At 38.2% G+C, this 144,179-nt stretch overlaps 1 pseudogene; it reads left to right on the top strand.

The window, feature by feature from the left end:
* Nucleotides 1-15,576: 15,576 nt before the first annotated feature.
* On the top strand, nt 15,577-18,520 carry LOC149197546 (pentatricopeptide repeat-containing protein At1g73710 pseudogene; annotated as a pseudogene).
* Nucleotides 18,521-144,179: the final 125,659 nt, after the last annotated feature.

The following is a 144,179-nucleotide window of genomic DNA, read 5'->3' as shown; positions in this document are numbered from 1 at the left end:
ATCCTGATCTCATGCATCTATTGGACTCAAGACTAGTTCACATATTGATTAGTCCACTGATATATCGAACTTATCCTCACGCAAGAAAATTGGAATAGACTAGAGGTCATGCAAATGTTGAAATGAAGGTGTCTTGGATGGTGGATTCCATGCACCAACCCTATCTCATGTTGTTTTTTTTGGTACTTGCAATATCATTTTAATGAAATGAAACACTAACCTTCAAATAATCAAAATAACCATTTGTGATGTCAACCTTGTCAATATTATAACTTCATTTGTACTCTTATCACATGCTTATGTATTTTCTTCATTATTGTAATGCAATCAATTTAGTGTTTAGTTACAAGTCATCACCATAACAAAAACCATAGCAACTTTTAACCTTTAAGCCTAATTATTTCCAACACTAGGATAATGTTGTAATTTGCTCTAATATCATCTGTAACAAACCCAACACCTTGAGTGTTATCCAAGTGATGGGGTCAAATTCTTTGGAAACACACAAAGGGAGAGAGAGATATTATCACTTTAAAAGTTAACTTCCTTACGATAATGGCTATGGGTATCACTTGAGATGAACCCAACACCTTGAGTGTTATCGAAGCGATACGGTCAACTTATCTCAAAACACACAAAGAGAGAGAGATATTATCACTTTAAAAGTTAACTTCCCTGCAATAATGGCTACAGGTATCACTTGAAGTGTCATTTATGTAGTGATGTAGGGTATAGTGTCACATAGACCAAGTGATGTAGGATAGGGTTGAAAGGATAGGTTAACTCAAGGGTTGGGCGCCGAGACTAGTGGATTGGTTCTTGGGGGTCTTGTAGCACCTGAGGGGGGTTTGTAAAGAGTTGGTTAGTCGGTTCCACTTCCTTAACTGCACTTAGAGAGTTTAATCATATCATAGTAACTCTTCATCACATGTTTACCCCGGTGGACCGATTATCACGGGTAACTGTGGGAGGAGGGCGTTACATAATATAAATCCTTTATTCAAGTAGAAGCTTGTGTATTTATTTGTCTTATGTTTGCATGCTTATAATTTCCTCTAACTAATAAGAACTTATCTCCACTTCGTCATGTAAGAAAATTGTGTCCTGATTTGTGCAATGACCCACTCAATCATGCTAGACATAGGGTCATGACTTGTCTTACGATGCTTGTTTACAAAGGGAGGCCCCTCTCAATTCCTTTAATGCAATTTCTACTCACAAGTCTATGAAATATATTGGATGACTATATGGATGACTATCAAATTATCGCAATAGATTAACTTGATTGTGTGGATATTTGTCTTCCACACTATGTTATTTGTCTTTACTGGACATATTATTTATATGCCAGATGGATATTTTATTTCCCCATGGTATGTTCGTTTCTCTTGGATGTAATTTCAATGGTAGTTTTGATGCCATTGACAAAAAGTGTGGTCCTTGGTGCTCCTCCAATTGACCAACGTACTTCACTGGTTCCTTCTTTCAGACTTCAACCAAAAGACCCAATTACCAGGTTGTCGAACGATGTTGGTATTGGTACTATATTGTTCACTAAAATAACCTTTATTGCTACTATATCGTTGCAATTTTTTTACTCTTGGCTAATTCAATTTCTTTATTTCCTCTTGCCCCAACTTAGATACATATGTGTCACGTTTTCTTGTGAGATTTCAGTTATGAGATGAAGTAATAAACATACATATTTGTGAACACTAGGAAATCTACTGCATTTTGAAACTTTTTAGGTTGCAATTGTGATCAAACAATGTTGTGTCCAAACTTTATTTAATTTTCCCAAGATATCATATGCATGATTTAAAAGTAAAGACATATAGATAAACTAACTATGATATTCTAATATACTGTCAAATGTTCTGTGATGGTCTGTCTCCAGGGCTGATGAATAGTTTGAATGTTAAACATGCAACTTCAGTAGTGGTTGAACTTCTTTTATAGTTTTTTGCACTTGAATTTAATTGGTAGCAAGGAAGGACATGGATTACAAAGGCTTCCTTTTGAATGTGTGATCTGGATTTAATTGGATGTGATCCAATGGCTAGGAATTTTTTTTTTTGTTGATCCATGTGCTTTATAGAATGGGTTGGGTGTCATTTATTGAAGTGATTGAGTTGGGTGTCATTTATTGAACACAGTGGGTTTAAATTTTATTGGGCTGAGCGTCATTTATTGAACACAATGAGTTTAAATGTTGAACAACACAAGAATTATGGTTGACATAAATTCACTTTTATTATGTGCAGGTATGGACATTTATTTGGGATACATAGCTTCAGTTCTCATGAGTGGGGTTTGACGTGACTGCTACTTTGTACTTCTAGAATAGACCATTTTGGAAGGATTTATGATTTTATCTATTTTCTAGTTCAGTCAATATGATTTGTACTCTTAAGTCTCAAGATACTATTTATGGATAGTTGTGGGCCCAGTCAATGTTAGGGGAAATTTTGGACATAAATTAATACATATTTGCACTTAATATTATTACACCGTAAGGCATTTCCCTCTGAAATCAACTTTTGTTTGAGGTTACGTGTCAATTCGTGAGCGCTTGGTTTAGTTGTTAGACGATTAAAATTGTTTGAGCCATCAGATTGATTCCACCGGTACTAAACATTATAAGAATCGCAACTGGCAGATCTCTATTGTTGAGTTGAGAGTTTGGGAACAATTCATAGAAGATGGTTCAACTATCGAGACTCTGTAATGTCGATCAAAGCTGCGGCTTCGCCACAACATCAACTGCTTCCTTCCCCAGCACTTGCTCGAATGTATCGGTCCCAATCTTGCTCAAGTCCTCGTCTGTGTTTCATGGCAAACACAGAGGTTTCAAGTTCAATTCTCTGCGATGTTAATCCTTGCAATCCACCGTTGTTTCGAAGGACCTTTCGACGTAGGCGGGGAATGGATTCCTAGAGTTGAACGCTGTTGAGCGCAATGTGGTTCGTCCAGGGTTGCCGAGAAAGGGTCGAATGGCCACCGATACACTTGATCTACTCAAAGTATTTACATATTTGTTTTCTTTTCCTATTCTTTGTAGAGATGGTCGATAAATTAGGGCCCTTTGATTACATTTTTAGATTGATGTATTAATGGTATTTGCAAAATCCTAGTTTATTTCCAGGAACACAACTTTATGCTAAATATTGTCCATTCATTAGTTTTGTCCCAGCGGCGTATATACACATTTCTCTATGTTTTCCAGCTTACACGAGGGATCCTTGTTCGGCTTTCTAGCATATATATTTTCTTCACCAATAATCCATTCAAATTATATAGAGGTTTCCTTGTTACGAGTCTCCGTAATCTGTTATTATTTCATTCATGTTTTGCCTTTGCCTATCAAACAGAAGAAATAACAATGTAAACTTTGAAACGGGAACTGATACTGTTACCCGTTTTGTAGAGGTGGCAAAAAAATGACCCGATTTTCAAAAGTGTTGATGCAGAATACACATGTTTTTTTAAGAACATGCTTTTTGGAACTTTAATTTTTTTCATGTGCATTAAGTGGGTGAGGCTCAGTGAATGGAAGTGATTTTCATCCTGATTTTAAAAAGTGTGTATTCTGCATCACACCCTTTTTTTAAAAGACCTATTTTTTGACTTTAAATTTTCTAGTGTGTGAAATGTAAAAAATTATTTTCTAAATTTGATAGTTTTTGAAGTCGTCATTGTATTCATATTTTCTTGTTCTCTATCTTAATTTTTTTATTTTTTTTAGTGGGCTTTTTATTGTTTTGCGTTTTTAAATTATAAAGTCGATAGTTTGAATTTTAGATAATCTACATATTTAGACATCTTTTCAACCCCCTTAATTAATTTTTCAATCCACATGAAATAATTGTTTCTAAAAAACAACATTTTTTAACAATGGACATAAAAAATAACCATTTTTAACATAAATATAACAAAAAAACTAAACGTTTTGATCATTTTTTGCTAGAATTAACATGTCAAAATCACAATTTTTATACAAAAATATTAACTAAAAATGGTCAAATAATAGTTTTTTTTATGAATTTCATGTCAAAAAGATAATAATAACTACTTTTTTTTCAAAAAAAAATGATTAACTTAAAAATCAATGCAAAAATCACATATTACCAATATTGAACGTATAACAACCCTAATTGAGTGTTTATTCTTCTCATAAAATGTCAAAGTCAAAACATTGCAAAGCTTGAGTTACAAGCATAACTTAAATTTAATCAAGAATGTCACGTAATCCAAACTCTTCGTCCTCTAGAGTTTCATCATTGTCCTCTTCCACAATATTTTCTGTTTCATTTTGCTCATTTTTCTCATTTTCCTCTTCTAATGGGTCTTTCATGTCTGCAAATCCCCCAATATGTGTCTTTCCATACATTCCATGTAATGGTGGTTGGGGTTCCTTTGCCTTTTTTGCCACACGTGATTCACTAAAGTCCCCTTTCTTCAACCCAATTTCTTGCATTGCATCTGGAAGAAATTGAAGAGCATTAATTCTTTGTTGAATGAAATTGCATTGTAATGGATCTTTCTCAATTGCAATGCAATTTCTTCCTTTTTGAAGGCAGCATGCTAGTGTTGTACCTAATTATCAAGCACAAAAAAATAATGAAGTAAAGTAGTACAATGACATATTAATTAAAAAAAAGAACATATTGAAATTCAATTCCATGTGGCAAAACGTACCTGAGCCAGAAAATAAATCCAGAACCCAATCTCCTTCATTTGAACATATGTCTATAAGATAGTTAATCAATAATTGTGGTTTCTGATAAATGTTAACTATCTCTCCTTTCATTTCTTTGTCTTCATATGTTAGTTTTCTCACAACAGCATCATAAGTCAGTATTTGGCTATGACTCTTTTTGTCCACCCGATTAAAAATCATAGACATATGGCTATCATCTTTTGCCCAACTATCAATATGAATGAACTCACAGTCATTTATAAATCATTTATAAATCGTTGATCTTCATTGTCAAGAAGATTTGACTTTTGCCTGTAACATAAAATAGTAAAATTTCAATTAACTTGTACATAAATTAATTTTTCAACAGTAATCAAATATACCTTTAAACATCTTACCATGTAAGCTGCATCCTTGAATTTGTTTTCCCCTTGAAGCTTGAAAATAACATTGCCAACTGTGTGTTTGAATGAAATGTCACAAATCTCCATAATGGTGATGACGTCACTTCCTTAAATCCTGCCACCACTTTATTAAAAGCTTGATAAGTATAAGGGTCATTATCATAGCAAATGTTTGGAATATTGAAACCATGGGGAATATCTGCAATAACGAGGGCATAATCCCTTTTTGGTATGAGTTTCGCAATGTCTTCACAGTCGCCTTGTATTACTTGATATTGAATAGTGTCTGGCCCATTCCAAATGAAATGATTAAGAGTTGGATCAAGTTCAACATTCTTAATACGTTGCTTTCTCAGTCTTTCAATCTTTATTTTTTCAATAAAAGTCTTGAAACTGTCTGGTGCTCCATTATCTTCTTTCTTCATCTTTTACCAAACAAACAAATGTATGTGTAAGTTTTAATTTAAATTAAAAATAGTACACAGATGATTAAAACTGAATGTATAAATCAAGTTACCTTTTTAAATGCAAGATAAAAAGCTTTCAATGTTGATGTAGAACTTGAATCTGGATAGTTGCGTACAACATCATCCCAACTATCTTCATTCAACAATTTAACCATTTGTTCCTGAATTTTCATGTAAACTTTGTGACTGCATAGATAAAGTAAGAAAAAGTTAATATACTGATATGTATAACAAATACTACCAATAACAACATGTTTTAGTTAAAAGATAACTATAATCCTGGAAATAAGTAAAAATAATTCAGCAAACTTACTTTTGAAATTCTTCAGACATTTCTTCCAATGATAATTCCCCCGGCTTCACACGAGATAATATTGTTTTGACAATTTTTTCATCTTTCACTCCTTGCATTGCCCTCCAAGGCGTGATGGTCATATCGTCTGGAAGTTGCTTCAGTTCAGGCGCTGATTTATTGTTGCTACATATCAATGGCTTAGACTTTCTGACCTTCTGGTTTTTAATGCCAATGTCTTCCCACATGCTAAAAATGTCATCAATCAAATTCCAAATATCTCCAGTTCTAAATGCCAATTGGAAAATGTTATCAACACCTCTGAATAAATCGCTAGATCTGTTGTCTTTTCCATTTTTTGAATTGCCTTTATCTTCAATTTTATAGCCTATTTCCATACAACATTCCTTTCGGAAATCTGTAGTAATATTGATCTTATCCCCACCACATTTTTCTAGGAATTCACTATGAATAAATCTAACCCTTTGGACCAAAGTCATAGACATCCTATATTCATTATCTGAATTATGATCCCATGCCACTAGATTTGCTTCTGTTTCATTTAAACCAGCATAAATGATACATTTCATCGTTTCAAAACGTGGGTTATTAGGATATTCCTCCATCAATTGTCTTTGAGCTTCAACAGAATGGTTTCCCCCAAGCACATAATAATTGTATTCAAAACATTTTGACTTATCAAATGCTTCTTTGTTGGGAACTTGAAGTGGATCAACAAGAAGCACATAACTAACCACATGAGCATATGGATTGTACCTCATCAATGTCTTCAAGTTGTGAATATGCAGATGGTGCGGCTTTCTGACTTGATATTGGCATTGTCCTTCACTTGCCTTATAGGTTTGTGTCACATTTAACTGAAATGTACGACCACCATCAACTAAGTTTCTCTTTGTCAAATTCTATCGAATGGCATTTTGTTTTGTTTTGATAATGCCATCACCTAAATCAGCTCCTGGTGTAATGATTTCTCTGCTTTCTTTTGAAGTTTCACTAGGTTCTTGACTGCTGGTAATGACTACTTCAAGATCTTCAACTCTACTTTTTTTCGTCTTAACATTCTGAAGAGATCTATTCTTGGCCATTGTTACTTTTGGTCTTTTACGACCTTCCACAATTTCAATGTCATCTTCAGTAATGGCAACATATGCTTCATTGTCAACTTCATCGTCCTCAAAAGTAACTTGTTTACCCTTGCTAGATTTATCCACCAGAGGCCTTTTTTTCTGATTCTTTGGATGTGGTTTTGTAGCATCATCAATTACTACATTTTCCATGTTTTGCATATCTTCCTCTGACACTGAGTAAAAATGGCTGACAACGTTCATGATATCATTCTCTATGTAATGAATGCCTCCCACCATAATTGAACAGCTTTCAACAAAATTCTGCCAAACAAAATATCATATGTTAATATAATCAAAGTTAAAAAATATAGCGAGACATTTTCAAAACGCAAAATAAAAATACAAATAACAATACTTACCGTGTTTTGTGTCATATCATTTACGATTTGTTTACACAACTTTGTAGATACCTCTCTCCTATCATATAATGAATATGATAGTCGGTATTTAATCCTTTCATGTGACTTGGCAGTTTTTGTAAGTACGTAAACAACTTCAGTGTTTGGTACCGAACACATATCTATGACTTTTCCCATCACCTCCAAATTTTCAGTATTATTGCGTGTATCAATGTATAGATATATATTCACAGTTGTGCTCTCTCTTTCTTTCACATACCAGGCTCTTGATGGAAATTTCACCTCTTTTGAACTTTTCCAATCTGAGATTAGCTTCTTATCACTTAAAACAGTTGACATATTTGTAGGTATGAGCTCAGGTGGAGTTCGTTCACCAACGTTTTTTGAAGATACACCTTTAAGACTCCTTGCTCCAGAAAGATTCACAGAAATTTTTCTTGATGCCATTTTCCTAAAAAAAAAACACATAAATTAGTAAATAAAAAAATTGTTGGGCGGGGTGGGCTGGGCGGGGCGGGCCGGGTGGGCGGGGCGGGGTGGGCGGGTGGGTTGGGCGTGCGGGCCGGGTGGGCTGGGCGGGCCGGGCTGGGCGGGCGGGTGGGCTGGGCTGGGCGGGCGGGGTGGCTGGGCGGGGTGGGCGGGTGGGCTGGGCGGGCGGGCGGGGTGGGCTGGGAGGGGCGGGCGGGGTGGGCTGGGAGGGGCAGGCGGGGTGGGCTGGGCGGGTGGGCTGGGAGGGGCACGCGGGGTGGGCTGGGCGGGTGGGCTGGGCGGGGCGGGCGGGGTGGGCTGGGCGGGGCGGGCGAGGTGGGCCGGGTGGGCTGGGCGGGGCGGGCCGGCCGGGTGGGCTGGGCGGGGCGGGCGGGGCGGGGCGGGTGGGCTGGGAGGGGCGGGCGGGGTGGGTGGGCCGGGTGGGCTTGGCGGGGTGGGCGGGGCGGGCGGGGTGGGGCGGGCGGGTGGGCTGGGCGGGGTGGGCGGGTGGGATGGGCGGGCGAGGTGGGCTGGGCTGGGCGGGGTGGGCGGATGGGATGGGCGGGGCGGGCGGGGCGGGCGGGGTGGGCGGGTGGGCTGGGCGGGCGGGGATGGGCGGGGTGGGCGGGTGGGATGGGCGGGGCGGGCGGTGTGGGCGGGTGGGCTGGGCGGGGTGGGCGGGTGGGATGGGCGGGGCGGGCGGGGTGGTCTGGCCCACCCCGCCCGCCCCGCCCATCCCACCCGCCCACCCCGCCCAGCCCACCCGCCCACCCCGCCCGCCCCGCCCATCCCACCCGCCCACCCCGCCCAGCCCACCCGCCCACCCCGCCCGCCCCGCCCATCCCACCCGCCCACCCCGCCCAGCCCACCCGCCCACCCCGCCCGCCCCGCCCATCCCACCCGCCCGCCCCGCCCAGCCCACCCGCCCGCCCCGCCCAGCCCACCCGCCCACCCCGCCTGCCCCGCCCAGCCCACCCGGCCGGCCCGCCCCGCCCAGCCCACCCGCCCACCCACCCCGCCCGCCCCGCCCAGCCCACCCGCCCAGCCCGCCCGCCCCACCCGCCCCGCCCAGCCCACCCGCCCACCCGCCCGCCCCGCCCAGCCCAGCCCACCCGCCCGCCCCGCCCAGCCTACCCGGCCCGCCCGCCCCGCCCACCCACCCCGCCCGCCCCGCCCACCCCGCCCGCCCCGCCCAGCCCACCCGGCCCGCCCGCCCCGCCCAGCCCACCCGCCCACCCCGCCCCGCCCAGCCCACCCGCCCGCCCCGCCCGCACAGGGCCACCCCCAGGCCGCCCCGCCCCGCCCGAGGGCGGAGCGTCGATTCCGGGAATCGACGCTCCGCCCTCGGGCGGGGCGGGGCGGCGCTGCGAGGGCGGCGGCGCCGCGTAGCGCCACCCCCGGGCCGCCCCGCTCCGCCCTCGGGCGGGGCGGGGCGGCCCGGGGGTGGCCCTGTGCGGGCGGGGTGGGCTGGGCGGGTGGGTGGGTGGGCTGGGCGGGGCGGGGTGGGCGGGGCGGGCGGGGTAGGCTGGGCGGGGCGGGCGGGTGGGCTGGGCGGGGCGGGCTGGGCGGGGTGGGCGGGGTGGGCGGGGCGGGCGGGTGGGCTGGGCGGGGCGGGCTGGGCGGGGTGGGCGGGGTGGGCGGGGCGGGCGGGCCGGGTGGGCTGGGCCGGGAGGGCTGGGCGGGGTGGGCGGGGTGGGTGAGGGGGAGGGGGGAGGGGCGGGAGAGCGGGGGAGGGGGGGAGGGGGAGGGGTGATGGCCGGGCGGGGGAGGGAGGGGGATGGGGAGGGGGGGGGGGTGCGGGGGGTGGAGGGGGCGTCCCGGGCGGGGGAGAGGGTGGGGCGGCCCGGTGGGAGGGAGAGGGTGGGGCGGCCCGGGGGTCGGAGGGGCAGGGGTGGGGGGGTGTGCCGGGCGGGGGGAGGGGGGTCGGGGCGGCCCGTGGGGCCGGAGGGGGAGGGGGGCGTGGCGGCCCGGGCGGGGGACCTAGGGGTCGGCCCGGTGCCGGGTGGGCCCGGGGTGGAGTGTGGGATGGGCAGGGGGCCGGGGTGCGGTGGGGTTGGAAATTTTTTTTGGCCGGGGTGGGGGCGGGTGCCGGGTGGGGTTGGAAATTTTTTTTTTTTAAATTAAAAAATGGGGGGGGGGGAGGGAGTTAGGGGGGCAGGGGTTGGAGAAGGGGGGAGGTGTGGCGGGCCGGGTGGGGTAAATAGCAAGATTAGGCTAGACAGTTACCGATTCACCATGTGGTATAAAAAAAAAAAATTGGCTTGGAAAATTTTTTAATTTAAAAAAAAATATATTTTTCATTAACGTAATTTAATATGAAAATTTCGAAAAAATAATTGTACTTGCCTTTCAATTGCGACAATTCTTCGTTGTATATATTGTTGATAGCAATATCACTGCTCCACAAATTCACGAGTCTTTCAAGGAATTTCAGAAAACCTAGATGTGAGGCGAGTAATAGTGATAGCGAAATTTATTATATAAGTGAAATTACGAAGATGTTTTTCCATACGATTAATGTGGGATAATTTGTTTTACATTATTATAGAGAGAATATTGTAGAGTTGTTTTACAACGGATTGAATGTGGGATTAATATGTTTGAGAATATATTATAAAAATTAGAAAAAAAAGAAATTGTTAAGTAAATATGATATACTTTAACTATTAGAATAATTAATGTACAAGTTGTGATTTACAATTTGAATTTTAGTGATTTATTTCATAAAAATAAATTAGTTTATGTTTTTCACTCAATTGTAGAATAAAATAATAAAGGTAAATAAATCTAACAAACTTTTGGAGGGAAATATTTTCGCGAAAATTTTTGGAGGGAAATATTTTCGCGAAAATTTTTGGAGGGAATAACTTTGGAGGGAATATTTCATTCTTTAAGCTATATAATACTCTCAGGAGACTCCATTTGTGTCATTCAACATTTTCTATTTGAAAGTGATGGATTGCTCTGATGGTGAAGTTTCGGTTTATACACCATCAACATCTTCATCGCGTAACAACTCTATTCATATTGATGAATATAGTGGGAATCCTTCCACTATGAATAGAAAGTCAATTCTTCCACTTAGTCCCGATTCTAAGGACTACGAGAGCAACACTGATGAAAGAGGGGATGGAGAATTTAAAGAGTCACAGATTCCACTTAGTCCAAATTCTAAGGACTATGAAAGCAGCGGTGATGAGGAGCATGATGGTGAAGTTCAAAAGAATGGGGTGTCACAATGTCCACTTAGTCCTAATTTTGAGGACTATGAGAGTAGCAGTTTTGAAGAATGTGATGGTGAAGTTCAAAAGAATGGAGGGTCACGATGTCCACTTAGTCCTAATTCTGAAGACTATGAGAGCAGCAGTTTTGAGGTGCATGATGGAAAATTTCAAAATAATGGAGTGTCAAAGTGTCCACTTAGTCCTAATTCTAAGGACTATGAGAGCAGCAGTGATGATGAGCATGATGATGAATTTCAAAAGTATGGATTGTCACAGTGTCCAGTTAGTCCTGATTCTAAGGACTATGAGAGCAGCGGTGATGAAGCGCGGGATGATAATTTTCAAAAGATTGGAGTATCACAATGTCCTCTTAGTCCTAATTCTATGGACTATGAGAGCAGCGGTGATGAAGCGCGGGATGATGATTTTCAAAAGATTGGAGTATCACAATGTCCTCTTACTCCTAATTCTAAGGACTATGAGAGCAGCGGTGATGAAGAGCGGGATGATGATTTTCAAAAGATTGGATTATCACAATGTCCTCTTAGTCCTAATTCTAAGGACTATGAGAGCAGCGGTGATGAAGCACGGGATGATGATTTTCAAAAGATTGGATTATCACAATGTCCTCTTAGTCCTAATTCTAAGGACTATGAGAGCAGCGGTGATGAAGCACGGGATGATGATTTTCAAAAGATTGGAGTATCACAATGTCCTCTTAGTCCTGATTCTAAGGACTATGAGAGCAGCGGTGATGAAGCGCAGGATGATGATTCTCAAAACATTGGAGTATCACAATGTCCTCTTAGTCCTGATTCTAAGGACTATGAGAGCAACAGTGATGAAGAACAGGATGATGCAGTTTGTCCTAATTCTAATCAGTATAAAGGTAGCAGTGACAAAGGACAGGATGTAGCATCTTCAATAAGTAAACAGCCACATTTTCAACATAGTCCTAATTCTATGGACTATGAGAGCAGCACTGACAATGTACATGAGGAAGAATATCCATTAAACATCGAGTCAGATTTTCCATTTAGTCTGAATTCTAAGGACTATGATAGTAGCACTGAAGAAGGGGAAGATGAAGGGTATCCTCTCAGTCAAAATTTGAAAATCAGAGCAGATCATAGTGTGGATAACGTTCCTCTTAATGATGAAAGTCCTTATAAAAATGAAGATCCAATGATGGAGATGTTGCCAAGAAATATTGTATCAAGGAGTAGGAGTAGACCTTTTCGTATCAATGCAAGCTATTCTAGTTATACAAGGGGTAGAGCAGAATATCTGACGAGAAGAAGTTCTATCAGCGCTCTCATTTCAAGTGAATGTTGCCAAAAAAATTGCTTGAAACGTATGGATTTCACATTTGCATTAGAAAGCAGGAAGAGATATTTGTCAATGAATAAAAGCATGCAAAAATCATATTTAGTTGGCTACATGCAATCTACATTGTCAGGTTATGATTATCATATTAGGAATTTTTTATTGTGTAGAAAAGCTTTCAAAATGTTTCATTCACTTGGGAATTTTCGTCTCTCGAGAATTCAAGAAAATTTGGAAAAGGATCCCACATTTTATTCAGAAGTAGGTTATAAAAGACAGTTTGGGCCATTATCAAATACTGCAATGTCATGGATGAAAGATTTCTTTTCAAAGCATGGAGAGTGTATGCCAAATAGAGAGACAATACATATTCCAGATAATTTTTCAAGACGAGAAATCTACAACTTATACAAAGAATATGCAGAAAGTGCTGAGGGACAGGGCCACTTTATTACATATCAATATTTTGTGAAGCTATGGAAGAAAGAATTCAATAATGTTCGTATTCCTAAGAAGACAAGGATGGGGATTTGCAGTACATGTGCTTCTCTTAAATCAAAAAGGGACAAATGTGAAGGCTCAGAAAGAGGTAAGTGTTCATAACTTTTACTTTTAAAATTGTATAGTCATCAACTATGAAAACATATTTCTTAATGAATTTCTTTTATGTTGTGTAGATTTAATTGTCAAAGAACTTCAGGAGCATCGCGAACAACAAACAAATGAAAGGAAGAAGTTGTACAAGCATCGAAAGAAGTGTTATGATAATCCAAATAAATATTTGGGTTTGATAATTGATGGTATGGACCAGAAGAAAACACTTTTACCACATTTTGTTCGCACACCCAAAAATCTACAAGAGGAAAATTTTATTCAGTTTCACTTGGTCGGTTGTATGGTCTTCAATGGGAAAATGTTGCCAAGGGTGTACTTCACAGCTCCAAATATTCATAATGATGCAAATCTGACCATAACCATAATTCATGATGTCATTTCTCATTGGTCTGGTAATCTTCCTGAAGTTTTGTATCTACAATTGGACAACACTTGCCGTGAAAACAAAAATCAGATTGTTTTTGGGTATCTGAACATGCTTGTTGAATTGAGAATTTTTCAAAAGGTAAAGGTTGGTTTCCTTCTTGTTGGGCACACTCATGACCATATTGATCAGATGTTCAGTCGTTTTTCAGTCACATTGAGGAGGAAGGAAGTTGGGAGCTTGCCATCACTAATTGAATGTATTAAGAAATCATACATGCCAGAGCCTGCTTTTGAAGTGTTGGAAGAAACTGTTGACATGCGAAGGTTTATTCTGGGATCATATGGTGAGGGGAAATGCATTGAACAACTTAATGACATTAGCTTCCAACATCAATTTCGTATCAAAAAAATTGATCGGAAAACACTAATATGGGGCAAGAAGTATTCAACTACTACAGAGTGGGCACCGTCATCAGGATTGCAATTTTTGAAGTTCATTCCAGATCATCCAATATTTGCATCAAAAATATTGTCATTACAATCAGTTGGTGAAGTTCAGAATGCACGTAGACAGAACAGGGCTATAAATTATTCTGATTGCCTGGAAGAAATTAAAAAATGTATTAGATATACATATGAGTACTTTGACATTGCTGATTCAGTTTGGTGGGAGTCGTTTTTCAATAATCAAAGTGATCTCATTTCGACAACAATAAATGAAGATATACCTTTGAAAAATCCATTTATTTGGCCACAAAATGTGTCGAATGAACATGAGGAAGTAAACATTGTTGAACAACAACAATCTCAGGGTATTATTAATTCTTCACAGGCAGAGGAAAGAGAGATGTATATAGGTTCCAGAAGATCTCGTGCACAACGTGAAGCCATGGAAGACCTTTATAGGGGTTCAGTACAGGATATTAAGGAGGGTTGCATGATTGCAGTGCTAGCAGATGGAGATCCCAATGGCTATCCATTTTGGGTTGCTAAAGTTTTAAAGGTCTTTACAGAAAATGAGGATGTTACAGGTGTTGAAGTACATTGGTATGCCACAAATACACACCCATTCAATGGTGTGTATAAGCCAGAGATGGTAGTTGACAAAAAAAATGGTGGAAAAAGAAAAAGAAAGGGTACAAATATAAATCACCGCCGCACAGACATATTACAATTGAAGGATGTTGACATACTTGTTTATGACTTCAATTTAACAAAGAGAGGAACTATTCGCTTCAAGACGACAGAGATTCTGAAAAGGTTGTTACCAGAAGGAACAGTGTTGACATGGGACTCTGCTGAAACCAGTCGTAGATCTAGAAGACTTTTGAAACCTGGAATCTTGGGCATGCATGTGGACTCAGATGGGGCACTAGTTGATGACAGAGAAGAATATGGAACATCTTCGTCAGCATCCAGTCACTCATCTGAAGATGTGAATTATGATGGTGTGCAAGAAAATATGAGTGATTTTGAATAATTGTTTAAGACAGTTTATATAACTGATGTATGCATCGTATCTTCAAATAAAATGGATGTTTTCCATATTTTGTTAAATGAGAAGTTATGAAGCATTTTTATGTTGTTGGATTATGTCTTAAGTATGATAAATCTTATTGTTTAAATATCTACAATGCAATATCAAATTAGAGATATAATGTCTCTTTTATTCAGTGTACAAATAAAGACTTTTGAATTCATTCAGTGAAATAATTTGTTCATAATGTCATGTTTTTTTAGTTTTGTGGTTGAAAACATGTTAAATTTATACTTAAGAAAGAAAAATGATATTCTACCAGAAACATTAATGTGTTTTTCCTTAAAAGTTAACTTTGTTTGAGACATAAAAAATTGGTTTTATTAGCATTGTTTAAAAAGTATGAAAATTGACCCTAAAAAAAAAAATCATTATTCCAGTATCAACACTTTTTTTCTGAAGCTATATTTTGCAGGAAAATTTCGTAGAAAATTTCGTAGTCGCTGCCATTTTTAAAACAACCGCAAAATTGACACCTAAAAAAAAAAACATCGTTCCAGTATACACACTTTTCGTTTTGAGCACTGTTTTTGTGGTTTTTTTGGGGTTTTTGGGCCAGAGTTCTCGTTTTGAGTTTATAGTTCCCGTTTCAAAGTTTACATTGTTAAATGCTAGCGTAGTCATTAGTAGACATCCCTTCTTCTTCGGCCCTAAACACAAGATATGTTTATCTTTATCCTTATTGCAATACACATCCCAGGAGGGCTAAGAGGAAACAGAAATACAAGCAACATTTTCAATCTGTTCATGTTTCTCCAGGTACGGAAGGCCATCGTTATCCACCAAAAGAGTCTCACAAGAGCACACTAGTAAAGTCAAGTTCCGGGTGCAGAAATGTAACAAAGAAAATGGAAACTAAAAGAAAAAGCTCACACAAATCGTATGGTGGGTGTATCCCAGCCATTTTGCAAGCTTTGGATTCTACAGAGAACATTGACGAAGCGCTTGAACCTTGGGAAGCAAACCTCAGTGCAAAAGAGCGAAGCATTATCCTAAAGGAGCAGTGGGACTGGGAAAGAGCAGTTCAGATTTTTAAGTGGTTTCAGAAGAAAGAGTGCTATGAAGTTAATGTTATTCACTATAATATCCTGCTTAGAATTCTAGGAAGAGCACAGAAATGGGATCAACTGAAAAAGTTTTGGGAAGAAATGGTTAAAGACAAGGTCTTGCCTACCGCCACTACCTATGGTACTCTTATAGATGTGTATGGGAAAGCTGGTCTCAAAGAAGAGGCTCTTCTCTGGCTGGATCGCATGATATCACAAGGTCTCTGGCCAGATGAGGTCATCGTGAACACGGTAGTCCATATTTTGAAGAAGGCAAGGGAATCTGAGAAAGCTGAACAGTTCTTCAGGGACTGGTCTTCTGGGAAAATCTTTCTAGGAAATACTACAAATGTTTGTTCATCTAAATCAGAGCCTGATCGACAACGACAGAAGGATTTCTTCTATATTAGTCGTCGTTGTGAAGTAAAAAATCATTTTGAGGACCCAGTGGGTAAAAGGGACTGCTCTCCAAATAATTTTCCTGAAGGAGTGCTCATTAAAGGGTTATTAGATGATAAGTGCATGGATCCTTGCAGAGAGAATGATCAAGTTCAGAGGCCAGGCAGTTCTTACATGTATAATACATTAATTGATACATATGGGAAGGCAGGCCGCCTAAAAGAAGCTTCCAAGTTATTTTCTGAGATGTTAAAAGAAGGAATAAGCCCAAATGTTGTAACATTCAATACCATGATTCACATCTGTGGATCTTATGGATATCTTGACGAAGCAGATGCCCTTATGGTGAAAATGGAAGAGCTTCATTGCTTGACTGACACAAGGACGTATAACACTCTTATAGCATTGCATGCTCAAAATGACAATATTGATAAAGCATTTTGTTACTTCACAAAGATGAAGGAAGCAGGGCTCGTTCCTGATACTGTGGGTTGTCAAACTATTCTATATGCATTTTGTATTGGACACATGGTCAGTGAAGTAGAAGCTGTTGTCAGGGAGATGGATGGATTGGGCGTTCATGTGGATGAGTACTCCGAATTATCTGTTATTAGGATGTATATAGATCTAGGGATGCTTGAGAAAGCATGGGCATGGTTTGAAAGGTTCCATCTTGCTGGAGGAGTGAGCTGTGAATGCTATGCTACCAATATTGATGCATATGGGGAACAAGGTTATTGGTTAGAAGCTGAAAAGGTGTTTAAGTGCAGTCAAGAAAGAGGCAAGGGTCAAACTGTATTAGAATTTAATGTCATGATCAAGGCCTATGGGATTGCAAAAGTCCATGACAAGGTTCTGAAGTTGTTTGAAAGAATGGAAGTTCAAGGGGTTTTGCCTGACAGATGTACATATGCTTCTGTCATTCAGACATTTGCAAGTTCAGGACTTCTAGATGAATCAAAACACTTTATTACCAAAAAGCAAGAAGCAGGGTTTGTGCCTAACTGTTCATCATTTTGTGTTGTTATTGCCGCCTATGGAAGATTGGGTCGAGCTGCAGAGGCAGAGAAGATGTTTGAAAAGATGGTTAACGCAGGTGTGGAGCCAGATGTTTTTGTTTATGGTGCCTTGATAAATGCATTTGCTGAAGCTGGATGTGTGGAAGAAGTTGTACGTTACTTTCAAATAATGCAAAATGCTGGTTTTGCAGGGAACTCTGTGGTGTATAGTTCTTTGATTAAGGTTTATAGTAAACGTGGTTTTTTGAAGGAACCACAAGAAATGTACAAACGCATACAGAAATTGGGTGTTGAGCCAGATGCCTTTTTATCAGGCTGTATGCTTGACCTTTATGCTCGCACTGATATGGTGACTGAAGCACATGAAGTATTCAAAGTCTTGAAGGAAAAGCAGCAGGAAAATGAATTTTCTTTTTCCATGATGTTGTCCTTATACAAAAAGAATGGAAGGCTTAATGACGCCACTGAAATTGCAAAGTAAATGTTAGAATCGGGATTTCTTACTAACGTTCTTTCTTTCAATAGTGTCATTAGCCTGTTCATTGCAGATGGAAGATTGAGAGAGGCTGCTGAAGTTTTTCATCAAATGTTAAAACTAAAGGCTTCACCCAATGAGAATACATACAAAACACTGGGCATTCTTTTGAAGAGAGGAGGCATTCCAAGGGAGGTAGTAGAGCAGCTCGATGTTGCACGTAAAAGTGGGCTTCCACATGGGTATTCAAGCCTTGAGAATGAAAATCTTTTTTGCAGTGGGGATGCATGCTGAAGCTTTGGAAGCTTGTGATGAACTGAGAGCTTCTGGGTTGGATTTTGATGTGTCTTCTTACAATGTTGTTATATATGCACCTGGTAGTGCAGGGAGGATTAATGAAGCTTACAACATGTTCATGATCATGCAAGCCAAAGGTCTTGAAATAGATACAATTACTTATGCAAGTATGACAATTAGCTATGGGAAGCTAGGGTTGGTAGACTGTGTTAGGAGAATGTTTTACAAAATGAAACAGAAGGGTTTTCAGCCAAATGAATTCACGTTCAAGGCAGTTATAAATGCCTATAAAAGTGCTGGGAAGTTTGCTTTAGCCAGATTTTTTACCCAGGAGAGGGAGTTCATGCATCAGTTGCAAGATCATGGTCACATTATATAAGATTATGCAGATCTGGTTTCAAGCTCCATTTCATGTGCAAAGCTTTTAAAAGGAAGCTGGCATATCCTGTATTCATGTTGTTGTGTCTTTTAACATTTTGTAAAATTGTAACAGGTTATTTTTTTTGGGAAATTTAAATCTATGCTCCTTGTATTGAGAAATTGTGGATAAAAGGGTACTAGTAGTTCTTTTAGTGTATAACAAAAATGCAAATAAAAATACGTTGGTCATTCCCTCCTCCAATATAAATTAAGGCTTTGAAAACAGAGGAACATTTGCACATCTTATCTTGATATAGATAGTGTTCCAGTGTTAAATATCTGCTAACTGATCTGATTGCAGGTTGCAGAGATTAAGGATCAAGATATAGTGTGTCATGTCAAAAACAGTGCAACTCTTGTTGGTCCATTGTTTAGAATGCATGCCACTCAAGTTCATATTGATCTTCCGACACTGAGTGATACAGATAAGCACGTAAGTAATTGCAAGCATGGATATTACTGTGTTAGTTGCCAATATAGTTATAATTCTTTTAGACAGAGGGTCCATGGTCATCACTGACTGGAATTGTTTTAATGCTGCAATTTCATTTCTAGCACATAGAACTGCAACTGGGTAATGTCGAATGGTTTAGTTTTTTGTTGCAGTTGATGGGTCAAAATTCACTGTTTTTTCTAGGTTTTCAAGTCAGATATTAATGAATACTGGCCAGGGAAGAGTCATCAATGAAGATTTCGGAAATGTGAGAGTTACCTAAATATGGGTTGAGAAAAATGGTCTATGTGAAGCCCAATTGGTGTAGAATTTATGCCAATATTAAGAACGTACAAATCTTGTAGGTTGCATGGGCATAGATTCTCACTAATTTCAGAGATTATTCTTTTCCCTTTGGCATTATTTGTCATTCACACAATTTTCTTTGCTTTGTTTGGTTGTGTGTCGTTCATGAAATTGTGTTTTGCAGTCAGCAAAAGTCTTGAAAGTTGTCTATCAACTGGAAAAAATATCAGAAGCAAATTGTGACAACATTCACAGAAATAAATAGCGAACAGATCATATATCCGACATTAACTTATCAAGAAATAAGATTCAGAACATATATAGTTTCCACAGAAAAGGTAGTACTCTTCTATTACTTTGCTTCAAGGATAGGGCATTGTTTCAGAGAATATCCCTAATGAAATCCATTGAATTAATATATGAATTTAGGGTATCATGGTTCAGAACAACATAATGTTCAAATGTGAAGCCAATGAAATTATATAAGATTGCCCTGCTCCTTTCTTGCTAATTTTCCACCATTCCTTCAAATTTTCAGTGGCATGTTTATTTCCCAAGTTAATGAAGCTGCCATATTACTCTGCAAATTTTTTTAGCAGATATGGATAATTTAGGCCTTATGATTTGTAAGTCAAAGTTATTTTCACATAAAAAAATCGTTGTTGATATGGCACTGGTTGTCTTCCTTCCCTTTTGTTCTAATGTCTTCTCTCTCAATTTGACAGTCTTCCTTGATTGAAAGAGTTGTGGGTACATCTGATCCCTGACAATCATTCAATTCAATATTTGATGGCCTTGAAGCTCCTAAACCCCATTTCATGTTGTTCTTGCCTGTACAATAAAAATGGTCCCATACCAGTCACTATTTCTTTGACAATGGCAGTGTAAACACAAGAAGTAGCATAGAGAAAATGACTTAAATTCAAGATATTAAAAGGAATGTATGCAAGGTTTTAGAGACAATTCATATCAATCCAAAGAAATATGCAGGAAAATGTAATATTTTATGTTGTTGGAAAAATGACTCTTGAGTTTTCATAGAAATTGGATTGATCAAACACTGATGTCTAATCCTGAAGTAGACCAGTTTCATCTCTAGCTCACAGTGAGACATGTGAAAATTAATATTATGAAGTTACCACCTACTATACAATTTCTAATTATTTTGGCCTCCTAGGTTTACATATATTCCCTCTATATATTTGTTTCAGTTCAACATTTGATGGCCTTGAAGCTCCTAAACCCAATTTCATGTTGTTCTTGCCTGTACAATAAAAATGGTCCCATACTAGTCACTATTTCTTTGACAACGACAGTGTAAACACATGAAGGAGCATAGAGAAAATGTCTTAAATTCAAGATATTAAAAGGAATGAATGCAAGGTTTTAGAGACAATTCAGATTGATCCAAAGAAATATGCAGGAAAATGTAATATTTTCAAAGGAAAATGGATCATGGCCCAAAAGGGCCTCTATACAAAGACAAGACCTATCATATATTCAATGGATAGCTGCTCTGACATGGAATACTTGTAATAGAGATGGAAACCAAATGGTTGCACCCTGCCTTGTTTCAATTTTCACATCATTCTTAGAATTCATAAGAAGTTGTGCACTTTTGTGCACAATTCTGCAGCACAACAATTATTTGATAGAATGCCTGAAAGAGATGTGGTGTCATGGACTAATCTTGTAAAGGGATATGGTCAGACTGAGTTGGAAAAGTTTATAAGATATTTTACAATCTTAAGCCCAATGCATGCCTTCTCATATAACAATCACATTGTCTAAGATAAATCAGTTTGTCAGATAAATTTTGTATCTTTTGGGTGAATTATGTTAGGGCAGATAGAATCTACCATGCATAGCTTCTCTTGAAATCTTCTACACGCAGCCTTAAATAACTATGCTCTTCTGACATTATTTTTGTGAATATCCTAGCAAAGGAACATTTGCACATCTTATCTTGATATAGATAGAGTTCCAGTGGTAAATATCTACTAATTGATCTGATTGCAGGTTGGAGAGATTAAGGATCAAGATATAGTGTGTTGTGTCAAAAACAATGCAACTCTTGTTGGTCCATTGTTTAGAATGCATGCCACTCAAGTTCATATTGATCTTCCGACACTGAGTGATACAGATAAGCACGTAAGTAATTGCAAGCATGGATATTACTGTGTTAGTGGCCAATATAGTTACAATTCTTTTAGACAGAGGGTCCATGGTCATCACTGACTAGAATTGTTTTAATGCTGCAATTTCATTTCTAGCACATAGAACTGCAACTGGGTAATGTCGAATGGTTTAGTTTTTTTTTGTAGTTGATGGGTCAAACTTCACTGTTTTTTTCTAGGTTTTCAAGTCAGATATTAATGAATACTGGCCAGGGAAGAGTCATCAATGAAGATTTCGGAAATGTGAGAGTTACCTAAATATGGTTGAGAAAAATGGTCTATGTGAAGCCCAATTGGTGTAGAATTTATGCCAATATTAAGCACGTACAAATCTTGTAGGTTGCATGGGCATAGATTCTCACTGATTTCAGAGATTATTCTTTTCCCTTTGGCATTATTTGCCATTCACACAATTTGCTTTGCTTTGTTTGGTTGTGTGTTGTTCATGAAATTGTGTTTTGTAGTTAGCAAAAGTCTTGAAAGTTGTCTATCAACTGGAAAAAATATCAGAAGCAAACTGTGACAACATTTACAGAAATAAATAGCCAAACAGATCATATATCCGACATTAACTTATCAAGAAAGAAGGTTTAGAACATATACTCTTTCCACAGAAATGGCAGTACTCTTCTATTACTTTGCTTCAAGGATAGGGCATTGTTTCAAAGAATATCCCTAAAGAAATCCATTGAATTAATATATGAATTTAGGGTATCATGGTTCAGAACAACATAATGTTCAAATGTGAAGCCAATGAAATTATATAAGATTACCCTACTCCTTTCTTCCTTATTTTCCACCGTTCTTTTAATTTTTCAGTGGCATGTTTATTTCCCAAGTTAATGAAGCTGCCATATTACTCTGCAAATTGTTTTAGCAGATATGGATAATTTAGGCCTTATGATTTGTAAGTCAAAGTTATTTTCACATAAAAAATCGTTGTGGATATGCCACTGGTTATCTTCCTTCCCTTTTATTCTAATGTCTTCTCTCTCAATTTGACAGTCTTCCTTGATTGAAAGAGTTGTGGGTATATCTGATCCCTGAAAATCATTCAGTTCAATATTTGATGGCCTTGAAGCTCCTAAACCCAATTACATGTTGTTCTTGCCTGTACAATAAAAATGGTCCCATACCAGTCACTATTTCTTTGACAACGGCAGTGTAAACACAAGAAGTAGCATAGAGAAAATGACTTAAATTCAAGATATTAAAAGGAATGAATGCAAGGTTTTAGAGACAATTCAGATCGATCCAAAGAAAGATGCAGGAAAATGTAATATTTTATGTTGTTGGAAAAATGACTCTTGAGTTTTCATAGAAATTGGATCGATCAGACACTGATGTCTAATCCTCAAGTATACCAGTTTCGTCTCTAGCTCACAGTGAGACATGTGAAAATTAATATTATGAAGCTACCACCTACTATACAATTTCTAATGATTTTGGCCTCCTAGGTTTACATATATTCCCTCTATATATTTGTGTTACCCAAATTGGGTAGCCCTGCACAAATTTTCTTCTCCTGCAATTTTACCCATGTTCGAGAGATCTTTCAATATTTGTTGCAACCCTTATGTAACTTTAAGACTCTTGTAGATCATATGTGTACTTGCTTGAACTCTGAACTTTTGAACAGTGACTTTTGTATTATTTTGTAGAAAGTTAAGATCTTGATGAACACTTGGATAAGTTATTTTCTCTTATTGATAAAGGAAAGTGTTTGATGAAAATGGGGGTTGCTAAGTCAGTCCCTCTATGTTCAGGTAGACAGAGTATTTGCTCAATAATGTGTAAAGCTTCCCTTGTTTCAAAATCAGTAGTCAACATGAAGGCATTGTCCATTCCTTTAGTCTTTCAATGGCATGTTTATTTCCCAAGTTAATGAAGCTGCCATATTACTCTGCAAATTGTTTTAGCAGATATGGATAATTTAGGCCTTATGATTTGTAAGTCAAAGTTATTTTCACATAAAGAAATCGTTGTTGATATGGCACTGGTTGTCTTCCTTCCCTTTTGTTCTAATGTCTTCTCTCTCAATTTGACAGTCTTCCTTGATTGAAAGAGTTGTGGGTACATATGATCCCTGACGATCATTCAGTTCAATATTTGATGGCCTTGAAGCTCCTAAACCCAATTTCATGTTTTTCTTGCCTGTACAATAAAAATGGTCCCATACCAGTCACTATTTCTTTGACAACGACAGTGTAAACACAAGAAGTAGCATAGAGAAAATGTCTTAAATTCAAGATATTAAAAGGAATGAATGCAAGGTTTTAGAGACAATTCAGATCGATCCAAAGAAAGATGCAGGAAAATGTAATATTTTCAAAGTAAAATGGATCATGGCCCAAAAGGGCCTCTATACAGAGACAAGACCTATCATATATTCAATGGATAACTGCTCTAACATGGAATACTTGTAACAGAGATGGAAACCAAATGGTTGCACCCTGCCTTGTTTCAATTTTAACATCATTCTTAGAATTCATAAGAATTTGTGCACTTTTGTGCATAATCTGCAGCACAACAATTATTCGATAGAATGCCTGAAAGAGATGTGGTGTCATGGACTAATCTTGTAAAGCGATATGGTCAGACTGAGTTGGAAAAGGTTATAAGATATTTTACAATCTTAAGCCCAATGCATGCTTTCTCATATAACAATCACATTGTCTAAGATAATTCAGTTTGTCAGATAAATTTTGTATCTTTTGGGTGAATTATGTTAGGGCAGGTAGAATTTTCCATGCATAGCTTCTCTTGAAATCTTATACACACAGCCTTAAATAACTATGCTCTTCTGACACTGTTTTTGTGAATATCCTAGCAGAGGAACATTTGCACATCTTATCTTGATATAGATAGAGTTCTAGTGTTAAATATCTGCTAACTGATTTGGTTGCAGGTTGCAGAGATTAAGGATCAAGATATAGTGTGTCGTGTCAAAAACAGTTGGTCCATTGTTTAGAATGTGTGCCACTCAAGTTCATGTTGATCTTCTGACACTGCGTGATACAGATAAGCACGTAAGTAATTGCAAGCATGGATATTACTGTGTTAGTTGCCAATATAGTTATAATTTTTTTAGACAGAGGGTCCATGGTCATGACTGATTGGAATTTTTTTAATGCTGCAATTTCATTTTTAGCACATAGAACTACAATTGGGTAATGTCGAATGGTTTAGTTTTTTGTTGCAATTGATGGGTCAAAATTCACTATTTTTTCTATGTTTTCAAGTCAAATATTAATGAATACTGGCCAGGGAAGAGTCATCAATGAAGATTTCGGAAATGTAAGAGTTACCTAAATATGGGTTGAGAAAAATGTCTGTGTGAAGCCCAATTGGTGTAGAATTTATGCCAATATTAAGCACGTAGAAATTTTGTAGGTTGCATGGGCATAGATTCTCACTGATTTAAGAGATTATTCTTTTCCCTTCGGCATTATTTGCCTTTCACACAATTTGCTTTGCTTTGTTTAGTTGTGTGTTGGTCATGAAATTGTGTTTTGCAATTAGAAAAAGTCTTGAAAGTTGTCTATCAACTGGAAAAAATATCAGAAGCAAACTGTGACAGCATTCACAGAAATAAATAGCCATCAGATCATATATCGGACATTAACTTATCAAGAAAGAAGGTTCAGAACATATACAGTTTCCACAGAAATTGCCGTACTCTTCTATTACTTTGCTTCAAGGATAGGGCATTGTTTAATGAAATCCATTGAATTAATATATGAATTTAGGGTATCATGGTTCAGAACAACATAATGTTCAAATGTGGAGCCAATGAAATTATATAAGATTATCCTGCTCCTTTCTTACTAATTTTCTCTTTATAAACTAGCCATTTGGAACTTTGATGTTACACATTCAAATTCTAGTATCATCCACCTGTTTAATTCTCACCTTGGGGCATCTACAATATTTGACGACATAATGCCTTTAGAAGCACATAGTTTGTTTGACTACCTGTCCACTAGTTAGTTTGTCTATGCTCATTATGGTAAATTTGATCTTACACCTTGAATAGGCTTTACTTGTAGTTTACTAAATCCAATGGCTGATTTTTTGGGTATCCGACTCACCTCGGGCAATCTTTGACAACATAATGCCCTCTAGAAGCTCATAGAATCCAATTTTTAACATATTTTCACTCTTTTTATCACTAGGAGTGCTTAATTCAAACAATGGTGAGACCATTTGGATGTTAGAAACCTAATGCTAATTTTCTATTTGTCCCCAACCTAATGAATATTAATATTGGTGATAGCATATCTTTAAAATGAACATATTGAGTTAATTTCCCTTATATAAAGGTCTTCCTTATTTATTCATAATCTTTGAATTTCAATTACATCATTGTTCTCATCCTTTGTCAAATGTTCATCAAGCAATGTCAGAAGACAGTATTGGCATCCATCAAGGACCTTAGGATAAACCTTATAAACTGAAAGCATGCAGTCTGTAACTAACATGAAATCAAAGTGTCAAATAAATTAATTTGTGCATTTGCTAATTGTGGTAACCCTCGCTCTTCAAATATTAGATAGTTCAAGCTTTGATCTCATGAAATAAATGTAACCTTACAAATTGCAGGGCACTAGTCTATTTTTGTGCTAAAGTTTATTGTGCATCATGTGATTTGATTATGACAAGGTTTGTAATTTGATTTATTTCTGTTGTTTGTACTTTGAAGGCTATTGCATCTTGGGGAGTTCGCAACAACATTGACTTTCTTTCTTTGTCTTATACACGACATGCTGAAGACATTATACAAGTAAGAAATATGACATAAAATCTACATTCTTGCTCATGTTCTGCGCTTGTGATGTTACTTCTAGCAACTATGATGGATCTCACATAAAATTTTCTGTCAAGCTGTTTTTATAGAGACAAGTTATAGCAACACCGTCCATGCTTTTCAACAGATTGTGTGCCAAGAGGGCATCCATGCCCTCTTCAGAGGAGTAACAGCTAATATTATGTTAAGAGTAGTAAGGGCTAGAGTTCTTGCACTATATGATCAGCTTCAGTGACTAGTTCTGAGTGAGTCGAACAAGTCAATATTGATATGTAGCAGATGCATGGACAGTGTTTGACAAAATGCCTGAACGAGATGTGGTGTCATGGAATACTATGATTGTTGGATATACTAAAAATGGGTATTGTCAGGAGGCATTAAGGCTTTATGGCTGGATGCAATGGACAACTATAGAGGCGGATCATGTTACCTTTTCCAGTGTACTTGGTGCGTGTGTTGGCCCAGAAGCTCCGCAGCAAGGAAACGAGGTGCATGGCCATGTAATTAGAAATGGGTTTGACCTAGAGGACCCCATAGGGAATGCTCTTCTTACTATGTTATGAATGTCCTTGCTTCTACGCATGTTTATCATTCCCTACATTAGTGTTCCTTGGCCTTGATTTATAGTATATTGGAAAAGGTTATGAGACATTTTATAATCTTAAGCCCAATGCACGCCTTCTCATGTAACAATCACATTGTCCAAGATAAATCAGTTTGTCAGATAAATTTTGTATCTTTTGGGTGAATTATGTTAGGGCAGGTAGAACCTGCCATGCATATCTTCTCTTGAAATCTTCTACACGTAAACTTAAATAATTATGCTCGAAATACCATCTATATCAATGAAATATGATCACATGACGTGTCACCATTGGCATACCACCCAACAACACTGCATTATGCAAATTTCTAGCAATACTATACTCAATGTAACCCCTATTCGACTTTTTTTGTAAAATTATGGCTGATATGAAGAGATGAATCAGGTAGAAATTCAATTTGTCTTATGAAAATGTCACTAACTATCCAGGTATGTTTTTGCTATGTATGCACCCTAGATTAGACATCAAATATTTTACTAATCCCCTCTGCTTTTGCATTTTTCCATTTTTCTCTATCAAACATATGCTTGTCACAAAAGGCAAGTAATTGCTTATGCTTGCAGTCACACTATTTTGTATGAGACGATTTGCAATTAGCATTACAATAATCAGTGCAAGAATAGAGTCCATTCGAGAAACAATGGAAACAATTTGCATCTCTCACAACAATTCCCTTCCTGGTGATCATCAGAATGAGCTTTGTGGCATTGTGGCAATGCCCTCAAACATGAAGGTTCTTGGTAATATGAATAGATGATCTAGCCATTTGTTGATGATAAAAAATAAACACCGGTAAAGAAACAAAATTGCATAAAAATTTGACTTCTTTCTTCTATGCTGTTGTTTCTTATGTCATTTGCATAAAATTTTGACTTCTTTCTTTTATGCTATTGTTTTTTATATCATTGCCTTACGGTGTTTCCTTTGCAACATGTGGTGCAAATGCTAGTTTACTTTTGTTTAAATATTGGTGGAACAAGTCTCAACTTGTGGTTTGGTGGGACTAGTACTATATCAATTACTAGTCCCTGCACAACATTAGACATCTCTCCCCTAGATGTGGGATACAAGATGGTTTTTCATGTGAAAAGAAAAACACTATGCTAGCCTATCGAATACCCATGTTGATGTGTCACATTGTTGATCATGTGGATGTATGGGCAATGAGTTGTTTCATTGTTGAAGATGCAAAGGGTGCATATTTTCCACATTATATGTAAATGTAAAAAACATGTATTTAAATGTGTTATATTCAAATGCTAAATTTTCGTATATTAGTATCTATCTATCATTTTAATAATGTTTTCCCATTAAAGATTCAGAAAATTCTATTTATACATTTTTTTAAAAGTACAAATTCCTAGTGCCGTTGTGAAGTAACTAACACCAAACGTGTTTCAAAATTTACAATATATTTTTACGTGTTTCATTTGGTGATGCATTCCTTACCATGACGAGAGACCTCATATTTTTTAGCCAAATCCCTAGCCATCATGATTTTTCACCGAAATCCCTAGCCCGTTTTTCCATTGATACTTAATTATTCCATTTCTCTCTCACTCAAGACTAATTATACTAGCATAGATCCGTCTTAACCACAAATCTAACTTGAGAAGAGAAGGATCAAATTTCATATGACTAATTATACTAGCACAGATCCATCTTAACCACAGATCTAACCTAAGTAGATAAGGATCAAATTTCATATTGTGTAAACTTATTTGAGAGTGCAAAAAACAACCTAATTCATCTTTTGTTATTAATATATTTTTAAATATATGTCAATATTAATTAATATTAAAATATTTTATTGATAACCTACATTGGATATTTCATTCTATACAACATTAAAATATTTTCTTTTAACAATTTTTTTTCTATATATAGATATATATGAAGTTGATATCACGTATTAAATATCTTGCATATTTTTTTTGTACTTCTAATTACTTTACATGAAATTATATTAGGTTATATGGACAATTAATTAAATAAGCATAACAGTTTTTTCATTTTTATTATAGTCGATGTTATCCTCCTGTTGCAACAGGGTATCATTTTTCATGATTGACATTTTTACATGCCAAATATGTCATCTTTCTTGCAACAAGGTTCCATATTTCCAGAGAAGAAAACCAGAGAAGAAGTAATAAAGTATGCCAATTCAAATGTCACTGTTGTTTCCAATTTTGATGAGTTGTTCCTGTTTTGAAGAAATTCTTGAAGGGAGGTCCAGACAGTCTAATCCTGGCTTCCCTAGGTTTCAATTTCCTGTTTTAGAATATAGAGAATGACATCTGTCCAAACAATTTAATCTTGGCAGATTTGTAGGTAGGTAGAGAATCAAAGGGACCCAACTGTCTAATCTGGGCCCTGGCAGAAATAAGTGCAGATCTAGATAGGATAATGCAAAAGAAAAATTGTGAATCTGGGTCTGCAAGTCTAAGTGCACCCAAAACAAAAAGAAGAAAAAATGTTAGGACAGTAGGCTGGGTAGGTAGTTGTTCGATGGCAGAGTGATGACCAATGATCAATTTTGTATTCCACAATGTCTTATCTGTTCTGATCGCAGTTATCAAGCAATTTTGCAGTTTCATGAAGGTACTCAGGCTGAGATTCATTAACATCCCCTTCTTCTCATTTCCCCTAAGTCACTTACTAACATCCCCCAAGAGGTCAAGATCTGCTTGAGCCTCTCAGTTTCATCATCTCCATGACATTTGCCTTGGTGAGGATCTCCTTCACTCAAGGACTGCTCACTCATCATCTGTGAGCCTTCTTTTCCCCAAAATGGCATAAGGTCTCACACCTTAGCGCCCTCTCTTCATCTCCATATTAACTTTTAACTTTATTATATAACTCCCTTTCAGTTTTCCTTTCCCCTATTAAAATCATGTATATAACACTCCCCTATGTAAATATCCCATCCCTGGCATTATAGGCATAATTCTACTAAGTCAGGGAAATCACAGTCCATCTGGGACTGTTTTTAGCCCATCCGCGTCATTGAGGAACTATTTTGACATCTGGTCAGCTAGTAACCTCTCCCTTCACCCTAAAAACCCCCAAAAAACCCATGTTTTCACATTTCCCCTTGTAAAATTTCACCCCACTGCTGTAAAAACCCACATTTTGCCCCTAACCCAAAGTTCCTGTGCATAAATATTAACCCGCGCCTTTATTTAACCCCGTAAACCCGTTTCCTAAGTTTATAACCCATCCGTCGCGCATATTAAATTCGAAATATTCCTGTGAATATTCCTGCCCGTTAACCCTCTATCCCCTCGCGTCCACCGCCAACCGTCCGATCCATAGCCCCGCAGATCTATGGCTGGCGGGCATCCTCATCCCCGACGCGCCCAGCCTTTAACGTCCGGGAGTTCGGCGGTATTACCGCCGTACTCCCGCCACGCGTCAGGCGTCGGGATGTGGCGGAGCCCCTCCCTCCGAAACCGCCATCCCCCATAAGCGGTGCACCACATACCGCTTACCGCCTTCTGACAGGTGACGTCACCACCACGTCACCCCCTGCACAGTCACCAGCCCACGTCACTGCCATGTGTCCCCGCCACCGTACCTACCACGTCAGCATCCGTACGTGATGACATCATGCTGACGTCATCCTGCCACGTCGCCATGCTGACGTCACCCGCCATACAATGCTGACGTCATCAACATTTTTTGGCGCAGAGGCACAAAAGTCGCACTTCGGAGCCCCGGAATCGAATTCTGAGGCAGTTTTTGATGAGCGATTTGCGCCTCGCAGGATTTTTTAGGCCGAAATGGAGAATCTTCAGGGAATCTTTAAGGAATCTTCACTCCATGCAGCCCCAGGAAGCCCGAAAAGGCACAAAAATGACCCGTTTTCTTCACAGAGCATACCAAAAGGATCAGAAGACAATTCCAGATGATGCAGAGGCCGAACAGCAGCCATTTACTGGTGATTAGACCCACAGTACATCAGATCCGCAGTCCAAATTTTGTCAAAGAGTATCAGTGGACGAAAAGCAGCCAAAGAGTATCAGCTGAAGATATGTTTAGGGGCTCGAAGCACCTGTTCATTAATAAAGCCCCCAGAAAGTCAAATCACTGAGCAACGACCCATCCCTGCCCTCAAATCACCATTAAAGCATTCAAAGCGCCAGGGCAGCGAGGAAGCAGGAACCCATACATATTTATTCCAGAAGACACTACAACAAGCCACCAAGTACCACCTCATTCACTTATTTCTGATACGGCGACCCTCAGCGCCGCTCAAGAGATTTTTGCATTTAATTCCAAATAGAGTTAGGTTAATAAATTATTTTTTATGACCTGATTAGGTCAAGATGTAATAAAAGCAGTAGATAGAAAGTTTTGCCCTATATATACCACCCTCTGTATATTTTTAAGGGTTGGTCAATTGAGAATTTCATGAGAGACTCGCATTGTATACCTAAGCTTTTCATAATCAAATATTGCTTAAAGCTTGGAGAATGAACTGTCTGTTATTGATGAATGTTGAAGAGTTGAAGATGGAATTCCTGCGCTGCAGCCTGAAGCAATAAGTGCCTCTTATCTTTGTTTATGTGTTTGCCATTATCTAAATAGCAGAAAAAAGGAATAGCCTAGAATTAGTTTAAATACTCTCTATGCTCAATTTCTGTTGTTTTTTGATGTTTTCCTCTAAAAGAATTGGTTATGAACATTGAATTCCTGTCGGCTCATGTTTACCCCAATTCACCTGTGTTGACCAATTATCTAGGGATTCTTAACTGCCCCTAGGTAGCGCCCTGTTACTTTCTCTGCTAATCTGTTGGAGAGATTCTTAACTGCCTCTCTTTCTTTAGCATTCATTTCACCCCTTAGACCTGAAAAATTGTTTCAAGTGCAGCTATCTTGCTCCATCTTCCCTCACTGTCATTGAGGAAACTTAACAACATTTCTCTCCTCGACTCCACGCCCAATGGTTCGAAACCATTAGACTGTGCATTGCCTCTCTACCTGAAAATCAATTTTCCCACCAAAACAAAACAAAGAACCCCCTGAACCCAAGACCTAGCCTAAAATCCTTTCAAACAAAGCTAAATCATAAAGAGAGAGCCCTCTCTAATTGCAGGTTGGCTAGAACATGTAGTCCAAAGTTGGTTTGTGGTTACCTCGGTCGTATCCCTTTCTTAACCTTCAGGGACAACCTAAGTGATAACAGTCGACATTGGTTTTCTATTTAGGAATGGATATACTTACACATTGCCTTCACATTGGATATTGGACTATCCAATGAGCATATAGACTCAACAAATTTTTTATTTATTAAATATTAAATATTATAAATTTTAAAGAGAAAATTAGATATATAATTTTGAATTTTCCACACAAATATTTTAACTTTTTATCTTTTTGGTTTATTAATTTTTCCCTTTTCATGATAATTATTCTTCTTCTCATGGTTTTTTTTGAAGGTCATAAATAAATATAAAAAAACTCATAAATAAATATTAATATCATTTCTTTCTTTAACTATGGAGGGTCTTTCATTATTATTTTTTCTCATAATAATAAAGAAATAATATTTTTTAAGTATTATTTTGCTAAGGCGTAAATAGTAGTATCATTTTTTAATTATTCTTTGTAATGACCCCCACATATAATCCTACGTGTAATTAATTTTTTTTTAAAAAGCACAAACATATTCTACCCGCCATGCATGCATTCGGAACACAACTTTTCAATGTCAATACTATTTTGCGTAGGTTCCATATTAATATTTGCTTCAGGTAAAAATCTTAGTCATTTACGGGTGCATTGGAAAATATTCCATGGAGGACAGAGAGCTATCTGTCAAACTTAAATGCTATTATTGTTGTTCTTACACCTGGCTATGGCATTAACTCCCGCCAGCTCGATCACGTGATGAGGGTGTGGTCGTTGCACCCTCTACCACTACGCCTCGGCTCTTCCCCAGATCGATGGTGCAGAGTCGTGGAATACCACCCGAGGTGAGGCTTGCTCGATATGACACTCAGCTAGTCACGCCATTGTGGTTTTCCAAGGCATTGTGTCCCAGCCTTGCTACAGCATCACTCTCCTACCTGGTGCCGAGCACTCGCAGAACTTTGCTGGGATGACGAATGGCTAGAGCACTGAAGCGTAGCCAGGCTCCAGATCAACTCATACCAGTTCGTTTCTAAATGATGGTTGCCTTGAGGTAAATGGTTCACTATGTTGTTTGCTAAAGTGTTTGTTGTTCTTGATTTCTGTTCGGTCGAGCTCCTAACGTGCCTCGACTTGTCTCTGTTTGCTAGGGACGAGGTTTGCAGTTTCCTCCAGCAAGTTGTGCAAGAGTGCAGGAGTGGTTGCCCAACTTTCAGGGTCTCCTCCGCTAAGAGCTCGGTGAACCGGTATGTACCCATGGTTTCTCGCAACTTCCTCTAGTCATCTAATTGCCCTATAGTAAGTAGTGCAGGCTTCATAGCGTGAAGAGAACGTTTTCCTGTTATTATTATATATTTTTTTCCTTAATTGAGATGGCACTCTAGCCCAGCCCTTACAATTGTTTTATTTTTCGAATGCACATAGGGTTTGGCCGATGTTGGGCCTAGCAGGCCTGCCAACTTCGGTATGGTTTGGGAAATTTAGCCCTTGCAAGGGTTTGAACAGTCAACCATGTTTTTATGAGCTTCGAGCTCTCTTGCAACTTGCTATGTGAATCATTGTTAAATAATGTTGGGTTCAAGTTAATTTTCCTTGAGGCATTTTGATGGCTTCCAAGTTCGCAAACTAGCCATGCCTGTTATGATTATTTGAATGCTCCAATTCATGCGAATTTATGTTTATTTATATGCCAGTTTTTGAATTGTTGAATGGTCTTTATGGTCGGAGTTCTGTGGCAAGGGATGAGCGCTTTCCTTACAGCGTCTCACCATAACCTAGACAATCTTAATGTATGCACCCACATCAGGGTTTCTGAACTGTTAAAATTATGATATTTCCAAGACTACAACAAAGCATTTTATAACTGTTTATATGTATTATGATTTTAAGCATCCCTGGGTTTGGTCAGCAGGGTTTTCATTTCATAATGCTTCTCATAATGTTTATCATTGCATACAACATTTTATAATGTTTGAATGAATGGCATAGTGCTCACCACATGATGACAAGGGTTTATGCTTCACAGGGTTTGGGCTTTTAGTTAATTCTTGCTCGTAAATTTACAGAATTAGCTCCTAAATTTTGCATTCAAAGTCGAGTTTACTCTTTAGTACATACTCTTGGATTTATCTATTTAGCATGTATATTTGGTGAGTACCGTGCAATCTTATGGGTTTTACTGCTTGCTCGAGAGAGTGGCTAAACTCTGGCCACAAAGTTCACATACCCTTGTGGTGGCAACTACATTACATAGTTTTCTATAAATGATAAAGTTTATTTTCATCTCGTTGATGATTCAGGGTTTTCTCCATTTGAATGTCATACTTTTTCATTTTTCTTTATGACCAGCATGTAAAGAAAATAAAGAAAGAACTCTGTGGGTCCCTTTACTATTAATGGAATGTATTTTTTTGGCTACAATAACAGTCCTTTGATGACTCTAGTTTTGTGATGAACCTATGGGTTTTATTTCTCTTTTTTTTTTTAAAGAAAACTATAACCCCTGAAAAGACTTTTCGGCAGATCACTCACACGCCTGTCTCCCAGACAATTTATTCATTTAAAAAAAAAAACAAAAGCAAGATCCAATCCTCTTTACCAGCTACTAAACACTAACCTCAGTCAAGGTTTTCCTGAGAACAACCATACCCTCGCTTGGCTTTCCATCCCGATACCCTGTAGGAGAATTCTCTTCTATTCCCTATTCACAATATAAAAGAAAATAGAGAGGAAAGAATAACATTATACAGCTGCTAAACAATTCCTACATAGGGGTTTTCTTACGTACCCGACGTTCTTCAACTGAAAATTTGTCCTTGACAGTCACCCGAAACAGGGTCTGCTGTGTGTCATTCCACCCGACCACGAGATTCGTCCTTCAGGACCAGAATCTCCCCCCTTGCTTCTTGCTAGACCGCAGTTTTCTGCAAGTGCTCGTGCAGTGAGCAAGGCTATCTAATCATCACCGGAATTAGCCACTTTTCCTTTGTTTCTTCTACCTATCCCAATAGCGCAGATTTTTCCCTCCTCCCCTCCTTTTCTCTGGAAACTTTTCCAGTTAGGGAAGGTAGTTAGGGTTTCTTTCACAGCAACCGTCTTTCCACCTCAAGAGGACAACTTCGTCCTTGAGAATATTCTTCCTTTCCTCTTAAGGAAAAACTTTTCTTTATTTCCTCATGAAAACAAATTACATTTAAATTTTTAAATAGATAAAAATAACAGGTTCAATTTACATTTACCACAGTAGATTAAATATTTACATTTCTATCCAAGGGCATTACATTCTTTTTGCTCATAATAAAAAATAAATATTATTTTCGAAATATTATTTTGCTAAGGCTTACAATTTTTAAATTATTATTTTCCTCCTATTTAGTTTTTTAAAACATCTTAAATGAATACTAATATCATTTCTTTAATTATTTTTTTTTCATGTTTGTTTTTAAAAACATCTTCAATAAATACTAACACTATTTCTTTAAATTTGATTTGAATCATGTGTTTAAGTAAACATGCAATTACTTTTGCACAAGAAACTCCACCTCAAAAATATCAACTTAACACATGAAATAAAACAACATAAATTTCAACCATCATTTCAAACCTCGCTATAACATCCACTTGGCATACTGTAAGAAAAAAATCATTAAATAAAATTAACGCATCATTACATATTCCAATATTCCATAACCAATACCACAAATTAATAATTATTATATCAAGTACTTGGATTTGATTAATTGATGTGAATTTTTCCTTAAGGTCTCGGTCCTGGTGATATTGAATGCATAGCCTTGAACTTGACAATTTGTAACTTTGTGTTTGGAACTTGGATTATTTTTTCATGTTGGTGATCTGTGTTTTTCCAACCCAACTTGGATCTGATTCATTTACATAATATTATGCGTGGGTGTACCATTACCCATTCTCAGTTTTGCTGGAACCAAGGTGACCTACAACCCTTCCACCTGGTCACAATCATTGTTTTTTATTTCCATACCCTTAATCACACAAGTTGGGTGCATGGGAGGGGATTTAGGGTAACCAACTACCCCATTCCCCGTTACAGTTAGTCATTTGCACTCCATCTGTTCAAAGGAGGAGGTTCCACTGTCGAGGGTTTGGTTTCCTGGTTTTTACATAGAAAGTTATGCAATTCGTCACTCAGGTATATTTCTTTGGCCTTGCTATCTCCTTTACATTGAGTCAAATGGAAGAGGTACAATGTTTCTGCAAGAAATTTAGTAGAATGGGTTCCAGTTTGGTTACAGCAATAACCCAATTCCTTATGATATGTTCTTCCTAGATTTGAGTTTGGGCTAAGCTCAGTTGGAATGATGGAACCCGAAAAGTGCTTCCTCTGCTATGGAAACATAACCGACTCCCCTCAGGTAAATCCCTTATATTTTTCTGCTTTCCTCCATGATTTCACACATATACTTCCTTTAACTATTCCTTACTCATTTTACTGTCATTCCTTTGAATTGCAGGTTCTCTTGGACTGAGTTCGGTGGGACTGGGAGGAGGCAGGGTTCGATGCTATTATTTCAGCTCCCAGGTATTTCCTATTCTTACCTATTCAGCCACACTCTGTTGTTTGTAATGCCAAACGTTGTTAAATTCGGTAGGCTACATATTAGGGTTTCATCTTGCCCTTACGGTTTTATTTTTATTTTCCTCCTTTGTTCTTCTATCTGAGTACGAGGCATCCCTTAATATCTACGGCTGGTATTATTAATGTATACTATAAGTTGATCAGATCTTTCTAGAGAAATTTGCTCCTTGAATTTGTTGCATGGCACATTTTGGCTTGTTTTGGTGTAACAATTTTATCTACAATCATAAAGATGTGGGTTTTAGAAAATGTAAGCGTTCTGTTAAGTTTTCTGGTACTAAGGCTAAAACTGTGCATTCCTTCAATTTTTGTTGTAATTCTTTTTTGTTTCAATCCAAGTTTTATATATATTTTATATAACTAGTTCTATTTTCTTTTGTTTTGTGAATTACAAGTTTCTTTGCTCAAGACCCCATGTATATAGAATTACCAGGTCAGATGTATATTCTTTTTTTCAGTTACAGGATACACGGAGGGCAAGCTTATGTTTTGATAACCCTTATTTTCTGTTTGAAATTAATTTATCATAAATAAATAAACCAAGAAAAATGTGTGTTTTTTTATTCTCAAGTTAATCATTTTGAAGGCTTAAACGCATCTTCATTTTGGCTTTAACAAATAGTAGTTTCCCTTTTCCATCCTTCCATCGTAAATAAGTTATTCATCTATGTTTATTTTCCCCTATCTTTGGACTATTCCTTCGGCTTTCAGTAACTGATCCGGATTGACGACTAATTCGGTGTAAATTACCCACAGGTAATTTTTTTCTGGTCATCTAATGCACTTTGTGAGTTTATGGTACTATAGAGGCTTACTTACAGGGAGTCTACCAACTTCGTTGTTTCAACAAAACTTTTGGATCTTTGTTGTTTATAGTCTCCCATAAACCCCTTTCCTCAGGTACTCGGTGCTGCTACAGATCATTCCTAAGTATGATAATTTTTTGACTAAATGAATTTAAAATACAATCAATCATAAATAAACATTTATTTTCAAGAAAACAACACAAAATAACTTTTCAGCTAGTTAAACTTCTCGAAAATTTAACTAGATTCTCTTTCTTTGACAAATTGAGCTTTTATCCTGTTGAATTTTGTAGCAAAGAATCATTTTTAAGAACTCGTGATGAAATAATTGTGTCATGTAGGAGCATTGGTAGTTATTAATATTTTAGGCATATAAGTGCCTATGAAAATGGTAAATGTATGTTGTTTGTTCGTTTCATAAAATACAATTATAAGTGCCTAGGAAAATATTAAATATATGTTGTTCATTTGTTTCATAAATTACAATTATAACTATGTTCAGAAATCATTGACCCCATCTTTGATGACTCCATTGCATCCAAAATGTTAGTTCTACAATGTGTTAAATAACATGTGTGTTTTGACCTAACCCTGAATCATCTAAATTTGAGATTTTTTTTAGAAGTCTTTGTTCTAGGTTTCTATTTAAATTTCAGTGAATGGCAGTTTTAACGTTGTTAAACTTTTCTATCACAGAACTTGCTTAGCACATGATTCATCATCTTTATTTTGATACATTTAGCTGTCTGGTAATATTTCTCTGATTGTATAAAGAGAACATTACTGCTGGATGCCCAAGCTCTTCTTCTCAGACAATGTTGCGAGCTAAAGAGACAATGTCTCGGTCCCTTGTTGCAAAAGTTCCATTGGAAAGGAATTTTGATTGTTACGAGGTGTCATCTATCTCACCAAGAGAAGAATATCTTTTGTGCGATATTTGTAGATTGCCAGAATCTACTTGATCAAACACAATTTGTGTTTGAAATTACTACTCGGTAATCTAGTTATTCCTTCCTCTATTTTAATTTTATTTTTCTATTTACTATAGTATTGTTACAGTGGATTATAGTGGGTATCTTAAAATTTTCATGTCAACATTATATTGCAGGTAGCAGTTCACCAAGATTACTATGGTATTTTAAGGAATTCTTTTGGAGGATGGTATTGTCAGCCATGTGAAGCTTTAAACTAGCAATACCAACTCCAAGGCATGAGGCGTCCAAATGTAGCTAGCCATGGTATGCCAGGTTGTGGTATGAACTGTGCTCTATGTGGTGGTTTGAATGGTGATTTTAAGAGGACTATTGATGGCCAGTGAGTTCATGTATTTATCACTCAGGTAAAAATCATTGATTGAATGGTGTTCACTTCAATAAAATACAAGAAGTTAATTATGCAAAATCGTATTGTTGATTTTAGCTTGTGTGTTAATGATTTGTTGAGGAGCAATATATTTTCTCCCTTATGGTATCTTCATTTCCTTTGTGAACCTGCAGTGGATGTTGGAGAATACGTTCAAGAGGGGTCAAATGGAGCTTGTTAAAGGGATGGTATGTTTAAATTGAGATGTTGCTTCACTACTAGTGATGCATATAAGTTTGAGCATGCTGAACTGTTTTGTTTTACTTGTTTTGTGCATGATTGTTGCATTTGGATTCTGTCTAGTGAGATGTTGTTAAAGACCTCTATTATCATCCCCAAAGCCCAACCAGTCTTTCTGAGAAGACACGGGTAATGCAAAATTGTATTTGCTTGGTAGTGCCAGCCTTGGTGGTGGCAAGAACTATTGTTATCTATTTTGATGCCCCATTGTTCTCTTTTATTTCTAGTATCTTGTTACCTAGAGATGGAGGACACAATTACCATTATAGAAGAAAGTTTTTCCTAAATTTTGTTTCTTATTTCTCTTTGACGAAAGGAGGGTCATCGACAAGCAGCAACGGAACCACCAGAAAGCTCTCGAATACGTAAACTCCATTCTGGAACCGTTCTGTGAGAAGAGTGAAGATAGAAAGACTAGCCAAGAAAACCAACCCTTACGGCATTGCATTACAAAACGAGGAGATATTCTCCTACAATGGGGCCAAAACAATAGGCCTCGTGGTTATAGAGCAAAATACAGAAGCGTGGTTGAAGAATCTTCCATTCAGGCTAAGAAAATTATTCGGATCAATAGACATAATTGGTAATTAAATTTATGAATCTAGGTTTAATAAGCAAAGTATTAAAAGAAATAGAGATGTGTAAAAAAAATATAATATTATCATAATTTTGATTTATTTATTATTATTATGTTTCTGTTTATAATTCTATGTTTCCCTAATATTATAAATCTGTTCCATCTAGTAAACTGCAAATGCACCTAACTACACTTTATATAATCAATAGAAAAAAATAAAATAAAAAATTGTGAAGGATGGTGGGTTTATAATCAGTTCCTATAGAAAACCCAGTCCATCATGTTGTTCAGTTTGTAGTTTGCTTATACAAATGATTCTGTCTTTGTAAATTTCAGTTTTGCTAGATAAATTGGTATTATGTTGAGAAAGAAAAGGTGCACCTTGCATTGAAATTGAGTATCTGAGCGCTAATTTTTTCTATATTGTGCTGGAATGAGCAAAATAATGCTTAAATTGTTGGTGATGTTTATAACAGGAAATGCAACATCTCTAGCACTCTACTTATCCCCTATGTAAGTATAGGGCACCCTTTGCTACCAGTGCTATTGTTTCTTTTCTTTGTTTTTTCTTGTGGCAGGCTGCTTCCTTTTTGAATGTTTACTTTATTTCTGAGTGAAATTCTATGCAGTTTTGATTGATCTGACAGGCCTGATACTGAAATTCTAAATTGCAGGTCAACGTTCTGGAGAATATACAAGTTCAAGTCCACAAAAGAGTACTCTGGCCTTCCTTATGTGTTCACCCTATTCAATTGTTGTGTTGGGCTACTCTATGGGAGGCCCTTCGTCAAACCCCACAGTACCATGATCCTCACAATCAACAGTGTAGGATTTGTTCTGGAAACATTTAATCTCACGTCCTTTCTAACTTTCACTCTGCCAAAGAGGAAGGTATAATTTTTTTTTTAGCACACATTCTTTGTTTCCTAAAATTTAAGTCTTTGGAAATTGCAAAAATGTATTATAAATGTAAGTCCCAACTCTAGCCTGAATTTTAATGTTTGGAATAGATTTGCAAATATTCTCACCCTTGTTTTATACTTCCCCTTTAAAGATCATTAATGGGGAACTAAAATTATATGTATGTATTGTGTGGAAGATTCCTACTTATTATCTTATGAATCTGTTCCAGGTGAGAACGATACGGGCCAGCAGACATTCAAAATGATTTTATTTTTTATTTTTTAAATAATTTTTTATATTGTCTCTAGAGAGACAATAGTTTGAATTATGGACATTTATTTTTTTTAAATAATTTTTTATATTGTCTCTAGAGAGACAATAGTTTGAATTATGGACATATTGTCTCTATAGAGACAATATGTTTTTAATCTCAGCTATTGTCTCTAAAAAGACAAAAATGTAATTGTCTCTAAAGAGACACAAATGAAGTTGTCTCTAGAGAGACAAATCAAATTGTCTCTTAATAGACAATAATTCTTGTCTTTATAGAGACAATAATAATATGTGTTCTATATTGTCTTTATAGAGACAAATTTTTGAGACATTATATTTTGAGACACCCGCTTAGAGACAATATTTAAGACAATACACAAGTTTCTTTTTGTCTTAAGTTAAGACAATTGACTCAAATATTGTCTTAAAACCCCCCTACATGTAGTAGTGTGGAGATCATGCAAACAATCAGTTCCAACAAATTCCATAATAGAGCAACAGCTGAGGCAACAAAAGAAATTGTGTGGCTCGGGAAAATTCTTGAAGATTTGTAGGTAAAACAAGTACAATCGACTCCACTCATGATTGACAATACCTCGGAAATAAAGTTGGCCAAGAACCCAAAGTTCCATGATCGAACAAAGCACATCAATACAAAATATCATCTAATTCGACATCATGTTAAGGCCAAAACAATCCATCTTCACCATTGTTCCACTAATGAACAGATTGCATACATCTTCACCAAAGCGCTTGGAAGAGAAAAGCTTGAAAGATTCATAATGATGCTCGGACTCACCAACGTCCCTTCATATTAAGGGGGGGAATGTTGACACATAATCATAGGGATTGGGTGAACAGTTGTAATTAGTGTAAATAAATAATAGAGGAAATGGAGATTCATCGGGAGATGAACTGAACAGTCGCTCCCTCTTGTATATAATAATGAACAACCTAAATGAATAATACAATTACATTTGAGGAGTTACCTCCTGGCCTGACAACTCAATTTCAGTGACCCGTTATCGACATTCTCTCTTTCTCTTTCAATGTTGTACTCATTGGATTTTTATCACCTTAGTAATAGAGACACACTCTCATTCTGACAAGATTTAATACACATTCAGATAAGGAATTAAAACATAGAAATATCATGCTAATTATATTAACTTTGAAAGGGATAACTACGCAAGAAGTATGTTAATTCTATTAACTTTGAAAGGAATAGTTACAGAGGAAGTATTATAGCTTTCTTATCGAGCTCTTCTTTTTGTTCTCAAATCTCTCCTTTTTTTCCTCTACTCTACTTCGGTACATCCTTCCACATATAATTATATGAGTATAAAGAAATATCTACATAGTGAGAGAAATTGGACATATGTCCCAAAACTACCTACTCTTAAATTGGACATTTGTCAAAATTTACAAAGACTTACCTCAAAATATCTTAGAAACTATCTAGATTCCTCTAGAATCATGATGCTTGGCTCCATTACAAAATCCTCTAAATAAAATGAGAAAACAAGATTTCTATCTAAAATTTACATGTCCCTTTTGGGCCTTAAACAAAATGGCTTGACTAATGTTGATGCTCCTTTATCACTTGACATGATTAGGTGTAATTAGGGAATCCATAATAGAAAGATCTTGACATTATCAGGGATGAAATTTGATAGGAAAATTGTTTGTTACATGCTAATTTTCTCATCAAATACAACTATAATTTTATATGAATCGTCAACATTTTATATTAAAATAACTAAAATAGATATTAGAATTACAAAAACCATCAAATTTGATACAAGCTTCATAATTGAAATTTATACCCCGAATGCAACAATTAACCTTATCCTCTAGCAAAATTCAAGAAGTGAATGAGTTGATTTGTATATGCATATATGAAAATAATTACAATATACACTACCCTTTCCTTGATATAATAAAAATCTTATTATTAGAACAACGAAAAAGAATTTAATATATTAATAATAATAAAAAAGTAAATTCTTAATAAATTACTTTCCTTAATATTGTAGTTTATATATTTACCCATCATCAATCCCCATATATACCAAATCACATTGCATGTACATACATCACCTATTGTTGTCAAGTGTTAATGCATCACATAAGTGTATAAGGACTTCCCTCACCAACATGTACATACATCACTATTGTTGTCAAGTGTTAACTCATCGCATAGGTGTATCAAAACTTGCTTCACCATAATTTAATTATGAAAAAAATGATATTCATAGTGTTATGTTGCATAAACTCAAACCATTATAACAACGACCCAAAACATAAGTAATAAAATTTAATAATTCTCAATGATTTCATATAGTTTTAAGGACAAATATTTCGATATACCAAGGAATATGAACACATAACTAAATTATAATAGTATCCAATGTAAGATAACTAAATTATAATAGTATCCAATGTAAGATAGCCAGCTCCTACATTGTAATAATGTAATGAACGTACGGAGAATTTGACAGTTTTGGAGAATTGAACGTAAGATTAGAAAGTGAGAGGATGGGATCGGGCCGGATAGAGAAAATAGGAAGTGGGAGGCTTTACATTATCGATAAAAATAGAAAGAGTGGGTGGATGGTATGTGGATAGAAAATAGAAAGAATTTGGACGTTGATTTAAACGGTTACAACTATTATCACTATATAATTCCGTTTCTGGCTTTGTTTATCATTATTTTCGATCCTCCTCTGCGTCGGTTTTTGAGGTTATCGGTAATGATGAGAAGTAATTTTCACAATGGATATACAAATTGTGCAGTGCTGTGCTGAGCTGAAATGCTATGTTATGAATATATTTAAAATATACTAATCCGTACTATACTATTGGACCTTCGCTGCATGGTGGAAAAATGATAATCGCAAATGTTTGTTGAGAGGAGACAGGTTCAAAAACCAAGTTCAATTTGCTAAAGCTTTTCCTCTGGCAAGTTATTATGTTAGGTTTATTGTTTTGTTTTGTTTTGTAATTTTTTTAATCTGATTTTTGTTCTATCTTTCAGATTTTCAGAAGAGCCTTAAGTTTTGTTGCTGATATATAAATTATTGGTGACTGCGTTTTCTGTTCCGGAGAATTGAGAGGATATTGTATCTGAGGAGGAGCATTGCATGTAACTGTGAGTGTTTTTTGAATGTTACTTGTTTGATTGAACTATGTTTTATAGCCTGTGAAAATGAAAACTTGTTTGAGATGGTGTTCTTTTTCCTTATGTTCCGAAAAGTTAATTGAAGTAAAATTTTCCAAGAAATGTTATTTGGATTGATTATGGCAAGAGCTAACCAACTTGTTATAGGGCATTAAATGTCTAGTTATATGCAGGTTGGATAACCTGATAACATGCCCGGACGGAGACTAGATAAATAAGAAATGAGTGTGCGTGTGTTATCGGGTTATCCAGCCTGCATATAACTGGACATTTAATACCTTATAGCAAGCTGGTTAGCTCCAGCCAAATGATTATTATTGAAATATAATTTATCACTTTTATTCTTCGGTGAGCAATTCTGTTTTGTTTGAAGTACTTTTAAGTCAGGCTTAAATGTTAATAATTAATAATATGGTTTATAATCGGTAAACAAAAAAACACAACTTTCTTACTTTCCTGAACATGTGAATGTAACCTCTGAAACCCTAAAAAACTAAAGCATGCTTTTTCAAAAAAATAAAAACAAAAAACATGAAAGCTTTTTCCTTGTAACTCCAAGTTCTCTTGGGACAGATATATTAATTAAATTGGTGATGTCGTTCTTGAATTGGAGTCATTGTTTTCCTCGTTGAACCGCCGTCCCTGTGTGCAAATTCCCGACACACTATTTCTCTTATTGTGTACCTCAAGTTCCTCGCGGCTACAGATGTAGGATAGCGAGAGGTGTTGCAAGGGCCGGTGGTGTATTTGACGTCGCCAGTTCTTCTGTTCTTCTAGTTTTTTTTTTATATCAGAGCTAAATTATGTACATATTTATATATTTTATTATTTTTATCTATTTTGATTAGAATCTATTATTATTTGAGATTTGAGATTTTTGTTAAGAAGATGAATTACAATAATTGTTTTGAAACTTTATCAAATTTTAATGATGAGATTAATGTGAAAGAAATTATTATTTATATATAATTATTATCCCTGAATATTTTTACTAACCAAAACTCATGGCTCTGCAGAAGTTTAAAATCGACCATGGAAGATGCTAGTCATGATCCACTTGATACTTTTATGTTAGACTTGATAAGAAATCTGTCCATGGAAGATTACAAAAGCAATGAAAATGAGAAAAAGAGAATTATTGAGCATTTCAGAAGGTACAAACCAATTTGTTGCTTCTGCAAGTTGAGAGATGGGTGCAAATTTAGGTTCATGAACAATCCAGAACATTCAAAGACCCTTCAACCCAGATACCAGTGCCATAATTGCAACAAACATTTCACCTTTGGAGGTAGGAAACACTGTGATACGCCATCTTCAAAGAAACGTAAACATGAAGAGGAAGCAGAAGATATTGCATTAACTAATCGTAGCAGTGCCATGGGATCTTTTGTTCACTTACCTTCTGCAACTCAAAAGAGTAGTCCAGCAAGTTCAGGGCAGGCGAGAGAACATGAAGGAAATGCAATTCTTGGTATCTATGAACATGAGTCCGGCCTTATCCAAGTCCGGTTTAACCATCCACCGGAATCCTCAGTAGGTAAACCAAATGAAAATACAAATCTTGAAATCAAGGAAGAAGAGGAATCATGGTTAAATTTGGAAAACGAAACCGGTTTCAATGAGGAGGAGTTTGGCTTCATGCAATTGCAGGTTACCCATCCACCGGCCTCCTCGGTAGATAAACCTGATGAAAATACAAATCTTCACATCAAGGAAGAAGTGGAATCATGGTTAAATTTGAAAAACAATATTTAAGTTGTTAGACAAATCAAGATAATAGCACAAGTTTTGCTTCTACTACTTTTGTAATTTGGTGTAATGCCCATATTTGTTGTTAGACAAATCAAGATAATAGCAGAAGTTTTGTTAGTGCAATGCCCATATTTGTTGTGAAGAAAAATTACAATTTCATTGAAGATTTCTCTAGGACGATGTGGATTTGTAGACCAGTGTATGAGCAGATGACCACAACCAATTTTGTACAATTTTAAGGAAGTTGTCCATAATATTCTAATAAAATTCTATTTTCTTTTAATAGAAGTTTATATAGCAAAATACTATGTGTAGAGAAATAAGTTTTTTTTTTAAATATAAATAAAATTTATTTATTTATTTATTATTTTAATTTTTTTAATGTATGATAAAAAAATACAGATTTTGGTGCTACACAGTTAAGTAATAAAATAAATTCATTAAAAACAAATATTTATTATAAATTTAATATAATAAATATAAAAATTAATATAAATATTCGTTCTCAATTTAACATATATGGAATACAAAAATTGAATTTTATCCAGAAATATAATAATACATTTTAATTATTTACCGCCGGAAAAGTTTTAAAGCGGCAAAACCTATGCTGGAGGTTGAATTCTGTTACTTTCGTTGTCCTCGCGCGCTCAGTGACGACTCCGAGGCAGCGAATGCAGTTCCAAAATGTTTACGTAAGAAAATAAGTTTGAATTATTATTTGCGCATAATAATTTGGTTTTAATAAAATATTTTAATTTAGTTTTGATGATGATTTATATTTGTTGGTTCTAAAGGTTCAAAAAATTTTCATAGGTTATTTTTACTAAAAAGATTTTACTTAATTTATTATGTATCATAAAAATTTGAATACATAAAATATTTTATATTAATGGAATAATGAATATAAATAATAAAATATATGAAAATGTAAAAGGAATTTTAATTGTTGATTTTTCAAAAGCTTATTTGAATAGTAATGACTAATAAATTCAAAATCTATTTCAGGTTTATTCTAATAATTTATTTTTCATAAATAATTTTGTTTATTTGTTAATTTTCCAAAAACTGTTTATTGGTTTAAATTTTAAGTTTCAAAAAATTTAAATTTCTCCGCAATGGGAGGCAGAAGTTAATCATTTAAGGATATTTTTGGGGATTAATTAGTTATAGATTCCCTAAAATTTTTAAGCATGTGAAGCTAATCATGTAGTGGATATTTTGGGACTAGGTTACTAATTGCCTAAAAATTTGAAGCATGATTATAGTTGCATTATATTGCAAGATCTATAAAAAAAATTGATATTTTAAAAGAATTCAAATTTTAAATCCATAAAATGTTTAACTTCTAATAAAGAAAACCCATAAGCATCACATTCTTTGTTATTTTCTTTTTTTTTTTCATATTCTTCCATTAAAAAATAAAATAAAGCCTACTCCTTTATAGGAAATCAACATAGCATCAGTTGTTTATCTAGTTTTCTTTTGTTATAATAATGATAAGTTATCATATTAGTTATTAATTATTAATAATGATTGATTTTCTAATATTTTTGAAAATTATTTTTATATTTAATATAATTAAATTAAAAAATAAGTAAAATGTTTTAAAAGTCATGAGGGTTAGTTAAATTAATTGATAATTAATTGTTTTAAAGTTTTTGTTTTTAATTATTTAATTATCAAGTGTATGTACTAATTTAGATGTAAAATAGTTTACCCAATCTTCATATTTTTAAGTAAGAAAAAAATAAATTGCTATAAATTTACTTCTTTTAATAATTTTTTTAATTATTTAATAAATTTAATGTTATTTTTTATTGTTAGATATGAGACTTTTGTGATCCATATTGTAGATAAATGTCTTTTGGAATCAGTAAAGAATTTTAAAATCAATTTTAGGAATAATTTTTTAAGAAAAAATCATTTTTTAAAATTGTATTATTTATTGATTAGTTTATTTAAATATTAAGTGTACTTAGTGATTTAGATGTAAAACAAGTACTCAAATTTCATATTTTTAAGGGAGTTGTCTTTAGTGCTACTTTTTGGACTTTCTGGTACCTGAATCCGGTGGAAAAATTTGGGGTGAAATCTTAAATTGTGTTATCTAAACCGGTTTTTTTTACTATATATATGGATTCAGCACCTTGAAAAACCGCTAGGGAAACCCCTAGGGCACTTCCATTGTGCAGGGGTTACCCATTAAACTTGTGATTTCAATAAATTCCTACTATAGAAATTAGACCCTAAAACCTCACAGGAAAAGCTTCCAAAAAGTGGTATTAAAGACAACTAGATTTTTAAGTAAATCAAACATGGAAATAAATTGAAAATCCACCAAAAATAATATTTGTTTCAGTTTGGATGTATTGAGAATTATTCAAATAATACTTTTTAAATGTAAAATTTAACTATACACCTTTCTATGTTACACTAAATCTATTAAAAAAATAATTAAAAATAAAAGAGAAAAAATAGTAATTTTTAATACATAATTTTATTTTATTATTATTTTTTAAAAAGTTTAGTATAAATTTCCGTATTCCTTTAATAATAACATCTAAATCCAGAAGAGAGGAGGGGGAGGCATGTCATCGCCATTCTACTAGCCCACATTCCAATGGGATGTACTTATCACTTGTTTTGCAATGTTCCTGAGCCAACATTATGTTCCACCACTGAAGGATCTTGTCAATTAATTTCCACAAATTCTATACGGCAAAGAGGTTGGTCGAAGGTACGGGAAAATTTACAAGTTTAAATGAAGGTCATACCAAGCCATTGAGTGGCCTACCAAGTCGTGCCCTCCCTAAATCTACATACAATTAGCATAGAGTGGCAAGCACCTTGTCTTAGATTTCAACCTGGGAAGAGGAAATTTATTGTTGTGCTCAATAAAGGGTCGAGGGTTAGTTCAATTGGTGAAGTCCCCGTTGTTAAAACAAATTTGTGATTGACTAGGCAAGGGTTCAATTCTCTTGGCACTCAGGCTCAAGCTCCATGGTTGAACTGGTTGAGCCGGTCGAAAGTGATCCCTTCAGGTGGATCTTCCTAGTGCAAATATTTCGTAGATGTAGCGGTGAACCATCTCACATGTCTTTGAACCACATTAGAGAGAAAAAAAGAAGTCAAATGTTTAAAATGATTTTTAAATATTTATTTTTATATTATTTAATAAATTTAATGTAATTTTTAATTGTTAAATGAATTATTAATGACAATAAGTAAATAATTTTGAAATCAATATTAGGGGTAGTTTTTTGGGGAAAAACTAAATGATTTTTTAATTGTATAATTTATTTATTGGTTTATTTAAATATTAAGTGTAGTTAGTGATTTAGATGTAAAACAAGTACCCCATCTTCCCACCAACCCACATTCCCACAAAATGTGACAATGCACCCCCTTAAAAACTTATCACTTGTCTTGTAAAGTGCATGGGCCAACATTATGTTCCACCACCCAATGAGCTAGTCAATTAATTTCCGCAAAGTCTATATGGAAAGGAGGTTGGTAGAAGGTACAGGGAAATATGGAAGTTTAAATGAAGGTTGTATTGGGTCACCGTGCAAGCCTACCAAGATGTGCCCTCAATAAATTTGCATTCAATTAGCACACATAGGTGAGCACTTTGTCTTAGATTTCGACCTTGGGAGAGGAAATTCATTGTTGTGCTCGATAGAGGTACTATTCATGGGGCATTATCTCTAAGATGGGGTTCCTAAATCTCTCTAGAGACTGTTTTTTTCTATTAATATTTTTGTAGTGGGAAAATGTTAGTCTTCGTCAAAGAGAGTTTGTCTTCATCCTTGTGTGCATTTATTGCATATGCCTTTCCATCCTTAACTAGCTTATACTTGTTTTCTCTCCTCATGAAAATGGCAACAAAAATTAGAATTGAGCCTTCCAAATATTATTTGTTCTTTCCCTTTTGAAGGGTTATTTTATACCATTTTGGTCTCTCCTAGAGAATTGTCCTTGATTATGAAGAGAATTGAATCAGGTTGGATCATTATGGAATAATTTCTATTAGTATTTTTTTTTTAAAGAAAAGATGTTAGGATAAACTTGACTAGGTAAAATATTCACAGTTTTAGGTCAACAAGGATGGTTTAAAGAACATGGTATTCATGATCTATGGTACTGAGCCCATGGATTACAAGTAATTAAGCCTTTAAGATGCTTGAGGAGAGTCCATTGTCATATGCCAAGAGGTGACCTGTGAATGAATGAATGTGCATATTTGAGAAAATGTTATATCACCAACAATGTACAAAATGCAATTTTTATCATTGTCAGGTGCAAAAATTGGTTATGCAAAATTAACAAAAGTGTACATAATCATTGTTGTTGTAAGGGAAAAACTCATGTTTACCATCTGGCACATTCATGCATTTTATGGCAACTATGACAATTGACTCCACTTGATATTGTGCAAGCACGTATGGTGACATTTGTCATAATTATATTTAAGAGTTTCTAAGGTTGCTAGCATCAAGGCTTCTAGTTGTTCTACTTGAGGGTTGTGCATAATCACTAATAAAACACCAACAAGTATTGGTTATTCTTAGTGAGGGATTTTAAACATATATCTTTAGAAAAACTTGTAAACATGTATGGCTCGTAAAAAATTGGTCTCCCAACTAAATTTTATTGGATAATCATCTCTTTAAAGTTACAAAATGTAATTTTTATCATTATTGGGTGCAAAAATTGGTGATGAAAAATTAACAAAAATATACATAACCATTGTTGTTGTAAGGGAAAACCCCATTTTTACCATTTAGCACATCCATGCATTTTATGAAAACTATGATAAGAGACTCCACTTAATAATGTGCAAGCATGTATGATGACATTTGTCATAATTAAGACTTTCTAAGGTCGTTAGCATTAAGGTTACTAGTTGTTCTACTTGAGGGTTGTGAATAATCACTAATGAAACACCAAGTAGAGGGTTGTGTATAATCACTAATGAAACACCAACAAGTATTGGCTATTCTTAGTGAGGGATTTAAATCAGATGTCTTTACAAGAACTTGTAAACATGTACACCTTGCATTTGAGATGGTTGAAGGGAGTATTTGGAGAAGCACATTTTTAATTTGAGTTTTAATAGACAAATCAAGGGCAACCCAACATTTAAGGAACTCTTTCCTCCTAGCAACTTCTTTAGCATCAAAGGAATTACAACGGGTGTTCATTTAGGAATTTCCTTGCTTCTATCTACTATCACTTGGGAATAACCAAGACATCTATTGAGATAGTATGTTCCTAAATCAATTCATTGTTATGATATGCCCTCCCCATTGAAATACCATGGTAATGAGTTCTGATATAACCAACATAATGCAATAACTAAGTGGGAGTTGACTTGTAGCTTTGCATGTAAGGGTCAACATTCATATATGCATTAAAGCTCCTAGTGAGGCCCTCTTGAATTAATCTATTTTGCATACCTAGAGAAACCATGAGCTAGGATAGACCGAAATCACATGTGCCAAACTTTGGTCACAATTTTACACCTATTATAGCTCTTGAGTGACTACAAAAATCACTAGTAAGGTACAGAATCATATCCCTCAAATCATCATGAACAAATTACGCTGATGTGATGCATACTCTTGAACGATTCCTTGTTGCACAACATATATTTACTCCTTTGAAGCAATTGGCATTATATTGTGAAGGTATTTTTTTAGTTGATCGCTACAGATGCCAATCAAACATTCTAATGTTGATGTAATTCTAAAAAAATCAAAATATTCTCTTAACTTCTTAAGGTCGAATAGGGCCATTTTTAATATTAGTAGGCATTAATCACTATCATCATCATCATCATCATCATCATATAAATACATCATGTGTTCCAAACTATGGGCACAACTTTACACCTACTATATCTCTAGAGTGACTATAAAAATAACTAGTAAACAATCAATATCCCTCAAATCATTATGAACAAACTGCATTGATATGATTCCTACTCTTAGATAGGTCCTTGTGGCACAACCTAATTTTTCTCCCATGAAGCAACGAGCATTAGATTATGAAAGTTTTATTTTGGTCAATACCTACAAATGCCAATCTAACATTGTAATGTTGATTTTGATGTTTAATAGTAAACATGGGACATGGAATTATGCCTTGTGACTATAATGCTTTTGGAGCACTTCTCTTATCTTAATTTCTTTCAAGCATAGAAACAAAGTCTAAAAAATCCAAAACAATCTCTTAACTTCTAAAGGTTCGATAGGGCCATTTTCAATCTTAGTAGACATTAATCAATATCATCACCATCATAATCATATAAATATATATTGTTCTTTGTAGTTTAGGATTCATTATGACCAATGGGAGAACATTCCATACAAATGAAAATGACCTCACTCCATTTTGACACTCTGTGCGGTCTTGAACAATTATGAATATTTTTGGCCCACTTATTTATTAAGTCCTAAATATGTCGATCAAAAAAAGAATAAGAAACCAATTGCATCATAGGTTGTGTTGGATGCCTATAGTAATAGGTTTCATATTTCATGATTGATTATTAAATTTCCAAATATGCTCTGCATTGTTAGCACAAAGATCACATATTTCCAGGTAATCAGAGGTGTGTGAAATTACTTCAGATATGGAGGACCTTATTTCATTTTGTGGATGATTCAACAGTCTAAACTGGATCATGCCATGTTTCAATTTTGAGTTGTAGAATAGATGAAGAAGTCTGTCCAAACAGCCTAATCTTGGCAGACAAGTAGTTCAGGTAGAGAAACAAAGGTTCCCAAAAGTCTAATCTGGGACCTTGGAGGAGATAAGGGTAGAAGTAGATAGATAAAAAGGAAAAAGCCAAAGAAAAGAAAAGGCAATTGAGGGTTGCAAGTCTAAGTGCCCCTCCAAGAAGAAACAAAAAATGTTAGGTGAAATAGTTGGGTAGGCAGTTGTGGTTGCAGAAGGGATATGTTCACCATTACACAGTTGTCACAAGATGTTTTGCCAAGGCAATAGATATATCAGCAAACAAGGTGGTGAATTCCATGGACTCACAGCAAAGAGCATCACTAACTTCTCTTTTCCCCCTCTACTCCATCACTAACACCCCCTTTCTAAACCCCCCACCTTCACTTATACTAACTCCTAATTCTACTATTTAGCTCCCCTATTTTACCCCTACCCCTAATAATACTAACACTAAGGTGTATAAAGCCCCAAATCTTATGTATATTCCCTCCCCTAGGCATAATAGCCGAGCATTCTTCAAAAAGGGACCATAATGGCATCTGGCCACTTTGGTGAACCTATTCCACCCCTTTCCCCTTTGCTGCAAGTCAATTTACCCTCAAATCACCTCTGCATTGGTAAAACCCCTCTCCAAACCCCTTTGGCCTATAAAATCCTTTGCAAACCTTACAAAAATCAAAATCCGCCTTCGGCACACTCCCAAATGCGAGCGCAGGTGATTTGAATAAAAACATTTGAAAAAACCATACAAAACCCATAAATTTTAATATTTTCCGCCCATATTATCGAACGTACACCTTCCTCCTCCGTCAGCCGTCGGATCAAGCCCATCAGATCCGACGGTCCTCATCAATATCGGAGCACATCCGATGGCCGCACGTTATGTCCCGAGAAGATGACGTTGCGCCTTGTCATGCTTCCGCCACGCGTCAAGCGCTCACCCATCTCGGAGCTCCGTCTGACACCCTCCGCGCCGTACTCAAACCGCCCCGAGAAACCGCGGCGGTTAAGGCTATAACCGTGACCGCTACGGTTTGACCACCACCGGTTCGCCGCTGACCCAGCGCCACGTCTTTCTCCGCTCGTACCCGCCTTTCTTATTGGTCCACCTCACTGCTGACTGGGCTGCCACCTCACCGCCCCGTTGACCAGTCGTCTGCTGCCACGTCCTCCCCGATGACGTCAGCCGACGTCACGTCACCATGACCCACCAATGACGTCATGCTGACGTCATCATAAAAAGCGCCAAGTTGGTAAAAAACCCATATTTACCAATTTTACCCGTGTTTTTCGTCATTTTACTGTTGTGTCTGCTGAATGCTCTGCTTAACCGTTGCTGCCCGAATTTTCGCCAACCTGTGAAATTCGACCAAGGCGACCGCTCCAGTACCTGCGCCACACCTAACCACGACCTCTGCACGTCGAATTACAGGTATTTACCCTGCTCTGCCCTCCATACGACCTGCATTCTTCTCTAAGCTACTCACAGGCACAATAGGACCGTAAAACAAATTTTTCACCGCTGGAACCAAATTATACCTCCACCATTGTCCCTGTGAAGTCCCAAACTTCCCTGCAGAGTGCTAACAAACCGCAATTCAGTTGAAAACCCCTCGTCCTCCGTGTTCTCGGTCAATGCCCCTCTGAACACCTCTGAAATACTACCAGGAGCCAAAATTGAACACCAAAAAGAGCCTCTGTAACCAATTACCAGCAGTATTTCAATTTCTAGCTGGTAAATTCCCTTCTGACAGTTCAGAAAATCAAGTTTTACCACAGAGGGCAATCTGCAGTCTGTTTTGCCACTCAATTGTCCAATTGCAACTGTTTATCCTTTCACAAGCTATGGAGACTCCCATTGCTCTCAATATTAAGCCTATCAATGCCCCCCACCAAGAATTAGCATGGCAAGCCCTGGGAGACATGGATTACCAGATGTTGGACTGGTTTCCTATGGGAACTAAGTATAATATCCAAATGTTAAATGAACTGAGAGCCCAGCACATGAGTGGAGCAGATATCCTGGGAATTTGGGAATCAAATTTGCCCATATACAACCTTCCCCAAGTTAATCCCATGCCAGAGCTTATCTACAGTTGCCAAGAGCGCTATGACCCCAGCCAAAGGGCAGTCATTAGCCCCACAGGCCTAGTACTGTTTCAGATCACTCCAGAGAGTATAAATCAGATGCTGCATTTCCATACAGCCAAGAAGTTGACCCCTCTTTCCATGCAAGATTTGATAAAGAGAGGAAGCAGCCTGCCTAATGACCAGATTGTGAAGATCAACCAGCTATTTGTTGCACCTAGCTCTGAAGCAGTCAGAACCCCTCCCATTGGTTACCAATACCTGAATGAGTTGGGCAAGATGATGGTGGACTTGATTAGCTATGTCCTAGGATTCAGAGGACTAGAAGATGTAGATGAGTGCATATTGGCAATGCTGTCCATATTTGCCCCTGGTAAGCCTCCAGCTATCCACTATGATTATGCTACTTATATAGCTGAGAAGATTCATGACCAGTTCATGAACTTGAAGAGGGAGAGGCTGTTCAAATACACCTCCTACATATACCATCTGTTCTTGTTCAACCAGCCAGCTACCTTCTCTGTCCCTTTGAGGCCACTCAACGCCCAAGGAACCCCAAGATCAGTTGTCTTTTGGACCCCAGTGTTCCATCGTACCTCAGTATCACCTTATACATACTGTGAGTTTATTGACTTATTTGTCCATCCAGCCCTGACAGTGCTGCAAGGTGCCCCTCCTCCTAGACTGACAGAGGAGATGAAAAGAATTCTTCATTTGAACAAGCTTTACAACATTGGCAACTGGTACTTCTACCAGAATCACACAGTCATTAGGGTGTATGGATGTGAATTAAATCCATTTAGACTGCCGAGGTACGTTCCCATGAGACTGTTTGCCTTAGAATACTTCAGGCAATTTGGGAACTCAGATTACCTACACTTTCAGAGTAAAAACAAGAAATCACAGTTGAAAGTGAGAAATCAGCTAGGTCCCTTCTTATACAACAGGAAGGAAGAAGGCTGGAAAGAGGCAGATAGGATCCTGGAAGGACTCCAATTGAAAACCAGTTTTGAGTGGATTCCATATGACCCTAACCACTCTATTTCTCTCAGGAGGATCAGGTACAAGTTAGGCAACTATGCACATGCAAGACTACCTGAAATTGAGAAATATGCAAATGCACCAGACTGGGAAGAGGGCACATTAATAGAGCAAATGACTAGTGAAGAAATATTTGAGCAAGAGGCTAGAAATGTCCAAAAACAAGCTGACTTGGAAACTTGTGGACAGGTGCCTACTTCCTACAGGAGGCAAATTGGGGCAGCCACCACAACACCAGCAACACAACAGCGAACTGCCGAGCAGACAACCCAAGCAGCAAGCAAGGACAAAGGCAAACAGGTGGAACAACCACCTATATTAACAGAAGAACAGGTTGACACCTTGCTACAGCAGCAAGAAGAAATGGAAGAACGGGAGTTGGGGCAGCAACAAGATAAATCACAAACTAGTGAGCAGCAGCCATTACAGCAAAATAAAGAGACAGATTTGCCCGGATCTACAGAACAGCAGCCCCAAACAGAGTTGTCTCCAAGAACAGACATCAATGTGGACAGCTCAGTCCTCCAAACACCCCAGAAGGAGGACTTAACCAGAAAGAGAGAGAGAGAGACTCCCCAGACTTCATCCTTTATCAGAGGAGAGAAGAGACAAAGATTGAATGACTCCCAAGAGGAGGACATGGCAGTAAGGCAGGCCATGGGCATGGGCCCACCCAGTGGAGAACTCTCGGCCAGCTCATCTCAAAGAGGACCAGATATGACAATGGGAGGAGAGGTCAGCTCTTCTGGCCAGCATAGAGAGGGGCACTCAAGCATAAAGCAGCAGTTCATAGAAATCAAGAGAAGGAGTGATCCCATAAAAGTGCAACTCTATGATCACTTGTTAAAACTAGCTCCCAGCAACCAGCAGAGACTAATGTCTGCTTTTGATGTGAGTGAGGGAAAAATGATAATGAGCCATTTCATGCCCACAACTCTACATCCTCAGTCCACCTCAGACTATTTAAGAACCAACATGGAGGTTCTGGCTAAAGATATTCACCCCATGGATAAGATAGAGTTACACAAGCAAACGGGTGAAATGGTGTACGCCTCCCTGGCAGATGAGACACTGGAAAATTACAAGTTAAAGAGCAGCCTAGACAATACATCATCCCAGCTGGAATTGGAAAGAGCATCCTCACAGGCCAAGGACAACAGAATCAAATCCTTGGAGGAGGTAATCATAGAGATTGGACATGATCCCAAGGATGTCAAGGGCATCCAAGAACTGCTGAAAATAAGGGATGCTGACATGGCAGCCCTAAGAAAGAAAATCAAGCTCCCGGCCACCATCCATCCACAAACAGATGAAGTTGCCCAGCAGAGGCAAGAAAAAGATACCACAGACTTGCTGGTATCCTTATACAAGGAGCTGGTTAGGACTCAAGACCAGCTAGGGCAAACTGAAGCTGCAAAGGCAGCGCTACAAGAAGCCATGAAGCAGAAAGGGGAAGGTCAATCCTCCCAGCCTCCTCCAATAATAATAAATCTCGAGGAAACACCTCCGATCATCACTCCTCCTCCTCAGCAAACAGGAGCTACAGCATCATCCACAACCCCCACAACAACATCAGAGCAAGCTGCTACCCTAGATATGCAGAAGCTTCAAGCAGAGATCCGAGCTATGGAAGCTCAAATGAAAGAGCTGGATGAGCTCAAACAGAACTTGGCTAATGTTCATGAGAGATTTGATAAAAGTAAACAAAATGAGGCAGCCAAGGAGAGAGAGGTGAAAACCCTTAAGAGAAGGATTGCTGAGCTGGAAAAAGAGCTTGCACTGGAAAGGGTGACAGCTGAGATGAAAGCAGTGTTGTGGAGCAATATTGGAAGATCCATTGCCAAACAGTGGCAATACATTGAAACCATGGATGAACAAATGGTGCTCATCACCAAAGCAAACAAGGAGATACAGAGAGCAAGGGCAAGCCTTGGGCACATGCCAGAAGCAGCTACCAGGATGATCAATATCCTGAATTACAAGACCAGCACTCAATTGGCTACCATGGGAATCAACAACAGGACAGAAACAATTGCCATAGCCAAGAGAGTGGTTACATTGAGAAACTTGATTGGAACCTTGGAAAGAAGGACACAGGACATGCAGACAGAAATTAACAGGTTCCTGGAGAAGTTTGTAACACTGCAGAACAGAGGCCTCCCCAACATTTTGAGCAGCGTGGGAAGACTGCTCACCCTGGACAACTATAACAAGAGAATTGATGCCCATGCAGTAGCAGAGATTGCAAAACCTCCCAGCACTTCAAAGGAGCCAGGGCCAGCTACAGGGCAAATGATGTATGACAGAGTGGAGAACCTGTTTTTTCTCATGAATGAGATAGAGCATCTGTTTGATACACCACCCAATTTCTTCAAGTTCACAGAAGCAGATGAGACTCTAGGGGCAATTTTGGCACATCAACTGCCCACACAAGATGTCTGGAGGCATTTGACCCAGACAATTTTGACAGGCCAGAACCAATAGCGCAGAAGGAGGAAGCAGGTACATACAGTGACAATTTTGGGAATTAATACCCACAGGAAAAGGCAGAGGCTGAGCCAACTCAGCCAGACCAATGACTCACCACCAGCGGCAGTCGAAGATACAGCTGACAGGCCCGAGACACAGTGTACCAGCCTACAGCCGGGTTTTCTATGCATTAACTCCGAAAACTCAGACCGACTTAGCTATTCCTACAAAGCTAAAATATCTTCTGACAGAGCATTAAGATGCCTGTGCTGTGTATTAAATGTGTAATAAATTTTCGACATAATATCTTAGATAGTTGGTGAGAATGTAAAGACTGAGTTAACGCAGAACTCAGATATTTCTGTAGATCACCGCTAGTATATATAGACCCTTCACAGATGCTGAAGAGGTTGCTGGAATTTTCTCTTGGATAACTTCCATCTGCTGTAATATTTTCAGAGAATCAATACAAAGGAGGAATGGAACTTCCAGAAGTTTGGTGTGTTTGATATCTTGTGGTGAAGGATGCATGTTACAGGATTCCATGGGTGTTGCATAAAACTATAAGTATTCTCAAATCTCTTTGTCGTGTCTGTTTTGAGTCTTTTGTTCTCTTTACTGTTCTTATGTTTACACTTGATAGCAAGGTGAAAGGATAGTACCAGGATTTAACTATGTTTACCCTGGACTCAAACTGAGCTATTATAAATGTTTTCCTCTTATACAGTAACAGAATTGTAATTCTTAATTGCTGCAATTCAAGACTGTGTTTTTATTGTAACAGTCATTCTCAGGGATTCAACTTTGCCCCTAAGACCTCTGTTTTCTCTTCTTAAAGCTATCTGTTGGGAACATATAGATTAATAGTGAAAATTCTTAAATGCTTTCATTATTCGTGCTACCTGTTTACAGCCTTTTAATCAAAAATCTGTTCTATTAAGCACCCAAATGGCCCTGTAAGTCCCATCTTTCATCTCAAAACTTCAAACGCATACAGCTACAGACTCCATTGCCCAATGGTACTCAACTTCTCAGAAAACTACTTCACTAGAACCTAAAAGGAATTTCACCAACCAAACATAAACAAAACACAGTGCATAATAGCTAGCCTAAAACCCTACAACAAACAGTTACAAATCATAAAGAGAGAGCCCTCTCTGATCACTGTTAGGCTAGAAGCAGTGATCCAAAGATTGGTTAGTGGTTACCCCGGCCGTATTCCCTTGGGAGTCATAGGGAACAACCTGGGTGTTAACATAATTGGCGACTCCACTGGGGAACAACTATTCAATTACTATCTATCTTCCAAAGCTTTCATCAAGCCTGAAACTAGCCAAGACATCTTAGGACTGTTTCTCTAATACAGGGGCAGTCTTAGGGAAGAGCTAAACTAGGGAAACTTATCCTAGCCTTGAAACATATATAGTCATTCCAGAGTTCTTATTTTGCCCTTGTAAATACTAAACTTCTGTATAAAGTTCTGAAAGAACACTTAGAAGCTGGCTCCTAAAAGAAACCCAAGGCATACTAGGGCACACCCTGACCCTGATCAACCCATCATTGTTGATAACCCTAATATCATCCCAAAGAACATAAGGAAACAGCACAAGCAGGATAAACCTGCTGATTCAGATATAAGGTCAGACCAACCCATCCTCATTCCCACTCCTTGCAAAGTCCTTTTTCGTTCCACACCCAACTCCCCTAGTTCATCTTCAACCCCTCAAAGTCCTACCTTTCCATCTTCACCATCTGCACATACTCACTCAGCCAGTTCTCTACTTGTTACCCATCCTATTAACCCCAGTACACCTGTTATCCCAGTTGTCCCATTTGTTCCTATCAACCCTATTAACCCTATAAACATGGCTAACAGATATGCACCATTGCAGATTCCAGCCAATGCGCCAGCCCTACCCCAAGATTATCAAACCAAACTCTCATTTTTTGATTCCCATGGCCCTTTGACAGCCATCCAGCATGCTAAAAAGATGCAAGACCACTTTGAGACCTATGAAATTGATGATGACAGTGTCAGGATGAGAATCTTTGTTCAAAGCTTGACTGGGGATGTCAGAACTTGGTTTAGATCCTTGAATGCAAATTCCATTGCAACCCCTGAAGTTTTATACCACGAATTTACTAACAGATGGGAGAAAAAGAGAGATCCCCACCACATACTGGGTGAATATAACACTATTAAAAGAGGTCCCCAAGAAACGGTGTTGGAATATTGTGCTAGGTTTAACAACATATACAATGCTATTCCCCAGAACTTAAGGCCCCCTCCTGATTTGGCCCTTTATAACTTCCCTGATGGTTTTGACTCGGATATGGCTTATCAGTTGAGAGAAAGAGACCCTCCAACCCTTGCAGAAGCCCAAAGAGTTGCAGTCACTGTAGAGGCCAACCTAATTGCCAAAAGAAACAGGGCAAAGCTGGAAAAGAAGGTTGGTTTCAAGGAAGAGCCCTCGGGCTTTGATCAGAAGTTGGATGCAATACTAAACAGCATGAAAAGACTAGGTGAGAGAGTGGAATCAGTAGAAAGAAAGTCATCCTGGGAAGCGCCACAAAACAATACTCCTAGAAACCCAAATTTTAGGAGAACACAAAACCCCAATACAGGAAAAACAGGTGCTGACCAAGATATCAGACCACCTTTTCAAGAAAATTATGCAGAAACTTCCTCGGCTAATCAGCTCAATGAAGATCCTGAGATCAATTTAATAGGGCTGGATGGTAAAAGCCATGTTTTCCTAACACAAGAAGACCATGATAAGGATGAAGACAAAACATTCCAAACACAATCAGGAGAATCCTTTGACTTTAAGCAAGGATATGATACTGCTGTCTATGAAGTCCATAAGCAGTACAAACTAAGAAGTCGGACTGTAAATGCAAATCAGCCTGAAAAGGTAAAGGAGAAACAGCAATCTAAAGAAGCCTCAGTCACTGAACCTAATGACAAAACAAACTTACCTGCAAAGGAAGTAGTGGTTGAGGAGGTCACTGAACTTCTGCCTACATCACAAGAGCCCACAGCAACATCATCCTCTCACCCAAATCCGAACATCACCCCTCAAGACATGGACATGGGGAGCAGGTTCCAAAATCAAGATGAAATCCAACCAGAAGATTCATTGAACAAGGAAAGGACTGCTGTCCGTGACCCTAAAATTCAGGTGGATAAACCCTTTGACCTAGGAACAGAGATTGGCAAGTTAAAAATAGCAATTCCCCTTTTAGAGCTAGCCAAGCATGACATATATAAGCAACAGATCAAGAAATCCCTTCAGCTCACCAACAACAGAGATGATGTAAATGTGCTAGATGACACTCCAGAATTACTGTTTGGTCCAGAGGTAGATGGAAAAACAGTAGTCACAGGGGTTTTACCTTTTTATGTCAGCCTACACGTGCATGATAAAATACTGCACAATGCAATGTTTGACTCAGGTGCATCTCACAACCTCATGCCAAAAGCAGTCATGGAAAGATTAAATTTGGATATAACGAGACCATACAAAGACCTGTTTTCTTTTGATTCTAGTCAAGTAAAATGCCTGGGCCTGATTAAGGATTTATGTGTGTCCCTGGTCCAATTCCCCAACAAGACCATTTTGATGGATGTTGTTGTTGCTGATATCCCACCCAAGTATGGGATGCTACTATCAAGATCATGGGGAGCAAAGCTTCAAGGCTCCCTGCAGTTAGACATGTCATATGCAACCATCTCTGTCTTTGGACAACCAAAAAGACTTTATAGGGAAACACTCATGAAGTATATGGTTAGCAGTGAAGAGAAACCCCAAAATTTTCCAATATATGCTGTCCATTCAGACGTAGACTCTTACATCCTCTTTAATGACAGCATAGGCCTCTCGGGCAGTCACATTAGTACGGAGACATTTAAACCAGAGCAAAACATCCCTCAAACAAATGGCACCTGCAAAAATTTAATCAGCCCAACAATACCCATTCACCCTCCTTTAGTTGTCAAAAATTGTCAAACAAATGATGAAGCTACCCTGGAAAACAAATGGGAGAAGATACCCCAACTCATGCTCACACTGCCATCCCATGAACAGAACCTCAAATCTCCTGAACAGCAGGATAGTCTGTGGGTCCTAGAGTTTGACGGCTCAGTTAACAAGTTAGGGGCAGGGGCTGGAGTGTGGATACATAACAAAGAGAAAGCCTGTGCACAAGGCAGGGCTTATAGATTGAACTTTAGATGCACTAACAACATGGCAGAGTATGAAGCTCTGCTACTAGGCCTCAAAATTGCAAAATCATTACAAGCGCATAGCCTCTCAATCATGGGGGACTCTGATCTAGTAATTCAACAAGTAAAAGGGGATTTTGTCACCAATGACAAAAGATTAAGGTCCTACAGGTCTGCTGTAATTGAAATACTAGAAACTTTCTCCGAGTTTGTTCTCACAAAGATTCCAAGGGGCCACAATCTCCATGCTCACAGCTTGGCAACATTTGCCAGCACCTTCAAATTCCCACTACAACCCAACAATTGTTTCACAGCAGAAGTCAAATATAGGCCTTCTATTCCAAACAATGTCAAAGAATGGCAAGTATTTGAGAATGATAGGCAAATAAACAACTTTTTAACTTTGCAACAAGAGTTTACAGGATTAAATATTGACCTTGAGACAGCAAGTCAATCTCAAATTGTTGATGGAGCAAGTCAATCACAATTACAGTTTCAACAATCTGCTCACCCAATGTCACTTAGGACAGCAAAACAATTACTCAGCCCAACCATTTTCAACAATGAAAACATTCAACAAATTAAACAAATGGACTGTGAAGAGGTGAGCAACATTGAAACTGAAATTATACAACTCAAAGACAACTTCCTCCCAGCAGGCCTTACCCCACTAGAGGACATTTTTGACTCAAATGATGTCCCCAGGAAACCAAAGATGCAGCCATTAGATGCAAGAGTTGAAGAATGTAATATTGGCACTATGGAAAAGCCTAAGATAGTCAAGCTGTCCGCCTCTTTGCCCCCCGATCAAAAGCCCAAATATGTTGATCTCTTTAAAGAATTCCAAGATGTCTTTGCCTGGGGTTATCAAGACTTGAAGTCTTATGATACCTCTGTTATACAGCACACCATTCCCCTCAAGCCTAATCAAAAACCATTCAAACAGAAATTGAGAAGAATCAATCCTGTGCTTCTTCCGTCCATTGAAAAGGAATTACAAAAAATGTTCAAAGCTGGGATCATAGCACCAATCAGGTTTTCTGACTGGATTTCAAATTTGGTCCCTACAAGAAAGAAAACTGGTGAGATTAGACTTTGTGTAGACTTAAGGAATTTGAACCTAGTATCACTCAAAGACAACTATCCCTTACCCAAAATGGACCACATCCTCCAAAGAGTAGTAGGAGCATCAAGAATATCATTGTTGGATGGCTTCTCAGGTTTCAATCAAATCCTGGTACACCCTGACGATCAAGACAAAACTGCATTTACTACCCCATGGGGAACTTTCAAGTATGTGAAAATGCCATTTGGTTTGAAAAATGCAGGGGCGACATTTCAAAGAGCAATGGACATTGCTTTTGCAAAAGAAATTCATGATTTCTTGGTCATTTACTTAGATGATCTTACACCCTTCTCAAAATCTGACCAAGAACATTTGAAACATTTAAGACAGATTTTCATAACATGCAGAAAATATGGCATTTCCTTGAACCCCAAGAAGTCTTTATTTGGTTTGGAAGAAGGGAAACTTTTAGGACACATCATTTCAAAGGATGGCATAAGAATTGATCCAGAAAGGATACAAGCGATCCTACAAATGCCTCACCCTAGGAATGTCAAAGAGTTGCAAGGATTCTTAGGAAAACTCAATTTTTTAAGAAGGTTCATCCCAAATTTAGCAGAATTGATCAGACTGCTAAACAATATGCTAAAGAAAGATTCAAAGGTTAAGTGGACTGTGGAAGCAAAGCAAGCCTTTGAAAGCATAAAACTGGCTTTAACCCAAACCCCGGTATTAACTAACCCTCAGTTTGACAAAGACTTTATTATTTTTTCTTTTGCCTCCCAGCATACTATTGCTGCTGTTTTATTGCAGAAAGATGATCAAGGGAATGAAAAGCCCATTGCCTTCTTCAGCAGAGCTCTTAGAGATGCTCCTTTGAAATACCAAATAATGGAAAAACAAGCCTATGCATTAATCAAAGCTATCAAAGATTTTAGGATCTATATCCTTTACTCTCATGTTGTGGCTTATGTACCAAGTCCTATTGTCAAAGACATTCTCACCCAAGAAAACTTAGAGGGTAGAAGAGGAAAATGGATTGCAAACATACTCGAATTTGACATTGAAATAAAGCCTACAAAGTTGATAAAAGGGCAAGGTTTGGCTAAGTTAATGACAGAATCAAATTTCCAAGCCTTAGATATCAACCAACTGGACAGTGAAACAGAGCTGGCGACTCCAAAGATCAATATAGCCTTTGAACAATCTCCATGGTACTCTGATATCTGTTATGTGTTACAAAACCTGTGTGCTCCCCCAGGACTGTCCAGAACTAAGTCTAGGTTCCTAAAAATGAAAACATCTAAATTCTGTGTGTTAGATGAGAATCTGCTTTGGAAAAACCATGAAGGTATTTTGCTGCACTGTCTTCTTGAGAATGAAACTGATAAAATTATGCAAGAATTCCATGCTGGAGACTGTGGTGGACATTTGTACTGGAAGTCCACTGTGGACAAAATATTAAGGGCTGGTTATTACTGGCCCACTATGTTCTCAGATATGAAGAAATTCACAACATCATGCCACAAGTGCCAACTGTTTGAAGGCAAAAGACAGCTGCTGCCACTTCCTTTGAGGCCCATTGCAACAGAAAGACCTTTTCAACAATGGGGCTTGGATTTCATTGGAGAAATTCACCCCTCATCTTCAGGACAACACAGATGGATTCTAACAGCAACAGACTACTTTACCAAGTGGATTGAAGCTGCCCCATGCAGACAAGCAAATGACTCAGTGATCATTCAATTCTTAGAGAACAATATACTGGCCAGATTTGGCTGCCCAGACAAGATAATAACAGACAATGCTGCTGCCTTCAAATCCAAGAAAATGATAAATTTTTGCCATAAATTTCATATCACTTTGGGCCATTCTACAGCTTACTATCCTCAGGGAAATGGTCTTGCTGAATCATCAAACAAAAGCCTGATAAACATCATTAAGAAAGTGCTGGAAGAGAACAAAAAGAACTGGCACAAGAAAATAGTAAATGCTTTATGGGCAGACAGATTAACCACCAAAAGATCAATTGGGACCAGCCCATATGAGTTAGTCTACGGATTAGAGGCCAGATTTCCTTCATCACTAGGGGTGCCAGTTATGAAACTTCTACAAGAAAGTCAAGCAGAGCCAAATGACATGCAAAGAAGGATCAACCAGATAATCTGTTTACAGCAAACCAGAGAACAAGTTTTCAGCAGAGTGCAGATACTACAAGAGAAACTGAAAAAGGCCTTTGACAGAAGAACCAAAGCAGAAGACTTCAATCTAGGAGACAAAGTTCTAAAGTGGGATGCAAGAAGAGAAGACAAAGGGAAACATGGGAAGTTTGACTCTTTATGGAAAGGACCATTTGCTGTCCAAGCAGTGCAAGGTAATAACACTTATTTCCTTAAAAGCTTGACTGTGACTGAACTAGATGAAGGTCCTGTCAATGGCAGGATGCTGAAGCACTATTATGATGGTTCAATATGATGAGGATTCCGAAGGTTCATTGTATATATGCAATTGTATATATTCTCTTTTGATTTACATTGTATAAAGAGGTTTTCCCAAGTGCTGCAACTAGCAGCAACAGGCAGATAATATCAGAGGTTCTCCAAAAAAGAAACACACCATTTTGACAGGTTACATGCATAAGATCTCAAAGATCAAGATGGACATCCAAGGAACAAGGCAATCTGACCTGCTGTTCTTGGTCTTTCAAAAGAAAAACCATCCCCATGTGGAGCCACTGTTGGATGCCTATAGTAATAGGTTTCATATTTCATGATTGATTATTAAATTTCCAAATATGCTCTGCATTGTTAGCACAAAGATCACATATTTCCAGGTAATCAGAGGTGTGTGAAATTACTTCAGATATGGAGGACCTTATTTCATTTTGTGGATGATTCAACAGTCTAAACTGGATCATGCCATGTTTCAATTTTGAGTTGTAGAATAGATGAAGAAGTCTGTCCAAACAGCCTAATCTTGGCAGACAAGTAGTTCAGGTAGAGAAACAAAGGTTCCCAAAAGTCTAATCTGGGACCTTGGAGGAGATAAGGGTAGAAGTAGATAGATAAAAAGGAAAAAGCCAAAGAAAAGAAAAGGCAATTGAGGGTTGCAAGTCTAAGTGCCCCTCCAAGAAGAAACAAAAAATGTTAGGTGAAATAGTTGGGTAGGCAGTTGTGGTTGCAGAAGGGATATGTTCACCATTACACAGTTGTCACAAGATGTTTTGCCAAGGCAATAGATATATCAGCAAACAAGGTGGTGAATTCCATGGACTCACAGCAAAGAGCATCACTAACTTCTCTTTTCCCCCTCTACTCCATCACTAACACCCCCTTTCTAAACCCCCCACCTTCACTTATACTAACTCCTAATTCTACTATTTAGCTCCCCTATTTTACCCCTACCCCTAATAATACTAACACTAAGGTGTATAAAGCCCCAAATCTTATGTATATTCCCTCCCCTAGGCATAATAGCCGAGCATTCTTCAAAAAGGGACCATAATGGCATCTGGCCACTTTGGTGAACCTATTCCACCCCTTTCCCCTTTGCTGCAAGTCAATTTACCCTCAAATCACCTCTGCATTGGTAAAACCCCTCTCCAAACCCCTTTGGCCTATAAAATCCTTTGCAAACCTTACAAAAATCAAAATCCGCCTTCGGCACACTCCCAAATGCGAGCGCAGGTGATTTGAATAAAAACATTTGAAAAAACCATACAAAACCCATAAATTTTAATATTTTCCGCCCATATTATCGAACGTACACCTTCCTCCTCCGTCAGCCGTCGGATCAAGCCCATCAGATCCGACGGTCCTCATCAATATCGGAGCACATCCGATGGCCGCACGTTATGTCCCGAGAAGATGACGTTGCGCCTTGTCATGCTTCCGCCACGCGTCAAGCGCTCACCCATCTCGGAGCTCCGTCTGACACCCTCCGCGCCGTACTCAAACCGCCCCGAGAAACCGCGGCGGTTAAGGCTATAACCGTGACCGCTACGGTTTGACCACCACCGGTTCGCCGCTGACCCAGCGCCACGTCTTTCTCCGCTCGTACCCGCCTTTCTTATTGGTCCACCTCACTGCTGACTGGGCTGCCACCTCACCGCCCCGTTGACCAGTCGTCTGCTGCCACGTCCTCCCCGATGACGTCAGCCGACGTCACTTCACCATGACCCACCAATGACGTCATGCTGACGTCATCATAAAAAGCGCCAAGTTGGTAAAAAACCCATATTTACCAATTTTACCCGTGTTTTTCGTCATTTTACTGTTGTGTCTGCTGAATGCTCTGCTTAACCGTTGCTGCCCGAATTTTCGCCAACCTGTGAAATTCGACCAAGGCGACCGCTCCAGTACCTGCGCCACACCTAACCACGACCTCTGCACGTCGAATTACAGGTATTTACCCTGCTCTGCCCTCCATACGACCTGCATTCTTCTCTAAGCTACTCACAGGCACAATAGGACCGTAAAACAAATTTTTCACCGCTGGAACCAAATTATACCTCCACCATTGTCCCTGTGAAGTCCCAAACTTCCCTGCAGAGTGCTAACAAACCGCAATTCAGTTGAAAACCCCTCGTCCTCCGTGTTCTCGGTCAATGCCCCTCTGAACACCTCTGAAATACTACCAGGAGCCAAAATTGAACACCAAAAAGAGCCTCTGTAACCAATTACCAGCAGTATTTCAATTTCTAGCTGGTAAATTCCCTTCTGACAGTTCAGAAAATCAAGTTTTACCACAGAGGGCAATCTGCAGTCTGTTTTGCCACTCAATTGTCCAATTGCAACTGTTTATCCTTTCACAAGCTATGGAGACTCCCATTGCTCTCAATATTAAGCCTATCAATGCCCCCCACCAAGAATTAGCATGGCAAGCCCTGGGAGACATGGATTACCAGATGTTGGACTGGTTTCCTATGGGAACTAAGTATAATATCCAAATGTTAAATGAACTGAGAGCCCAGCACATGAGTGGAGCAGATATCCTGGGAATTTGGGAATCAAATTTGCCCATATACAACCTTCCCCAAGTTAATCCCATGCCAGAGCTTATCTACAGTTGCCAAGAGCGCTATGACCCCAGCCAAAGGGCAGTCATTAGCCCCACAGGCCTAGTACTGTTTCAGATCACTCCAGAGAGTATAAATCAGATGCTGCATTTCCATACAGCCAAGAAGTTGACCCCTCTTTCCATGCAAGATTTGATAAAGAGAGGAAGCAGCCTGCCTAATGACCAGATTGTGAAGATCAACCAGCTATTTGTTGCACCTAGCTCTGAAGCAGTCAGAACCCCTCCCATTGGTTACCAATACCTGAATGAGTTGGGCAAGATGATGGTGGACTTGATTAGCTATGTCCTAGGATTCAGAGGACTAGAAGATGTAGATGAGTGCATATTGGCAATGCTGTCCATATTTGCCCCTGGTAAGCCTCCAGCTATCCACTATGATTATGCTACTTATATAGCTGAGAAGATTCATGACCAGTTCATGAACTTGAAGAGGGAGAGGCTGTTCAAATACACCTCCTACATATACCATCTGTTCTTGTTCAACCAGCCAGCTACCTTCTCTGTCCCTTTGAGGCCACTCAACGCCCAAGGAACCCCAAGATCAGTTGTCTTTTGGACCCCAGTGTTCCATCGTACCTCAGTATCACCTTATACATACTGTGAGTTTATTGACTTATTTGTCCATCCAGCCCTGACAGTGCTGCAAGGTGCCCCTCCTCCTAGACTGACAGAGGAGATGAAAAGAATTCTTCATTTGAACAAGCTTTACAACATTGGCAACTGGTACTTCTACCAGAATCACACAGTCATTAGGGTGTATGGATGTGAATTAAATCCATTTAGACTGCCGAGGTACGTTCCCATGAGATTGTTTGCCTTAGAATACTTCAGGCAATTTGGGAACTCAGATTACCTACACTTTCAGAGTAAAAACAAGAAATCACAGTTGAAAGTGAGAAATCAGCTAGGTCCCTTCTTATACAACAGGAAGGAAGAAGGCTGGAAAGAGGCAGATAGGATCCTGGAAGGACTCCAATTGAAAACCAGTTTTGAGTGGATTCCATATGACCCTAACCACTCTATTTCTCTCAGGAGGATCAGGTACAAGTTAGGCAACTATGCACATGCAAGACTACCTGAAATTGAGAAATATGCAAATGCACCAGACTGGGAAGAGGGCACATTAATAGAGCAAATGACTAGTGAAGAAATATTTGAGCAAGAGGCTAGAAATGTCCAAAAACAAGCTGACTTGGAAACTTGTGGACAGGTGCCTACTTCCTACAGGAGGCAAATTGGGGCAGCCACCACAACACCAGCAACACAACAGCGAACTGCCGAGCAGACAACCCAAGCAGCAAGCAAGGACAAAGGCAAACAGGTGGAACAACCACCTATATTAACAGAAGAACAGGTTGACACCTTGCTACAGCAGCAAGAAGAAATGGAAGAACGGGAGTTGGGGCAGCAACAAGATAAATCACAAACTAGTGAGCAGCAGCCATTACAGCAAAATAAAGAGACAGATTTGCCCGGATCTACAGAACAGCAGCCCCAAACAGAGTTGTCTCCAAGAACAGACATCAATGTGGACAGCTCAGTCCTCCAAACACCCCAGAAGGAGGACTTAACCAGAAAGAGAGAGAGAGAGACTCCCCAGACTTCATCCTTTATCAGAGGAGAGAAGAGACAAAGATTGAATGACTCCCAAGAGGAGGACATGGCAGTAAGGCAGGCCATGGGCATGGGCCCACCCAGTGGAGAACTCTCGGCCAGCTCATCTCAAAGAGGACCAGATATGACAATGGGAGGAGAGGTCAGCTCTTCTGGCCAGCATAGAGAGGGGCACTCAAGCATAAAGCAGCAGTTCATAGAAATCAAGAGAAGGAGTGATCCCATAAAAGTGCAACTCTATGATCACTTGTTAAAACTAGCTCCCAGCAACCAGCAGAGACTAATGTCTGCTTTTGATGTGAGTGAGGGAAAAATGATAATGAGCCATTTCATGCCCACAACTCTACATCCTCAGTCCACCTCAGACTATTTAAGAACCAACATGGAGGTTCTGGCTAAAGATATTCACCCCATGGATAAGATAGAGTTACACAAGCAAACGGGTGAAATGGTGTACGCCTCCCTGGCAGATGAGACACTGGAAAATTACAAGTTAAAGAGCAGCCTAGACAATACATCATCCCAGCTGGAATTGGAAAGAGCATCCTCACAGGCCAAGGACAACAGAATCAAATCCTTGGAGGAGGTAATCATAGAGATTGGACATGATCCCAAGGATGTCAAGGGCATCCAAGAACTGCTGAAAATAAGGGATGCTGACATGGCAGCCCTAAGAAAGAAAATCAAGCTCCCGGCCACCATCCATCCACAAACAGATGAAGTTGCCCAGCAGAGGCAAGAAAAAGATACCACAGACTTGCTGGTATCCTTATACAAGGAGCTGGTTAGGACTCAAGACCAGCTAGGGCAAACTGAAGCTGCAAAGGCAGCGCTACAAGAAGCCATGAAGCAGAAAGGGGAAGGTCAATCCTCCCAGCCTCCTCCAATAATAATAAATCTCGAGGAAACACCTCCGATCATCACTCCTCCTCCTCAGCAAACAGGAGCTACAGCATCATCCACAACCCCCACAACAACATCAGAGCAAGCTGCTACCCTAGATATGCAGAAGCTTCAAGCAGAGATCCGAGCTATGGAAGCTCAAATGAAAGAGCTGGATGAGCTCAAACAGAACTTGGCTAATGTTCATGAGAGATTTGATAAAAGTAAACAAAATGAGGCAGCCAAGGAGAGAGAGGTGAAAACCCTTAAGAGAAGGATTGCTGAGCTGGAAAAAGAGCTTGCACTGGAAAGGGTGACAGCTGAGATGAAAGCAGTGTTGTGGAGCAATATTGGAAGATCCATTGCCAAACAGTGGCAATACATTGAAACCATGGATGAACAAATGGTGCTCATCACCAAAGCAAACAAGGAGATACAGAGAGCCAGGGCAAGCCTTGGGCACATGCCAGAAGCAGCTACCAGGATGATCAATATCCTGAATTACAAAACCAGCACTCAATTGGCTACCATGGGAATCAACAACAGGACAGAAACAATTGCCATAGCCAAGAGAGTGGTTACATTGAGAAACTTGATTGGAACCTTGGAAAGAAGGACACAGGACATGCAGACAGAAATTAACAGGTTCCTGGAGAAGTTTGTAACACTACAGAACAGAGGCCTCCCCAACATTTTGAGCAGCGTGGGAAGACTGCTCACCCTGGACAACTATAACAAGAGAATTGATGCCCATGCAGTAGCAGAGATTGCAAAACCTCCCAGCACTTCAAAGGAGCCAGGGCCAGCTACAGGGCAAATGATGTATGACAGAGTGGAGAACCTGTTTTTTCTCATGAATGAGATAGAGCATCTGTTTGATACACCACCCAATTTCTTCAAGTTCACAGAAGCAGATGAGACTCTAGGGGCAATTTTGGCACATCAACTGCCCACACAAGATGTCTGGAGGCATTTGACCCAGACAATTTTGACAGGCCAGAACCAATAGCGCAGAAGGAGGAAGCAGGTACATACAGTGACAATTTTGGGAATTAATACCCACAGGAAAAGGCAGAGGCTGAGCCAACTCAGCCAGACCAATGACTCACCACCAGCGGCAGTCGAAGATACAGCTGACAGGCCCGAGACACAGTGTACCAGCCTACAGCCGGGTTTTCTATGCATTAACTCCGAAAACTCAGACCGACTTAGCTATTCCTACAAAGCTAAAATATCTTCTGACAGAGCATTAAGATGCCTGTGCTGTGTATTAAATGTGTAATAAATTTTCGACATAATATCTTAGATAGTTGGTGAGAATGTAAAGACTGAGTTAACGCAGAACTCAGATATTTCTGTAGATCACCGCTAGTATATATAGACCCTTCACAGATGCTGAAGAGGTTGCTGGAATTTTCTCTTGGATAACTTCCATCTGCTGTAATATTTTCAGAGAATCAATACAAAGGAGGAATGGAACTTCCAGAAGTTTGGTGTGTTTGATATCTTGTGGTGAAGGATGCATGTTACAGGATTCCATGGGTGTTGCATAAAACTATAAGTATTCTCAAATCTCTTTGTCGTGTCTGTTTTGAGTCTTTTGTTCTCTTTACTGTTCTTATGTTTACACTTGATAGCAAGGTGAAAGGATAGTACCAGGATTTAACTATGTTTACCCTGGACTCAAACTGAGCTATTATAAATGTTTTCCTCTTATACAGTAACAGAATTGTAATTCTTAATTGCTGCAATTCAAGACTGTGTTTTTATTGTAACAGTCATTCTCAGGGATTCAACTTTGCCCCTAAGACCTCTGTTTTCTCTTCTTAAAGCTATCTGTTGGGAACATATAGATTAATAGTGAAAATTCTTAAATGCTTTCATTATTCGTGCTACCTGTTTACAGCCTTTTAATCAAAAATCTGTTCTATTAAGCACCCAAATGGCCCTGTAAGTCCCATCTTTCATCTCAAAACTTCAAACGCATACAGCTACAGACTCCATTGCCCAATGGTACTCAACTTCTCAGAAAACTACTTCACTAGAACCTAAAAGGAATTTCACCAACCAAACATAAACAAAACACAGTGCATAATAGCTAGCCTAAAACCCTACAACAAACAGTTACAAATCATAAAGAGAGAGCCCTCTCTGATCACTGTTAGGCTAGAAGCAGTGATCCAAAGATTGGTTAGTGGTTACCCCGGCCGTATTCCCTTGGGAGTCATAGGGAACAACCTGGGTGTTAACAGGTTGAACATCATTTGACGAGTTCACATTGAGCACACACACTAATGTGTGATTTCTATTAATGATAAGCATCCTATCTCTAAACTAGGGCGAGTTTCCAACAATAATGGATTTATTTTAGCTAAAGTAGAAGCAACCTTGACATTGAACGATGCTTGTAGATGCGTTGGAAATGATAGAAAGACTTGAGTTAAGAGATGATAATTCACACTTCCTTGATGTGGTGTGATGCTTAGTGAAGTTAGTAACTTTAAATTTGATTTTATTGGATCATTAGAAGCAACATTGGCATTTTCATATCACTCATCCAAAGACATCAAGGGAAGATAAATTGCAAATAAAAAAATTCATAGTTGGTGCCAGAGTAGGTGTGGATAAGGACATCTAGCACAATGAAATGAACAAAAATTTCCACTAATCATGAGGTATAATGATTAATCATCTATAGTAGAGTGAATTATTGATATGGAGGAGTGAAACATAAAACAAAAATGGCCTAGAGATCTATTGTAGTGGACTATGAGGTAAGATCTCTCTTTTCCCGTCAATCTGGTAGTTGACAATGATGTGTATGTTGTGGTGGCTGAAGTGGGATGATATGGGAGTTGGATAGTGTTGGTTTGTAGACAATAGAAATAGATATGTATGAAGTCCATGTGAGACATGGGTAAAAGGGATGGAAGTTAACTGGTCTAGGGTAGCTCTAAGTGGAGAGTTTAGGGTTTATGGCAAGTGGGGTGAACAATAGGAAAATATAGCAAATAGGTAGAGTAGGGGGTTGTAGTGAGGAATGGTTATAAGTAGATGGTTTAGGGTTATGGAAGGTGGAGTGAACAATAGGAAAGACATAGCACATAGGTAAAGGAGTGGGTGAATGTAGGGAGGAAGTTGAGGGGATATAGTTGTGAAAAGCAAAGTGGTAAAATAGATAAACTAATATGTAAATATGAACTGAATATGTGATAGTTGGGATTGGGATTAGGTAGAAAGATGGGTTGAAAGAGGATGCGTTGTAGGATGTTATAAGTATTATGAAGAGTTAAGAGCACACTAGATCATGTGATACATGAATTAGGCCATATTGATGTAAATTCAATCTAGTGAAGGTTATGTATGTTAAGAGTGAAACATGCCATGTTAGCAATTGATGCAAGGAATAGATGTCAAGAGCCAAAAAAATAGATTTGAAAGTTTGTCCCAATAAACAAACATATTTTATGTTTATAACATTTATATAGTTATAAGAGTAAAATAGAAAATGATGGTTGTTCATAGTTGATAGAATCAACAACTATGTGAAGTATCTTGATAAAGACTAAGCTAACTTGTTAATGAAGTACTAATAAGCTAACAACCTGGCAATATCCCCCATATCGATTGATCCCAATGAGATTTAGGATATATATCAACATGCTTTTCAAAGTCATTTATTTTATGCTCTTTTAATTATTCAAAAAAAAATAACACTTTGAAATGAAAAGTGAACACATTCTTTCATCTTTGAAAACAAGACTGATATAACTAATATGGCTCAATTGGAACAAAATTTTGGAGCCATATCATCATGCTTTTCAAAGTCCCATTTTCACTCTTACAACCATTCAACAAAAGGGTCATTACGAAAACAACAATGAAAGATGGCATGCTTTTGTCTTTCAAAAATATTCACTTTTTTGTCTTTCCATAATGTCAAAATTCTTATTTTTAAAGTTAATTACTTATTATTTTATTTAAATTACATCTGTCATTGTAATTTTATATTGAGAATTTCTTATCCGTTTTAAAATCAAGCATTGCTTCATGAAGTAGTAGTATTGTTTGTCAAGACATTTTTTACTAGATAACAATGCCAAGGAATTCTGTATAGGCAAAGAACCTCTCTACTTTATGTTCCAAGGTGACACTTGTGGTAACAGGGATAATCCTTAATGATTAATAGACAAAATTAATAAAAATGTAATGTTGGTCAATATGAAAGAGCGAAATTACTTGTCCAATAATTATGGTCCCACATGAATAGGGTAGCTGACTCGAATAGCTAGCATGGGGTACCTCACTACAGTTAAAATAGTCCCAAAAGTGACAATAGGCATCACCCCAAAGGATCGTGGGTGGAGGATTGGAAAGAAAATGAAAGCATGCTCTCCCTCATTGCTTTATTCATTAAAATCCATTATCCCATGTTGCAAAAACATAAAATTGATTGAACATATTGCGCATTAGGAATTCAGTCTAGCAATTTAACTTATCTCTTATCTCATAAGAACTATATGCTAACCTCAGTCATTCAAGACGTGTAAAAGAATCCATCTCATAATACAAATGGACAAGAACAAAGAAAATAAATTCTACAATAACTATGGTGAATGCCTCAGTAATCTCCTAGATCTGTTAGAATATATAATGGGTGATTGGGGCTTTAATAAAGCTCAGTGTCTTGGTCGCTCGCTGGGGGCCCCGAGTGGGGAGGGGTGGGGATCGAGAGGGGGAGGGGAGAGGGGAGGGTCAAGGGTGAGGAGGGGAAGGGGGTGGGGGAGGGGATGGCTGGGCAAGAGAGGAGGAGCTGAGGTTTTTTTTTTTTTTTTAATTAATTGTTTTTTTAATTTTTTTTAATAATTGTTTTTTTTAAATTTTATATATATATATATTTTAATTTGTTTTGAATTTTTTTATTTTAATATGTTTTGATTTTTTTGTTTTTTTAATTGCTTTGAATTTTTTTTTTTCCTTTTTCTTTTAATTTTATTTTATATTATTTCATTATTTTTATAATTTTAATTTAAAAGAAATTATTCTTAAATTTTTATTTTATTTTATTTTTTTGTTTTGTTTATTTAAATTATTTAATTTAAATATTTTTTTATTTTTAATTTTTATTGATTTTATTTAATTTAAAAAATAAAAAAATAAAAAAATTTCTCAATTTTTTGATTTTTATTTTTTTGTAATATTTTTAATTTTTTCTAATCAGGGTTTTGTTTTTTATTTGTTTCTTTAACTTAAAAAATGGCTTTAGATTTTTTTGTGGTTTAATTTGTTTTTCTTTAAATTATATATATATATATATATATATATATATATATATATATATATAATTTATATATATATATAATTTATATATATATATATATATATATTATTTTACTTTTTATTTTTATTCAACTTTTTTATTTTTACAGGTTAATTTTGGTTTTTATTTTTACATTTTTATAGGTTTTTTGTTTTTTTATATATTTTTTAATTTAATTTTTTTGTCATGTTTGTTTTTTTTTTTTTTAAATGAAAATCACCAACATTTAAAAAAATTATCCACACTCAATTCATTAGAAAATTTAAAGTGTAAAAACTAAGCCCTCTAAACAAAAAGTTTTGATGCTATCAACACTTTTCAAAATCAAGATGAAAATCACTAACAAAAAAATGTTCACACTTTATACATTAAAAAATTTAAAGTGTCAAAAATAAGCCCTCTAAAAAAAGTGTTGATGTTGCATCAACACTTTTCAAAATTAGCATGAAAATCACTAACATTTAGAAAAATTGTTCATATTTGATAAATAAACACTTTTCAAAATCAAGATGAAAATCACTAACAAAAAAGTGTTCACACTTTATACATTAAAAAATTTAAAGTGTCAAAAATAAGCCCTCTAAAAAAAGTGTTGATGTTGCTTCAACACAACACTTTTCAAAATCAGCATGAAAATCACTAACATTTAAAAAAATTGTTCATATTTGATACATAAAATAATTTAAAGTGTCAAAAATATGCTAAAAAAAAAGGGTGTATTCTGAATTACCATTGATTTTTTGCTACTTCAAAAAAACCGATACTAGGTCATTTTCTCGTTTGATCGGTAACTATGTTGCATAATTTAAGTAGCCTGGCATGATCAGTTGCCATAATTAGGTGCAATTATGGAAGAAAATTTAAATCTGAAATGCTTGATAAATTTGATGGCTTCATAAATATAATATTTATTTTGATACTTTCACAAAAGATGTTGAAGTCCATAGAATTTTTTTTAGCTATACTTGATAAAGAATTATTTGGACAATTTACTTATCAAATTCTATGTTTGATTGCAACAACTAACTTTCTCCTATAGTACTAATGAGCAGCATAATTGATTAAAACCTCAACCTAGTCTTTGGTCCTCTATGATATAAAACCTTGGTTGAATTCTCATTAAACCTATCAAAATGAGAGTCCAGCCAATTTGTCTAGAAATATTATGAAAACAAAAACTAAAAATTAATTGACCATGTCTTCCATGTTGAAGTCTTAACACTTCGAGAAACTAAGTGAAATTCCACACGTGAATTAGTCTATTTGTATATGAAAAATTAATCTATTTTTATATGAAAAATTGGTAGTTGTGCTTTGGAATCCCGCAAACAACGCTGTTGTGTCAACATTTTCGAGATTAATTGAAATGATTGTGTCAACAGTTTCAAGATTAATTGATTTTTTTTTAATTTTTTTCTTCCAACGATTGTGTCTTGATAGAAGACTTAGGGCCGCTGTTGAGTTCCTTGCAAACTTGATAGCTATGCCATAAAGCTTTCATCTCTGCACGTTTTGCATTGTGTTTGTGAATTTCTGCAGATTTCTATTCTAAATAGATGTGTAGATTATTGCATTAGGAGAGGTGAGGAGATGTCTAAATTTTAAAATAGATGCCTAGATTATTGTACTAGGAGAGTTGAGAAGATGTGTAAATTTTAAAAGTGAAGTAATTTATACTTCAATAAATTAATTTACTTTTAAGCAACACTTAAATATTAATAATTAGTAATATAATTTATATTAGTTAAAAAAAAAAAAAACACGACTTTCTTACTTTCCTATACAAATAATAAACATGTAAAATTAACTTTTAAAACCCTACAAACTCAACTAAAAGATGCTTTTTCAAAAAAAAAAAAAGCAAAAAACATGAAAGCTTTTTCGTGAAGTTCTCTTTTGCTCCTACTACTTTTGTAATTTGGTGCAATGCCCATATTTGTTGCGAAGAAAAATAACAATTTTATTGAAGATTTCTCTAGGACGATGTGGATTTGTAGGGTTTATTCAGTGATACCAATGTATGAGCATGATAGCCACAACCAATTTTGTAGTACAATTTTAAGAAGGAAATCCCCCGTAATATTCCAATTATTTTCTTTTAATAGAAGTTTTTATATAGCGAATGAGAAATATGATGTTTGGAGAAATATAAGTTTTACAGCAGTAAATTTGGTGAGTTTAAGTCGATTGCAGATTCCCTGAATATTCGGAAATTCAAAGGACTGAGAAATCTGCAATTGACTTAAGGATGGCCCGGCAAACCTATGTTGTGTGTTGCATTCTATTACTTTCTTTTATTTTCCTCGCGTCGTCCAGTGAGGAGTCCGAGACAGCGAATGAAGTTTCAAAAAGTGTATGTAAGATAATAAATGCCAGACAATTTGGTTTTAATAAAATATTTCATTAATAATGAATATAGATAGTAAAATATAAGAAAATGTAAAGGGAATAGTTTTAATTGTTAATTTTTCAAAATCTTATTTGAATAGTAATGGCGAATAAACTCAAAATTTATTTCAGAGTTATTTAAATAGTTTATTTTTCATAAATAATTTTGTTTGTTGGTTAATTTTCAAAAATTTGTTTATTGGTTTAAATTTTAAATTTGAAGAAATCTAAATTTTTCAGGGAGGCTGAAGTTAATCATGTAAGGACTTTTTGGGGACTAATTAGTTATAGATTGCCTAAAAATTTTAAAATTTTTAAACATGATTTTACTTGCATTATATTGCAAGATTTATAAAAAAGTTGATGTTTTAAAAGAATTCAAATTTTAAATTCATAAAATGTCTGACTTCTAATAAAGAAAGCCCATCAAATTAATTGATATTTTAAAAGAATTTAAATTTTAAATCCATACAATGTCTAATTTCTAATAAAGAAAACCCATAAACATAACAGGAATGCCCCAGACAGGTATATGCATGTTGGAAACATTTCCCCCAAGCATATAAACCTAGGGGTTAGAACTTTGCAATGGATTCCAACCAAAAGTATTGTTGAAGCCAATCATGCTAGTAACACTACTAGGAGCGAAAGTCGGTGGCCCAGGAGCTGACATAAAAGAGGTGGAGACTCGGAGATACACAAATCCACTCATCATAGGTGTAACTGGGTTTTCAAGACTAGGCATAGTGTGAGTAGCAGGGTGACCAATCAATGGTGTAAGAATAACATTAGGTGGGGGAAGTGACAGTGGAGAAAAATTGTCCACAATATAACATCACCCACTGGTCACCATAGGAATATTGGATGTGGGAACTGATGAAGACATGACAAGTAGAAGTTCTACTTGAACCAAAGCAAGTCTAAGAGGATTAGTGAGAGGAGGATTATAATGAGGTACAACACCTTCATTAAAAAGTCCTCAGGCAACAAGGTCTCCTAGGAAGTGTTATGTTATTCAGTTTTAGACATTGGAAACGAATCTCCTGATGAAGGAGAATCTAATTCACCAAATCTCGACAGGTCCTCGAGAGTTAGTAGAAGAAGACCCTCTATCGTCTAGATAGATGACAAGGGACGAATGTATCCATGGTGGAATATATATATTATTAAAATTTTAAATGGGATATTAGTTACAGTGTTAGTGTCAACAATCCAACACCTAAAAATAAAAAAATACTTTAAAGGAAATCAATAAGCAGCCAAGGAACATAACTATGTCTGATAAACACCACTAGCTAAAGATGAAACCTAGTATCACAATGGCTAAAAGAGAGAACAGACCAAACGTACAGTTATGATTACTCCTAAGCTCCACCCGAACCTCAGTATGAAGGGACCAAGTACTCTCATGAAGATGAGCACCCTCCCAAAAAACCAAAGATGGAGTAGGTTCATTTTTTTAGGTACTAGGGAAGCCTGCCCCAATCACCTTGTGTTTGTCCCTAAAAATTCTGGCCACTAAGGTTACCTCAAATCATAGACACCCCTTGTGGGGGGGGGGCGGGGGAGGGGTGGTTCATGGTCGTGGAAAATACGTTGTGTGGGCAGGACACCTAAGTCCCCAACTTAGTTCCGATATCCCTTAGGGGATACCTAATACATAAAATACCCACCAAAATGCAATCGAAGGCAGACTACCTTCTCTCACACTCTGATGTTGTCTAGCACTTAACTCCTTGTAAGCCGTGCAGTCCCAGATGTTATGCGTGCAACATGATTTTACTCTCATTAATGACATTAGTCTCAGTTTTGAAATATTGGGCAATTTACTCACCAAAACCTAGCCCAAGATCCTAGCTTAAACTAATTTGTGTGTATGTTAAAAAGAGAGTTGTGAATTACTTTTATTAAGCAATCGAGTTTATGTGAACTTTATTTAATGTCTCCAGAGGGGGTGTTGACATATGGAGTTTAGTGAGACTCTGAATCAAACCATTCAAGAAAATTGCTTTTAAATTCCCATTCGATGAATAGTTCTTACAGGGAGAGAGTATATATACATCATTTCATAAATTACACATCTAAATGCAGTCTAAACACATGCAAATAAATGCATACATACAATGCTCTTACAACTAACCTAATATAACATAACAAATCCAACGAAAAAGATAAAGGTAAATAAATTTTTTCATTTTCCTTTTTCCGAAAATTAAATGAAATTAGGTTATTCTTCAAAAGAAAAATTATCATACAAGCAGCCAACTAAACAAATCTCGTAGTTGCAGATCCCAAGGCTAACCATAAGCAACATATCAACCCAAGAATCCATAGGACTCGGTGGATGTCAAGATATTGGTTCAATAACATGGCCCAGAAGGAAAATCATGGTGTTAGTAGCAGGGTTAACACTCTATCCAAGAAGCTAGGCATCGTTATAACACACTGGAGAACAATAGGAGAGTGTGTTACAAAGGATTAAGGTGACAAAATGATCTAATCAGGATCTAAGAAAAAGTTGTGAGCAGCAGAAGAGGTCAAGAAGCATATAGGGTGATCAAAATTCAGATCAAGAAAAACAGAAAGACCTGGAGAGAAAGAGCTGGGAACTAGGAGATCAATGTTGGGAACTAAGAGTGTTCGACAATGGAGTCACCAATTGTGTTGTAGGGATTAATGCATGGGTGTTTGTGGAAAAAAAATCCTCTTAGGTCTCTTGAGAGCTAAGGTAGACGGAATGAGATGACCTGCAATTGTTTAGAGATACATGCAAATATTCATGTTAATCTAGGAATCTAAAAAGTAAAAGAGAAGGATTACCTTTAATTCCTTGGTGCAGATCCATTGGAGTTCTCAGTGTGACAAGGGAAAGTTCCTTTTCCTACTCTCAGATCAGGACCTACACATAGAAATGACATGAAGAAACTTTCACAACATATGAAACATTAACAATTCAAAACATCAACATATAACACTTTATAAAACTAGCATGCTTCTAAGATAATCTTCAGTCTCGCCATTGAACCAACATATAAAGAAATAAGGTGTCGACTCAGCAAGTAGACAGAACATGAGTAGATCTATATTTTCATATGAGAGAAGAACGATTACAACCATGTTTGCTAAATCAAGTCTTACCTTATCTCCTTATTTCCGATATCTCTCTCTCTCGATCAACTTCTTGACAACATAACAATGCTCAAATTCTGATCCTTGTTATAATGGCCTAGCCTCTAATTTATAGATGAGGAGAGGCTCAATCCTTTCCAATTTCTTCATAAGTTCCATTGAGGTAAAAGCTAGATTTTGTCTTTCTTTATTTCTCTTTCCCGCTTTCTATGTTCTTGTTAGGATTAGCAATCTCCATAGACATGACAGAAGCAAATGCTTCAAGATTTTTGAGCTGACATTGAGTGAAAAGTGGAGTGCCAGTCAGTCAACTCGCACTTTGACCTCCGGAGTCTCATAAAAATCTAGTAACGCTTCCCTTTAGGAAAAACAAAGCGTTAACATAAGCACTAATGCACATTGTTGAGTCATAAGTAGCATTATCGCACCCTTTGTCTATTTTTTGGGTGCAGTACCTTGGAAAATGGGCCTATAACTTAGGGTTTTCTTCTAGCCAAAGTGTCCTTCTCCTCTAAGATGATGAGGAGGTTATTTTTTGTATAACATTAAGTTTATTACACGAATTTTTAAACAAGGATTGTTACAGGGGACCTCATAAACTTAAATTAGAATTAAAATTTTGAAATGGAGCTGAAAACATTGGACCAGGAATCGTTTAAAAATAGTTCCTTTAAGAATCTAGAAGTGAATTGGTCCAAAAATAATACATGGAATTCCATTAATAATCCAAAAATATTTTTATTTCTAAGAGATAATAAAATGTCCAATAGCAGGCTCCCACATTTTCCTTTTGATTGGTGCTTTTAAACACATGCTAAGGGATTTAAATTTCAATTCAACATAACTCTTAAACCACAAGGACTCTCATGGTGTGCCACATACTATCAGAATTGGCTCGACGAGGAGAATCTAGAAAAGATTATCCAAACTTGAAACACTATGATTTTTCATGTCATTTGGGTCAACAAAAGCAGGGCATCTTTTGGTGTTGCTTGGGTTGACATCAATGAAAACTACATTTCAACAATCCAATTTGATGAAGCTGAGTGGTAGAAGGAATTGTCTCGCCAAGATTTGTTTAATCATTAGAATGACTAGAAAAGTAGATGTAGTGATGGATGCAAGCTAGTTAGTTTATGGTTTACCCAAGGCATGTGGAACAACATCTATTGAGATATCGTTATGGTACTATGTATTGAAATATGTTTCTCATGATAAAATATAACTACTAAAATATACAAATTTAGAATGGTTAGAATGTATTGCAATTTGTTTTGCAAGTTGTTGTTTGATCAAGTGCACGATGAAAGGTGAAAGCATGTGGAGTAGTGAGGCTCCTATATATTTTGATGATTAAGTTGTTGAACAAACATGGGGGGGTTTAGAATGCTTCCCTTAGTTTAATGGAATGTTGATGAGCCTAAAATTTAGTATCTAAGGGCGAATAATCTCCTTAGGTCATAGGTTTTGACTAGGAAAACCATGGGATTTGGCTAGAGATATTGTCTCCATTAGCATTAAGGATTGATTACTGCCTTATATCATAGAGTTTGACCAAGAAACCATTATGGTTGGAAAGATTGATTCATAAGCCTTGATTTATCCCTTAGGTCAAGGGGTTTAACCAAGAGATCATAGTTATTGGTCGGGGAGATTGGCCCTATATACATTGAAGCATAGATTTCTCCCTTAGGTCATGCGGTGACCAAAAGACCATAGTTATTGCTCAAGGAGATTGCCTCTATAAGCATAAATCATGAATTTCTCCCTTGGTCATGGGGTTTAACATGGAAGCCAGGGATTTTGGCTGGTAGATTGCATCTATATGTATTGAGGTTTGGAATGCTCTCTTACGTCATGGAGTTTGACCAAGAAACCATTGCTTATGGTTGGAGAGATTGACCCTGCGAGTATCATAAATTGATCCTTAAGTTAGTGGGGCTCTAACCTTATTGTTATGGGATTCGGCTAGTGGGTTGAGATTTCTCCTTTTTGCATGATGCTGATGTGGGATGTTTTCCGCATCATTATGGTGTTCAACATGTCGTGGCTCGATTTATTCAACCTTCTTGGAATACATAAAGTTTTATTCAACAAGAAAAAATTTGTGGAAGTCATTATGAATACCTCCCTAGCTAAGAGGAAGTGTTGAATTTTGTAGTTATGGTTGGCCCACATATTCAAGTTTTAGCCCTTCAAATATTGAAGAAAAGATACATGTGTATGTATTCCAATTCCACTTAAAAAAGATGAAAATCTGAATTTTTTTTCCTCTAAAACGTAAAGTCAGCTTCTCAATTTTTCAAGTCAGCCCCACTAAAGGGACACACAATTTTGAGTTCTTATGAGTTCTCTAAATAGGCCATTCATCTACCTTCTCAATGCACAATTTGGGATCACTTCTAAGATAAGTTTCAGAACACTTCTAGAACATTGAATTTAGACCTCTTTTGAGATGAAATTTGGATCTCTTATTTTGTTCTTCTTAAGTTACTATCTATGGTAAGACAAGTTCATGGGGAGATGATCTCTCTAAGGCAAACCAATTTTTTTGAGAAATTGGTTCACTTGGATTATGAATAGTACAAGTCAATTTTTTCTTTTCTTTTTTCTATTGGAAGGATCATATATATTTCTTGTTAAATTAGATAAATTTATCTAAGAAAAGGTTTTGGGGCTTTTCCCCTATTTTGATATTTTCCTAGGGTAAGTTATGTGTTTCTTGTTTTGTTCGGTTGTCACTTCTTGATCTTATTGGAATTCTTGGTCACTATTGATATTTTCTTATATAATTTCCTAATGATGCAAGCAATTTAATATAATCTAATGGATAAAACCATTGGAAGTAATTAGCATTCAAGGAAATCACTATAAAACCAATAAACACTAGACTTCCACTATCCACGTGTTGAGTATTTGCATCCATCTTGTACAAAGTTCCAAGTTAAACACCTTGGTTAAAACATAGCCCCTTGAAACATTATACAACCTATTTTAGAGAATATTGTATCAACACTTGCATTGATGATTTGTCCATGTCAAGTAAATTCTATTCTAATTCTAACACCTTGTACACACAGAGAATCCAGTGCATGGATCCATCTTTATATTGGACTCTTCCATTTCCATGTCCAGTGATTTCATAACTAGAATTATTTCAAAGAAATATATTTCCTCCATATGATTAGTTTCAATCCATGAATCACTCCCTATGAGGAGTTATATGGAAGGAAGATCTCATATCAATCTACCAGGTCTCATCATGGACATTGGATTAAAAACATACCAAAGGGAGATATACGTTTCCCTAACAACTTAAAATCCCATCAACCAAATCCTTCCTATTTACTTTTTTCTCATTCAAAGGATTGACCTTGCACTCACTCCTCTAATGTTATTTTTGATAACACATCTAGCAAACCAACTCTCACTAATTCCTACTTTCACTGACATATCTCCCTCTAGAGCTATATTTACTCCTACTAGATCTTTAATTGCTTCACTCTTTAGAGTGACCCCTATTTGTAAAGCTTATGAATAAATGGACATTTTAAAAATTCTTCTTCTTGTCTTCCCCTACAACAACTAACCCATGATCTCATCCAACTTGAAATTATCTATATAGCATTGTTGAAGGAAACTATTATGTTCTCTCAAGAATCCAGAATACTAAAAGAAAAAAGATATGCATCATTAATTGTCCTTTACTTCATCACCAATGATATTGAGTTGATTAAGCAAATTTTTAATCCTACCACCATCCTTCATATTTAGAATATACACTCTTCTACATTATATTATCAAGTTCATGGGGAATTAATCTCATACAATGAGAAAATCTTATCCCAAAGTTTTTTTCTGTCATAATTTTCCATAACACATATACCGAGACCAATAAGGAAATAGCCTTATCATTAGCATCTTGTCCCCATCCTTTTACTTCAAAATATTAAGCTTCATATCTATCGTAACAACTTCCTTTTACACTCACAAGCAAATATTCCATCTTTCAACTTTAGCAATTGAAATTTTAACTATTAAAGTATTCAATTTCTAAATATCTAGACACATAGAAACAACTTTACCATTAAAAAAAAAGTTAACCTAAAAAGTCCTATACACATATTATTTACAAATAAAAATTGATAACGTGGTTCACATATCTTACATAGCTTATGTAAGAATATGTGTGTTTCCTTGCAAATTACATATAGGGAGTATATACATAAGTTATATATGTAAATTGAGTATATGTGTGGATAGGTACAAGTATATTTCTTATATGTACTTTAAGAGTGTGTGTAAATGGATACCTAGATGTGGCATTTGGGTTAGAAAGAATAGTGAAAATCACTTACATCCGTAAATAAGTAACGGGAGTTGAATGCATCACTTTCACGAATTTTAACTTTTTAGCTTCGAGGTATTTACATTTTTCAAATGACATGATGGTGATTTGGGATGTATTTTTGGTCTTCCAAAAGATTTTGTGCCCTCCAACAAAAATATTATTGGCATTACAAAAGGCCAACATCTGATCTACAAGGTTGTAATTGAGCTTGCCCTGTTTTGGCTTTGTCATGTACCATTTTATCTCTTTTTTGAATATTAGTGTTGAATCATTTTACGACCCATCTGTTTTCAAAGATTTTTTAGAATTAAAATCACCATGAAGTTATATGGTCTTAGCACACTGAAAATTTTGCAAGGAAAAGTATTTAAAATTTTACTGATTTGTTTCTAAAGATAGTATCGGTTAATTTTTGAATATTAAAATATCTAAAATAGATATTAGAATTACAAAAACCATTAAATATTACAAAAGCTTCATATTTGAAATTTATACCAACAACTAACTAGCGAAATTCAAGAAGTGAATGAGTTGATTTGTATATGCATATATGAAAATAATTACAATATACATTGGCTCTCCTAGATATAATAAGAATCTTATTATTAGAACAACCACAAAGTATTTAATATATTAATGATAAAAAAGTAAATTCTTAATAAATCACTTTTTTTAATATTATAGTTTATAGTCAATAAAAGTAAAAAAGTATAAGTTTTTTAAGGAAAAAATAATAAACTCACATGTTAATTGAAAGTTTAAAACACTAAAAACTACATAATCTAGTTTTTTCCAAACTACACCAAAAATCAGAAAGCTTTTCCCTAACTCAAACTTTTTTGGCCACTACATATATTAATTACAACTAGTGATGTCGTTCATATCTCTAGTGGTGTTGTTTTATTGAATTGGAGCTACAAGTCTCCTCATTCACCTGCAATTTGATGGTAGCCAAAAAAAATTATTTACCCGCCATCAATCCCCATATATACCAAATCCCATTGCATGTACATACATCACCTATTTTTGTCAAGTATTAACTCATCGCATAGATGTATGAGGACTTGCCTCACCATTATGTACATACATCACCTATTGTTGTCAAGTGTTAACTCATCGCATAGGTGTATCAGAACTTGCCTCACCATAATTTAATTATGAAAAAATCTGATATTCTTAGTGTTATGTTGCATCAACTCAAACCATTATAACAACAACCCAAACCATAAGTGATAAAATTTAATAATTTTGGGTGATTTCATATAGTTTTAAGGCCAAATATTTCGATATACCATGGAATATGAACACATGTTATATGTTATAACAAAGTCCCAAAATAACGAAACCATTTATAATCCAAAGGCATATAGCAAATAAAATTCCATGACTTAAGCACAACTTTAATCCATAACCAAGGTAAGAAATTATGTAAGAACAAAATCAAAACACCAAGTTTACATGTAGACTTGATTCAATAGGTTTGAAACGTTATGAAGTTTTTTCATAATGATAAAATAAATGTGATATCTAAGGTGGTATAAAAATGGTGTAACATTATTTATTCATTGAAAACAATCATCAACTAATTGTTATTAGGATTTGTTGGAAATTGACAACTAATTATGTAAATATGGGTAAAAACTGTATTAGTTAATGCCAAGTTAGTTTTATACCGAAACAACAATTATGTAATGGAGGAGGCTCTTATAAAACTAATGAATGCCCGAACTATTGTAGATTAAGGAGAATTATTCTTGATTTAATAAAGATCCAATCCCTTGCCCTGTGGATGTTTCCTTGACACCTTGTCAAGTTTTTACCACGTAAAAACTTGTCTTACTTGTATGTTTCAGTTTCATTCCGTTTATTTGCATTTATTTCTTGTTTAATAATAGATGACACCAACAAATGGTATCACAGTGAATCTATTGAGTGAGTAAGACAAAGGCAGCCTCCAGAAATAAAGTCGTTCGTCAAAGAGCAGCATTGTTAGCCTCAAGAGAGAGCCGCTGCCGCTGTTGAAAAACTACCCCCGAGAGGTTGAAGAGGAGACTGCCACAGTTTTTGTAGCCATCGTTTTTTTTAAGAGACTGCCCAGTTTTTTGCATCCATCGTTTTTTGAAGAGGATACTGCTGTATATTTTTGTAGCTGCCGAATTTTTTCAAAAGAAGACTGCCCAGTTTTTGCAGCCGCTGATTTTTTGAAGAGGAGAACGCTGCAGAGGCAGCCACCGAAAACCGAAATGGCAGGGAACACAACAAAGGTTGAGATTCTGTTCTTTGTATCTGGAGGTCGAGCTGAGAAAAAGGAGAAGCCATGAAATGAAAGCCAGGTATCCGTTGTCGACAACTGATTAGAAGCTGCATATATGGGGGATTGAAATGAAAGCCGAGTATTTCTAATTTTTTTCTTTTAATTCTTAAGAGAAGAATTTTTTTTTTTACGGCTTAAGGAATCATAAAAAAAAATAAAAAAATTTGGAGGATTTCTTTGAAGTGTTCTTGAAGTTTTCTGGAAATAGGGTTTAGAGTTTCTTGGCAATTTCAAGATTTAAAGGAATTTGTGGAGGATGTGTTGTAAAGAAATTCTGGAAATTAATTAAGAGTTTTTTGGAAATTTCTTAAGAGTTAAAAAAAAAGGGGCAACATAATTAGATTTTGTGTAGAAAATCAAAATTAGAAAGAAATTTTTGGAAACCCTAGCTGAAGAAGGAAAATCAGAATATTTTAGTTGCAATATTGAAACCCTAGGAGGAAAGGAATGGCCAAGATGATGAATGCAAAGTTTGAAGTAGAGAAATTCACCAACAAGAACAACTTTGCTCTATGGAAACTGAAATTTAGGGATTTGTTGGTGCAACAAGGGTTTCACAAAGCATTAGACGGGGCAAATAAGAAACCTACTAGCATGACAGATTCAGACTGGGAGGAATTGGATGTCCGAGCTCTCAGTACCATCAAGTTATGCCTGGAGGATGAAGTTCTCTTCAGTATTATTGAAGAGAGGACAACTGCAAGTTTATGGGAAAAACTGGAAAAACTATATATGACAAAGTCATTAACCAATAGAATTTATTTTAAAAGCAAATTGTGCAGTCTTCGGATGAAGGCGGATACAAAAGTTGCAGAACATTTAAATATTTTTAATACACTTATATGCCAATTCTCAGATATGGAAGTTGAAATTCAGGAAGAAGACAAAGCTATAACCTTCTTATGTTCTTGACCCGAGTCATGGGACCACTTCATAACTTTAATCAATTTGAGCATTGCTGATTCTTTGAAATTTGAATCAGTTGTGGGAGCTCTCTTGTCTGAAGAAGTACAAAGGAAATCCAGTACTGAAACAGCTGCACCAGAAGCCATGATAGACAGAGGACGGTCAAAGGAAAGAGGAGAAAAAATAAGGGGGTCTTCGAGATCAAAATCGAAGGGAAAAAGTCTAAGGTAAAGTGTTGGCATTGTAATAAAATTGGACATCTTAAGAAAGATTGTTGGAAACGAAAAGAGTCTGATAACCCGAAGAAGGAAGCAAATCAGGTTGATTCAGGTATGATAGACGAAGTTTTATCTACTGAAGAATTATGTATGATAGATGAAACTTTACTTGTATGTAATGTCTCTTAGGATTTTAAAAGTTGGCTATTAGACTCTCGTGCTTCTCATCACATGTGTCCACACAGAAATTGGTTTACTTCATATGAAGATGTAAATGGTAGTTCTGTGTTTATGGGTAATAATGTATCATGTCCGACTATTGGGATGAAAAATATCAGGATTAAAATGTATGATAACACAATTAGAACATTAACTAGTGTTAGACATGTACCTAAATTGAAGAACTCACCTAGCTAGTCCGAAACGTCGGTTTCCTAAATTGCTCACAGGTTTTCCATTAGCAATAAAAAAAATTTGATTTCTTTGGGAGTTTTGGATTTGGATGGTTATAAGTTTACAGGTTAGAATGGAGTGCTGAAAGTCTCTAAAGGCGCCCTAGTTGTTATGAAAGCTGAAAAGGTCAGAAATCTTTACAGACTCAAAGGAAGTACTAATTTAAATTTCTCAGCAATGGGAGGCTGAAGTTAATCATTTAAGGATATTTTTTGGGATTAATTAGTTATAGATTGCCTAAAAAATTTAAGCATGTGAAGCTAATCATGTCGTGGATATTTTGAGACTAAGTTATTAATTGCCTAAAATTTTGAAGGATGATTATAGTTGCATTATATTGCGAGATTTATAAAAAAATTGATATTTTAAAAGAATTCAAATTTTAAATCCGTAAAATGTTTAACTTCTAATAAAGAAAACCCATAAGCATAACATTCTATGTTGATTTTTTATTTTTATTTTTTTGCATATTCTTCCATTAAAAAATAAAATAAAGCCTACTCCTTTACAGGAAATCAATCATAGCATCACTTATTTATCTAGTTTTCTTTTGTTTTTAAATCCGTAAAATGTCTAACTTCTAATAAAGAAAACCCATAAGCATAACATTCTATGTTGATTTTTTTTATTTTTATTTTTTTGCATATTCTTCCATTAAAAAATAAAATAAAGCCTACTCCTTTACAGGAAATCAAGCATAGCATCACTTATTTATCTAGTTTTCTTTTGTTATAATAATGATAAGTTATCATATTAGTTATTAATCATTAATAATGATTGATTTTCTAATATTTTTGAAAATTATTTTTATATTTAATATAATTAAATTAAAAAATAAGTAAAATGTTTTAAAAGTCATAAGGGTCAGTTAAATTAATTGACAATTAATTGTTTTAAAGTTTTTGTTTTTAATTATTTAACAAATTTTATTTTATTTTATTTGTTAAATGAAATATTAATGGTAATAAGTAAATATTTTTAAAATCAATTTTAAAAGTAGTTTTTTGGGGAAAATATAAATTTATTTTATAATTGTATTATATATTTATTTTTTTATTGGTTATTTAATTATCAAGTGTATGTAGTAATTTAGATGTAAAATAGTTTACCCAATCTTTATATTTTTAAGTAAGAAAAAAATAAATTGCTATAAATTTATTTTCTTTTAATAAATTTTTTAACTATTTAATAAATTTAATGTTAGTTTTTATTGTTAGATATGAGACTTTTGTGATCCATATTGTAGATAAATGTCTTTCGGAATCAGTAAAGAATTTTTAAATCAATTTTAGGAATAGGTTTTTTAAGAAAAAATCATTTTTTTAATTGTATTATTTATTTATTAGTTTATTTAAATATTAAGTGTACTTAGTGATTTAGATGTAAAACAAGTACTCAAATTTCATATTTTTAAGGGAGTTGTCTTTAGTGCGACTTTTTGGACTTTCCAGTGCCTGAATCTGGTGGAAAAATTTGAGGTGAAATCTTGAATTGTGTTATTTAAACTGGTTTTTTTACTATATATATGGATTCAGCACCCTGAAAAACCCCTAGGGCACTTCCATTGTGCAAGGTTACCCATTAAGCTAGAGATTTCAATAAATTCCTACTATAGAAATTAGACCCTAAAATCTCACATGAAAAGCTTCCAAAAAGTGGCACTAAAGACAACTAGATTTTTAAGTAAATCAAACATCCACCAAAAATAATATTTGTTTCAGTCTAGATGTATTGAGAATTATGCAAATAATACTTTTTAAATGTCAAATTTAACTATACACCTTTCTATGTTACACTAAATCTATTAAAAAAATAATTAAAAATTAAAAATAAAAGAGAAAAAATATTAATTTTTAATACATAATTTTATTTTATTATTATTTTTTAAAAAGTTTAGTATAAATTTTCATATTCCTTTAATAATAACATCAAAATCCAGAAGAGAGGAGGGGGAGGCATGTCATCGTCATTCTACTAGCCCACATTCCAATGGGATGTGCTTATCACTTGTTTTGCAAAGTTCATGAGCCAACATTATGTTCCACCACTCAAGGAGCTTGTCAGTTAATTTCCACAAATTCTATATGACAAAGAGGTTGGTCGAAGGTACAAAAAATTTAGAATTTTAAATGAAGGTCATACCAAGCCACTGAGTGGCCTACCAAGTTGTGCCCTCCCTAAATCTACATTCAATTAGCATAGAGTGGCGAGCACCTTGTCTTAGATTTCGACCCAGGGAGAGGAAATTTCTTGTTGTGCTCAATAAAGGGCCGAGGGTTAGTTCAATTGGTGAAGTCCCCGTTGTTAAAACAAATTTGCGATTGACCGGGCAAGGGTTCAATTCTCTTGGCACTCAGGCTCAAGCTCCATGGTTGAACTAGTTGAGCCGGTCGAAAGTGATCCCTTCTGGTGGATCTTCCTAGTGCAAATATTCCATAGATGTAGCGGTCAACCATCTCACATGTCTTTGAACCACATTAGAGAGAAAAAAAGAAGTCAGATGTTTAAAGTGATTTTTAGATATTTATTTTTATATTATTTAATAAATTTAATGTAATTTTTAGTTGTTAAATGAATTATTAATGACAATAAGTAAATAATTTTGAAATCGATATTAGGGGTAGTTTTTTGGGGAAAAAATAAATGATTTTTTAATTGTATAATTTATTTATTGGTTCATTTAAATATTAACTGTAGTTAGTGATTTAGATGTAAAACAAGTACCCCATCTTCCCACCAACCCACATTCTCACAGAATGTGACAATGCACCCCCTTAAAAACTTATCACTTTTCTTGTAAAGTGCATGGGCCAACATTATGTTCCACTACCCAACGAGCTAGTCAATTAATTTCCGCAAAGTCTATATGGAAAGGAGGTTGGTAGAAGGTACAGGGAAATATGGAAGTTTAAATGAAGGTTGCACTGGGTCACCGTGCAAGCCTACCAAGATGTGCCCTCAGTAAATTTGCATTCAATTAGCACACATAGGTGAGCACTTTGTCTTAGATTTTGACCTTGGGAGAGGAAATTCATCGTTGTGCTCGATAGAGGTACTATTCATGGGCCATTATCTCTGAGATGGGGTTCCTAAATCTCTCTAGAGACTATTGTTTTCTATTAATCATTTTGTAGTGGGAAAATGTTAGTCTTCGTCAAAGAGATTTTGTCTTCATCCTTGTGTGCATTTATTGCATATGCCTTTCCATCCTTAACTAGCTTATACTTGTTTTCTCTCCTCATGAAAATGGCAACAAAAAATAGAATTGAACCTTCCAAATATTATTTGTTCTTTACCTATTGAAGGGTTATTTTATACCATTTTGGTCTCTACTAGAGAATTGTCCTTGATTATGAAGAGAATTGAATCAGGTCGGATCATTATGGAATAAGTTCTATTAGTATTTTTTTTATAAAGAAAAGATGTTAGGATAAACTTGACTAGGTAAAATAATCAGAGTTTTAGGTCAACAAGGATGGTTTCAAGAACATGGTATTCGTGATCTATGGTACTGATCCCATGGATTACAAGTGATTAAGCCTTTAAGATGCTTGAGGAGAGTCCATTGTCATATGCCAAGAGGTGACCTGTGAATGAATGAATGTGCATATTTGAGAAAATGTTATATCACCAACAATGTACAAAATGCAATTTTTATCATTGTCAGGTGTAAAAATTGGTTATGCAACATTAACAAAAGTGTACATAATCATTGTTGTTGTAAGGGAAAAACTCATGTTTACCATCTCGCACATTCATGTATTCTATGGCAGCTATGACAATTGACTCCACTTGATATTGTGGAAGCACGTATGGTAACATTTGTCATAATTATATTTAAGAGTTTCTAAAGTTGCTAGCATCAAGGCTACTAGTTGTTCTACTTGAGGGTTGTGCATAATCACTAATAAAACACCAACAAGTATTGGTTATTCTTAGCGAGGGATTTCAAACATATATCTTTAGAAAAACTTGTAAACATGTATGGCTCGTAAAAAATTGGTCTCCCAACTAAATTTTATTGGATAATCATCTCTTTAAAGTTACAAAATGTAATTTTTATCATTATTGGGTGCAAAAATTGGTTACGAAAAATTAACAAAAATACACATAACCATTGTTGTTGTAAGGGAAAACCCCATTTTTACCATTTAGCACATCCATGCATTGTATGAAAGCTATGATAATAGACTCCACTTAATAATGTGCAAGCATGTATGATGACATTTGTCATAATTAAGACTTTCTAAGGTCGTTAGCATTAAGGTTACTAGTTGTTCTACTTGAGGGTTGTGAATAATCACTAATGAAACACCAAGTAGACAGTTGTGTATAATCACTAATGAAACACCAACAAGTATTGGCTATTCTTAGTGAGGGATTTCAATCAGATGTCTTTACAAGAACTTGTTAACATGTACACCTTGCATTTGGAATGGTTTAAGGGAGTATTTCGAGAAGCACATTTTTAATTTGAGTTTTAATAGACAAATCAAGGGCAACCCAACATTTACGGAACTCTTTCCTCCTAGCAACTTCTTTAGCATCCAAGGAATTACAACGGGTGTTCATTTAGGAAGTTCCTTGCTTCTATCTACTATCACTTGGGAATAACCAAGACATCTATTGGGATAGTATGTTCCTAAATCAATTCATTGTTATGATATGCCCTCCCCATTGAAATACCATGGTAATGAGTTCTGATATAACCAACATGATGCAATAACTAAGTGGGAGTTGACTTGTAGCTTTGCATGTAAGGGTCAACATTCATATATGCATTAAAGCTCCTAGTGAGGCCCTCTTGAATTAATTTATTTTGCATACCTAGAGAAACCATGAGCTAGGATAGACCGAAATCACATGTGCCAAACTTTGGTCACAATTTTACACCTATTATAGCTCACGAGTGACAACAAAAATCACTAGTAAGGTACAAAATCTTATCCCTCAAATCATCATGAACAAATTATGTTGATGTGATGCATACTCTTTAACAATTCCTTGTGGCACAACATATATTTACTCCTTTGAAGCAATGGGCACTATATTGTGAAAATATTTTTTTAGTTGATCGCTACAAATGCCAATCAAACATTCTAATGTTGATGTTGATGTTTACCCGTATGTATGGGACATGGAATTATGCCTTTTGAATATAATGATTTTGAACACTTCTCTTAACTTAATGTCTTTCAAGCATAGAAATAAATTATAAAAAAATCAAAATATTCTCTTAACTTCTTAAGGTCGAATAGGGCCATTTTTAATATTAGTAGGCATTAATCACTATCATCATCATCATCATATAAATACATCATGTGTTCCAAACTATGGGCACAACTTTACACCTACTATATCTCTAGAGTGACTATAAAAATAACTAGTAAACAATCAATATCCCTCAAATCATTATGAACAAACTGCATTGATATGATTCCTACTCTTAGATAGGTCCTTGTCGCACAACCTAATTTTTCTCCTTTGAAGCAACGAGCATTAGATTATGAAAGTTTTATTTTGGTCAATGCCTACAAATTCCAATCTAATATTGTAATGTTGATTTTGATGTTTAATAGTAAGCACAGGACATGGAATTATGCCTTGTCACTATAATGCTTTTGGAGCACTTCTCTTATCTTAATATCTTTCAAGCATAGAAACAAATTCTAAAAAATCCAAAACAATCTCTTAACTTCTTAAGGTTCAATAGGGCCATTTTCAATCTTAGTAGACATTAATCACTATCATCACCATCATAATCATATAAATATATATTGTTCTTTGTAGTTTAGGATTCATTATGACCAATGGGAGAACATTCTATACAAATGAAAATTACCTCACTCCATTTTGACATTCTGTGCAATCTTGAACAATTATGAATATTTTTGGCCCACTTATTTATTAAGTCCTAAAGATGTCGATCAAAAAAAGAATAAGAAACCAATCGCATCATAGGTTGAACATCATTTGACAAGTTCACATTGAGCACACACACTAATGTGTGATTTGTATTAATGATAAGCATCCTATCTCTAAACTAGGGTGAGTTTCCAACAATATTGGATTTATTTTAGCTAAAGTAGAAGCAACCTCGACATTGAGCGATGCTTGTAGATGTGTTGGAAATGATAGAAAGACTTGAGTCAAGAGATGAGAATTCACACTTCCTTGATGAGGTGGGATGCTTAGTGAAGTTAGTAACTTTAAATTTGGTTTTATTGGATCATTAGAAGCAACATTGGCATTTTCATATCACTCATCCAAAGACATCAAGGGAAGATAAATTACAAATAAAAAAATTCATAGTTGGTGCCAAAGTAGGTGTGGATAAGGACATCTAGCACAATGAAATGAACAAAAATTTCCACTAATCACGAGGTATAATGATTAATCATCTATAGTAGAGTGAATTATTGATATAGAGGAGTGAAACATAAAACCAAAATGGCCTAGAGATCTATTGTAGTGGACTATGAGGTAAGATCTCTCTTTTCCCGTCAATCTGGTAGTTGACAATGATGTGTATGTTGTGGTGGCTGAAGTGGGATGTTATGGGAGTTGGATAGTGTTGGTTTGTAGACAATAGCAATAGATATGTATGAAGTCCATGTGAGACATGGGTAAAAGCGATGGAAGTTAACTGGTCTAGGGTAGCTCTAAGTGGAGAGTTTAGGGTTTATGGCAAATGGGGTGAACAATAGGAAAATATAGCGAATAGGTAGAGTAAGGGGTTGTCGGGAGGAATGGTTATAAGTAGATGGTTTATGGTTATGGAAGGTGGGGTGAACAATAAGAAAGACATAGCACATAGGTAAAGGAGTGGGTGAATGTAGGGAGGAAGTCAAGGGGATGTAGTTGTGAAAAGCAAAGTGCCAAAATAGTTAAACTAATATGTAAATATGAACTGAATATGTGATAGTTGGGATTGGGAATAGGTAGAAAGATGGGTTGAAAGAGGATGTGTTGTAGGATGATATATGTATTATGAAGAGTTAAGAGCACACTAGATCATGTGATACATGAATTAGGCCATATTGATGTAAATTCAATCTAGTGAAGGTTATGTATGTTAAGAGTGAAACATGCCATGTTAGCAATTGATACAAGGAATAGAATCCATGATCCAAAAAAATAGATTTGAAAATTTGTCCCAATAAACACGCATCTTTTATGTTTAGAACATTTATATAGTTATAAGAGTAAAATAGAAAATGATGGTTGATCATAGTTGATAGAATCAACAACTATGCTAAGTATCTTGATAAAGACTAAGCTAACTTGTTAATAAGCTACTAATAAGCTAACAACTTGGCAATATCCCCCATATCGATTGATCCCAATGAGATTCAGGATATATATCAACATGCTTTTCAAAGTCATTTATTTTATGCTCTTCTAACCATTCAAAAACAAAATAACACTTTGAAATGAAAAGTCAACACATTCTTTTGTCTTTGAAAACAAGACTGATATAACTAACATGGCTCAACTGGAACAAAATTTAGGAGCCCTATCATCATGCTTTTCAAAATCCCATTTTGACTCTTACAACCATTCAACAAAAGGGTCACTACGAAAACAACAATGAAAGATTGCATGCTTTTGTCTTTCAAAAATATTCACTTTTTTGTCTTTCTAAAATGTCAAAATCCTTATTTTAAAATTTAATTACTTATTATTTTATTTAAATTACATCTATCATTGTAATTTTATATTGAGAATTTCTTATCCCTTTTAAAATCAAGCATTTCTTTATGAAGTAGTAGTATTGTTTGTCAAGACAATTTTTACTAGATAACAATGTCAAGGAATTCTATATAAGCAAAGAACCTCTCTACTTTATGTTTCAAGGTGACACTTGTGGTAACCGGGATAATCCTTAATGATTGACAGACAAAATTAATAAAATAATATTACAAATTTAAATACATTTCGACAAAATATTATAATAAAAAATATTAGAACCAAAGGCCTAAGAAATCACATTTAACTCTTTAGGCAATAGAGTAAGAACAATAAAGATACAAGAAGAGCGAGACAACATAGGGAAGAAAGACAGTGGGCAAAGAAAGTAGGATGGTAAAGGCAGTAAGGGCGGGCAATTGGACAGATAGAAATGTCATGTTGGTCAATATGAAAGAGCGAAATTACTTGTCCAATAATTATGGTCCCACATGAATAGGGTAACTGACTCGAATAGCTAGCATGGGGTACCTCACTACAGTTAAAATAGTCCCAAAAGTGACAATAGGCATCACCGCAAAGGATCGTGGGTGGAGGATTGGAAAGCAAATGAAAGCGTGCTCTCCCTCATTGCTTTATTCATTAGAATTCATTATCACATGTTGCAAAAACATAAAATTGATTGAACATATTGCACATTAGGAATTCAGTCTAGCAATTTAACTTATCTCTTATCTCATAAGAACTATATGCTAACCTCAGTCATTCAAGACATGTAAAAGAATCCATCTCATAATACAAATGGACAAGAACAGAGAAAATAAATTCTACAATAACAAAGGTGAATGCCTCAGTAATCTCCTGGATCTGCCAGAATATATAATGGGTGATTGGGGCTTTAATAAAGCTCAGCGTCTTGGCCGCTCGCTGGGGTCCCCGGGTGGGGAGGGGCGGGGATCGAGAGGGGGAGGGGAGAGGGGAGGGTTGAGGGTGGGGAGGGGAAGGGGGTGAGGGAGGGGATGGGGTGCGCAGGAGAGGAGGAGCTGAGGGTTTCTTTTTAAATTAATTGTTTTTTTTTATATTTATTTTTTTAATTTGTTTTGAATTTTTTTTAATATGTTTTGATTTTTTTGTTTTTTTTTAATTGTTTTGAATTTTGTTTTCCTTTTTCTTTTAATTTAATTTTATATTATTTCTTTATTTTTATAAATTTAATTTAAAAAAATTATTCTTAAATTTTTGTTTTCTTTATTTAAATTATTTAATTTAAATATTTTTTAATTTTTTATTTTAATTGATTTTTTTTAATTTAAATTTTTTTTCTTAATTTTTTTAATTTTTATTTTTTTGTAATTATTTTTATTTTTATTTTTCTAATCAAGTTTTTGTTTTTTATTTGTTTCTTTAACTTAAAAAAAAATGGTTTTCGATTTTTGTTTGGTTTAATTTGTTTTTCTTTAAATTATATATATATATATATAAAATCATTTTTTAATTATTTTTTATTCAAATTTTTTATTTTTACGAGTTAATTTTGGTTTTTTTAAATATTTTTATAGGTTTTTTGTTTTTTTTTATATATTTTTTTTTATTTGATTTTTTGGTCTCTTTTTTTTTTGGAAACAGGAAAATCACCAACATTTAAAAAAATTATCCACACTCAATTCATTAGAAAATTTAAAGTGTAAAAACTAAGCCCTCTAAACAAAAAAATGAAAATCAAGATGAAAATCACTTAAGAAAAAAATGTCCACACTTTATACATTAAAAAGTTTAAAGTGTCAAAAATAAGCCCTCTGAAAAAATATGTTGATGCTTCATCAACACTTTTCAAAATCAGCATGAGAATCACTAACATTTAAAAAAATTGTTCATACTGGATACATCAAAAATTTGAAGTGGCAAAAATATGCTCCAAAAAAATAAAGGTGTATTTTGAATTACCATTTTTCAAAATCGAGTGATTTTTTGCTACCTCAAAAAAACGGATACTAAGTCAGTTTCTCGTTTGATCAGTAACTATGTTGCGTAATCTAAGTAGCCTGGGATGATCAGGTGCCATGATTGGGTGCAATTATGGAAGGAAATTTAAATCTGAAATACTTGGTAAATTTGATGGCTTCATAACTATAGTATTTATTTTGATACTTTCACAAAAAATGTTAAAATCCATAGAAATTTTTTAGCTATATTTGACAAAAAAATTACTTGGACAATTTACTTATCAAATTCTATCTTTGAGTGCAACAACTAACTTTCTCCTCTAGTACTAATGAGTAGCCTGATTGATTAAAACCTCGACCTACTCTTTGGTCCTCTATAATATAAAACCTTAGTTGAATTCTCATTAAACCTATCAAAATGGGAGTCCAGCCAATTTGTCTAGAAATATTATGAAAACAAAAACTAAAAATTAATTGACCATGTCCTCCATCTTGAAGTCTTAACACTTCGAGAAACTAAGTGAAATTCCACAAGTGAATTAGTCTATTTGTATGTGCGTAGCGCTGGCACTTTTGGACTTTGGATGATACAAACTTGTCAAACAAGAATTATATATTAAATATGAATTAAAGTGGTATATACATGGCATTTGAAAAGTTTTTATTAATTTATTTTATTTTTAAATTAAATATATATTTTAATAATTTAGAATAAAATCCAATAATAATTGTCACAAAAAATTTTGAAATAATAAATTTTATAAATTAAAAATATATTTGGCTTAAAAAATAAAATTAATAAAAAAAAAATTTCAAAAATTTTACACGTTCACAACTAATTAATTAAAAATTAGCTGCACGTGCACATATTCCTAGGTTATATATATATAGATATGTATGAAGTGGAAAATGCATAATGAAATTAATTTGTAACTGAATAATTCTGGATCAAAGAATTGAGGGAAGGTTGCCAAGCACATATCCTTGGGTTTCGAGCAACATCGAGATTTGCATTTCATTAAGGGTAGTAAGAGAAGGGTTGGAAATATATTGTTCTCTGTAGTGAGATTTTATTTGAACACTTCTCGTTTTTTTCTAAATTAAATTAAGGGTGATTTAATAGGTATAAAAGTTTAAACTTTAAACTTAGATATTTCAATTAATTTAAAAATATGTAAATTTTGTTTATTAAAATATATATTTTTTTAAATATATATTAAATGAACCATGTTTTTATATTAAAGAAATTATAAATATATATTTAATAAATAAAAATTAATAATTAATTTTGAATGGGAGAGAATGATTGTGTTTTGAGATTTATATGGAAATCAGTGTTTACGAACGTAAAAGTAAGTCAATAATTCGATATATTTTAAGAAAAAAATATTTTAAAAATTAATATGCTTTAGTAAAGTATGAGTTTGGAGGAATAATATTAAATTTTGTTAGCATGGATGGAGTGCAAATCGAGGAGTTTAAGGAGATCTAGGGGATCCAAAGGGCAGGTGGTGATTACTTCAATTCACTTGGTTGCAATTGATTTTGGTAAGTTGGACGTAGATTCTTTCAAGTGTTATATGTCATCTATAAAATAATAAAGGGTACAAGTGTCTCAGGATCATCTTGTCCAATTAACATAGAAATTTGAGCATTTTGTTGAATATTTTAACTTCTCTTTTCATGGAGGAGTTACAATATCTTCATTAAAGTATTATATGTTTTCTATCTTTATTATAATACTTTAAAAATAAGAAAAGTCACACTTGCTCAATGATCATCTTCTCTAAATAACATAAAAAAACGATTGTTTCATTGAATATTTTAGTTTCTCTTTTCTAAGGAACTATTACAATATTACAAGTGCAATTACAAATACTACAAAAGCGAGCATAAGGTTGAAGCACATCTTAGATTCTAGATTGACTCTAAAAATTAGTTAAATGAGTGGGTTTACTATGAAATTAAGATTTCACTTAAATTTTCTCTATAACTTTAATGTTGTGTATTATAATTTCTATCTTGCATAATGAATTCAATTTGAAAGTACTTTGGAGGAAATCATGTTTTTCACACACATTTTTATATTCAAGTTAATTATTCTAGTGTTGTTGTTTATTTATTTGTGAGATATAATCAATAATTTTCACTATTTTATATTCAATTTATTATTTTTATATATTTTTTAAATGGAACATTTATAATATTATTCCATTTATATGTAAAAATCAAATTATAATTAATAATATTTAAGAACATAATACATCATTATATTGAATTTCAAACTATTTAGTTACTTATTAACAAATAATGAAATTTTTATGATTAGTAAGAACATAATTCATGAGAACAAAATGTATGTATTCAATTATTTTCAAGTATTTACAGCCAGTCTAGACTTGGCTTACATTGTAAACTAAGAAGGTCCTAGGAATAGGTTCTATTAAGAAGCTTTTCCAAACCAGTTATGACAAAATAACATAATTAGTAAGAACATAATTCATGAGAACAAAATGTAAGTATTCAATTATTTTCAAGTATTTACAGCTAGTACAGACTTGGCTTACATTGTAAATGCTTGCAGGAGTTGATGATGTTATGGGTAGTAGTCTAAACATACGATAAATTAAGTGAAATAAAATTGAAATTGAGACATCGGTTGCCGTATGAAAAGAAAAGGAAAATTTAGTATCAGCAAGAAATGTTGAATATTGTTAGGGAGACTTTCAAATCAGATAAATGAAGATATTTTTGGAGCTATTAATGTAGAATGTCATGAAAGCTTCCATACATAATCCATGTCTATAATGTGCAATTGAAGTGAAGCATTTGACAGTCAAATGAAGTCAAATGACTGAATCGAATATATGTATAAAGAGAGGTGAATCGACCATGAAAATTGTAACATATTCAAAGAACAACAATCATGATATTATTACTTATACCATAGTGGCTATATTAAAGTTAATGGTTGGAGTGTAACGAGGGTGGATCTTTCTCTTAACTAATGTTCCGCAACTATATACATGGTATAAGGTTGGTATATCTGACAAGGTGCATATATGCTTGCCATCTATGTGTTATTAGTTCGGCTCATTTAATTGCTTGTATAGTAGTAAGATAAGATAAGATAAGATAATTATATTTATGTCCAACTAATGACCACAAAGTAGGTCAAAGGGAATGTTGAGTACAATGATGTCCATAAACTGTGGGAGAACCAAATGGTCTCCTATAAAAAATACAATGCATGAATATAAAAGGTACAATGTAGGAACATAAAAGATACAATGTATGGAATGCCCTGACGGAGAAGATCTAGGAGCTAATGGGTCTGAGGATCAGACGCATCTCTCCTAACATCTGAGGCTGGCTAAAGAACACTAAAAAAAATCCACAAATTTTGCTAGCCTAATGAAGGCGTAGTGGGAGGTGCGAACTGTCCATTAACTCGTTGTCTGGGGGATTTTGCGCACTGTTGAGGTCTAGAGGACCTATTCCGTCTCCTAGGGATGGATTTGAGATGGTTTCGCTGCTGAGGTCTCCTATGGCGGGGTGAGGTCCCACAGATCCTCATTGGTTTAGAATTTGGATATGAAACAGTATCAATCATTCTCTTTGTCCTGTCTAAAGGTAGTACCCTAAAAAATGTTGTGATCCTCTGTGTAGGGTTGGGTATGAAGGGAGGCTGAAGAATATGCGCTCGGAACCTCAAAGCCTCCTGCATATATAGGGCCAGACATCTCTGATCAGGATATCTGAAAAAGTCTGTGAGGGTCTGAGAGTCTCTGAAAAAGCAATGGAACCTTCCTCTGATCTCGTAGTAGGTAGGGCATCCAAAAATGAAGTGTACCTCGGTCTCTACTTATTGTAAATGACATACCTGGCAAATTTTGTCTGGTCTATCAATCTAGTGATCCGTCTCTACCTGAAGTCAATGAGAACCTACTCTGAATTGGCCTAGAGGAATGCGAAGAGCATACATCCAGTGGTGAAACGTATACTAGGGTCGAATAATGAGCCTGTCTTTCAACTCTAAGAAGTGCTCAGCATAGAAGTCCATCTTTGGGCACAACCCTCCCGGAGGATTGACCCAGGTGAACTGGATGAATTGCCTGTAGATGTCCTCCCTAATGATCTTGTTCAACTCTTGTCTAGTAGGTAGAAGGTGACCAAGAGCATCCAAGGAATATCAGAAAGGAGGGAGACGATCCAACTAAGTTCCCACTAAATATAAGAGATCTGAAACTCTTGTAAACCAACATCTAGCCCGGCATGAGGGAGTAGAAGGAGCAATAGTCTCAGAGGAGAAATATGCCAAGTAAGGGTAACGGTCCCTACTCTTTATCAATTCTACAAATCCCTAGACACAATGCAAGAATGAGACCAAAATGGAGATTGTCTCAAGCCGAAAGGGTTGAGCTCCAAACTCTGCAAGAATGATGTGCTGAGGTATTTTTTGTTTACATCTAATGATGCGACGGAGAAGAAGAGTCTCGACTCTCTCAACTAAAGCCCAATCTAACTCAAGTAAAGACGGTCCACAAATCTCTGAGCCATATAGAATAGTGGGATGAATCAAGGTGTCCATGAGACTCATCTTGGACGAGATTTCCTGGAAGTGATGTTGAAAGAACTATCTCTCGAGAAGGGCTAAGGATCCATATCCTTTGTTGATTCGAGGTTGACGCGCTGGTCACAAACTGAAGCAGGGGCTTGAGAATTGCACCCCCGGGTATGTATATGTGCTAGTGATCTCAACCTCCTCCTCTCTGAATAGGAAGTGAAGGTCCGAAGTTTTCTTCACTCCATTGAAGATCATAACCTTGGTTTTACCCAGGTTGACTGTCAACTGTCGAAGATTTCAAAACAGAGCGAAGGCATCTAGCTGCCTTTGTAATCCTTTTGGAGATGCGGAGAGGAGGACCGTGTCGTCATCAAAGAGTAGAATAGTTATCATGACCTGGTGAAAAGGGAAACCATCAGTATCCTGGATATGCTCGTGTAGAAAAGCCTCCAACTCATTATTATAGATCCCAAACAGGGTAGGGGACAATGGACAACCCTGTTTAATGCCAATAGTGCTTCGTATGAAATCAGACATCCCATGAGCCATGCGAAAACGACCAAGGACAGACTCATATAGGTGCATAATAGTTGTCAATAGGGTCGCCGAGATTCCAATATCTCTGAGTCTCTGGAGTAAGGCTTCCCTCGAAACAGAGTCAAAAGATTTTAGAAAATCTACAAAACAATAGTAGACTTTTGAAGAACGATGTCATGTCTCCTCAATCATGGCGCGAAGGGTGAATATGTGGTCAATGGTTTAATGAGATGTTCGAAAACCTGCTTGTTCCCTAGCTCTGATTTGCCTTTGCTCAAGGTCATTGGAGAGCTTCCTATGTAGAACAGTAGCATACAACTTCATGAATGTGTGGCCCACCATGATCGTTTTGTAGTTATTGGGATTTGAGCTAGGGCCTGATTTGTGGATCGGATGGATGATGTGGTGTGACCATGCCAGTGGAAAACCTTCACGGACTACATGGTTGAAGAGATCAACCAAATAACTAACCAAAGCACGAAAACCGTGTTTAAAGAACTCTGCTTGGTAGCCTTCCTCATCAGCTGCTTTGTTGTTGCTCATAACCCAAATAGCCTCTCTAATATCTTTGTCTGAGAATAGGTAACAGGAAGGGGGTGGGGAGGTAACATGAATTTTTCCCTACCCCAGAATATCATAAAGGTTGGAAGTGTGAGCGAACATGGATGTAGGGTCGAGGTCAGATGGAAGAGGGGAGTGTCGAGGAAGGATGGTATGCCATAATTGTTTAGGGGACTGGACAAGGAGAGCAGAAAGTTCTTGTCTTCTGTGAGAGACAAAGAGTCGTTTCTTATGATGAAGTAGACGACGATAATAATTTTTGAGGTCAGGGTAGAAGGGTTGAGAGTGGGTGAAATCATATCGAAATTCTCGATGTAGAGGCTTGCACTCATCATCATACCATTTGTTCATGGGGCAAGATCCAACTTTTTGGGAGGTGGAGGTGGAACGAGTGGAGTGAGGGAAGGATTTGAGTGTTGCTTCCCAAATGGAAGATGAAAGACAGGTGTATTTAAGGGAAGAAGAATAAATAAAGGAGAATTGGGTCTCTGATGGGAGCATCTTTTGTAGGATAGAGGAGAAGATGTTAGGGTCACCTTCGTCAAATCAAAAGGTGGTTCGAGGTGGGCCCTGAGGGGAAGGATGGGGTGTAAGGGGAGGGTCAAACCGGAGAGAGAAGGAAAGAAGTGCATGATCAGCAAGGGGGATGGGGGAGATCGAGAGATGACGAAAATAAGGGAGAAAGTTATGGCTAGCGAGGACATAATCAACTACACTCACACCCTCACCATATGGTCGACACGTGAAAAAGCGAGAGTATAGGAAATAGGGAAGACCATTTAGAATTAACAACTCATGTGATTCCCCCAACTATAATAGATGATTACCATACACTGTTGTGGGCCCTAAAGCATCATCTGACATCCAGTGAAGCCCAACTGAATCTGGATCTATCCCCTAGGTACAAAACACATACTTTGATCGATTGTGGAGAGGGATTTGGAGATATCTAGTACAAGCATTGAAGTCACCCAGGAGGATGACTTCCCCAACAACACAGTATTGGGTGATGTCAGTGTAAAAGTCTATAAAGGGGTCCCCATTTGAGCCATTATGGATTCAGAATGGTGAAGAGGTTGGGGAGAAGTAACAGAGTGCAATGTAGATTTCCCTTGTACAAGAGACTCTGGTGCTAATCCGAATCCACATAAACCTGGAAAAATCATCTTCGGCTACCACAGATACCCTATTCTGGAGTGAGTCACTAACCAAACAACTAACTCCACCTAATCCTCTGACCCCTCCCGAGCTTCTCATCTCCTACCTGCAAACTGAGAACCAATGGTAACCTATGATATCTGGGAGAGGTCGAATAGGGCTTGCATGAGTCTTGGTCACGAAGAGGATGTTCGCTGATTCGAGAGCATCATACAAAAGTCTTGGCAATGACCAGAAAGATCCATTTCCATTCCAACAGTGGATAGAGATGCTTGTACCCTATCGTCTCCCCAAGCGGGCCCGTCATTTGGAACCTCCAATTCGAGGTTCCCAACCAAGTGGGAAGGAGTCCCAAATGACTTCCCGAAGATTCCTGATAACTTCCCATTTCCCTGCCTATCGTGCTACCATAACCTATTCTCTGAATTGTTTAAGTTCTACAACTTGTGCTCGAGTGAGGTCCTCATCCAAGAAAATCTTGTTGGGGAGAGAAAACAACTTCTGCTTAGCCCTGAGGGTGCAGAGTCGATCGGATGCAGTCTAAAACCTGAGGAAGAGAGTGGAGTCGTAACCCAACCAGGCTCTGTCTAGAGCTATATCAGGGAGGCTAAGGGTATCCTGAAGGAACCTAGCCCCCACTTCCATAGGATCTGGAGAGGAGTGAGGTAAGGGGAGACCTCTCACTTTGAGATTCAATTCTCTCGCTCGTCTGGTGCATTCTTCCATAAGTTTTGTTTGCACCACCTTCTCAACTGCTACAAGAGTGGTAGGAGTTTTATCCTTCGCTCGAACCACTTGTGCCCAAGAATTGATGTGTGTCTCAGTTTATTGTTTGAAGGTGGACTGTTCTAATTGGATTTTTTCCTGCTTTCTTTTAAGGTCGAGAATTTCTGCATGCAACGTATCATTTGGAGGATGGATATTTTCCTTCTCTTTGCTTTCATGTAATATCTTCTCAAGGGATAAATTATCCCCTTCCACCTCCGAAACCCTGGTAGAGAGGGTGTGTATTTTAGAGTGGAGCTTGTTCTTTTCGATTTCCAGAAATTCCATTTTCTACGCAATTTGTTTTACTTGGGTTATCCAAAATGAGAAATTCAACTCCATGGTTTTTTCATGAACCCCAATTTCAAGTTGTACCCCTTGACCTTGACCTTCAACCATTGTTTTTTTTTTTTTTACTTTAACGGTTAATTGCTTTGAAAGGCGGCAAAACAGCTGCCGCATACTTGTTACACAGAAATCAGATATTACTCATTATTTCTTGTCACACAGTCTTTCTTATTACACAGAGAGGGTTTCGCTCTTTGATACAGCAGGTCCTTGAAGATGCTTTGATGCTGCGGAAATGACTGGACCGCCCTTTGAAGGATTTGTATCGCTGAATCCATGATTGGAGGTGCTTTGAAACTGCTGGACTTGTCTGGACCGCCTTTTGATGTCAGAGATACAACCAATTTGCCGGAATAGAATTTGCTCTGTTCCTTGTGCTGCTCTGTACAAACGATTAGGACCAATGCCTGCTCCTCGTCCTTCCACTAAATCCATGGGCAGATGTAATACCAACCGCCTTCTGGTTGAACTATAGGTAAGCATAAATGTTTCTGCGCCGCTGTTTGGAGGTGCGATTTAGAGCTAATGCTACAGCAAAGCCCTCGGTGCTCATACCATAGGGATCAGCTACTATAGCGCATACCTGGAATGAACCCTTCATGTAAATAGATCAACCTGGACTTGTTGTCTACTTGTCTTCAGATATTCACACACTGGCATATGCATCTACTGAGGACTGAGCTTCCAGAGCATCAATCTTTTCTGTATTGATTGCCTGCAAACGGATCCTGGAGCGAGTGAAGGCAACCTGAAACAGGAACAGTTGACCAGGGATGGGGGGACACCTGGGAAAAGCCTGTTGCAAAGCCCATTGTTATTAGAACAGGTTCAACTCCCTAGTGCAGTAGAGTGGACAGGTTTTCTGAGAATGAAGGCCTTAAGAAGATTAAGGGATGATGTAGAGAGATTCTTCAGAATTGACTGAGAGAGTTCTTTGGCTACGGGCTGAGCCAAGATTGGCTTCCAGATCCGCTTGTGAATTCAGATGCCTCAGGATATGATAGAAAGATATTTTCTGAAACTTGGCCAGAATGGATCTAATTTTCTTGAGAATGTGGACTAAATGGATCTGCGAAGGATTCGAAATTGAGTTCAGCGCTTGAATGATAAGTCTGGAGTCTCCGAAGACCGTCAGAGAATGAATGTTCCGATTAAGAGCCAGAGAAAGCCCCTGCCACAAAGCCAGAGCCTCAGCTCTGTTATTTGATTCGAATCCCAGACCCCAATGATACCTGAGCAAAGTAGAGCCATCGGGATTCAGAAGAACTCCACCCCCACCCGCAGCCCCAGGGTTGCCTTTAGAGGCCCCGTCGAAGAAGAGACAGTGGTCATCCAGAGCAGAACGCCACTTTAGAAACTCCTGTTCTTCCAGGCGAATTTCCCACATAGCATGGCAAGAGGCCGGAGAAATAGGATTGGTTTGATTATTTGGAACAATATCTTTCAGCCAAAGCTCCTCCTCACTATCCAGAATCGCTTCATTCCTTAAAGCCAGATTAGCATCCAAAGTCTCTCCCAATAGAGCTTTAATTTTGGAGATAACGTTGTTTGAAGTGCAAGTTTCACCCCTAAACAATCTATTGCTCCTTTCCAACCATAACTTGCAGCAGGTGAATTTAGGTATCCACATCCAAGCAGTCTTAAGCAGGTTTTTTTTATTGAGGCTGAACGAAGATAGCTTGGCCCACTCGTGAAGCAGTTTTGGCATATTTCTTGGCAGCTCAACCTTGTCAGCCCTTGATCTCAGAACCCCCTTCCAAACTGCTTTGGCAAAAGGGCACAGCAATAACAGGTGATCAGCTATTTCTTCCTCTGACATACACAAAGGGCATCTGGATGGCCCTTCCATTCCACGTTTTCTCAGGTTATCTCCTGTGAGGATACTGTTGTGAGCTAACGTCCAGCAGAAGAAGTCTACTTTTGGGAGCGAAGGGAAGGCCCAAATAAACTTCCATTGCGTTGGATCAGGAGGGACATTAGGAACAGCAACCAAACTTTTGTAACCTTCAGCAACCGAGAAAGAACCAGAATGGAAGCCCCACCCTCTTTTGTCATTGGTTGTTGCTGAAATGGGAGATTTTCCTTGGAGTTTGTCTAATAGAAATGAAGCTTCAGTTTGCAAACGATGTGGAACTTGTCCCAGGTTCCAGCTGTCCCACCGTCTACCAGAGTCCTCCGTCCAGGTGGATATGTCCCAAAGGGTTTCCATATTGTTGGACTGTAGCCAAATTTTAATATTTGCCAGGCCTTCTATATGGTTCAAAGGTTGATCTCCTAGAATCTGGTCTTCCCAAATTCTGATTTTTTTCCCATTCCCTGGGATCTAGTAGAGATTGGGACTGAAATGCTCCAGAGCAGCGATACAAAGCTTGAAGATTGGGGACCCTTTGGTGGTTTTTGGCGGATGATCCAAACATCTCAAGCGCTGACCTTGAAAATATTTCTTCCACGGGACTTTCTTGCTCCAACTTATTTTCCCAGCCACAATATTCCAAAGGATTTTAGAGCCTAGAGCGAGATTTTGTGCAGCCAAATCTCTCATTTGCAAACCTCCTTCCAGGGTTGGCCTCTTAATGGTATCCCAATTGACTAAATGAAGTCTTCTTTCATTATTTTTCCCCCCTTCCCATAGGAATCTCCTCAGCATACCATCCATTTTACTGAGAAAGGTTTTGGGAGCAAGAAGAATGGAGTGCTGGAAAAGAGGCATGCTTATTAGAACAGATTTTATAAGAATTATTTTCCCAGCATTGTTCAGCTAGGAGGATCCCCAGGCTTGAATTATGAGCTTAAGTTTGTCTAAGAGGGGCATCCAGTGGGCAACTTTAGGAGTGGATTTGAAGATTGGTATCCCAAGATATTTGAAGGACTCCCAGGTCTGACAGACTTTCATCTCAAGGAGCCTGGCAATGTCAGCCAGATCTTTGACCAAGCAGTTCCAGCCATAGATTGTGCTTTTTGAATAGTTTATCTTGCTGCCGGAGGCCTCCTTATAAATTTCCAATTCCTTCTTAAAAGCTCTAGCCGAATTAATGCTCGCTCCACCAAGGAGCAGAGTATCATCGGCAAATTGGGCATGGTTTATGTCTTTAACATTGTGCACCATTCTGAGGCCTAGCAGAGTTTGGACTTGTTGACAAAAGTCTAGCTGGAAACTAAGCACTGAGGCTTGGATAGCATAGAGTAGAGGGGACAGCGGACAACCTTGTCTTAATCCCCTAGATGCATTAAAAAATTCAGTAGAACGGCCATTTACCAGCGGTGCAATCCAAGGGGAGGCAACGCAGGCTTTCACCCAATTTATGAAGGTTATTGAGAATCCCATTTTCGTCATAACAGTGAACAGGAAGTCATGCCTCACCCTGTCAAAGGAATTTGCCAAATCGAGTTTTATCACCATTCCTTTTTCTTTTCTTTGGCCACTTGAATGTACTGCCTCTTGAACCAACACAATATTATCCAGTATCTTTCTCCCTTTGATGAAGCCTCCTTGATTCTTCGGTATGATGACCGGCAGCATATTCTTGAGTCGAATGGATATTATTTTGGTAATCAGTTTATAGCTAGTATTACACAGCGAAATGGGACGGAATCTACTAAAATCTGAAGCTCCTTTCTCTTTGGGTAGCAAGGCAAGGAAGGCTGAATTGGTATTGCCTCCTATCTTTGAGCAAGATTGGGACTTCCTAACCATTCTCAAGAGGTATTTATTGATAGTTGACCAGCAAGACTGAAGGAACCTAGCAGTGAACCCATCAGGCCCTGGCGCTTTATCCGGTTCCATGCAATCCAAGGCTTTCTTGAGCTCCTCCCTGTTGATCGGTGCAGTCAGCATAGTATTGACAGAGTCTTGCACACAAAAGGGGATTAGATTATACGGATAGGCATGAGGATCTATAGGAGGGTCAGCAGGCGCTGAATAGAGATCTTTGAAAAAAGTGAAGGCTTCTCTCTTGATGCCTTCAAAATCTTTAACCACTGCATCTTGGGAGCAGATTTCTGATACATTTTTGAATTGCTTGCGAGCTTCGGCTTGCTTGTGGAAAAAACTAGTATTTTTGTCGCCGGCCTGTAACCATAAGTTTCTGGATTTTTGTCTCCAATACTCCTCTTCGTCCCTACTAGCTTTATGGAGGGATTTTTGCAACTCAACTTCTTTTTGGAGCAGACTTTGGGTAACAGCAGAATCCTCCATTGATGATTGGAGGGCAGCAAGGTTTTCTAAAGACTCTTTTCTCTTGGCAGCTGGAGTTTTCAGAGTTTTAGCCCTCTCCTTAAGCCTTCTCTTAAGAGCCCGCAACTTTTCTTCCCACACAAAGAAAGGGGATCCCTGGATCTGCCGGTTCCAGACTTCAGAAACCACCTCATGGAAACCTTCTTGCTGAATCCACAAAGGGCTAAATCTAAAGGGAATGGGGCCAAGAAAACCATCCGTGCAGAGCTTGAGACTAATGGGTTTATGATCGGAGGTGCAATTAGGAAGAATTTTGGATGAGGCCATTAGACCACTAGAAAGGAAGGAGGCTTGGACAAGGAATCTGTCCAAACGAGCAGCTATATGGTTGGGACCTAATCTTTTGTTAGACCAAGTGTATTTCCCAGCTGAAGGTTTGATATCCTCCAGATCCCAGCCAATCATTATATCTTCTACCCATTCTCTAGCTGGGTCCCTTACAGGAGAACCACCTTTTTTCTCTTCAGCGGCTAGAGTAACGTTCAGATCCCCTGCAATAATGATGTTTTCTGGATTGTGCAATAAAAGAAAAGACTGGAGCGAGTCCCAACAAATTTTTTTCTCCGTTGGAGAGACCGGAGCATAAAGGTTGAACATACTTACTTGTTGACCAGAGTCTTTGTGGAGGAGCTGAGTGAAAATCCAGTGTTGGCAACTTTCTTCTTGAGTCAAGTCATATTTGGAGCTGTCCCAGAAGGAGGCAATCCCACCAGAGGCGCCTCTAGCACTGACAGCTCTACCAGGGCCTTTGCGGCAGAATGTTTTGCTGGAGTGGAGGAGGAGAGTGTCCTCCAGCTTTGTCTCCTGGATGAGAAGGATTTCAGGCAAATGCAACCTCACAATGTCTTTCAGGGCATCTTCTTTCAGCCTGCTACCTAATCCTCTGCAATTCCAGGAGACGTATTTCATTATTTACTGGGTTGGGAAGGAGTGGCTCCTTTTGGAGCCCTGTTGTGCTTGCGCCCGGATCTGGTGTTCATCATTCCTTTGAGAGTTTTCTGGGAGCCTTGGAGAACATCCAGATAAGTTTTCTCCTCTCTCTGTTTCTTCTTGGATTTCCGGCCCCTGGTCGATTTGATAGGAGTAATTTGTGAGCTGTCTGATTCGGAGTCTCTTTCTTCTGATTCTTCCCCTGAGTCAGATGCAAGACTAATGTGCTCGTCGTTGCCTGTGTTTCCCCCTTGATATAACTCTGTTAGGGGGACATTTGTTTCTTCTTCAGTTTCTTTCCCTTTCTTCGATTGATCTTCAGTTTCTTCATGGTTCTCTGAGACTTCCACCTTTTCCCCTGAGGAAGGGCCTTCATTTGAAACTGGTTTGGTCTTGTCATTTGACTAGGGATTCCCCCTTGGTCCTGATTTCTTCTTCTCCTTTTGCTTTGAGACTACCTTGCCCTTTTTAATTTCTTTCCATCCTTCTTCTTCCACTTTGTCCCCTGATGGTGCTTTGGGGCAGTTTCGTTGAAAGTGACCGTGCTCATGGTAGATTCTGCACTTGAAAGGCAGTTGCTCATAGTCCAACATCTGGAAGTGGTGCCAATCTCCAACTGTAAGTTTGATGGCTTCTGGCAGACCAGCTTCCAAGTCAACTTCCATGCAAATTCTGGCGCAGGTGTATTGGCCCTTCTTATCAGCTTTGTCGATGAATCTGCCCAGTCCGTTTCCTATCTTTTGCAATGATTGGAAGCTCTAGCAGTGTATTGGTAGGTTGGGTAGCCGGACCCAAACAGGGACCTCCTTTGGGACATCGACTGAAGGGTCGAAGTCAGGGGTCCATTTGTTCAGAAAGAGACCTTGGTTTCCCATGAAATATGGACCATTTCTGAACACCAGATCTCGATCTTCCTTGGTAGTGAATTCAAAAATGAAAAAACCTCTTCCGACCGGATAGCAGATCGCGTTATTGGGCAGCAGGGGCCTCCAGTTTCATTGAACCCATTCATCCGTCGATTTTGCTGTTGGCCAACGACCCATAAATTGCCCCACTAAACCTCTGTCAGCCAAGGCAAGGGCGATTTTGATCGTTTGATCTTCCGGCAAAGCAATTTCTGGGATTTCATCAAGCTTTTTGATGAACTTTGGGACGTCGGGCTGGGGTCGTTTTTTTCCCTTCTGCGATAGCAGGCTACGGAAGGCCTCTGCTGTTGATAATGGAGGGGTGGGAGAGGGCTCCGCACCCCCTGGTGCACCCATGGCGGCGGGCAGTCCTGGCAGCGATCGCTGACCTAGACGGAAGCTCGCAGAGGAGCAGAGCATGCAGGCAATGTTCAACCATTTTTTGACCTTCAACCATTGTTACTATGGGATCAGGGGAAGTTGGAGGCTCTGACAAGATTTCAAATCATTGATTAACATCCATGTATAGGCCCATCAGAAGTCATGTAAAAGAACACTGCACAAACAAGGTTCAATTTTTATACAGTTGATTCGTAAAACACTTAGCATGCATCCTCTCTTCCTTTCCTGGGTTAGGACTTTGTTGTTGCTATCTGTATTCTGTGCCAAGAACCCAGCCCCCACCGCTCCGTTGTTGGGCGATGTAGAATCTTGTGCACACTTCTTCAAAGAAGCCTCATGAAGACTGTTTTTCCGGGAACCTGTAATGACTAATACCTGCATTTTTCCAGACTCAATTGAGCACCCAAAAGGATATGTTGTCTCCAGTAACCCCTCATCTGAGATCTGTTGTCACAAAGTGACCCCAGAAGGGATTTGCTGCCTCTATTAGCCTCTAATCTTCAATGCTACCATAGTTCGTGCCAAAAACTACGGCATTGCCACATAATTGCCTCAGATAGTATTGTAGAGGTAAACCGTTGTCACAAATGGGACTCAAAACCTCTCTGTTGTCACAAATGGGACTCAAAGATGGTTCGTTGGCTTAGATGATGTTTTTCTTCCCACATAGTGCTAGTCACCCTCGCTGCCACAAAAATTAACCCTTTAGAAAACCTATGTTGCCTCAGGATATGTTGTCTACTGCCTAATAGATCTATGATAATCAGAGGACCAACTCTGCCACTCTCAAGTGGTCGATCACGAACCAAAATTGAAGGATCCAATAACCACTATGGAAGCTTATTTTTCAGAGACCAAACCTCGTCCACTCCTCATCTAGGACATTGTAGAAATTTCCATGTTGCGCCTGCCATAGTGAAATTGATTCCCAGCAACGTCTTCTGGACACTACTACGATGATTGGAGAAATTCCAACGGAGGCTGTTAAGGAAGCAAAGAAAAACAAGCCTATAATAATATAGCACCCGAGGAAGGATGTTGACCATAGTCTTTCCTTCACCTGTGGATGCAAGGCCGAAACCTGTAGGAACCACCTGCAAAAGAGACAACCTCCAATGAACGAAACCCTCCTATGCCATGGAAACCAAACTTGCAGGTTGCAAAGTGCTCAACCCCAGCAGCAAAATATATAGAGAGAAAACAAGGTTTAAGGTAATAAATTTGTATTTATCCCACATTGGTTAACTAGCACAATGGAGGTGACAGTCCCCTCATCCTCACCATTCATCAATCCTTGATCTGAATATTGAGCGACAAAAGGGTGGGTATAACAACTACCCTAGCCCGGGTTCTCCAAGTCTTTTCATCTTTTCTCCTTTTTCGACTAGGGCTATTGTTCTACAACCTATTAGTGGCATTTTCAAATAGCTTTTTATGTGAGCTTGCCATGGCGCAGACCTTTTTCCTTCCAAACATTAATTTGCAGAAGGACCCTTGCGGTGCCATTCCTCTTGCACGATGTTACTTCCTTCTAGGCTCTAGCATCGGTGTTAGGGTTTCAGAAGAGGTTAATGCTCTGACCTCATTGCAAGTATAAGTATTTCATACTTCTTGAGTTAAAAAATGTTTCACCATTTCCAAAAATTCTTTTCGACAAAGACACTAATTTCTATTTTGTTTTTCTTTGTCACCACAGGCTGACTGCTTAAGGGTTTCAGCCTCAAGCTACAAGTAACCCCTACCTCAATCCCCTTTCGTGAGTACGTTATCATTTTTGGCTCCTCTTTAAGGTTCTGACCTTGCATGGGTTTAATTGCAGGTACTGGGATTCTTGTCCTCTTTACTAGTGGCTTCAATTAACACAATCTTTGTTATCTGGCCGTTGGGATTTTCTCCTAATAGGTTCCATTCTCACCTACATTCTCCTTATAGAGGAATGTTGCATTTTTTTATTGTTCCATTTGTTTATTTTCTGAACCCTAAGGGTTTGAGTTGGATTCAGCTGTGAAATAGAGAATTTTGGCTAAATTCCTTCTCAGCACATATGGTTCTATAATCGATAACAGGGTTTTTAATTTCCATAATGACAAAGTTCTTCCTCTTTTGCATTTACCCCTTAATGGGAGTAATGTTAATTATGAAGGTTTCACCTCTTGTTTAAATGGAAGTTTTCCATGTGTTGATTGGCTTACCCACGCCTTCACATCTCTTGGTAACATTTATCAAAATGGCATTTCCTCTTCCATTTTCTCAAGGTTATTTATAAGTTATGAACTGTTCTTATGGTTATATATACTGCTCAGACTTATTCGAAGATATTTATTTATGCATGCTTGCTAGCTCCCTGAACTCGGGCGTAATTTAAGTGTTGACAGGAATGCTATGATTGATTAATGAATCAAGCCATTTCTAGTTACCGATATAATTTAAATGGGTATTTGTATAATTTTTAATCTCGTCATTTTTTGTTCGTTGTGTTATATATTAATTGGGTATTTGTATAACTGCCCCCTCTTGAGGGATTTGACTTATAAACAACAGTACTATGTGCATATTTCCATTCAAATTATCAGTATGAATGTGTATTACAATAATTTCTTATTTGGTTAAAAAATTAGATATATTTCCTATTGATCAGGTATAGTCGGTCGTCCTGGTTGCAAGGTAACTAACTCTTCTGTCGATTTCCTCTGCAGCGCAAGGATAAGACACAGATAAACAGGGTTGGACTGTCTATAGGGGTCTTTCATCCCTCACCGGACTAACCAATCCCTTTACTATTTCATTTATTCTTACAATACAAATAAAAATAATAGCAGACATTCATTAGCTATAATACAAGGTTATGGAATTTAAATCTATATTTGTTTCTTAACGGAACAGGTTGAGTTTTATATCAATAGTATCATTCTTATATCTTGGTAATTTTTCTATAGGCTTTTGAATTACTCCATTGTACAGATCATGCTCAATTTTACTTTTAGATTTAGTTTTTCTTTCCTTTTCTTTTAAAAATACTACATTCATACAGTTCAATATTTACTATTGTTTCCTGCATGTGTGGATTAGCATAATATACAGCAACATAAGTTCTCTTCGATTTCTCTATATCCAACAAAGTACTAATTCCGTAAAAACATGAAGAAAATAAATCAATAACTATCAGCGTGTAAATATACTTATTTGTTTTCCTTGATAACTTAGGAAGTCTCTCCACCCAACCATGAGGCTGGAAATGACATCCAATCTCCCCCTGAGCCTCCACTCATCCAGACAGTTTAGGTTCAATCCTGAGTTGTCTAACCTCCAAACCTCAAGACCCCTTGGTCTAATTTAGAGTCCCAACTTGCAAGGATTCTTCTGGGGTTCCACTAGCCCAAGTCCAGCTCAAGAACTCCTCAAAACAAAAATATTCCACTCACTTGCACAGCATCCTATGTTAGGACGAGGTTTCCTCTTTCTTATCCTCCTCCACTCTTCGGGCTCCTTTTGACCCCAAAAAGAGAGTCTTCCTTCCTTGGAACTACCCTTTTCTAATGAAGGGAAAGAGTTCTAACTGGCCTAACTGTCTGGAGAGTTTTCTTTATTCAGTTATACATATTAAAAATTTCTTTTAATATTTAAAAACTTAACTAAGTCTGAGTTACTACATTTATTTGGTCTTCCACTTAGACAGTAACCCAGAGTTCATAAAAATTAAATAAAGTTAAAATCATAACATGAATTCATGAAAGTCTTATGGGTGTCACATCTTCCCCCTAGACAAAACACTATTGTTGGTGTTTATTTCAAACTATTTAATCAAGTCTGGGTATGTCTGCCGCATAAATTCTTTGGCCTCCCAAGTAGCTTCATCCAGGTCGAAGTGCTTCCACTGCACTTTAACCTAGGTGATAGCTCGCTTTTGTAGTGTTGTTTCTGTCCGCTCTAGAATGCGCAGAGGTCCTACCAACAGTTCTTTGTCCAGTTCGACCTGCATCAAAGGCGTATGGTATTATTATCAATATCTGCAATGTTTATTCAAAATCAATCCAATAAATAATTACCTACATATCTTGCCAATTAATCACATGCCTAGGATTGCAAACATAACACTTTAATAACGACACATGGAACACATCATGGATCCTGATGTGAGCAGGTAATGCTAACCAATAAGCCACTGGTCGAATTCTTTCCAGGATTTAGAAAGGCCCACAGTATCTCAGTGCCAATTTAGCACAACTTCCTCACCGCAGTGTACTTCTTTTAGGCTTAATCAGTAAGTAAACATGGTCCCCTACCTGAAACTATTGGTAAGTCATGTTGTAACATTATCTAGTTTTGATAAGTTAGCATATTAGTCAAATAATTTTTGAAAATGTTAAGATAGGATACGGATGCAAAAGAATGAAAAGTTAAAATGTTAGGAAATTTTAATGTTTTATAGGCATCCATATCAATAAAATGTTAGGTGCTAGCTACCCTAAATAAAGAAGGCAAAGGAAAATGAAATGTTAGGGAAGCAAAAGAAAAAGAAGGCTTCATTTTATGTTTTTGAAAAAATTGCACAGGCTGCTAGTCTATAGTATTAATACTATCCCTAAGTGTTGGCTTGTTGGGGCGTGACCCAGGTTCGGAGTTAATTAGCCAAACAAATCCTTGTACTACTGGCCCTTTCGGCAACAGTCCACAAAGCGCGGACTGAGGTCTCACCCAAAGTAGTATGGGGGGGTGCTGGAACCAGGTTTCCGCACCCTTGAGATGTTTGAGGGTTTGATTCAGTCCAACTGCTCGTCCCTGCGCACAGGTTGCTTCGCATACTTCCCTAGCCTTCGCACCCTGATATACTTGCCTTTGCGCAACCCTAGGGGCTGTGGGGCTTCTGTGCTACTAGAGCAGCGCTCTGCACTATTTCCCTAAGTCACACCTAAGATCTTACCTATCTTCCTACACCAGTTAGTTATCTTCACGTAAATAGAAGCCTTGTGTTATATTTATTTATACAACACACACATATAAGTTCACGCAGCAAATAAACAATACACTTGCAATTTATACCCAATAATACATTAAATAGGAAAAGATACACAGAAATATGGTAAAATTATCTTTATTAATTCTTCCAACAGTTACAGACTTGACCTGCCCTGCGCACTCAGCTGCAGGGGTCCGTGCAGTCAGCTGCGGACTACTAGGCCTCTGTACACTCAGTTGCAGAGCCTTCTCCTACTCTACGACCCAAAGACACACTTTACACTTCAACTCAATCTCTTAGACTCATCATGCTTCTATTCTTTTTCCTTTTTTTTCCTTTCTTCTACTCTTAGAGCCTTGCTCTATTTATACAATCCCATGGTCTGCAAACCATGGGTGGATCTTTCAAGCCAACATTACATTACAAAAACAAGGGTAGACAACCCTGTGACTCTATTATGATTTCACCCTTCGTGCCCACAAATCGCGGAGCCTTTACAAAGGACTTGGTCAAAACTTAGGCTTTAATCCCCAAACATGCCTTGGGGGGATTCCGTGCCTAACAGGCCCCCAACACAAACATCGTGACTCACCCTCGAGTCACTCTGTTGATGTGGAGATCTTCGCGCAGAGTCCCTCCAACTCTATCCGAGCCACGCAAAGTCGGCAGCACATTGAGCAGTTGCCTACTGGATTTCCTGTACACGTTGTTCCAAGACCGTGGTGTCAGAACTGCTTCCCTACATCTTTTCCTGCGTCCCCTGCATTTGTGTGAGCTTGCCTTCAATTTTTGCCATTATGGTTAAGGCCTCATCAATCCAAGGTTGAACGTGTGCTTTCAGGACTGCTTCTTTGTGCCATGCTACGTCCACCTATTCTTTCAGTGCTTTGGCATGTTGCATCTGCGCAAGCCTTTGGGTGAGGACCACCATCTGCGCAGTTCCTTTGACGTTGTCATACTACTGCTGGAGTTCACGCACCTCTATCTCTAAGCACTGGATGTTGGGGTCCTGCTGTAGATTCGTGAGGACCTCAAATGACTCCTCCAACATTTCTGGTGCAGTCCCTCACTACACTGTCAATCTCGTTTAGTGCTGCTATAATAGCGCTGGTGCGATGTTCTCTTACTTCCGGAGGGGTGGACAGCTACGCCTTCAACCGCAGCTCTGCGATCTAAAATCTGAAGGTTCAGCTCCAGCTGAACCTTAGTCATTTATTCCCGCGCCTTGCGCACCCCTACTGCTAGCCTATGGATGCACACCTTTATTGGTGTCTCTGCTGGGATGGCCAGCTCAGGGATGCTTTGACAAGCTTCGTCCAGTAGTTGTACTAGCGGTCGATTCTGCAACACCACTTCGTCACGCTACAAGCTCAACTACTCCATGTTGATCTTTTGCTCACTTATTTCTTGCAACGCGCGGCTCTCCCTAGCCCGCAGTTCTGCCATAATCCCATCCTACAGAACATATAACGTCTCTCACGGGAGTGCAGCCATGTTGATCTTGATACCCTTCAGTGCGCTAATCATAGGCCTGTCGGCCTCATTTGTTGTCACTAGTGCCCCTTCTGGCAGCACTATTGTATTTGTTGTCCGAGCGCACAGCATCTGCTCTGCTGTAGTTGTCCCTACTACGAGGTTGGTCGAAAGGGTACCAGCTTGAGGAGTGCGCACCTGCAACTCCTGTAGCTGTGCTCTAAGGGCCCCCAACACAATCTGGTTCTCTTGCGCAAAATTCTGGAGGGCCTCGGAGGTGACATTGCACACTGTCTCGCCGATGTCGTGCAGATCACCCTCAGTAAGGGTGATCGGGTCAATAGACAACTTTGATGCCTTGACCTTCTTACGCAGCCCCATCTGCTCGCTCGGGCACTGGTGCTTCAGTTGTGTTGACGCGGTTTGTGGGTCCGCACCCCCCTCCTCTTCCTCTGCTTCCTGCCCATGCGAAGGCGACTTTTGGCCCTCGCGCGCCTTCTCGGCTACCTCCTGCGCTGTTGTTGTTGTTGCGCCTTTTTCTGTTCTACTATTGTCTGTGCAGCATCCCGTGGCTCCTGCTACTACTGCCTCCTGCCTTCTCTTCTCTGCCAACTGTGTCATGCGCAGTTTGGCCTCCTCTTTCTTCTTTTGTAACACAGACTTCTCCATTGCTGCGATGTTTGGGACACGCCACTCTGGCAGCCATGTCTCAAATACATCAAAAATTACATCTTCCGTGGCTACAAAGGGTAGCTCACTCCATTTCTTAGCCGGGTCCTTACGCACTCTGATGTATATGCTGTGGAGGTCCTCTTCAAACTCTGCAAAACTTTGCATGCTGTTGTAGACAGTGGGTGATAATCGGGGTTGCGGTTAATCCCCATTCTAAGGTTCATTTCCATGAACACCCAGAATATCTTACTGTCGTGGATCCGGTTTGCATCCTTTGTGGCCCAGAGAAAAGTGTACTTCGCGGCCTCCGATAGATCCTTTCAATTGTGGGGAACTGACTGTCCTTCAGAAATTCCCCTGCCACGAGCACTATGGACAGCAAAAGCCATGCATAGTGGAATGTTTGCCTTGTTCCTGAGCCTCGCGGAAATTTTCCAGGAACTCAAACCAGTTAAACTGGATCCCCTCTGCACACTACTTAGCAAGTGCTATCACCGGCACAGGTACCTTGCCTGCGTGGCATTTGTGCATAACCTTACTTGCCAGTATTTGGGTCACCACTCTTACTGCTTTGTTGTTGATGTTGGATATGGCGTAGCCCCTCTTCTTCTTATCCATTTTATATTTTTTCTTCATGGCCTTTGCGATGGCCAGGTCAATGCTTTTCCCCTCTGAGATATCTATTAGGTCCTGTCCTTTACATGGAAGCCGAGTAATGTGGTGAATCAAGTGGTCCATGATGGGGATGGGCTCCTCCAGCCACAAACACCCACCATGCACTAGGCATAGTAGCTGCTTGATGATGAAAATTGTTATTGGGGCGCGGTGGAAATACGGCACCCAGAGCAAGTTTAGTAGCCCTGCCTTTTCCACTCCACGCAACCACTTTCACAACTCTAATTCGGTAAACCCCACCACGGTGTTCTTCTTAGGCTTCATGAGTTGTGCAGTCTCTAGGTGAGGAAACTTCTCATGGTCAATGAGATCCCAATATTCAAATTTCAAGCTAAGCACCCATCCCAGGTGCGTGCCCTCAAAAATGATGTCGTTTGGGAGGAACGGGGTCTAGAGAGAGCTCTTGCTCTCGTCAAGATCCTTGGGCACTTTAGCCTTCCCCTTCTGCGGGGGGATATAGGTGAGCAACTTTGTTTGAGGGTGCGCGGGCTCAGTTTCTTCCTCCATGCCTTCATCCTCATCTTCTTCGATGATAAGGTCCTCCAAGTCTTCCTTCTCCTTGTCAGTTTCTATGTTAACATCTTTCCCTTTCTCCTCCATTGTTAGCCTAGTGCGCAGCGGGTTTCGCGGGGACACGCGTACGAGAAAGATCCACTGTTTATCTTTCTTCGGCCTCGGTGTGTGCGGTGATTTAGGGATTTCTGCCACAATCTTGGCGCCTTCATGGGCATCCCCCACAATCAAGGCCTATGCGGCCTCTTCGGCGGTCATCTTTGTAATTTCCATAACTTCCTCAGATGCTACCATTGTGTCTGACCAGAAATCTATCACTCGCATACTCAGGGGCTCAATCAATGTTTTGCATAGGTCAAACAGGGCTATGCTCAGGCTACGCGAGGTATACAATAGCTCAATTCGCAAATGACCAAGTGTTGTTTGCTAGGCAGCCCTTTGTAATTTATAGCGCCTTTTGAATTTGAATTTGACCGCTCCCCCAAATCTGGTTCATTAATGCTCGCTTGGTGGTAGATATTCCCAAATCTTGCCCATAAATCATGTCTTAAATTCCTGTCGCCCACTCCATTTGGTCTCAAGTTGAGCATCACATCGTGAATAGTGACTTCAACTGTCACTTTCTAGCTAACCCGTGCGGCAGCGCAACCCCCCTTGCGCGGTCGCGGACCTTGTGACTCTTTGCTTCTACGCGCAGCTCCAACATTGCGTAGCTCCTGGGTAGAGTAGTTTATAGTCCCACACCTCTTTTCAACTGCCAGGAGTGCTAATACTGTACTTCCCATGGCTAGTCAAGCAGCCACGCCACCTGTATAGGGTTTCATCTAGTCATCCACCTTTTAATGTTACTAGAAGCATCGCACACTTTATCATCTATAGCACGCCATCATGGTTGATTCGTTTAGTAATATGCAGTCCAAGCCAAGGCATCAGACTGATTAATTCGTGGAAATAGTCCCCAAACTTTTTAGCGTGATCGTGTGCACCCTGTTTTATCACCCTAGTCTTCTTATCGAGAAAATCTTCCTTTATCTCGTCCTCCAGCTTCTTAACTTCCGCTTCCACCAGAGCACTTTTTTTCCTTAATCGTACCCTTTCTTTCTCAAGTTCTTGGAGCCTAAAATTACCTTGTTGGATTTCTTCCTCAGGTCCCAAGCGTTCTGCTTCATTCGTTTGTGCGATCCCTTCTTTCAAGGCTCTACGAATCGTCGTATTGGCCGGTGCTTCCATGCGCGGACTAGGCATTTCATGCTCTATGGGGATTACAGCGTTCGCTTCATACTCCAACCTCGAAGGTGCCTGCACTGTCAGTTTCTTGCACGCGGTCTTATAAGCCCATAGAACCGTTGGTACGCGCAAGTCCCAATCAGTCCTTTACGCATTGTGGACCTTGTTTAGTGCTTCACATACTTCGTTAAAGGCTTCTGCATGGATAACCTTCTACGCACTTGGTCTTTCCATACTCCATGGCTCCAACTGGAGGGGTCGTTCGCACCACTACGTTGGTCGTACATGCTTATTGGCCGTGTCTCCTAATGCGAAGACTGTGTGCATCCGCACAGGTTTCATTCCATATGCCTGTATCCATCTGGACAGGTGGGCACGCGGACCGTTTCGTCTAGCAATCTTGTCTATTGATTGCATCTGAGGCTTCCCAAACCGCATGTGCATCATCCTCCTGCATTCGCTCCAATCCTAAAAATTTCTTTGGTGCGTACCCCACCACCTCGCAGGCGTAACGCATAGTATCCATTTCAAAGCTTCAAAACATTGTTTTTCCGACACTTCTCTTTCAAATCTGTTCAGGAATTCATCCACCTCACTTAACCCATCATATGTAGGCAGCTCCCTTACCTCTGTTGATACATGCGCAATGATCTCGTCATCATGTTATAGTTCAGCGTGGTTACCTCGTGTAACCGGTTCTACCATCATTCTATCTCTTCATCAGAATCCGATGTGCAGGAGCTTTCGCGCTCCCATGAGATTCGTCCATCCATAGTTGGATTCACCCAGTCTTGTTCTTGCATGGTTATCTTGTAGATGCAATCCAAATCGTCGTCATTGTCATAGTCGTGCACTGGCTCTGTGTAGCGCGATCCTTTTGCAGGGTCCAAAGGTACAACTACGCGCAGAGACTTTTTCTCAAAAATCATCTTGCGCTTCTTCAAATTGATCACCCCATTCATGTCAGTGGCCCAATCTATTCCTAATAGCGCGGGGTAGGGATTGTTGTCATCAACAATCTCTATTACTTCGAAATCTTCTAGCGCGCTTGCTCCTTCGATATCCACTGTGATTCCCTGCAATCTCCCCATAGGTAGGATCTTTTTTTGGTTTACCATTCGCAGTTGGATAGGAGACCATTGCAGCGTAGGCCTTCCCATGCGCTCCCATGTTTGCTTCGGCAGGACGTTTACATCCGATCCTAGATCCAGAATCACTTGGTCCATCTCATATTCTCCAATCTGTGCGGTCAATCTCATCTCCCTTCCCATTCGTGTCATGTGCTTTCCAAGCTTCTGGACTATGCACGGTTCTCCTGGCGCAGTCCCAACACATCTATTTATGAGTTCCTACAGCCCCTTTACAGCCTTGTTGTCGCGCAACAGCTTCATGCATGTTTCCAGGAACGTTGTGAGCATTGATGGGTCCATTTCTGACTCCGATCTATCTTTGCTTCCTGAAGTGGAGGCATCAGCGAAGCTCCTCTTAGCTTCCATGAAGGTTTCCTTATCGCGCTCCAAATCAAACTATGGTTCCTTCGTTGGAGCCTTGCAAACCCAAGTACTTTCTTCAGGTTGCTTGCCTTTGTCATCCCCTGTCGTAATTCCACTTCGGAGCACAATATTCACATTAGGGTCTTTCTCACGTGGCTCAGACCTCATGATTTCCAGGTTCTGAGTCGGGGGAGGTTGGAGTGCTCCTTTATCGCGCAACCTCGATATCAAGGTGGGACAATCCTCCATCTCATGATCAAATAATGTACAGTACAAGCATGGTGGCCGCGTTGGATTTGTACAATCGCGGGTATAATATCCTGACCCTCTGCAATTGTAACATATCAGTTGTCCACAACCTTTTCCTGGTCCTCCTCCACCTCGGCCTCGTCCGCTCCCCTGAAATCTGGTTCACGCCATCCCTACATTCTGGTCAAGGGCCCGTGTTTCTGCCTGAACTCTGTAGGTAGGCATATGATCCATCATCAGTTCATAACTTCTACAAGTGCGCTCATCATGTCCCACTGATCTACATAAATTACAAAACAACTGTTGTGAATTTTGTGTGTACTTTTGTAATAAATGGCAGTTATCTGTAGCATGCTTTCCTCCTATATGACAAATCGTGCACCATAATGCAGGCGCTGCACTCAGTCCTGCTTGTGCCTCCAATCTCAATGGCATTGGTCCTCCTCACGAGGTAATTCGCGAACACCGGGCAGTGGTCCTTGTCATGTCCCTGACCCTTGCACTTTACGCACCATACCTCATCACACACTTCTAGGCAAGCTGTCCTGTCTTGTTTCAAACTCTGCATCTCAAGGCACAAGTTTTTCAATTGTGTGTGAATCTGTTGAACTCCCAAGTTGGGATCCTGTATCGGGGTCTCATGCAATCTCATCGCGACCTCCAAGGCCTCGGCTTGAGTTGTTAGCCTCTGTTGTGACAGCGCGTTCCTTAGATGCAGCGTTAACGATGCTACAAACCATTCGTGGTGTTGTCCATCCATCAATGTCATGTTAGCTTCGCGAATTGTGCACTTCAGTCTCTAATCCAACTCCCAAGGGGTCTCGCCTAGTAGCATTGTGATTTCCTTGAATCCAATGATCGAATGCCCCTTTGACTTCAGCCTGCAAAATTCTTTGTTTAGCGCAATTTGAATATCTACGATCCCCGCATTCGAATTGTCATTGGAATGCTTAATGCATCAAGTCAGCACGCGATCCTACAGAGCACTGACCAACGTCGCTTTCTTTATATTGTCATCCATGACTCCCTGTGCTTCTCATACAGATTTTATCATGAACAAAACTGGTTCGGATCTTCATTCCCAAATCCCTTGAACACTGGCAACTTTATCATGCTCGCCATATTGATTCGCGGTGGTGGCGGAGGTGGTATGGCCGAAGATGGGGGTGAAGACGGTGAAACTAGCAGTGGTATGGATGGGGGTGGTATACGCAGAATCCTTTGCCTTATCAAATTGATCACACTTCTCGATGAGACCTTCGTGAGCTCTTCTTTGCTAGCTCGCAGAGGTGAAATCAAGGGGCTAGTTTCTAGTTTTGAACTACCTTCGTTTCTGTAGATTCTCCCACTTCGCGTAGCCCCAAACATCAATTTATTCGCATAACTTGTTTTTCACACAGTAGTATTTTAATTCAAGTGTTCAAGGATTTAACGTACTTACCTCGCGGCCCTTTGAGGAAGCGGCGTTCCGCCTCGCTATAGCTAACTGAAGTATCTACCGCGAACTCGGTGATGAATCCTCCTATAATTCGATCGAGCCAGTAATCAATAGCGTGCGCGATCTTATCCTCCGATGCTTCTAATCTACACACCAATTCTGGAGTCCACACAATAGGTTTGTCAAGCTTACACCTTCCTTGGCTATATCCTAGCTTCGTGATCCACTCATATAGCTCAGTAGGGAAATATGCAAAGAAAATTTCGTGCATCTCTGTGTATAAGTAGCAGTCTAACCACTCTTCCCTTGATAGTCGTGGATTCATGTTTTCCTACGCTGCAAACTCGTGAATCTTTCTATCCAACCAATCTTCAATTCCTTTCTTCGTTGGATTCTAGTGTTACAAAATCAGACATCTCTATGCAGATCTCGGTCCCGGTAACGGAACCATTTTTTGGCTTGTTGGGGCCTGACCCAAGTTCGGAGTTAATTAGCCAAACAAATACCTGTACTACTGGCCCTTTTGGCAATAGTCTGTAGAGCACAGACTGAGGTCTCACCCAAAGTAGTATGGGCGGGTGCTGGAACCAGGTTTCTGCACCCTTGAGCTATCTCAGGGTTTGATTTGGTCCAACTGCTAGTCCCTGCACATAGGTTGCTTCATGTACTTTCCCTTTGCACAACCCTAGGGGCTGTGGGGCTTTCACGCTGCTGGAGCAGCGCTCTGCACTATTTCCCTAAGTCACACCTGAGATCTTACCTATCTTCCTATACTAGTTAGTTATCTTCGCGTAAATAGAAGCCTTGTGTTATATTTATTTATACAGCACACACATATAAGTTCGCGCAGCAAATAAACAGTACACTTGCAATTTATACCCAATAATACATTAAACAGGAAAAGATACACAGAAATATGGTAAAATTCTCTTTATTAATTCTTCCAACGGTTACAGACTCGACCTGCCCTGCGCACTCAGCTGCAGGGGTCCGTGCACTCAGCTGTGGACTACTAGGCCTCTGCGCACTCAGCTGCAGAGCCTTCTCCTACTCTACGACCCAAAGACACACTTTACACTTCAACTCAATCTCTTAGACTCATCATGCTTCTATTCTTTTTCCTTTTTTTTCCTTTCTTCTACACTTAAAGCCTTGCTCTATTTATACAATCCAATGGTCCGCAGACCATGGGTGGATCTTTCAATCCGACATTACATTACAAAAACAAGGGCGAACAACCTTGTGACTCTATTATGATTTCACAGTCTGCGCCCACAAATTCTGGAGCCTTTACAAAGGAATTGGTCAAAACTTGGGCTTTAAGCCCCAAAACATGCCTTGGGGGGATTTCATGCCCAACACTAAGTATTAGTACTATCGTAAACAACACCATATTACTCCTCCGCCAATCCATTCCTTTCATATCATTTCCCTAAGTTCATACCCCACTTATATTTTATATATTATGACATCACATTAAATGTCAATTCCGGACCCCACCAATCCATCCCATCACATCGCGTTAAGTCTCCACCATATTATTCTTAATCCCCACCTATCTCCTTGCATCCGACGACCTGCATGCAATGTCGGTCCGACGACCTGCATGCAATGTCGGGCCCCCCCTCGTCATCCGAGCTTTACCGCCGGGGGGGTCCGAAATGGGCAGTATAACAAACCGCGCCCACCCCTACATGGCAGCTCCATAGCTTTTCAGACCCCCCATGAGCAAAACCATAAACCACTCACCTCCCCTGAAAATCTGAATTCTATATTTCGGATACCACATACCTAACCATTGCACATTTGTTATTCCGTTGTTGCCACCTCATCCGCCCGTTAACCCCATCAAATCATATTCATTCCCTCCATAGTCAATCTGTTAAAGCATTTAATTTGCTTAGCCATTAACTCAATGGACTCGTGCCACCAACAGAAAACCAAAACTCCTATATAAACCTTCTTCTTATCTGTTTACAGGGTATAGAATTCTTGTTTTATCACTGTCATTGATTTGATTTATAGGTTTCTTGTCAGATTCCAACACTATCAACTACCAGCGACACTACCTGTCTGATCATTACCAAATTATTCCTTTTGTTCCTGGCACAAAAACTTTCTTTTTATCCATGAATTGTATCCTTTCCCAATCAAACTGCACTATCAGCCTTAGCCATCATGCCTCCCAAGGACAAGGGACCAGAGGAAATTATCAATCCTCTTATCTATCCCCCTATAGATCTTCACCATATCCCCATGGTTGATAGGGACTACAACATCCACAAAACTCTCTGTGAGCTCGACCTCTTCAAGATGTATTGTTGGCTCGAACATAAATTCATTGATAAATCAGATGATATCCAGTTGTGGGAGTCAAACCTACCTCATTAAATCTTCCCTCGTACCCACAGCACTCTTGATTTCATTAGAAAATTCCATGCCTCATATTTGCCAAGCCAAAGGGCCATAGTCAATCCCAATGGACATATTTTATTCACCATAATCCCTCAGGAAATTAATCAAATGATTCAAGCCCCCACAGTCAACAATAGCACACCATTTTCTTATGAAGCTCTGGTTGAAATATACCAAAAATTAGATTTTTCTAAGAGAGCCCAAACTCTTGAATTATTCTTAACACAAGATGTGGCATTGCCAAAGAAGAATCCTCCTTACCCCTCCTCTATATTCCCTGAGCGAGCCAAGCAGATAATCACTATCATTTATTACCTTCTTGGCTACTACTCTGATCAATGGGTAGATGAGGCCATTATAGGATTTTTGTCCATCTTTTCTAATTATTTTAAGCCCTCAATTGTGTTTAATTTCATCCATTTCCTTGCAGAGTCTATCCATCAGTAGTTGGTCAAGTTTCCCACATAGGAGGTATTTAAATATGCCTCAGTATTAGTCTACATGTTCCTATATTTTCAAGGAGACGACATGAGCTTGTCATTGCAAAAGCTGGATGAGAAAGGAAACCAGCAGTTGGTCATTTTCTAGACCACTCTGGTTATGAAAGAGAAGAAAGAATATACATACAAATAGTTTACTGAGATGTTTTTCCATCCAGCCATAGGCCTCCTAAGCAGCAGAACTGAACCAAGGATAAGTGAAGAAATCAAAAAGGTCTTGAAGCTGTCAGAGTAGGTGCAAACAGGAGACTGGTACTTGTATGAGAATTACACAAAGATTAGGATTTTTGGGTGTGAGATGCCACCATATAAGTTGCCAAAATTCCTCCCAATGAGGATTTTTGCCTTAGAATATATGAGGTAGATGATTAACATGGATGAAGTCCATTTTGTTGCTGCAAAGAAAAAGTCTCATTTCAAGATAAAAACGCAGGTTGGCCGATTTAATTGCAACAGCAGGGCAGCAAGTGAAGAGGCTGACAAAATCCTCAAAGAAATGTTTAATCTTCGTTTTACCTAGTTCTATGATCCCTTAGGGATAATTTCCATATTAAGGGTAGAAACCAAGTCTACTCCTTATTTTCATACACCTAGGCCAGAGATAGAAAAATACAAGAATTAGTCAGAATGGGTTGAAAACAAATTACAAGAGGCAGAAGAATAGCAGGTCTCCTCATCAACAGTACAGACTCCTACAATGAAAGAGAAGACAGCTAAGAGGAGTAGAGAGGAAGAGTCTCCTTTAGGGACTGATATCTTTAGTGAAGGATTCAAAATCATGTATAGAAAGAAACTTAAGCTTAGCTCCAGACTAAGTCTTAGAAAAGATTCAGAACAGCAGACTCTCATCACCATTAATGAGCCTCTTGTATCTTCATTGGTAGGTGATCAGTCTACACAATCTCCTACCACCTCCACAACCTCACAAGAGAAGCAACAGATTATGCACATAGGTACATCTTCATCAAGCGAGCCAGAGAAGAGCATCATGGATCTCTTCAAGGAAATAAAGGTCGGAAATGAAGCCCTGAAAATAAACACATACAACCAATTTTGGAAACAAACCTCTGGTGCCCAAAGTAGGCTACTGTCAGCCTTTGACTCAGAGAAGGGGAAAATACAGATGGCATTCCTTCAGGCACAAGTTCCTCAGCCTAAAGGAGCATCAGATTATAAGAAGACATCTTTTGAGTTTGATGTCAAGGACATACATCCCATTGACCAAATGGAGATGCATAAACGGACTGAAGAAATGAATTTATCCATGGTAACTAACATAGCTATGACTTTGTCTAAGCTATAGGTCACACTAGCAAATGTCCAATCACAGCTCAAGATGGAAAAAGTTTCAGATCTTGCCAAAGATACCAGGATCAATATCTTAGAAGATTTAGTTATCAAAATTGGTTATGATTCTACAAACATCAATGTTGCAGAGGATCTGGTTAAGAAAAAGAATTTAGATATTGCAGCACTTAGGAAGTAGCTGAAGATGTCAGTTACTAAAGATCCTCTAGCCAAGGACATTGCAGAGACAGAGACTCAAAAGGCAGACATGGTGAAACTCATCATGGAGCAGACTACTCAGCTGAAATAGATGGAGACAGAAATGGAGAAATTAATCAAGGACAAGGAGAAGGCTGCTAAACATACTGCTCCCTTAGAATCTCTTCCTATCACAGTCATTCTGACTGCTATAGCAGCTACCACCAGTACAGGAGATGATGCAGACCAATTAGCCAGTGCGGTTCAAAATATGTCCTTGCAGACTGAAAAGATCAAGAATTTGCATGATCAAATAAAACTACTGGAGGATCATCAAAATAAGTCTGATATTTTTCATGCGGTAGAGCTTCAGAGAGCTCAGAATCAAGTTGAAGCATGGAAGAAGTCAGCCACTGAATCTTCGATTGGTTACACTCTAGGTAGTTTCAAAGAAATTATCTGGAACAACATCATAGATGAGATTGATGAAATATGGCCATGTATCCAAATCATTTTTTAGCAGAAGGAATTAATGGAAAAGACAAAATTAGACAATTGCCAATATAAATGCTTAACTAGGAGAGATGCCTTCTACAACCAGTCGCATAATAAGATTTCTCAATTCTAAGAGCAGGTATGAACAGGATGATCTAGGAGTGGATGATAGGACTGAAACCATTCTGGAGGTAAAGAAAGTCTTGAGTAAAAAGAACTTGGTAGTACAGTTAACTGAGAAGTACCACACTCTGGAAATTGCAGTTAACAGATTTTTCACAAGAATTGATACCTTAAACAAGAAGGGTCTACCTTCATTGTTTGTCATCAATGACAAGTTAATGACCAAGGAGGACTATTTGAAGAAGCTACAGGACATTGCTAAGGACACAGCGAATTCCTCCAACATCAAAGGTTCCATGACAGGCGGGGCATTCTATGAGGCCATCAATAACATGTGTTTTATTCAGAATGAGATAAAACATATTTTTACTGTAAAACCCACTTTTTCCAAGTATACTAAGGTAGATGAGATCTACCGTCGAGTAACTAAAATATCAATCCTAGATGAAGAACGGTGGGAAAAGTTGTGAATATCAGGATTAGAGGACAGATCAACTTTGTCAGTGCAACACCATAATAGTGGCCACTCAGCAACATTTTTCCATCAAAACAAGGCCAGATGTTCAAACTCATTCTTTTCGACCAAACCGCTTCTCTTTATGTTAAATTTTATGTAATAATAGCATGCCTTATCACTCAGGCATTGATTGTAATATTTTGTTAATTGTATAAATACTTCATCAATTGAAGTAATATGTGTGAGCTTTCGATGCCAAGGCTCTTCAATTTGTAAAAGCTTCTATTATAGTATTTCTAATGAAAGCCTTTTGGCTCCAATTTGACATAAGTTTGTGTTTTCTAGTATTTCTTTTTAGTGTTTCATATCTTATTTCTACACATGTTCAAAGCATTTATATGAAGGTGTGGGTAAGTGTAGATTAAGTCTTAATCTCTCTAAAATCCCCTGTAAAATCATAACCTTTAGAAAGAGGTTAGCTTATTGGATTGTTTGTCCAAGATAACTCCTCTTTGACTGGTTTTTGCTTTATGCCTTCTAATAGCCATTAAAAGATATTAGCTTATTGGACTATCTGTCCGAAATAGCTCCTCTTAGAATTGGTTTTAGTTTGGCCTTCAGTTTCCTTTGAATATATTTTGTTGGGCTGTATAAATCTTCTACACGCATCCAAATTTCCCTAGTTTTTAAGAAGTCTGTCTGATTGCTTAGTTATTAGGACTCTCCTTACATTCTTCTATCATAATCCTTGAAAAGATAAGTCATTTTGTTAAGCTGGAAGCTGACACATTCTAAAGGGACGCTATGAGAGAGGCCTTTAATCATCGATAGAGATTGTCATTGATCGCTAACCACCCCCAATTAAAACCATAAATCTAGCCATTTTGCTTCAAAGGTTGTTGTTCAGTGACAGGTGAACAGCGTTAAACAAAGCCCCGTAACCACTCAGGGAGACCCCTCTGGTTCAAGGGCTAGCTTGAACCTAAAGGCTGGTTGAGTTGGTTTCCTGACGTAGTTTTTGCAGCCAAGGACTGCCTACAGAAAACAGGTACCAACATCAGATTGGTGTCGTTGCCGAGTGAAGTATTGAAAGTTAAATTTTCCCTGGGAAAATGATTCTCCCTCTCCTTTAAGGTGAAAAAAGGCTAAGGTATAGCTCAAAATCTTTCACTTGGTGATTCCGCTGGTCCAAGCTAGCTCCCTATAAGCATACAAGATCACATTCTGATTCTGAGGTTGTTAACCCTCTTCCAGACCCAGAAAAACTCATCAAGGGAGCCTTTTCAAGAAGAAGACATAGAACCTCTTCTTCATCTTCAGCTTTACACCCTGAAGACATTCCATCTGTAGATCCATTCTCATTTATACCAACCCATCCTGATTGGACTGAACTACCTCCTAGGGTTTCTGAACTCACTTCTAAAGGGGTAGATCTTCCATTAGCCTTTTTAATACAGTTACTTGAGTCATATCAAGTCCCGGATATTCCTTCCAAATCACCTTCGTCTGAGGAGGAATTAGGTTTACATTTACCTAAATTCAAACCTCAATATTTTATAACTTCCACTCCTTATTCTATTTCATAAACCTCTACTAATCTTGAAGAAACATTTTCTGTTTATTCAAATCCTTTGTTTGATAGTAAAGGAGATTTTCCACTAGGAGTTCAGAAGTTGGTTATTAAAACCCCTTTCAGAACCTTAAAAATGTCTCCTCCCTCTCCTCCGCATATTAATACACCTACTAATTCATATTTATCTCCTTCATATTCACCATGTTCCTCTTCCTCATCATCATCCACCCAGACACCCCATACTCCTCCTACTGTCATGGATTTTCGACCCATTATGCAAGCTAGGTATGCTGCCCTAGTTCTCCTTGCAAACTTGGGAAATTTTCATGATGGATACTTAAAGCATTTGCCAATATTTAATGGAGAAACAGGACCCTCAACAGAAGATCATGTGTCAGCCTTCTTATATTTTGCTGACAATATGAACATTGAAGAGGAAAATGTTTATAAGAGACTATTTGTTCAATCTCTAGAAGGAAATGTTAGGATCTGGTTTAGACAGATCAGAGATGACTCTATCAGAACTTGGAATGAACTTATAACCATCTTCAAGAACCAATGGGCAGTAAATAAATATCCTATTTACTTCCTTACTGAATTTGAGGAATTAAAAAGAAATCCAGGAGAACCAGTTGCTGAAATCATTAAAAGATTCAACAAGCTCTAACATAAAATGCCTGCTAATTGTAAACCACCAATAGCAGCTGCAAAGGTTAGATTCTTTAAAGCATTTGATGATGATTTTTCAGTCATGCTAAGGGAAATAGTTTCTAATACCTTAGAAGACATGAAGACAAATTCTATACAGGTAGAAGCCAATAGGTCAGCCTCTGGTAAACTAAAGGCTAAAAAAGAAAAAGAAGAAAGAAAACTGAAAGCTAAGATAGATGATTCATCCTCCTCCAAATCTAAACTAGAATATCAGAAAATTGATGAAATTACATCTTTGCTTAGGAACCTGTTAGCGCTTGAAATTTGCCTCAGGCTGAGAAAGACAAAATCCAAGGCAACATCAAACCACTTAGCCTCATAGCTAGCCCTACGGGGCAGGAGAGGGCTCTCTCCGGGTCTATCTCGGCAAAGATCTTCAAAGGGCAGAGATAACCAATAAAGAACACTGATTTTAAGCTAGTAAACTGATAGAGAAGGTTTGATTTCAGATTTTTAGGGTTTTGGTGGAAAACAGGGGGAAAGCAATTTTGGGTGCGGGGATGGGACACAGCTTTTGCAGAGGTCTTTCTGGGGCAAGGTAGGAGACTGTCTTGATGCCTTTGAAAGAGTTGGGTGGATAGGAATGACTGGTGAGGAGCTGAGGAGAGCAAGAAATCACCATGAGTTCTCCTTAAACAGATGAAAACATTGATATTAAGCAAACTTAAAGGCAGAGCATAGCAATCATGAATTCTACCTTATCACTTCATTTGCCTAATTTGCAGAAGGAAAAGTGAGAAAATGATACACATAATAAACTTACAAGTACATAAGAGAAGCACACCATCAACACAAGTAACCACAGGAATCCCAAAGAGGGCTGCAAAACCCTGGTCTTTCCTTTACCAAAATTGCAGAGATACAAAGTGTAATACAATAGAAGCTTATCCCTCAAGAGTCCAACCCTGAAAATGACTAAGAAAATACATAATATAGGAAAGCTAACACCTTTCCTTGCCTATAGGGGTCGAGCTCATCCTTCTAGGAGCTGTTTCAACCAATTCTAAACTGAGCACTAAAATCTAGGCAGTCAAAACAACTTGCCTCTATAAGCTAGGAAACCAATTCATTCATTAAATTTTTGACTTTTTATGAATGAATCTTCTAGAAGAGATAAATAAGTGTCATGACATCATAAAATTACATCAATTACATCAAGGAGGATGAAAAATCACTCCAAAAAGTCAAAACTAGTCAAATCTGCGTTTTGCTGAGCTGTAGGTGAAAATCTGGCAAATTTCCCTAATGCGTAGCGCCCCAATTCTCTACGCATAGTGCGCCTTTGAGCCAACTTTTGAGGCACTTCCCGGCATCCAAATGAGTCAAAAGTAGGCTTGTTGGAAAGGTCTGGATGTCTACTTTCCCACCCAAGTGGAATTTCTCAATTTGGTGTCCATTTGCCCTTCCAAAATTTCAATCTCCCAAGACTACTTCCTGTGTGTCCAAAAAGTGGCAGAAAGTCATTTTTTGCATTTTTTTGACCTTCTGAGGGCTCAAAACCTGATGAAATGTCTTGGCAATTGCTGAGCAAGTGTAATTTGTCATGAAAAATCCAAAAATGCTGAGTTTTTGAGAAATGGACTTGCCCATCTTCAGGGTAGCGCGCTACGCGTTGGGGGCAAAAACCTGTTTTTAGCAAAAAAAATTCAAAATTGACCAAAATTGGTCCAAATTTTCTGAATTTTGAGCTGGGGGTGTATCATTGAGCACCATGCTCCTTCAAGGAGGCTTCAGCCAAAATCTGAAGTGGATCGGGCCCTTTTCTCCGTTTTAGTGCCTTGGCCAATCGTCCTTTGAGTACCTTCATTTTCTCTTTGCACACATGCATGCGGGCCCAATAATGATTCTTCATGTGGCGGAGCATATCTTTGTCCCTGTTTGCCTTGGCTAGCAACTTCTCTAAATGAGTGTTTACTCGGATGATCATAGCCTCTCGCTCAATAGGTGTCAAATCACCGGGTCTCTTGCGAGCCAAGTTCCGATCTTCTCGGATCCTTCGCAACTCATCAAGAGTGTGTTCATCCTCTAACTGCTTGTTGCGCTGCTCTAAGTATGTGATTGTCCAATTTTCCATTTCCAACTTTTGCTGCAACAAGTGATTTTCATCCTTTTGTTGCTGAATGATCTCCTTTAGCTCCAAGCTAGGAGAACTGATGTCAAGGTCAATAATGTCTATGTCCGGATCACCTGATGGTCCCTCATCAATCATGGGCTGCTTGCCTCTCTCCTGTACCTATGCTGCTGTCGAAAGCGAGGCCCCTTCCACCTAATGTGGAGATAACACTCGCTATGCTGATGAAGAAGGCGAGACCCCTTCCACCTGGTGTGGAGATAATACTCGTCGTGTAGATGCAAATAAGGCCCTGTGGCCTCTCTGATATGTAACACATGCTGGAGTGCTGACATGCTCGGGCTCTGGAATGTGAAACTGATGTGAAGGCCCTCCCTCATCATGGACAATCTCAGGGGGTGGCTGTAATGTATATGCTGACTGTGCACACAATTGATTGCTATTTGACTTTTTCAAACGTTGTATTGTCTTGAGCTAAGAGAGGATTTTGAGAGCTTCCAGGCAGGTGACTGGGCGAAAAACCCAACGTGTAGCGTGCCTTGCCCAACGCGTAGCGCCCTTCTGATGCGTAGCGCACTTGTAATTTTGCACTGAGAAATGTGGCCTGATGCGTAGCGCGCTCCTGATGCGTAGCGCGCCTGGTGCAACGCGTAGCGCAACTTTCAGATGACATTTGGAGGCCTTCCCGGTGTCAGAATCGGGCGCAGGATAGCTCGTTGGAAAGTTCTTTGAGTCTACTTTCCAACCCAGCTGGAATTTTTCAATTTTTAGTTCATTTTCCTTGTCAAAAATCAAATCTTCCAAGACTGGTCAAAATGTGCCAAATGAGGTTGCCTCAAGGCAAAGTGTTGTTGCAGTCAAGTTTTGAATGCCTTCCTCAACTCCAAATTGAGCTCATGATAACTCATTGGAAAGCTCTTTGTGTCTGGTTATCATTTCACTCATCAATAAATTTATTTGGCCAACCCAACTAGGATAAAACTTGATTTTACTAAGGTCACTTCAGAGGTGCATTCAATTCTCCTGAGGCGATTGTATTTTTGACATTTCTCTAAAACCATGACACCTGTGTAAAAAGTGAATGAGGTTTTTCTTCCTTGGCATGTTGTGGACAAAAACCTCTCTCATTTTTCCAAAATTCACCTTTGATTTCTCTGAAACACCTTTTGAGTGAAACTTATCCCGATGTGTGGAACAAGAGATTTTGTCGAAATGAAGCGAAATGAAGGGGATAAGGGGCTTCTAAATTCTTGGGGAAATTTTTAGAAGTAGGGGGGGATGTTAGAAAGTAGGGGAAAGTGGAATCTCAGAGATCGAGCGAGGGGAAGGGGTCCAAAAGGGCAAAACACAGGCCCAACCTAGAAAATTGCCAAGTTGTGGCAAGAAACTAGGGTTTGTGGAAAAATGAAGAATTTGGGGAATCTCAGTGATGGGAAGTGTTTGATAAGGTACTTTAATGATAGGGGAAGGTGTATGAACATCTGGATACAAGTTTTGCTAATGATTTGACCATCTAAGGGAAATTGCCTTCAAAACCCTAGGAGAGGGAAATGAACCTTGCCTAGGCTCAACTGAAGCATGAACAAGGCGTAAAATGACCCGATGGAACCTGACATGATGAGGACAACCATTTGAATGATGGTACACTCAGCTGAATGATGACATGGATCGACATTTGGACAACTTTAGAAGGAGTGAAAGCAAACCCTAGACCTAATGCCTAGTGACCAAATTTTGCTTGAAGACTCACTGAAATGACAAAATTTGACCTTGACACGTCAAAATCACTTTGTAAGAGCACGTTTGATCACTGGAGGAAGGCTGGAAAGACTGACACTAACATTGGCTCCAATGGGGATGGTAGCTCCTTGGAGGTGCCAAGAACAGCAGATCTTTGGGAGAGCAGACAGTGCCTTCGTTCATTGGGCAATGGAGTCAAAAACTCACGCTGAAATGCATGACTAAAAACTGATGACTTGACAACACAAATTGACTCTCACTCGACTGAAAATTGACGCGATACTTAAACACAACCGACAAACTAGAAATGATGCTCAAAGTGGAGCTTATTCATCAAAACCTACTCTAACAGTTTCATTCATCACCTGATCAAGTGAAATGAAACAACCAATGCAACCAAGTAAGTATCCCGTCTGCTGGTTGAATTCTCCACAAGTTCTCGCTTATGAATAACAAGAGAGAACTACTGAAAGGAAACTCCCATGACAACTTGGAAACAGATCCGTAGAATGATATGAATTCTCTATCCGCCTCCAAAAACACTGCATAAGGATCTTGAAGTTCATGCACACTGGGACTTAGCTCATCCAATGGATTACTTCTCTTCTCTTCATACCATGAATGCAAACTTTGATCTGAGCCTTGTGACGAGACCTCTGCTGAAAATGACAAAGAAACCGGCTGCCGTATCAAGTTCATGTCAGCACATGTTTCAAGCTCACATGTAGTCAATGGAGAAAGACTTTGACTGCAAACCTCATCCAAAACATCAGCTATTGGATCATGAAAAACTTGAAAAGACTGTCGTAATGTATCCATTGAAAATGTATGACATCCTTCTAGTTGTTCATCTTTTTCTTGAGAGATTTTACGAAGATTCTGCCTTATAAACTAAAATGCCTCGAAACAAAAGGGTATAGAATCTTCCTGCATCATCAAATCATGTATTTCGTCTTCCACAGCTTCATCTGTAATCTGCCCTTCAATTTCATTTGGTGGCTGCAAATCTGATGCTACAGGCTGCTCAAGAATTTTGTTATCTGTCTCATCCTCAACATTAACACTGAGAGATTGCTGATTTGTTATAGGTTGTTCATTTGAAGATTTACTATGCAATCTACCCTTCAAAAACTGAAATGATTCAAAACAGAATGGTACGGAGTCACCTTGAATCATTAAATCATGTGTGTGCACTTCCAAGTCTTCAGCTGCAACTTGACAATCAATGGCTTTCGGGGGTTGTAAATCTGAATATGAGAAGTCTTGAACAAAATTTTCATTGCTCTCAAGATGATTCAAATCAAGACTTGTTGACATTTGATTTCTGATTGCATGGTAGTTATCTCTGATGAATTGAAACGAATCAAAACAAAAAGGCAAAGATCCTTCACTTACTTCAAACTTTGCTGCACTTTCCTCATCAATGTCATAGCTGATATGCATCATTTGATCATTGTACTCGAGCTGCTGTAAGTGGACCTCTTCCTCCCACAAACTAGCTGCTGATTTGTCTGCAATAGTAACTTTTGTTTGGAGAACATAATCATCATCATACTGATCAAACTGAGGCAAATCATCGGTATAAAACATATCATCAAGCATGCAGGTCATATCAACAGTTCTTTCTTCGCCAAGGTGATCTACAAAACAATCATTATCAGATCTATGACAACTAGGATAAGAAACAAAATGTTTTGGATCAGCAACTTGTTCTTCTTCAATCAGCGAGCCTTGAACTTGAACATCATAATCATTCCTTACACTGATCTTGTCCATCATCTTTCCCACTGCACTTACCAAAATGTCAAGCTTCACCTCTAGAGATGTTAATTTTTCCGGATCTATGTTTTTCATCTCTTCTTCATTCAACCTTGCCCTTCGGATCAGCAGATGAGCCTCTACATTTACTGCACTGTTTTGCATCTCGTGAAGTGTTGCAATATTCCTTTCTCTCAGCTGAAACTCCATTTCCGGATCAAAGGCACCCGGATAGTGCAAGAGAGCAGATCTAGGAGTAGGCCTTATCTCAACTGGCATTGAATAATAAACTTGATTAAAGCTGGCTAAAAATTGTTGTATTGTTTCCCCTGGCATTCTTTTCAGTTGGTTATACTCTTCTACAATCAAGAAAAGGTTCTGCCCAATCATCCACCTGTCGAGAAAAACTTTGACAAACTGTTGGAAATCTGAAATGCTTGCATCAGGCAGGGCTTTGAACCAACTCTTCACTTTGGCTTGCAAAGAAAGAGAAAAAAGCCTAATACTAACATCCTCTTCATCAACTTCAAAAAGGTCAAGAAAAGACTCAAAATTCTGCACATGTTGCTCAGCGTTGACATTCTTACTTTCACCATCAAACCTCGGCAAGTATAGATCATAGTTTTTGGGGAAAGCATGAAGAAAAGAAGGTAAAAAAAGAGGTTTATACCGATCTGGAATTTTACAAGGTATAGGGGTATGTACAGCAGGTATAGAATTAGTCTTGGTTGCTTGGGGCTCATCAATTTGAAGATGTTCATCACAAAATTCGGAAAAAGGATCTTGATCAAGCTCAAAGGCATGCAAATCTTTGGTATTCACAGTCTTCAAAGGGAAAGAATCAACTGCAGGCCGAGGATCTCTTCTCAAATACAATATACTTTGCAAAGCCTTCTTGACATTCTTGGGAAAAGAGAAGAAATAATTTATGACAAAGAACAAAATGTCTTGGATGAAATTCCAACTTGAATACCTGATCTGTCCATGTTGTCCTTTCATGTTTTTGTTGGTCGGGATCATCCTCCAGTGGAGTCTTTGGATCTGATCTCAAAACTAATTTAGAGTCGCTAGGTGAATGATTTCAGCCTTGCCAGTGTCTGATCATTGTCCACCATCAACAATCAGATCTGCACTTGATACATGTACTGGGGTAATTAACAAGTTAAATGTCACGTTTACAAGCTAGACCGGAGTTTGACTGAAGCAGCGTTTATTTACTTTCGCTAATGCAAAGCAAAAGCGTTTCAAAGGCTACCTGGCATAACTTCAGGCTCCGTCTGTAGCTTATAAAACAAATGACATCAACCAGCAAACCATTTGTTCTCCCCAGTATGGTCGCCAATATGTTAGCGCTTGAAATTTTCCTCAGGCTGAGAAAGACAAAATCCAAGGCAACATCAAACCACTTAGCCTCGTAGCTAGCCCTACGGGGCAGGAGAGGGCTCTCTCCGGGTCTATCTCGGCAAAGATCTTCAAAGGGCAGAGATAACCAATAAAGAACACTGATTTTAGGCTAGTAAACTGATAGAGAAGGTTTGATTTCAGATTTTTAGGGTTTTGGTGGAAAACAGGGGGAAAGCAATTTTGGGTGCAGGGATGGGACACAGCTTTTGCAGAGGTCTTTTTGGGGCAAGGTAGGAGACTGTCTTGATGCCTTTGAAAGAGTTGGGTGGATAGGAATGTCTGGTGAGGAGCTAAGGAGAGCAAGAAATCACCATGAGTTCTCCTTAAACAAATGAAAACATTGATATTAAGCAAACTTAAAGGCAGAGCATAGCAATCATGAATTCTACCTTATCACTTCATTTGCCTAATTTGCAGAAGGAAAAGTGAGAAAATGATACACATAATAAACTTACAAGTACATAAGAAAAGCACACCATCAACACAAGTAACCACAGGAATCCCAAAGAGGGCTGCAAAACCCTGGTCTTTCCTTTACCAAAATTGCAGAGATACAAAGTGTAATACAATAGAAGCTTATCCCTCAAGAGTCCAACCCTGAAAATGACTAAGAAAATACATAATATAGGCAAGCTAACACCTTTCCTTGCCTCTAGGGGTCGAGCTCATCCTTCTAGGAGCTGTTTCAACCAATTCTAAACTGAGCACTAAAATCTAGGCAGTCAAAACAACTTGCCTCTATAAGCTAGGAAACCAATTCATTCATTAAATTTTTGACTTTTTATGAATGAATCTTCTAGAAGAGATAAATAAGTGCCATCACATCATAAAATTACATCAATTACATCAAGGAGGATGAAAAATCACTCCAAAAAGTCAAAACTAGTCAAATATGCGTTTTGCTGAGCTGTAGGTGAAAATCTGGCAAATTTCCCTGATGCGTAGCGCCCCAATTCTCTACGCGTAGCGCGCCTTTGAGCCAACTTTTGAGGCACTTCCTGGCATCCAAATGAGGCAAAAGTAGGCTTGTTAGAAAGGTCTGGATGTCTACTTTCCAACCCAAGTGGAATTTCTCAATTTGGTGTCCATTTGCCCCTCCAAAATTTCAATCTCCCAAGACTGCTTCCTGTGTGTCCAAAAAGTGGCAGAAAGTCATTTTTTGCATGTTTTTTGACCTTCTGAGGGCTCAAAACCTGATGAAATGTCTTGGCAATTGCTGAGCAAGTGTAATTTGTCATGACAAATCCAAAAATGCTGAGTTTTTGAGAAATGGACTTGCCCATCTTCAGGGTAGCACGTGGCGCGCTACGCGTTGAGGGCAAAAACCTGTTTTTAGCAAAAAAAATTCAAAATTGACCAAAATTGCTCCAAATTTTCTGAATTTTGAGCTGGGGGTGTATCATTGAGCACCATGCTCCTTCAAGGAGGCTTCAGCCAAAATCTGAAGTGGATCGGGCCCTTTTCTCCATTTTAGTGCCTTGGCCAATCGTCCTTTGAGTACCTTCATTTTCGCTTTGCACACATGCATGCGGGCCCAATAATGATTCTTCATGTGGCGGAGCATATCTTTGTCCCTATTTGCCTTGGCTAGAAACTTCTCTAAATGAGTGTTTACTCGGATGAGCATAGCCTCTCGCTCAATAGGTGTCAAATCACCGGATCTCTTGCGAGCCAAGTTTCGGTCTTCTCGGATCCTCCACAACTCATCAAGAGTGTGTTCATCCTCTAACTACTTGTTGCGTTGCTCTAAGTATGTGATTGTCCAATTTGCCATTTCCAACTTTTGCTGCAACAAGTGATTTTCAGCCTTTTGTTGCTGAATGATCTCCTTTAGCTCCAAGCTAGGAGAACTGATGTCAAGGTCAATAATGTCTATGTCCGGATCACCTGATGGTCCCTCATCAATCATGGGTTGCTTGCCTCTCTCCTATACCTGTGTTGTTGTCGAAAGTGAGGCCCCTTCCACCTAATGTGGAGATAACACTCGCTGTGCTGATGAAGAAGGTGAGACCCCTTCCACCTGGTGTGGAGATAATACTCACCGTGCAGATGCAAATAAGGCCCTGTGGCCTCTCTGATATGTAACACATGCTGGAGTGCTGAAATGCTCGGGCTCTGGAATGTGAAACTGATGTGAAGGCCCTCCCTCATCATGGACAATCTCAGGGGGTGGCTGTAATGTATATGCTGACTGTGCACACAATTGATTGTTGTTTGACTTTTTCAAACGTTGTATTGTCTTGAGCTAAGAGAGGATTTTGAGAGCTTGCAGGTAGGTGACTGGGCGAAAAACTCAACGCGTAGCGTGCCTTTCCCAATGCGTAGCGCCCCTCTGATGCGCAGCGCACTTGTAATTTTGCACTGAGAAATGTGGCCTGATACGTAGCGCGCCTGGTTCAACGCGTAGTGCAACTTTCCGATGACTTTTGGAGGCCTTCCCGGTGTCAGAATCGGGCGCAAGATAGCTCGTTGGAAAGGTCTTTGAGTCTAATTTCCAACCCAACTAGAATTTTTCAATTTGGAGTTTATTTGTCTTGTCAAAAAATCAAATCTCCCAAGACTGGTCAAAATGTGCCAAATGAGGCTGCCTCAAGGCAGAGTGCTGTTGCAGTCAAGTTTTGAATGCCTTCCTCAACTCCAAATTGAGCTCATGATAGCTCATTGGAAATATCTTTGTGTCTATTTATCAT

Source organism: Pinus tabuliformis, chromosome 2_2 (genome assembly GCF_031772625.1).
Source record: "Pinus tabuliformis cultivar Carrire ecotype Pingquan chromosome 2_2, CPIR1, whole genome shotgun sequence".
NCBI classification, from domain to species: Eukaryota; Viridiplantae; Streptophyta; class Pinopsida; order Pinales; family Pinaceae; genus Pinus; species Pinus tabuliformis.
The sequence above is the reverse complement of the archived record's forward strand: the minus strand, read 5'-3'. Positions and strand labels throughout refer to the sequence as shown.